A 144,179-nucleotide genomic window follows, 5' to 3' on the forward strand; every position below is an offset into this window, starting at 1 on the left:
ATATGAAACACATGCCCTGTAGCAAGCGAGCTTTAGCCAGGACGAAGCGCAGCGCACCCCACCGCGGACCGGTTCCACTGCAGCATCCCCCTTGAACGGGGCCTACTCTAAGCTTACGCGGTGCCACCGCGGAACAAAACCGAATCTCTCCTGAACGCGGGTTTCCTCGGTCGGCGCTGAAAGCGGGGGACGGCGACGATATGCCTCACGGCGGCTCCGCCTTCTCGAGGGTGGCGGAGGGGCGGCGAGAGGCTCAGCGAACTACTGCGACGGTACCAACGCGATGGTGCCAACAACCCCGCCCGAACACGGCGTACGCGGCCTGGTCTCAGGTCAGCCGCGGCCCGCCCTCTCCGCACCAGAAGCCACCAAGCCCGGCCCGGCTGCGTTGCTAGGGGTACGCCGGCGGACGCTATCCCATAATGCACCGGGACGCCCGGGCGGTCCCAGGATAGCGGAACACAGCGCAGCCGAGAGCCGAGGTCGAGAGTACCCGCGGGATTGGCGCATGCGTAGAGCAACGGCCGAAGCTTTTTTCCTGCGGGTGTCCCCTGCTGGCAAATGGAAGTCTCCTTGTGCTGAGGAATAAAAGTGGTATCACATGATAGATGTGCAAACAAATTTTGTTTCCCCCTATGCTTTCTTCATCTTCTGGAAAAGGAACACAAAACTACTGGTAAGGACGGGAGGCTTATCAGACTGCCTACCTTTAGTCCACAGGACGAAGAAAACATAAATGGAAAAAAGATCTGTTTGCTAGACACTGCTTCGATGTGTGCAAATAAAACTCTGTGAGGTGGATATTTACTGACTGTAAGGGGAAAATTGTTTCTGCAATATCAAATAGGCAACAATTAAAATTCAGAAGGGGGGGGGGGGGAAATTCTAGACTTCTCCATAATAGGAAATTTAGAATCACAGAATCACAGAATAATTCATGCTCAAAAGGAGCTCAGGAAATCTCTCCCATCCTAGTTTAAATGTCTTTGTGTCTCTTCCCAAGAGTAAAACCAACCTGCTGACATTTTATGGTTAAAATTATATTTTAGGCTATAGATTTGCTATCATGAAAGTACAGCAAATCTGCTGTCATAAGGTAAATGGCTTTTTGCACAGTTGTCAGACCATGTGTTCAAGCACACGGCCCATAACTGAGTGTACTTCAGTGCATGTTTCTCAAGCTCCAGATTATTGCTGGCATGTGCCCTTTGGAGTGCGGTAGGGCTGCACCTTAGGCACATCTTTTGGGCAGGAGCCAGCACCTCCAAGCAGAGACCTCATCACAGCCACCACTCACGTTCAGGGTACTCAGCCACACCATTTTCTCCACTGAGCTGAGAAATCCACTCTTGAAAATTAAAAGCTCAATAAAAAAAAAGTCAGTAAAGCTTCCCATATGCCATAGTCTCTGAAAATAAATAAATCATCTTTTAGATGATTAAAAAAAAAGATGATTCCTACAACCATTTCTATCACATTCTTTAAGCTGATATTTTGGAACTCCTGACAAGTGTCAGCTGATTTGCCCACAAAAAAACACTATACTCCAGGAAAGGTTTCCCATGCCTAAATGGGAAACAGATTGGAGCATGGATCTCTGAACATGCCTGCAGCATTTTGGGGAGAGAAAATATTTTACAAGACAATTGTAACCTACCCCTATTGCATTATGGTAATGGTATAAGAAAGCTGCAAAGACAATATACAGTGCAGAGTCAATCAGAACAGCCTTTTTATGGTCAGGGTTTGTGAGCATTATGCAATGTCAGGACCTGCCGTTTTAGCCTCAAAGTGCTTTCTGAAGAGATAAGGCACAGAGGATATGAGTGAAAGGTCCTTCTATTCTGGCTCCCAACCAGAGAAACAAAGATAACGCAAAGAAGTATTAAGACATTATCACTTCTTGCATTAACCTGTTAACGTTCCATGCATGAACCACTTTCACACAGAACTTCAGACTTGAGACTTTTGAACATGAGAATCATTATACCTGAAATTTCTGGATTACAAGTACTTTGCAGAATAACAGACTTACGGTGGGAAAAAATTCAGGTGAGCTACTTGATGAACTCCAGCATAAGAAATATATATATACATTTCTAGCCCCCTTTTTTGCCTGCAACTCCTCACATATGATTGAGCCTATGGTTTTTAGATTTTTCTGATTGTCCCCAGACAATCATATGTCACATTCATATATACCTGAGCAGCAGGTACAATTCTGTAGCAAGAGTCTTAGCTCTGCTACCCAGCTTGTCAGTGGGCATACTGGTGCTTAGCATATTCTGATGTTTCAGCCCAATTATCTAGAGCAGTGGAAAGAAGGCACTATGGTATGGAGATACGATAAGGAGACAGTGCATCTATCTTATAAATGAAATGGTGCTGAGGCACCACTGGAATCTTACCATGTTCATTTCATCAGACTTTCTTACCCTCCAAACATGGGTGTATACATTCAAATCAGCTGTTAGAAGTGGTCCCTGACCATATACTGGGAATTGTTCGAGAGAATGATAATTAGCTAACACTATAATGGGCTATTTTGATGCCAGAGACAGTCAACTCCAGGGCCAGGTCCAGCCCCTGGCAATGCTACATGTTGCCCACGCTGCCGGAGTGTGTACCAGGGGCCAGGAGCTTAGAAAGACTCCCTGGCCTGGCTCCTTAGGCCTCTCAGTCCAGCTACTACTTCTGATGTCCTCGCAACATTGTGAGGGTCTCATCAGACTCTATTTGTTTCCAAAGGCCGTGTCAATCTAAAATTCTAGGTGGTTTTTGTTTGTATGTTTTCCTGGTGCTATGAAGTATAAATAGACCTTAATGCATGAAGATTTAACAAACCCCAATAATCTCAGGATCCTTTGCGGCAATGTGGGACCTTACTCATGGGTTGTGATTGTAAGACATCTTCTAACAAGATCATGCTACGGGGAGAAACCCATATGATGTTAATGTCTTTACTGGTTTTGGCTAAATTCAGAAGGCAACCTGGAATGCAAAGCTGCCAAAAAAAACCAAAACAAAACACCAAACCCCCCAAAATAGTATACAGCCCAAGCAATGTTGTATGCTGTGAATTCCTGATCATTTTAATTTGGATTAAGCCAGCACTGTCATTACATGAAGCAGTCCCATTCTTTTCCCACCTTCTCAGTCCTCTGACTGGCATCAGGCTACATGCTTGTGCAATTGAAGTAAAATGCAGATCTCATCAAGTGTTTCTGCAGTTACCTTTCAATAAATCAGGTATCGTATCCAGTAAATGTAGTGAAAACTTATGGCACATTAAGGAGACCATGAAGCTATACTCTTAAACAGTAGAAATCACTTTGCCTTTCAATGCATGGTGCATCTGTTTTTTTTTTCCATCAATAACACTGCAAATAAGGACTCAGACAAACTGTTCCAGGACCTACTAACTTGGGTTCAGGGGTTACTGGCCACTGACTGCCTGTTACAATCTCTGTTAGTGTGTACCTTACCCTTGCTCTGGCAGTTGAACTGTTCACCTGATCAGCCGTGAATTGGTGTTTTTAGAAAATGTTCTGAATTGGAAAAGTAATTCTCCCATTACAATCTTTAAAAAATATTTTTCTAGCATTGAATTCTGGACTGACCAGCTGTTCATCATATTCTACTGTCACCCTTCTGTTAGCTTGACTGTCACAAACAGTGAAGCTGCATTTAACTAGTCCCTGAGAAACTAACATCTTGTCAGCATACCTCTAAAAATTACTGAAGGGAAAGCAATACAGAACACATTTAAAATTAAAGCCTTCCTAATACTTAATCTTTCAAAATATTTTCTTTTTTTTTTTTTTTAGTTGAAAATGTAAGAATTGAGAGGTAACTGAACTTAATGGTTACAATTCAAATTAAAAAAATTAAAGCCTCAGATCATGCTCCTCCTATACTTGAAAATTCAAACTTCAACTCTATTATTTTGCTGACTGGTTTATGTTAGAGCCTTGATACTCTGAGCTTATTTATCTCATCAACAGAGCCATATTGCATATTACTTTCCTCTGTTACCAAGTGTATGAACAGCATGGGTATTACGATATTTATATATTAGCTTGTTATTTATGTGCTTTTAAAAACACACCTCTTAGCACTTTTTTAACATAAAGTTGTCCAAATTAATAATGTTTTCTAATTTAAAGAAACCTTTTGTCTCTTTTGGGAGATTTAAAAATTGGTTTTATATTTGTGATCTTTGAGTTGGTGTGCCTAAACATATAAATTACATTAAAAGAGTTCAAGTTAGAAAAGAAAGTTTCTAGAGCTACTCTTGATGAAATTTTAAGTACAAGTTTCAGAATGTTTTCAGGGTTAGGTTTTTAATGATGAATTAATTAGGCAAACTATAGAATTATATTGGAAGTTTTTAAAAAACTACTTCAGAACAGTGCTAAAGGCAGAAAATAGTATAGTTCTCTAAACATCATTTTGATCTATAGTCTGTATTCAGTAAAGCAGGTAAATAATTTATGTACAATTTGAAAACAAAATTAATGGAAGAACCTCATGATGAATAATACATATGAATAATGTTTATGTTGTATTTTGGGTTTAGAAGACATTTGCAAAAGCAAAATTATCTTGTTAACAGGTATTTTTACTATTAAAGGATATAACTTCATCTAGCTTTGCTGAATCATGATTTTGTAATATCCATTTTACTACTGTTTACTTTCTGATTTCTGCAGATAGCCTCTTTAAGAATCAGCATTTTAGCAATATTGGTAGCATCTGCATCAGACCATTTGCAGTAGTGAAAGACTACCTAAATAAACTGCATGAATTACTAGCAGTAATTAAAATTATAGTCTTAATTATGGCATAATTTTAATATCACTAGTTATAATTACAGTATGCAAACCATTAGATAGAACTCTACAGAATAGTAACAAAGTTATTAAAGCTATCATTTTAAAGCATTATGCTTTCTGAACCATTAGGATCATAGTAGCAATGTACCATAGTCCATTACAAAAGAAATGTACTTTCTGGTTGCTCTAGTGAGCAAGTAATGTATTAAACCAGTGTAATGCTTAACAAGTGTGAACTATGCCTCTGTTTTCTTCCCATGTCAAAAGCTCAGGCTAGGAGACACTGGTTTTTAGAAGCATGCAATACCTTTATTTTCTGCAAGGGGGAATTCATGTCTCCTTCATATTCCACCTCCCTGTGGCTCACAATTAATACTAGCCATTTCCCTCTGTTTATTACATGACTCTTATATACTATCCTGCTCCTCCCCTGCAGTAAGCCCACCTCCTCTCCCCAGTCAGTAGAAGATTTCAGCTCCTCACGTGGGGTAGTGGAGGAGCATGCTCAATAGAAAGACACTAAAAACATGGAGGAACCAACTTTGCAGCTCTCAACAGTCTGCTCCTACAACAGTCTGCTGTTGGACTTAGAAGAAAGAATATATATGCTGGTGAGTGCATATTTGTTCCGCTAGGGCATCTCTTGCTGCCAGTACAAGCCCTACCTCTCATTCTCTAATGGAGTCCAGGACCTTTCACCATTTGGTTGGTTATAGGTTGTTGATGTTTCTGAACTTGGGGTGCCTTGTGGCCTTCCCGTGAGAGTTGTGGAAGAGGGAGGAGAGTCATTCTACCTTATTCATAGAAGCTGCAAGTACTGGGCCTAACAACTCTTACGCTGTTACACAATAATGAAACTTTGCTTTTTTTTTTTTTTTAATATATATATATATTTTCTTCCCTTAAGTTTTTATGAGAATTTAATTCTTTATATTTTACTTTCTTCTTGCAAACTTCTGATCTCTTCAGTTTGGACTCATCAGTGTGTCCACTCATCACAATGGGGAATATGGCTGCTGTCATTACCTAATGAAGTAACTATGTGCTTTGTCACTAATATATGGTTGATAATATAGTTCAGATTTCATTGCTGCAGACCTCTTGTATTGTTCACCAACAGGACTTAAAGGCCCTTGTAATTGCTATTATCACAACTGTGATTAGATGTCAAAGCCCTGTAGTGACACCTCCTGAACAGTTTAACTGAGCTTTTAATTCTGCTGATTCTGATTGCCTATCTGTTAACAGCTTTTGTCTCTAATAGTCTATTACTTGAGGTATGAGTACACATCTAGGGAGATCAAAGACTATTAAAATAACTGACTTCCAAATGTACTTCCAAATGGGAGTAGTGGTGAACTTGTTCTGAAAACCATGTTTCCAAGCCTAGGAGACTTTAGTTTTATGTTCTAGGAACTTTTTTTAAAGTAAAAGTTTGAGTACACGAAGTAAGGATCCATTGATTGCTTCAGTTACGCTTTGGCTAAACAAAGCTCTTTGTGTTTGTAACATGTGCCAAGTTACGCCATTTTGAATTAGTGTTCAAAGGAACAAAATTCCAAGTTGATAAAATCCTGAAACAACCCTTTCTGCACTAGCCTAGGGAAGCAGCAGTACTGGTATGACACTCTTGTCCCAGTTCCTTAAATTGTCCTGCGGCCCAGTTACATTCACTTTGCTCTGCCTACATTTCCTAGTTACTGGCAGATCTCAAGTTACATGGGTGGTGATAAGGTTGGGAAGTCACAGAGATACTAGTTTGGTTTTCCATGTGCTGTCCATTGAGTCTTTAGGAATTTAGATTTTTTGACATCTCTGTCAAAATTAGCAAAGTGCTAGCGAGGAGGATGGATGTATAAAGTTACTAGCTAGGTCTTTTATTATATGGTTTTCTTGAAAACTAGGAGAGGTGATAGACAAGTGAAGGTTTACCAAATTTCATCAGTAACCATGAAACATTTATTCTGGGAACAAATGTGTTAATTTTCAACTTAATTATTTTCAGAAAGCCAAAACCACAAGAAATCTTGCCATGTATTTCTCAGCTGTAGTAAACGCACAGTAATACAATTTTTGATAACAAGTAAGCATTTAAAATAATAAGTTTTGTCTCTTTTCAGGAATATCCAGCGCGATTACAGAGCAATATGCAGATGAGTAGGAGCCACACAAAATTAGAAAGAGTAACACAGCATGCCAGCAGGAACAGTAGATGTACAGCAGCTGAAAGAATTATATTGTCATTGTAATGTCACACTTTTGCCTAATTTTAGGGAGTGTTTGTACAAAAAAACAAAACAGCAAAAAAAAAAAATTCAGAATTCAAGACGAAGGTATTTTTAAGGATAAGATAGCTTTGCGTAATGTGAAAAGTGGAATTAGTTTGAAATTTGAATTCTGTGTTGGAAACTTTATGTGGAATTCATGTATCAAAAACCAGAGAGCAGTAGCGTTTGATGTATTCTAGTGCTGTCTCTGGCCGAAGTGTGACAGAGTGTTTGCATCTCCAAAGGTGACTGAATTCCAAGGCCCAAGTTTTCCCAGGTGTTTCAGTTTCATTGGGATAGTGGAACACCTTTGATTATGTGGCGATAGGGGTCCATCCATTTTAGCGGCACGTAAACCCTTGGCCTTTACCCAAACTTGGCCTGTCCCACTCCAGAGCGGGTGTAACAGGCAGCCCTCTGTCCCTGCGCAGCTGCCCTCGGCAGCTCGTCTTGCAGGTGAGCACCTTCGCCTGCTAACTCTTGGAAGGTGAGCATGCAGGGCCCATCCTTACACGGAACGAAAGCAGCGCTCCCGGCACGTCGAGCTGTGAGAAGTGCTGCGTTGGAGCAGTGAGGAAGAGAAGCCTAGCCTGCTGAGGGTACGAACTGCACGGAGCTCGACCCGCGTGGAGCCGCCGGTGCGTACCGGGCGGGGCCCGACCGGGGCGGACTCTTTCCCCGTCAGGGAAGGGAAGGGAAGGCCACCAGGCGGCTTGAGGAGCGGCCGCTGAGGGGCGCGGCGAGCAGCCAATCGGAACACTCGTAGCAGGAGCCAATGGGGGCAGCTATGACATGGCGGGAGCCGTGTGTGGGGGCTGGCGCGCGCGCAGTGAGGCAGCGCTAGTTCCTGTGGTGCTGTGTCGGCCGTGCACCTCCCGGACCCGCAGGCATGGAGCCCGGACAAGTTGCGATCATCGGCAGGTAAAGCCCCTCCTTTCCTCTCCCCTTCCACGGGTAGGTGCAGTCCCCAGGGGAGGAGCAGCCAGCTCGGCTTGGCCCCTGGGGGATCTGCGAACGAATGCCCGGGGACGTGCGAAGGAGCTGGGGCGCCGTCCAGGCGAAGTCCGGCCTGCCTGGGGTGGGCTCGCCGCCTCAGCGTGGCAAGTAGGGCGCTGCCGCGGCCGCTGCAGGCGTCGGCTGTGGTGGCGAGGTGCTAACTCGGGGCAGTCGGTGGGGTCCGGCGTGTGCAGCGCTGGTGCGGGGGAGCAGTGCGAGGAGGGCGGGCCAGGTGCGGGTTCCTGCTGGCGTTCGGAAACCATGGGAGGAATGCACCCAAGGGTGTCTTTACTTCAGTCTCTGACAGCTTTGTGCCAATTAAAAACTGCTGCCTTTTTTCATTGCAGTGTTTTGTGTGTGTAAGTGCAAGGGGAGTGCAGAAATCCAATAATAGCTTTAAGATCCTGTTTGTCACCTATGTCAAAACTCCTGCACTATACTTTATTGACAGCAGTGTTTCTGACTTGTGTAGGAATGCATTGTTTTGTCTTCTTGAGCTAAACCCGAAGTTCTTTATTTGATCAGTAATCTGGTGGGAGAGAAAACATGGGCCAGACAGTAACAGTCCCTCAACACACCACTGTAACTTGATGCTAGAAGCATGCTCTCCGTTTATTAGCAAGACCAGTTGAGGTCTCAGGACACGTGTCTTGGTGCCCTCATGTGACGGTGGAGCCGGGGAGCGCAGTCGGTGTGCGAAGGGTCGAGAGGGCTTGGCTCTCACTTGCTGTGCCTGCTGTGGCACAATCACACTGAAGGCAGAGCAACTCTTTCTGGTAGCACCTGCAAAAGTTGTGTGACCAGATCTGATTGTTAGTACTTCATCACAGGACCCAAAATTACAGTGTTTAAAGTGTCAAAAAGCACTGTCTTGGAGTCAGATATACTAATACCAGGTCGTAGTGTTGCTGTACACTGGAGTAACAGTGCAGGCCTGATATGTATCATTGACTTACTCTGTAGCTCAACAGAAATATTATTAAATTAAAAAAATAAATAGAATTTTAGAAATATTTTTAATCAAACCTTATCAATTTAAGGAAACTTAATTTAAAAGTGCAATTTGAGAGATTGTGCTAATTTATAAAGACAGTGGTAGCTCAGATATGCTTGTTAAGGTTTAAGTGATCCAAGTACTTTTATTTGAGAAATACTTGTTAGCTAGGAGGCTACAGTAGCTCACAAACCTTGACAATACTTTACCTTTTTCATAAGCATGTTTGTTAGTAGCTTGCCTGAGAACTGCTGAGGTGTGGGCTTAGTAAAGTGAGATTGTGTTTTTTCTTTTAAATGAGAAGTATCAAGTGAGAACTTACTGCCCGCTCAAAACTAAATGCAAAGTTCCTTTTTTTTTTTTTTGTCCCAGTTATTTCCACTGATTCCTGCTGTTTCCTAAAACTTCCTGGTTTGTTCTTTCTTTTTTTTAATATGTAAACCAAAGGCTGAATATGTTCCTGTTTTCTCTTCCTTCTTCTGTCATCTGCCCTACTGCTTTATCTCTGACTTTTGCTCCCCTTTTAATCCTTTATCAATGCCCTAGTGGCATTGCATTTTCCAGTTGCCAGAGATTGCTTAAGTTTAATACTGCAAATACAATTATTTTGGAAATGACAGGAAATGCATGTAATTATTAAACCCCCACTGTTGGTATGGAGTTCTGCTTTTGTCTCTGTTAGGGAATTATTTATTTTTTTTTTAATCTCAGGTTATTTAAGCTTACGACACTGTGCATCAGTTTGAAAAGACTGCACCTGCTATAAATCCTAAGTTAAAACCTGCATTGCTTTGAGAGACATGATAAAATTGTCAGTCCCTTCAAATTTCTTCTCTGTGTTTCTCAGTAATGGGACTTCGTCAAAAGGTGTGGGGACATAAGCAGGTTGTTCCTGTGTGTTTCCAGCATGATAAGAGTGCTTCATCTAAAAATAAATGTAGTGCTACAGGAGGGTAGGTGGAAAAGTAGTATCAAACCCATGTTTGGTTGTTTGCCTTTTTTCTTCCCTCCATTTTTCACATGCTTATGATAATTCGCATGCTTCCTGAATTGCTGAGCACCCACAACTTCAGTAGCTGGGTCTCAGTTTTTTCTGATCAGCTCTGAAGCAGAAACCTGAACTCTTGGACCACTAGGCTGCTGTCTGTCTTCAGACTATGAACTGAACAAATTAGTTTTGGGTTTTTTAAAAAATCTTTTTTAGTGTAATTTTATGCACTAATTCCAAGTTAAGTTTGTAGCTGCCAAAAGTATTGATACTCGAGTCCAGTGTCCCAAAGTAGTAGTTCCTACTATTTGAATTCTGCTGTCCTTTTTCTATTTTATTTGGATTTTTTTTTCCCCATTATCTTTCTCCTGGCTCTCAGAGAAGCTGCTACACAGCTAGCAAAGGATATTTCTGTTAGTTGTTTCTTATCAGCATGTAACCACTCTTTTAATCGGTTATTGAAGAGTCCAAGCTCTGTACTCTTTGCAACGTTTGTAAGACCTCATTCCTCAAAATAAATGCTTCTTTATTAATTGGCTGATATTTATTGTCTTTTCAGTGGACTCATCGGTCGCAGCTGGGCCATGGTGTTTGCTGCTGGAGGCTTCAAGGTGAAACTTTATGATGTTGCACAACAGCAGCTAACAAGCGCACTGGAAAATATTCGGTAGGTCACCTGGCTTGAAATGACTGGGATTGTAATGAAACTGGGGGATTTCTGTGATTATGGATAAACAGTCATCTCTTAGTATTTAAGGGAGCAGAGATTGTAATCTTTGAAGAAGGCTTTAACTTTGAAATACAGGTCCTGTTAAGATCAGAACTGTATTCCCGTATCTCTCAATGACAGTTCTGAAGAGCACTTTAATTCTTAATGATATAGGAGTTTTAAGTTTAAATCCAAATTCTTGAAACAATATTTACCATGATTAGTTAATCTATAGGCTAAGCTTAAAATACATGAACAGAAAAGTTTGTACGTGGAAAGACAGCAAGGACTCCTTCAAAGTGCACGTAGGTTACTGTGGATTATTGAGAAGCCCTGCTACAGTTATGGGTATTCTATAACTAGAATTTTTTTAGTTCTTAACTAGTATTTTTTGGGTCCTAGAAGAACAAGTTGCTAAAGGTGATCAGTTATAGGAAAGGCTGGGAGTCTTCTTTAGAAGGAACAAATCTGAGGGTGACAACATGAGAATAGTCACATTGGTTCAGATCAACAGTTCTCCAGCCCTTTTCTCTGTTGCCTGAGGCACTGTAGCTAAAGTCACAAGTTTTTGTTGCATGACAGAGCTACAAGTTCAAGTCTTGCTCCTGTTTCCCAACCTTCAGTGCCTTGAAGTTGTTTATGTATTCAGTAACTCTAAATTTCTTCCAAGAATTTCTCTTAACCTTCCCTTGAACCTGTGTGAATCCTTTGGCATCCTCCATGCCAAAGGACTTTGTGTTCTGCAGGTTTACTGTTTACTGGGTGAAGAGCTATTTGCTTTTGTTTTGAGCCTGTCTCCTCGACTGCTTTGTTTGGCCCATACTCCTTATGCTAGAAGGGACAGCGTCTCATTGGTCCTGTTCACCTTCTTGAGGATGGTCCTGGAAATAGAGCTGGTTTATGCCCATGAGACCATTTTTAAAATCATCTATTTCCCCCACACCTCTCTTTCTAAGTAGGTGTTAGTCAAACCAACAATTTCTGTTACTCACCTAGATGACAGACACTTTTGTTTTTTTTCAGATTTACTGTAATAGTGGCAGTGAGGATGAGGTTCTGGATCACTGTGGAGGGGGCAGTTCTGCAGTCTACATTACTAAAGACAGCACTCACTTCCATTTTGTTCTTTAATAGGAAAATTAGGACTTCAGCCTTCCAAGTGTTTCAGTTTGGAAAAGTGAAGCATAAAGTGTTGTGTGTAAGAGGGAAGAGTGCTATTTGAGTGTGTCTGTACTGGCCCATGCCTGCATTTGCTATCCTATAGGAGTTCAAGGCAAGTTTTGCCTTTTACTTAAAGTATTCTTAACTTACGATTAGCTTGTGTATCTTGGCTGTGATACCATACTAGTTTAAAAGCCTAGTTCTGGATAATGTAGGTTTTGTGACGCAAATACTATGCAGTTTTGTCAGCCAGTGTTTTAATCATTGTATCTATCAAAATACAGTCAAATTTGAACTTCTTTGCACTGATTTCATTGCACACAACCTGCAGTAAATCCCTTTGAGTTACTAATATGATACTTGTGTAAAAGCTGGAGCTTGAGTAGGTTATGAGGGCTTGCAGGAGAGAGTGGCAGGGGAATGCCTTTGGAGTAGTCTGACAAAGCCAGCTGGTGGCTGCTTTTGTGGACTTGCTGGGATTTGCTTTCTTTTTTCCCTTCAAATAGCTAGTACGTTAAGGAAGGCTTTTAGGCTTAGGGTTTTTGTGGGTTATTTTGGTTTTTTGGTTTTGTATTGAAAAGTATTTGTACCACCCCAGACTGCAGTCCATGAACTTTCAGTGTATGGAGATCCTCTACATATTAAGAAGAAACTGAAGTGTGGAGATGACTATTTGTATCTTCCCTTTATGAAACAAAAGTGAGATTTGACTAGTAAACAACATTCCCCTCTAAAAGGAGGTGATACTTCTTTGACAGAAATGGTACTTATGTATTAAATATTCTATGTCATTAACTTTTATCACATTGACTTGTAACTCATTGCCCTTTATATAAATTCAGAACTCCTCAGGATTCATTAACCTAAAGAGTTCAACTCTCTCAGAACAGTAGATAGGTAGCCAGTGGTATGTAGCCCTGGAAGAGGACTTGAGTGAGGCTGGGATGGACCTGCAGTCATCAGGAGAGCCTCCATGTATCTGTATGGAAAATCTGAAATATATCTGTAAATTTATTCAAAACGCTTGTCATGGGTAAAAATACTTGAGATTAAAGCATGGGATTTGGAATAACTGGAACAAGAGGAAATATATATTGGGCATCCACAGTATCGGTAAACCAGATACAGAAAGAAAGGGAGAGTGTGTTTACTAAGGCCTAACATGGTGTGATGGATTTACCACCTGTCTACCTGTTGACAGACACATGCCAGTCAGTGCCCTGACACATGAAACAGCCGCACGTTGGACTGAACTGGGTGTACCAGTGGCATTATTAACCAGTGTCTGCTCTAATGGAACAACCTTATGTTCCGAAGAAGCACTTATGAACAGCTTTATGCTACAGTTGACCTACTGAATACGTGCTGTAGTAACCTGCCTTGGAAAACGTAACTCGTGTCCAGTATGCTGTCTTTTGAGTCAGTGTGATTCTGGTTTGAGTGGAAGATTGCTAAACTTTGAAATAACGAGAATTAGAAAAGCAAGTAATACCCTATTCCTGAAAATAATTCTAAAAGGATGTAGAAAAACTTTAGTGCATGCCCCCAAGAAAACTTTTGCGATTCTTGTAATATGTAAACTTTTTTCAAATAGTTAGTGTGCTACTGTTGTAAACATAATTATGCTGCTGATAAAGATTCATAAATTCCAGTGGAAATGCTGTATATCTCCCCCTATGTAACTGGTTCATGTTTTATATAGAACAGTTTTTGCACACATAACGAAAAACTTGCAAGGGGGGAAAGTTTGGTTGAAGAGGACACTAAAACTTGGATATTTGCACATGTATTCTGTGATTTTTGTTCTAGTAGATATTGGTTATATATGGTATTTACTTAGATACAAAACTTTATCTCTTCCAGGATACAGGAGCAAGTGACTGATTTTAATATCTAAAATCACAAACAATTATATGCATAAAGCTATAGATGATTTTATTAAAAAACAACATAGCAGATCTTGGTGCATGGTACTGAATCTAAAGTAAAAGTGAGGCTGTTCAGTGAGAATTACTTGTTTGTCAGCTTTATCTGACTATAAACTGGTCCTCTGCATGGTTCAAAGATGTTGGACCTTTAAACACCTGGAGCCAAGCAGTCTTGAGATCAAAATGTCGTACTTCCTCTCTTCATTGATAATTAATTTAGCCATAAATAATATTGAACTTGATAGATAGTGCAGTATCGCAGTAAGCAATGTCAACTTTTCCGTGTTGCAGAAGCACAGTTGCTATGAAAACTGAACAAGATGTGGGAGCTGGAAGAAGTGCATTCCCCTGTCCTACCCCTGGCCACGTGAAGTACTTTAAGAATTCTGTACTGTTGTAAATGGGGATCTGGAACTTGTAACAGAGTGCCTGATATATGGCAGGTCACAAGGCCAAGGAAATAAACCCTGACTCTCTTTATAGCCAGACTTTTGAATGACTTTCCCCTGTAACACAAGTTCATTGTCTTTCTGTTTTCAGGAGGAGACTAGTCTCCAGAAAAGATGTTAGAATGTATATTACTTCTTGCAGTCTGGTGCCCTCTTATGCCTTGTGTGTATGAAAAGGGGAACAGTTTACTGGATTGGTTTTGTAGCATGAGGAGTGCAGTGATGCAGGCTTTGCCGCCTTTTCATGTGGAATGTTCCATGGCTATGTGGCTAGATACTTTCCCAAGCTGGCTTTCTCTTCCAGTCTCTGTTCTGTATTGTATCAATACTATACTCATATCAAGGGCAAAATGAAGCTTAACTGAAGTCTTCCTTGATAGTTTTATATATCTCATTTGAGGGGAAAACTTCTAACTATATGATTCTTTTAAAAGTGTGTTTTGGTATTGAGTGCCTGACACTGATGCATCAGGCTTGTGCTAAATCATGGGCTTGATTCTGCCTTTTCAGTTTTTCTTTGCTCTCCTTCCCCACTCTTCCCCTTGAAAAGTGTGACTAGCTAGGTGAAATTGATTCATTTGCAGAATTAACTAGAGAATGTATTGATAAGCTTTGGAAGGGGATATATTCTGTCTCTCAAAAGGTTCTGCCTGGCCATTCTGTAGTTGAAAACACCTCCAAAGGGAAGTGTTGTCTTTTCACCTTATTCCTCTATGGGGGCCAGTCCCCTGGGCAGCTAGGATATATGATTTAGATATGACTGATCTTTGTAATTGCAGAGGCTGTGTTTTGAGAACAGCTATGTTGTTGACATTTGCCTGGTATACAGAAGTAACAGATTGTCCAAAAAGCTGTATAAATGTCCATCCGTGAAGGCTTTCAAGGCTTGGCTACGCAAAACCAAGGCTAACTGAATGTGGTGTTAGCAGTATGTCTGCAGGTATAAGAAGTTGGACTTGAGACTTTCCAGGGCCCCTTTCAGCCAGTGTATCTGTGACTCTGGGAGACCCAAGTTTCAGGCTGGGTTGGCATGGTTAGAAGCAAAGATGTGAATGGTGGGTCTCTGTTTTCGGTAGGCCTACTTTGGGTTTGGTGAAAATTTCCATCTTGAAGCTAAACTTAAACAAGCAAAATTAACACCCTGAGAGTGCCATGGCTGGAAAGCAGTTTGTATGATAACTTCAGGAGATACCAGAATTTTGATTTGCTTTTGTGCACCACCATGCTCTTACACTGTAGTCCTTTGCTTTGTGCCTCTTCAAAACTGTGTCAAAGGCAGATGTGTACCATCCGTCTTTAATATACTGCCAAACCTATGGATGAAGTATTCGACAGCTTTGGATCTCTCTTGTCTGGATAGAAACATACATACTTTTGTGGTCCAACTTGTACTGCAGTCTTATGAAGACATAACATGTAATAACTCTTCCCTGGTGGTCTGTTTTGTGCTTACCTTTAGTCTGGGGGAGGCAGGAAGAGGGAAAGTGGCTGATAATGGCTTTCAGGCAGCTAACTGCAACTCGGTATTAGCGGCTTACTATTTGGCCATTTCATGTGTGGACAGTGAGCTTGTCCCAGTGTTAGGGGCTCTCAGTTGGCCACTTGATCTATTGTGTCTCATGCTAGATAGATGGGACCAGTGATGTTCTGTTTGGTCGTTTTGCTTTGTTTTTTTTCCCGTGCCAACTACCCTCTCATCAGACAGCACTAGATGGTAGTGCCATGACTAGTTAATGGTGCTAGTCTTTGGGTAGTGGTGGTTGGTGTTGTCTTTCCTTACCCCTTCCCCCCCTTCGCCTTACTAGTTTTGATAGTATGTTTATGATTAAGTGGTCTTTAATCTTGCAGGTATTTGCTTGTTGCAACAGTGTGTGCTGAATACTGTAACTGCCCAGTAGTAACAATGGATAAATGTGAGGCAGTGGGGTATGAACAAGATGGCTTAAGTGTTAGCATCACTTGCAAGGTCCTTCTGTAAAGACACTTAGGGTAGGAGTAGTAATCAGGAGCATTCTAGGCAGTTTATGTGATCAGGGGTGTTACTAGAGGTTGGGTGCCTTATCTTGAAGCAAATATTGGCTCAGTTCCCAGAGTAATGTTGACATAGGCAGCCAGGTACAACAGTAAAACTGCAGGTAGACCAAGTGTGGGCTCTAAAAGGAAGTAGTATTTTCTTATGGAAATTCTCCAAAGACCTCACAAGTACTGAGTCAAACTCTTCAAGCTGTGCACATGATATAACTGCAGAGCAAAGTCCTGTGGTGTGTGCTGTGCCCATGGCTGCAATGACCTCTGTCTGTGGTCATCCTCGGGGATGATCACCCTGAAATCCAGGCTGCCTTGAATGAAAAGTCACCCAGCAGATGTCAGTGGTGCACTGCTGTATATACCAGCAGGCCTGGCTAGTGCCTAAATGTATGATAAATATCAGGGGACTTCCTTTGCCACACTTTTGTGAGCAATATAAAGGGAATATAAAGAGGGCTTAGCATTTGGAAGACTTAAAATTCATTTGTTGACTAAAGCAACTAAAATGTCAGTAAATATATTGGCAAAGGGAGACAAAGGAGAAAATTCCCTGGGAGGGAAGGCCAAAATTGAAGTAATGCATGTATTCCTTATTCCATGCTTTAAATAAACATACTGAATTAAATAAATGGCTGATGTGAAGAATTTTGTTTGGGAGGGGAAAAAATCAGTCCAGTGGTTTTGCAGGTTAAGAAATGGCGTTCTTAGTACTCAGTGTAGTGTGTAATTGCTAATGACAGAGAAGCACAAGTGACAGAATTATCATCATTGGCAGAGGAGGAAAGGCATGAAACAAGAGATGGGTGCTGCAAACTTCTGTAAGAGCTTGTGGAAGAAAAATAAAAGCTAAATTTCTTGGTCTATGTCTCTCGCATTTTTGAATCCTTCCATTAGCAATCACAGGCTGAAATTTCAGAGGACCAGGGAGGATGAGACAAATGTAGTATTACAGAGGAACATTTTCACCCTCTTTTTCAAAGAAAGAAGTAGTTCTATTGTGGTCTCTTCAAACTTGAATTTTTTTTATTTTTTAAAGGAATATACAACTTATGAGCAAGAATATGCTGAATTTGGGCAGGAACACAACTACATGTATGCTGAAGTAAAATTCTCATTCTTTGGAAGTTAATGGTAGATTTGGTAAGCCAGTTCAAGCTGAAGATCTGATGCTGAGGTGTGACTTAGCTTCTATATAGTTAATTAGGAATTGGATTGGTTTTAAATAAATTCCTGTAAATTTTCATATTTGGCTTAGATTACTGTGATCTCAGTGTCTCATTTACTGCCATTATAAAATGTTATTGCATACTTGGATGCCTAAAAATTGTCAGACAGACACACCTGAAACACTTAGTTCTCCCTTCTCTAAGAGAGCTGAAGATGATTGTCTCAGATGTGTCTCTTGACGGAGTATGCACGATGAAGCCCACTTGTTTTGTTTAAGGAATTCTAGAGGAGGAAGCGTAATATTTTTATTTGATCTGCGGACTCAATACTTGTTGACAAGGAAAAGCTCTAAATAAAAGGATGGTTTGACAAAGTTTGAGTGCGTTCTCACGCTTTGCTCAGCAGGAGTTGCTAGAAAATGAGGCAGTGTGATCTACATTCTTCTCCCTTTTAATTTAAAAAGCTGCTTGAATAATACAGAATCTTAGAATCATAGAATAGTTAGGGTTGGAAATGATCTTAAGATCATCGACTTCCAACCCCCCTGGCATGGGCAGGGACATCTCCCACTAAACTATGTCACCCAAGGCTCTGTCCAGCTTGGGTTTGAACACTGCCAGGGATGGAGCATTCACAACTTCCTTGAGCAACCCAATCCAGTGCCTCACCACCCTCACAGTAAAGAACTTCTTCCTTATATCCAATCTAAACTTCCCCTGTTTAAGTTTTAGCCCATTACCCCTTGTCCTACCACTACAGTTCCTAATGAAGAGTCCCTCCCCAGAATCCCTATAGGCCCACTTCAGATACTGGAAGGCTGCTGTGAGGTCTCCACACAGCCTTCTCTTCTCCAGGCTGAACAGCCCCAACTTTCTCAGCCTATCATGGCCCCCTTCTGGACTTGTTCCAACAGTTCCATGTCCTTCTTACGCTGAGGACAGCAGAACTGTACACAATACTCCAAGTGAGGTCTTATGAGAGTAGAGTAGAGGGGCAGGGTCGCCTCTTTCAACCTGCTGGTCACACTCCATCTGATGCAGCCCAGGATATAGTTAGCTTTCTGGGCTGCGAGTGCACACTGAAGCCGGCTCATGTTCATTTTCTCATCGACCAACACCCCCAAGTCCTTCTCCACAGGACTGCTCTGAATCTCTTCTGTGTGCAACCTGTATCTGTGTCTGGGATTGCCCCAGCACAGGTGCAGAACCTTGCTGCACTTGGCTTGCTTAAACTTCATGAGGCTGGCATCAGCCCACCTCACAAGCGTGTCAAGGTCCCTCTGGATCGTATTCTTTTCCTCCAGCGTGTCAACTGAACCACACAGCTTGGTGTCATCAGCAGACTTGCTGAGGGCGCACTCAATCCCACTGTCCATGTCAGTAACAAAGATGTTCAACAAGACCGGTCCAACACTGATCCCTTAAGGGACACCACTCATTACTGGTCTCCAGCTGGACACTGAGCTGCCATCCAGCCAGTTCTTTATCCACTGACTGGTCCATCTATCAAATTGATGTCTCTCCAATTTAGAGACAAGGATATCGTGTGGGACAGTGTTGAACACTTTGCACAAGTCCAGGTAAATGACATCAACTGCTCTACCCCTGTCCATCAGTTCCACAGAAGGCCAGCAAATGGGTCAGGCAGGATTTCCCCTTAGTGAAGCCATGCTGCCTGTCACCAAGCAACTTGTTCTTTTTCATGTGCCTTAGCATGCCTTCCAGGAGAATTTGCTCCAAGATTTTGCAAGTCACAGAGGTGAGACTGACTGGTCCGTAGTACCCTGGGTCATCCATTTTCCCTTCTTGAAAATAGGGGTTATATCTCCCTATTTCCAGTCATCAGGAACTTCAACTGACTGCCATGATTTTTCAAATATGACAGACAATGGCTTAGCAACTTCATTTGCCAGCTCCTTCAGGACCCGCAGATGGATTTCATCAGGTCCCATGGACTTGTGCACATTCAGGTTCTTAAGATGGTCTTTAACCAGATCCTCTCCTACAGTGGGCCTAAGGTCTTCATTCTCACAGTCCCTGCCTCTGCCTTCCAAGACTTGGGTGGTGCGGTCAGAGCCTTTGCCAGTGAAGACTGAAGCACAGAAGTCATTAAAAACCTCAGCCTTCTCCAAATCCCATGTAGCTAGTTCTCCTGATAGCTTCCGGAAGGGGCCCATGTTGTCCCCAGTCTGTCTTTTATTTGCTACATACCCGTAGAATCCCTTCCTGTTCTTTCACATCCCTTGCCAAATTTAATTGTAACTGGGTCTTAGCTTTCTTAACTGGTCTCTGGCTTCCTGGACAACATCATTGTATCCTTCCCAGGCCGCCTGTCCTTGTCCTTGCTTCCACCTTTTATAAGCCTCTTTTTTTCCCTCTGAGTTTCCTCAGCAGCTCCTTATCCATCCAAGGAGGTCTCCTGGTCCTCCTGCTACACTTCCTTCTAGTTGGGATGCAACACTCCTGAGCTTGCAGCAGGTGATTCTTGAATATCAACCAACAGTCTTGGGCCCCCCTGCCCTCTAGGGCTATATCCCATGGAACCTTCCTAAGCAGGTTCCTGAAGAGGCCAGAGTCTGCTCTCTTGAAGTCCAGGGCAGTGAGCTTGCTGCACACTCTTCTCACTGTCCTGAGGAGGTCCTGAACTCGACCATCTCATGATCACTACAGCTGAGGCTGCCCTGGAGTATCACATTTCCAACCAGACCCTCCCTGTTGGTGAGCACGAGGTCAAGCATGGTACCTCTCCTTGTTGGCTCCTCTATTATTTGCAAGAGCAAGTTGTCTTCCACACAATTGAGGAACCTCCTGGATTGCTTGTCCCAGGCTGTACCATCCCTCCAATAGATATCAGGGTGGTTGAAGTCCCCCATGAGGACAAGGCCTGCAAGAATGAGGCTGCTCCTATCTATCGAGCGCTTCATCCATATAGTCCTCTTGATCAGGCAGTCTGTAACAGATCCCCACAATAATGTCCCCCATTGCTGTTCTCCCTTTGACCCTGACCCACAAATTCTCTGTTAACTGATCACCGGTCCCCAGAGTTCCATACTCTCCAGCCTGTTACTGACAAATAGCAAGTCCCCCTCCCCATCTGCCAGGCTTGTCTTTCCTAAAGAGGAAACCTTCCGTTCCAACACTTCAGTCACAGGAGCCATCCCACCATATTTCTGTGATACCAATTATATCATATCCCTGTAGACATGCACACATCTCTAATTCCTCGTTTATTCCCCATACTATGGGCATTTGTATAGAGGCATCTGAGCTGAGCTCCAGGTGAAGCTGACTCATTGGCTGGAGCAGCTGAAATAGCTCTGCATCACTCCAAGCATTTATTATAGGTGCTGGCAACTGACTGGAATGATGTCCCCCTCCCCCAACACATCTAGTTTAAAGCCTTCTTGACCAGTCTGGCAAGCCTCCTACCAAAACAGCTCCTCCACCTCCACCAGTCTCCAGTAAACCTGGCCTCCCAAATAGAGTCCCATGTTCTAAATACCCAAACCCATGATGGCAGCACCACTGTTATAACCATTTATTAACTTGCCAAATCTGTCTAGGCTTTTTAAGGTACTCCCCTTTATCCTGGAGAATTGATGAAAAGATTGTCTGAGCTCCAGAGCCCCTAATCATCTCTCCCAGGGCTCTGTAGTCCTTAATGTTCTCTGAGCTACTGTTATCTGTATCGCTAGCACCCACATGGATCAATAGAAGTGGGTAATAGTCAGTGGGACTTACTAAGCCACGCAGCCTCTCAGCAACATCCCTGATCCAAGCTCCTGTTAGGCAACACACCTCCCTTGAGACTGGGTCAGGCCAACAGGTGCCTCTGTGCCTTTTAAAGTAGAGTCCCCTACTACTATGTCTACTACGACTACTATGGCTGCTTTTTACTGGTGGCACCACTAGTGATCCTCTTTACTGGTGCATGAGCTGGCTGTTCGTATGGTGAGGTGTGTGTTTCCTCCTTAGCCCCCTGCAGAACTGCAAAGCCCCTTGCTTTTAATTATCCTCTTCCTCCTTTTTTTTTTTTTTTCCTGTTACTACTTCCCAGCTTCCCGGGTTAATGCCCTTCTTTCCTCCATGAGCTACAATGGCCGCTTGTGGCCCCTGCACAGTTTGGGCCTGGAGCAAGCAGTGCTGCTTCCTCTCAGCTTCCCTGACACCTTTCAGCCTATTGACAGCGTCCCGCAGCTCAGCCCCTGCTGCAGGAGGACCTCCACCAGGGAGCACCGAGTGCAGCCCTGCCCATTGTGCACCCTCCCCTCACCAGACCAGTGCAGGCACTCTCTACACCCCGAGCTCTGCGCTGCAGCCTCCCCTCTCATCGGCTCTGTCTGGTGCCGACGCTGCCACCGCCGGTACCTCCCGGACCGGGCCCTGGTCACCTTGGGAGCGCCCGCCTGCCCGCGCAAAGTGCCGTGGCCCCTCCACGCCCTGACTGCCGTGACTCGCCCTGTTCCTTCGCTCCCTGGGGCGGTTTTTTACCCGCTCATGGCAGGTGCCGTCCCTCCTGGCACCGCCCCCTGCGAGTCCCCGCTCGCCTCTGCGGAGCTGCCGGCTCCTGGGCAAGGCCTGGGGAGTCCTTGAGGCTCCCTCGGTGGCTCTCGCCGCTTTGAATTGAGGCTCCTGAACGCTGAGCTTCCCCCCGCTCCGGGGTTGAAGGCGTCATCTCTGCAGCTGCTCACCTCAGGAATTGATAAATATAGATGAAAACTCATACAATTTCATAAAGGGACTGAGAACTGGGCTCCAGTTGCTCCCTGCCTGGTGTGTTCAGGATTGCTGGTGGCTGCAGCCCTGTCATTGACAAGGGGTGAGGAAATGCTGCCCCAGGCTGTAAGTGTTGGAGTTTGACTGGAGAAGCGGTATGGGGCTGATGTTATCCTGACCCTGGGACTGACATTATCCTGACCCTCTGGCTGGCTGCCTGTCCTGCTTCAGAAGGACTAAGGAAGGTGTCTGGCTGCTGTAGATGGTGACAAACATGGGTTCCAGCCTCCTAGGTACAAAAATTGATCCAGTGTTACTGCCTGGGTACGTGGAGGGGCCTGGGTGGATGTGGCTGGTAATGGAGATCATCTGGGCCTCTGTAAATCACACATATTGTTCTGTAAAGCCCCTAATGAAGACTCTTGTGTGTGCCACAGTCACTTAAGAAACGTATATATGATGGTTCACAGGCTGTTTTTGTATTCAGTGATTTCTGTGGTACAAAATACAGTTTCCAGACTGTACAGCTTCTCCGTTTCCTACAGCTTGGCCACCTGCCAATTGTGGCAGGTTCAATTTATTTATCACATAAAAAGGCATCCAGAAATAGCCAACACTTCAGAACTAGGTTGTTAGGGAGAAGAAAGGATTATTTAATTTTTCTCCTGCTGTTAATCATTAGCTCAATTTCCTCCTCCTCTCTTCAGGATGAACAATTTTTGCTGAATAATAACCAAAGGCTCAGAGGAATTCTGGCTTGAGGTAACTGACAGAATTAACTATGATAATGGCTACATTGAATAGTTTTAGGTTGATTGTGATCTAACAGTTTAATCCCACTTCAGTTTCTATGGAAATTACTCCTCTAGGTGACTTTTAACAGTTTTGAAAATAGCTTGCTTGCTCTGGACGTTGGAGGATTTCAAACTGTAGAGACTTTGAGAAGGTGGCATGTCCACCCCAGCAATGGTGTGTACTTGAACATTCGTTTCGAGCTTTGGCCACTCTATTTAGTAACTACCTGAAATTTTTGACACTTGCTCTGTAGTCAATACCCATATAGTGGTATGGATTTCTTAGGAAGGACTTTTGGATGTATGGAATGTATTTCTTTCTGTACAGTCAGACAGTGTTCCTGCAGCAAGGCTTCATAATGAAAGAAACCTGTTTGTAAAACTAGATGAGGTATATTAAAGGGACCTCTCTTGGCATTAAATATGAGTAGAAAAATTCTTGCTGATCTTTCACCAGTGAAAACAAGTTTGAGGTGGTGACAGGCATGGTCTAGGAGTAGATCTTAGAGCTGCCTGTGCTTGAACAGAGCAAAGAAAAATGACTGAAATTAACATTTATATTTTTGAGATTAAATATATGCAGTGTCAAATAGTATAGTATTACTGATTTTTTAAGAAGCTTTTTAAAAAATTAACGGTGGTTTAACAATGATCAAGTACTTAAATGTGTGTTTGTTTTTGCCAGCAAACAAATGAAAGACCTGGAAGAGTCAGGATTCCTGAAAGGATCTTTGAGTGTGGAGCAGCAGTTGGCTCTCATTAGCGTCTGTACAGACCTGAAGGCAGCAGTAGAGGGTGCTACTTTCATTCAGGTAAGCCAAGGTTTGACAACTCCTGGCAGTTTAGAAAGATGATCAAGAGCTGTGCTGTTGTGTAGTAGTGGGCAGTGGAGAGTTTAACATCCTGACCCCACAAGGGTAGTTGTGCTTGTTAAAGTTCTTTCGAACCCAGTATTTTGACATGAGAGTTCATGCCACTTTCCTACTGGAGTCAGTGCAAGTTTCTTCTGGGTTATGTTAGAAGAGGCTGGCAGCTAAACTGAGAGAGAATTGCTGACCTCCATGCGTAACAAAGACTGCACCTGTTAGAAAGATGAAAGTGAGGGGGAGGTAAGCAGGACATTGCTGGGGATTGATTATCTCTTAGGGAGCAGCACACACCCTAGTGCTGGGACTAAAATGTGTTTCTTTATCTCCAGGTTGGGAAGGCAGGGAGCATGGCTGAGCTCAGGGGTGACTTCTGCTCTGAACGTAACGGAGCAGTATAGGCAAAAGCAGTTATCTCGGCGTTTTAGAGTATTAAAAACAGGTTTGATGTATAGGGCTGGAATCTGTGCTGCTAAGTAAAATTAGGACAGGGCATAAGCTGAATTGGTGGACGTGATAGTCTATGGCTGCTTAACCATTAGTATGATCACTGGAATGTGCATAGTTCAGGGAATAGGTGAATCAGGGACCATGTCTGGGATAAGGTATGAATGAATTTGCATTAGGCTTGGCATCTTCTACTTTGTGTGGTCCCCCACATATTGTACCATTGACTGTCTATATGTGTATATGTGCTGCATGCAAGAATTTACAATTTATACTGTTTCGAGCTGTAATTCTCACAGTCTGCTTAGCAGCAATGCATCCCTAATAACAAATAGAACTAGAAGAGGACAGTTTTCCAGAGTTTTACTTCCTCCCCAAGTTGAAGTGGAGCAAGAGGGAGTGAGAGACAGTGGAAAACCTCACAGAGGAGTCAAGGTGTGAATGCACTATAGACTTTTACAGTGGTATACTATTTTGTGTTCGTTTTCTCCAGATCATGACACTATCTACAGTTATCCTATATCTTACTGTTTCATTAGTAATGAGCTCAGAGCTTGTCAGTTCATGTAATTGTTTTCACAGAGGTATCGCCTATCTCTACTGAGATTAATCTGCAAATTCCTTGTCTAGTCACTCAGTCCTGTAAAATCCTTCTGCAAATGTTTGCAGTTGTAGTGATGATGACCAGCTTAATTTTACGAGCTAACTTTCAGGTCAGTTATGAATGGATATAATAAAGAGCATACATGTCTACAAAACTACACTGGTCAGCGTTCTCCACTGCCTAAGAACCGACTGTTCTTCCTACCTTGTGCTTACTATCTCTTTCCCAGTTACTGTCTGTGAAAGGACCTTTTATCTCACATGTGACCAGTTGACTTCCTTGAAAGCTTTTATTATTTTTTTGCTGCAAGATTTCTGGGTATTCACACCAACTGCATCAGCTACGTGACTCCTGTGTCTGTGCTTGCCGCTTCCTTGAGAGAATTCTATTAGGTCTGAGTCAGGACTTCCATCTGAGAAGTTGCTTTGATTCTTCCTCATTTAACTCATTGAGTGCTACCCTTTTCCCTTAACTTGCTTGATAGACATAAGGCTTACAGATTCATTGTTGAGATCTTTCCTGAAGTTGAGTTACGGTTGCCACTCTTCTGCACTTTGGTACCAAAATAGTGTACATTAAATTTTGCTTCAAGTATGTAGTTTCTTGTCATTGTTAATGTGTTTGATATTTCAGCCGTATCAAAGCATGTTTCAGTACCTTGGTCCTTATCCTACTCTCCTCTGTTCTGTAAATTCTTCAGCTTCTTCCAATTTGAGATAGACCCTGGGAGCCCCAAGACCAAGGCTTCAGTTTTCTGCAAGGATTAGAAGGCAAAACAGATCAGTTGAAAAAAAATCACTGCTCAGTGGGTATTTTCGAGTTCCAGATCCTTCTGTACATTGATCTTCTCTTGTTCCTATGCATTCTTGTCCAAGAAGGGGGAAATTTTAATTTTTATTACTCCTCCTGTAAATTGCAGGAAGGGGTGGGGGTGTCTGTGTGTGTGCCACCACCTTTGTTTTGTCTTATTTTGACAGATTAACAATCCTACATCACAGCATTCATTTGGGTATCATATCAACTTTGTGAAGGCTGCCTTCTTGCTTCCAGAAGACTCTCTTACTTCTGCCAATCCTACATCGCAGCATTCATTTGGGTATCATATCAACTTTGTGAAGGCTGCCTTCTTGCTTCCAGAAGACTCTCTTACTTCTGCCAGTTTTCTTTTGCTCTTTCAAGTGTTTCTTACTACCTGGTATGTCTATATGGTGTCTTTACTTTGTATGCTACCTGTAAGGATCTGATCCTTCTAACTACCAACTTTGCATCTCCTTATCATCCTCACTTTTTATTTTTCTATCCTCTTTTGAAGCTGAGCACAGCTGCAATGGAATTATTGGTTCTTGTTGCTCTAACAGACATACTGAATTTTAGTATGCTATTGTTCCCATTAGCCACTTCAGCAGTAAGTTTTTTTTAATAAGACCTTGCATGCTACTTCAGATTAAATCAGGGACTGCATCCTCTCCTGCCTTTCTCCATCAGCTGATCAATGAAACAGACATCGAGCAAATGTTTCAGAATCAAAGTAATTTTGAGTTGGAAGAAATCATTTGGTCCAACCCATTGCAGGACTATTTGTGCAGCTGAGCCTTGAATATTTCTCAAGTATAAATGCTCTGGTCTCTTTGGGTAACTTGTTACAATGTTTGATTACCCTCATTGTGCGACTTCTTACCCAGTATCTAATTGGAATTTCCCTTACTGCATCTTGAGTCTCTTGCCTTTCGTCCTATCAGCATGGACCTCTGAGGAGAATCTTTGTGTTCCCTTCAGGTATTGAAGGCAGCAGTATTGTGTTGATGGCCTCTGAATAGCAACAGTCTACCTGGGGTAACTCAAGCTTTCTGATACTACTTTATGTTCCCTTAGCCCTTTTGATATCTCAACATGTAGTTGTTTAGTATAGAAATAAAAATAAACTCAATAGCTGCAGTAGTTGTGCTCGGGTAACAAATACTTGTGAAACACTGGTGGTGGTCATCATATCAGCTCATCAGATTCAAACCACATCAAATTTTGGTTTGATACAAAGTGTTATCAAATATACAATGTAAATAGGCAAGTTACTTGAACTAGTCTTTTCCACCCTCTTCTCAAGAGAAAATGAAAGAATCTTAATTCTTAGGCTCACAGCATTATTTAAGCAATGAATATACTACTTTGTGGCTAAAGTGTGTTAAACTTCAGAAACATTGCCTAGTGCAGCTTTGAACCTGGAAGGACAAAATCGACTAATTGTCATTTATGAGGGCAAGTGTTCTGATGTTTAGTTGCTTAAAAAATGAAACATCAGTTGCATTCCTCTTAGTTGAATATAGAGGACTTTGTTTTCTTGCTGAAGGATACAGCCTACTGATTAACTTGTTAAAGACTCCTATGAGAACTGCACTTCGTTACCCTGGATTTCAGTTTGTTAAACCGTAACTTCTCTTCAAATTTGGCATATGTAGAGTAAATCTATTTCAAGCTGTAAAAATTTCCTTCATATTTGCTCTCCTTGAATGAATTTTGTGAACAGTTGCCTTCTATGTCATTCTCATGGGACATAATATAGAACAAATGAGATGAAGTAGTAAAAAGTGAAACTTGTTAAATTACATTGGTGAAGATATAAAAGTGAAAAAGATGTGAGAAATAAGTAGAAGCATTGAGTAAGGGGAAAATTTGTAACAGTAATGTCAAGAACCTTTAAAAAAAGGTACACCTTGGTGCATATTCCTTCTCCTGAGCATTTTTATGAAGTAACTTGTCTTGATTAGTGCTTTGCATCAACTTCAGAAGGAAATTGATCTGGGTTTTTTTTTTACTATAAAACTGAGTATTTGCCCAGTTTCACTTCTCAGAGCTTTTTTATGCTACTTAGAAGTGCATAACCTATAGCATTTAGTTGAACATGCACTGCAAACTTCTTGCATCATTATAAGCTTTAATTCTGAAACAACTTTTCTGTTAGCTGAAAACTCCACAAAGACACATGGCATCAAATTAATAGATGCATTTGTATTTTAATGTCCCTGGCATGGGAATATTGTGGATGAGATAAATGTTTCTTAATACTGTGTTCTTAACTTTCCTCCATAAATATATGATGATTTTTGTCTTGTGTCTATATGTAACTACTGAGTACTAAACTCAGTAGTACTCCTTTCACTATTAAAAATATATTTGAGTGGTTGTGTGTCTAGTTCCTGAAGAATATAAACTGAATAGAAATCAGTCCAGTACTTGTATGGCATCTTGGCACAATGCTAGTAAAATGAAAACATATATTTTTAAATGTTTTGCTTTGGAACAAGTTACTAAAAGAATAATAATGTTTACTATCTCTCAGAGGATAAGATGACTAACTGTTGGTAAAATCTTACTCTTGACACTTGAGCTGCCATGTACCTTGGTGAGTGCAAGGCCTGGCTGGGCTGGTTGAAGCTGGCTGCAGAGGGTAGCTGAGGGGTGATCTCTGAACCCGTCAGTCATAATGTAGCGTGGGACAAAGCAGGCTGACAAGGGCATGAAATTAAGTTTGTAACTTACACCTTGTGGTCTTGAGGTGTTTACAGTTTTGCCTCAGAACAGTATCTTCCCATGGTGGTGCCTCAGAAGGGGAGCCCAGGATTGACTTGGAAGCCTTGACAATAGGTGTCTCCTGTTATGAAAATTTGTCTGTGTCTGGTACCAGTTTCTACCCCTAGCTTTCATCTTACTTTCCTGATGGCTTTCAGAAACGTTTTTACTACTGGGAATGAGGGAATATCTGCCGACAGCAGTGGGTGAAGATGTCTTCAGCTGCCCTGAGCTCATAGATTCTGGTTTGGAAGCTTGCATTAATGACATACCTCTGTAAATACGAAGCTGCTGGAAGGCAGAGTGTGCAAGCATTGCAGTAACATGGCTTCTTCTGGACTGGTCACTGGTCAGCTCCAGGCACTGGACAAACATGGGTCTATTTGCTTTCAACTGGGTAAATATAACCTTAGGACTGGTATTTTCCTCCTTGTCTTAAAAACTGACCTGAGGCACCAGAAGTAATGTTTTGGCTTCTGAAGGAGCTCGTTTTAAGCATGTGACCTGACTTGCCGTTTTTGCAGAGGTTTTGAGAAAAATCTTTTCCTGGTTTTAGGGTTTGAAATAGTCTGATCACAAAGATTTACTGTAAAAAAACTTTACCAAGTCAGGGTTTAAGTTGAACTGAAAGATGATGTTTGGGTAAACAGCTTTCCACTGTTGCTGCTGTGGTGCTGCTGCTGAATGGTCTTTTGTTTTTCCAAACTTTCTAACATTCACTTCGCATCTATCCTGTGCATAAAGCAGCTGGTGGTGGTACCATTATAGACTTGAATATGGTGTTGATCCCTGTTACAGGACGTCATCACTGCCATAATTACCATCCTGCCCAGCAGTTAATCTTGCTTCAGGCTCTCTTTCAGTGTTCCTTTCTAGGCTGTATTCTATTCCCATTGCCTTTCCTAGATCACTTACCCTATTTTTCAGGATCAATGGAATTACAGTAGAAGAAAACAAAAGATCTGATCCTTTGAGAAAGGATGTTGGGAGGTGAATGTCAGTCAACCTATCTGAGATCTTGTTGCCCTTCCCTAAGGGAACAGAACAGATCATCATCCCTTCTGTAGCAGCGTGACCAGCTTGTCTGTCTTTTGAAAGTTTTGTAAGGCACATGAAAATCATGGAAAGAGATGGATCTCTTCATGGCATGATACTGATACTAGATGAAGTAAAAGTTACCTTCATTTCCTGTGTGTGTTTTAAAAAAAAGAAACAAAACCCTACACAATCCTCCCAAAGACTTTCAAATCTGCAAGTTTGATTTGTAGAAAATGTACTTCATTAGTACTTCATTAAATCCTGTTTTGTATTTTGTACTAATGGTTGAACACACACTTGTGATTCAGTCATTTAGACTGAGCAGTATAAAATGGCAGTAACTTGATATTTTTATTGCTTCAGTTCCTTAACAGGGTATGTTTCTGAACTATAGGGAAGTAAAAAATATTTCTATGTAAATGCTGTATTTCACCTCACCAAAGTGTTATTTACTTGTACAGTATCATGTGGTAGACAATCTTTCATGTCACTCAAGAGGTAGGATTTAAGAAGCATCAGATTTCACACTGGTATTTGCTCATAAATTCAAGACAACCAAGAAGTTAATGCCTTATATTTGAAGCCCTACTCTTTTTTAATTAGGTTAGTCTGGAAGTACTGTTGGAAGTAACTTACTTATCTACTGTCCTTTAGTTGATGATTTTGAATTCTATTAAAGCTCTTGTGAATATGAACTTAGCACTGTTCTAAAAGCCAGGCATTTACAGATTTGCTGCAAGACACTTTTAAAACTGTATTTTGAATGGAAATACAAACAAGTTAAAATCCCATGAATCAGAGGTGAACTGGTATGGGTGGTGTTGTCTCTGTTCCATCACTCCGCACCCCATGTCTGTCTGTTGTTGCGTTACCCCCCATGCCTCTAGTCCTGTGCTCCTCACTGGATCAGCACGTAAGAAAACCTCACCTTTATCAGAGTGTTCCTCTTTACCTTTGCTGCCCTACATGCTAGAGTTATTCAAAATCAGGCTGGAAGGGACTTCAGAGGTTACTTGGTCCAACCCCTGCCCCAAGGAAAGATCAGTCATACCTAGACAATTGTCTGTCAGAAATAGGTTAACCTGTTCCTAAAATCCTTATGTGATGTAATTCCTGCTTTCCTGTGTTAAGCATTTTACTTCCATGTGTACCTACTCTTTAGAAAGCCTGTACCTTTCTACCTTTTTGTGTCAAACAATGATAATGGTGCCCTGTCATTATTATCCGATTTCCACTCTGCTTTTCAGTTAAGGGAGCTCCTGTCCTTACCCTGCTTTCTTACCCTTGGCCTACAGGATAGTTCTTGTTCAGGTTCAAAATAAAGTCTTCAAAACAAGCTACACAGCCTTGGCAGTGGGCTAACTACAGTTGGTTTACATCCAAGGAATCTTTTTTTTGCCAAACATATTTTTGTTACAGAGCTGGTATTTGGACATATGCATGAAACCATCTTGAAGTTGTGTAGTCGCCTATGTGGAATGATTATCTGTAGGGGGTAGAGGGGCAAACAACCTGATGCGCTTCCTTTCCCTTGTGTATATCCCATATGGTTTGTGTTTCTGCATCACCTCCAAGTGTTTCAGGGTTAAATCTCACTTAACCTCATGTCCCTGCTGTAGTGCCCCTGCTGTGGTGCTCCCCCTGCTTTCCCTGTGACCGTAGCTGCTGGGGGCTCCAGTACTAGTCATGCTGTAACATGACTATTATCAGAGTCTGTGCTGTTTGGTTGTTTCTATGTTTGGGGTTTTTTTTTTTTTCTTTTAATCTTCCTCATTTTAACTGATCAAAATGCTGACACCGCACTGAAAGGTGTGCAATAGCCTGGGGACTTCTTCAGTAACAGCTGTGTGTACATGCCTGTGCTGCATCCCAAAACCCTACAGCAATGTGAAAGAGTGTGTATGTCTCATGCCCACTGCTGTCCCTGCCTTTACACTCAGATGACATTAACATCATTTTCTAAAAGGAATCTGAAGTAAATGTGTTTTCCCACCATTATTCTTGCTGTTTGAAATGATGCATTTTTATTTGGCACTTTGTCTTCATGTATATCCTGGTATACTGGTATATATATATATATCATCCATCTTTAAAGTGTCTCACAATAAGCATCTAAAACTACTTCACCATTTTGAGAGGGGACTGTGATGGAAAAGTCCAAAATACATGCACTCAACTATTTGCATTTGAAATACGTAATAATTTTGAATTTTGGTGAAATTACGAAACTTATACAATGCATAACACATTTTAGATAGTTGAGCTAAATCATAATGGTTAACAAAAAATTGTTCTGATATTAAAAATACCATTTTGTTTCTTTGCTTGTTTCACTAGCTGAACTCACAGACTCTTCAGTCAAAATGTCACATTTTTTAGTTGCAGGGGATATGGTTCCCAGGGTTCATGTGTGTGACCCTTGTTTACTGCGTAGAATGCACATCAGTGTCTGACATGGAATACAAAAGAAATAAACTCTGGTTTCCTTAATAAAAGGTGCATCTTAGGTCCTCAAGAACAGAAATACAGACCTCAGACTTGCAGAAGACCAAACTAGCATGTCCATACAAAAGCCTAAATAGAAATAATAATTAGCAGTGAAATATGAACAATAGTAGTGAACATTGTTAGTAGTATTTTGCTTAAATTGCAATTTGACTTAATGGATGCTATAAAATGGTGGTAATGACAGAAACACAGCCGTCTATGCATCATCCGTAAGTGGAGCAAATAGGTGCAGTCTTGCTTTGGTAACTTCAGTAAGCTCAACTTTGCCAGTAGTATTGGGAGGAACAGAATTGGTTGTAAAATTGCAGGGTTTAATTTGTAGAGAGATCATTTTAGCATCTGTACTTCTTCGAAGTCAGCTAGGTTTTTGCAAGAATCTTACTATTATTTGGATGTGGTAACATTATGCAGAATAGTTGTACTTGACTGTACAGTCTCTAGCTATGGTAATAGTGCTTTGAAATGTAGGCTTCAGGTAGTTAAATTTCCAAGTTTCCTTTTCAGGTATTTTTAGTCTGTCTTTCTATAGATAATCTGAATGTTTTTTAAAATCCACAGGTCCCTGCTTTATAAACATCTGTATTAATAAGGCTTTGTTTTAGAAATAAGACATTCTAATGTGACTTGATAGATTGAAAATAAAACAGTTCTGCCTGAAGTATTTTCTGGGAAGTTTTTCCTAGTGGAGTATAACTACAGAAGATATTGAAAGTATTTGTATACAAGGATTAGGCACCAAAACTTTTAGAAAAGCTGCTTTTCTGAGATTCAGAACTCTTTGTCTCTTAACCCTGTGAAGATCTTTATATTCCAACAAAAAGCAGGACATAATGTGGTTCCAGTTGCAGGAGAGCTGACAGTCTGGGTCCATCTTGTGAGATAGTTTGGTGCTCTGAAAGCTGCTGCTATATCCTCATTCTACAACAGGGGAATTGCTGTCACTTGACTCTGGGAGCTGTTCTACAGAAGCACCCCCAAAATTGCAGCTAAGCCATGCTTTGTTTCACCTTCCAGTACTAATAAATTTGCAGCCTTGGTGCTGATTCCTGTTGCTATTGTAAGGAGAAGGTGTTTTGCAAGATGGTGTTTTGGGTATTGTTTTCCTAGGTGGTACAGGTGAGTTACTGCCTTGGCATACCTGAACATGGATGGGAAAAACCTGGGTAGATGTCAGCATTTAAACATAGGTAAATGAAGTTGTGCATTTAGGTGAGTGTGGACACATGTGGGAGCACAGATGGCAAATAGAATAGTGGGAATGGTCTGTGCAAAAACACAGGAACACTGTATTTAAACAGATGAAACTCCCCAGATTTGCATGTACTGGTATTCATGGGGTTGTGTCATATGAGTGCAGCTTTTTAATTAGGGGCAACTAGACCTCAGTTGCCTTGTCTGGGTATCAGTGTTGTCCTTTAGGGAGAGAGTCTAGTACATGTTTATCTTTGTGTAGTTCTTTGAGAGTTCATAGGTTGGTCAAGTAGCTGACATGCATTCTCCGAATGTTTCTTGAATAGTGTAATGCCTATTACCTTTAAGCCTTTAAGTCAGTACAACTCACCCAGAAAGTGGGTTTTAAAAATTAACAGCTATCATATTCTGATCAGGCTGTTAAAAAAGATGTCTAATAAAGTTTAAATTGGAAATCCCATTAGCAGCAACCTTGTTCAGGTGCTTAGGCCTTGGTACAAAAGTGTACTGTTCACTGCAAATAAGAAGTATGATCTTCTTTACAAAAAGGGCACAGAAATATAGTGTGTCACTTAAAATGCGTAGGGGTGTATGCCAGCCTTTTTGCACTGATTCTTTGAGAGAGACTGTGGTAGCTTTAAAACCGTATCTTATCTGCTTACTGTTTGATCTTCTCTTTCTCAGGGTAAACAGAATAGCTTCAGACTGCTCCAGGCTCCATGACTGACAGCAAGTGAGGTTCCTGTGTAATGGATTGTTTAGAGCTTAATTTCCCCCCTGTTCTTCAGGGAGTTGGTGTCTCTGGGAAAATAATTGCATGCTTGAGGACAGAAACTTTATTGCACTGGTCCAACAACCTGAATACAATTGTGACACTATATGAGAAAGTAAAAGCAAATGGCCTATTCAGAAGCCTTACGTAACCGTTGCAGGTTTGAGTTTCCACGAGGTTTGAGTTTGCCTTTTTGATTATCATCTGATGTGAGAGGAGGCTTAGAGTTTCAAGTTCACAAACCTATTCAGAGCAACTCTTTTATTAGTTTGAATACTATCTGCAGCGTTCTCTTCATCTTTGGCTTTACTGAAAGAAACTTTTTAAACTTAACCAACAAGCAGGGATCCTGGAATTATAAGCACAGTATCATTTTGTTTTGATAAGGCTGTCTCTAACTTTGGGCTCCATCTGGAGTTCTTAAATGACCCTGTATATCTCTGCATCATAGAACTTTTAGTAATGTTCCATGCAACTTGCTTATTTTTTAAGACTTCAAATTACTTTTAACCCATTTACTGGTTAAAAACTCCTGCTCTGGGCATTCCTACCACAAAGTCTGAAGCTGCAGGTATTAAATACAAATTCTTGGATTGTATTAAATATATAAGCTTTCTCCCTGTCCTCATGTGCTGTTCAGCATAACAGGAAGGACAAAATGAAGTACTGACAGGTGGGAGAAGGTTAGAGTTCAAAAGAGCAGGTATTTTCTGTGTGTTTTATGGGCAAAGCTGAGGTTTTACAAATTTGGATGCGTTTGGATTTTCTTAAACCCTTCAAAAAAACCCAAGAAACATGCTGGCTGTATTCCCCGTTTTTTATCTCATAGACTGAAGTCTTTCCTGTTGATTGTGGGATTCACTGTGGTTACTCTCCCATGTCCTTGTTCCCAGACTGGTGGATTTCTGCATGTTCTCCTTCAGGTAGCAATAGGGGATAACCTTGAAATTCTGGTGACTGTAGATCATGGCTCTTGGTTCATACATGTGGAATTTCATACAGTACTGCAGAGCTGGACATGCTCAGTAACTTTGTGAGAAGTTCTGGTAGTGGGCATTATACTTCAGAAATCTTTCCCAGTGTTCAAATGAATGGAGGTATTCAAGCTTTTTAAGCATGAGGGCCACTGAGGGTTGTTTCAGAGCAGGTTCCAGAACTGTGCCTTGGAATCTCTTGCCATAGTTCTGGAGGTTGTAAGTTTGTTTTCTTTTGAGATATACTTATTAACTTCCATCTTGTCCGAGAGAGAGCACTGACTTCTATTGTGAAATTCTCCTAAAAAAGAAAAAATGGAGACCAGGTCTTATTCCTTCATACTGTGTTATCTCTGTGTGTGAGTAAAAGTCTGTATTTTAGACAAAGCAGAATGATTTGTTTTGTGTTAAATCTCCTGTGGTGTGTGATGGTGCATTTTCTGCTATAGTGAACTCTTGGGCTTTCCATTTCTTTGTATGTGGGAAATTATTTTTGTGTGGTGGCTCACAGGTATATCTAGGCCAGTTAAAATAGGTGGTTTATGCTGAATTCCTAGGTGTCATGATGGGACCAGTGAAGTCTGGAATACATGGAAAAATACTACTAAACTAGAAAACCTCTAATACTTATTTTTGTTTTTATTCCAGGAATGTACTCCGGAAAACTTGGAACTGAAAAAGAAGATTTTCAGTCAGTTAGATCTTATTGTCAGTGACAATGCTATTTTGAGCAGTTCAACCTCTTGTCTCTTACCCAGCAAATTATTCACTGGCCTTAAACATGTTAAGCAGTGTATTGTGTCACATCCTGTAAGTATGATGTCATGTTTTAGTTTTGTAGTAGTAGTACAGGTGTTTAGCTAAACTGCATCCCAAACTCTTCCAAGCAGACCGAGAGATGTAAAAGGATATTTGGAGTGCTTGTCTGCCATCATTTGTTTTCAGACACTTGACTTTTCAGAGGAGCTTTAGTTTGGTCATTCATTGAGCAGCAGCATTTTCTAAATTGAGAGGGTGTATGCATGATTCATATTGTTGGCTCAAGATAAGTTCTGTGTAAGCTGTTGTGATCATATTATTGTGTGTTACTCCATTAACTGGCTCCCAAAATTTAGGAATTCTGCGTTTTGAAGCAAACCTATAAATTCTTTATCCTTGTGGCATCATTAGTCTTTTCTGGTATCCTTTTTCAACTGCTGTTAGGGAACAGTGAGGGCCCAGACAGTGAACTGCATGTGCTTGTTAGGTAATGTCAACAGAAGATGGAAGCTTTTGACTCTGGTTTCTTCAGACTTCCAATGCAAAAGCAGTATACCAGAAGAGGAAAAGCAAGTGGATGAAATGGAGCAAATTGTACTTGGAGCTGAATTTGCGTGCTTTGTGACCAGCTTGGCCAGGGCACTGATGCAAAATTGGCATGACTAGAGGTGGCAGCAGAACCTCAAAATGCTGAAGGGCACTTGTGAGCCTTTGTAGAGGTCTACATGGGTCTGCCAGACAGCAGTTTTATCAGGTGTCTTCTCCATATGGAAAAGCGTTTTGTCTTGGTCAGTGGGATTCTTACTGTTTCTGTTTTCCACTACTCAATAGCTAATGAATTTTTTAGCCTAATGTTAGCCTGTTGTTTGACAGATCACTTAAGAGAACTGTTGTTATGAAGGCTGGCAGTATCTGAAGAAAGGTACTGCTCTGCTGTCTGCAATATGGTAACTACATGTTGTATGTCCAGGGCATCCTTCAGGGTGTAAAGTAAATGTCAGTTCCAGTGCCATGCTGAAGAGTGGCAGTGTGAATATAAAACTACAGTGCTACTTTACTGTAATGTCTCTACAGCTACCTGTAGCCTAACACTGCAGTGTCAAAGCATTTGGTCAGTCCCTTTCTGACACCTCTCCACCACCACCTATGGGCCTTGGGGTGACTGGGAAGCAAAAGGAACAAAAGGATGGTTGCTTTCTGTATAATTAGTTGTCAACTCATTTTAATAAAAATAATAATAAAAAATCAAACGTGAAAGTATGCACCTGTGCTTAGGTTTAGCCTTTTTCCAGTCTAAAATTCAGTAGCTCCTTATCTCGTTATTTCCAGGGTTGTAACTTTCTGTAGTGTGAGAGAAGAGATAATGTCTCTTAGAGATTTCTGTATTAAGTAACTATAGCTATGATTTTTTTTTAACCCATTCCTGGGCTTCCGCCTACTGTCTGACTGTCAGTCTTTGAGTTTCTTACTCTTTCTTACTGTTTTCCCAAGTTGGTCTGTACCGGTTTACTTTGAGCTGCAGTCTTTATAGGAGCTGCTTCTGAAACCAGGTTGTGTCAGATCTGGAAAGGTAGCGAGTCCCTGTGTAAACATTTTCTAGATTGCTGTTGTAAGGATATATGTATTTTTCTGAAGCATAGTCAGAGTGCATTAAAATGTGTAATTGTTCTGAAATTACTTTGCAATCCAGCTGAGACTATTTTCTTAGTAATCTTAGCTTCACTCAAAGGGCAGTGTACTCTTTCAGGGGCCTTTCTGCATCTGTTATGTCAGGAAACATGCTTGCTTTTTAGTAATTGTTGGCTTTTGGTGTTTTTTGGTGTTTTTTGGTGTTTTTTTGGTGGTTTTTGGTGGTTTTTGTTTTAACCATGGCCTTACTAACATCTTGAACGTTACAGTAGGAGAGTAGTGGCTGTAGGAAGCAAGCAGCTCTGGAAGACCCTAAAAACAAGAAGCGTGGAATTTTATGTACCAGAAAAATTAAAAGCTAAAGTTGTAAAACCTGTAGCACAGGTAAGCATATTGAGGAGAGATTAAATGAAATGATCAAAAGGCAGAAGGAGCTCATCTCTTTGCTTAACATAGCAGTAAGTTCAGAAATTAGAAAAAATAAATGAAACCCATAGCACAGCTGTCAGATAGAAATGCACAGGCTACTTGTAGGTACAGCTGTTCTCTTCAGGCACTTTCAGGCAGTGTAGAGGCCTTCTGCAGAGAGGTTTGTTTCTCATGTACAGTGTGTGCCTGCTAGGTCACACAACTAGCAATATGGAGCTGGATGAGACTGTGTGTCACTGAGGGAAGTCCCTTGCTGTACAGGAAACCATTTAATCAAATCACCTTAAAAATGTATTAAGCTGTATCTGTTAGATTATTTCTTTTTAGCTGTGCTACTTCTGCTCAAAGTTGTTTGTGTCTCCTAATTTTTGTTCCAGTCCTACTAACAGTCAACTAAATAATTTTATGTTTATTGTCAGCTTTTGTGTGGCTTAATTCTTTCTCTGTATTTACTTTGTCATATCCTTTCTTAGCTTTCATTTTGTTACTCTAAGTAAGGTAAGCTCTTCTGCTCCCTGAAGAAGAGCTTCTCATTTTTAGAGACCTTCCTGCATCCCCAATTTCACCCACATTTTACCACTCCTAGTTTTTACCAACATCTGTTACCTCACTCCTAAAATATTGTCTTCCAGAGTCTCCTCCGTGTGTTCAACAACACACCCGTATATTCCCTGTGCCAAGTTTGTGAAATAGAATATTTCAATAAGACCACTGTCAACGCTAATCTTGGAAGAAATTTATAATAGCCTCAGTGTCTCTCAGCAATTAACTTGTCCCGGTCCTGTTTGGAACCTGTGATATACTTAAGGGTTAGAAAAGGCTTACGAGAATGTCTTGGAGCTTGCAGTGTTTTGGATCTTGCTAAATTGCCTGGCACCACACCTGCAGCGATGTCCATCATGCCATTCTCAGATTTGGTGGTGGCACTGTCCGAGAGTCTGATGTGAGAAAGGTTATGTTGGAACACAAGGCACTTTAAAGAGAATGAAGTATGTTACATCAGTAGTTAGAGCAAATGTAACCTACATCGGGTTATGCACTGGTCAGACCTTACAGTAAAGGGAACCATGTAAGTACTGAAATGAAAGGACACCAGAGAGAAAAGACTGCTTCCTCGTTGCTGTGACTAAATCCTGTACTTGCATTTACATGAGCACAGTTAAGAGCAGTTAACTGTATGGAAGCATGGTGAATGAATCCGTACTTAATTACCATCCTTTAAATGTCAGGGTTATTTATGGTAGCGATTTATGATATGTTAGCTCCTTTTATTGCATGGAAACTAGACCAAGACCTGAGTTTAACACCTTAAAAATATGGCTGAAGTACTGCTGCTTTTGCAAAGAGCATGCAGGCAGTGTTACTGCCCAAAACACTATGAACTGAGAACTCTTAGCTGTTTCTGGTATATTTTTTAGAATTTTTTGTTTATTGCTTCAAAAATACGTTACACAAAGGTCTTGACTTGATGAGAAATTACATTTAGGGAATAAAAGTAGTACAGTGTTTGAAGATAACCTGTAATTTTTTTCAAAGTATGGGGGTTTTATGCAATATCAGTTACTGTTTAGCATATACTTACAGGCTTGGGCTAGTAACAGCTTATCTATTAAGTATTGCGTCTTACACATGGTGTTTAGCAGCAATAACTTTATTCTAAAGTTTCTGAATATCTGAGAGGAAATGCCTTGCTTCATTTGGAAAGATAGGTGATGCCCATATGTCTTAAAACAACAAACAGCCTGAAACAACATGAAAAAACATGAGTTGTCTTAACTCACATATAAAATCTTCTAATAGTGTAGCTCCATGAACTTTGCTGGGGTTAAACAGAGTTAGATTTAATGCAAGATATTTTTTTATTATTATTAATTTGAATTACTACACCAGCTTTTATTGGATTGGTGAAGTCTTTCAGGGTCTGAAGATAAGGCTGTGTTCAATGGAAAATACCCATGCTAGTAGCAAGCTATAAAAGTGCTTTTTATTAGCTTTCTGTTAATTTCTTGATAGTTGACATTCTTCTTTTGTGATTTTTCTTGAGGTAAATCCACCTTATTATGTGCCGTTGGTTGAAATTGTTCCTCATCCAGAAACAGATCCTTCTACTACAGAGAGAACATATGCCCTGATGAAGAAGATTGGTCAATCTCCTGTCAAACTGAACAGAGAAATTGAAGGGTTTGCTCTGAATCGGCTCCAGTATGCAGTGATAAGTGAAGCCTGGAGACTTGTGGGTGTATGTATATTTTTTTTTCCCATTTCTACAGACACACACTGCCAGTGTTATAGTTGTGACAAGTGAGATTGTATGTTTATAATTCCTATAAGTTTGTATCATCTTTGTTAAACTGTCCCTTATGAACACAAAATATATATTAACATGCAAATTAAAACCAGGAAGAAGTGATATCCATTACAAATAGCAGTGACTGACAAAACCAGAGTGCTATAATAACTATCTTTTATCCAGCTTTCTTCTCAGAATACTGTCATTTTCAGAACAATCAAAGAAAAATGTTAAAAGCACATAAATCAAAATACTGATTTTTCTTTTTTCTAGGTTGTCTCATCATATCCTGTTAGTCTCTGAATGTTCATGGCCTACTCTACAGTCATTATGAAAATAATGTTTTAAAATGATTTTTTCTTTAGCCTTTCGGTAGTTGCACTCAGAAGTTCAACAGCTGTTTGATACTTGCAGTGAAGATAGATTTCTCCTCCTGCCCTAGCTGAGAATTATTTGTGTGTGCCACTTCAGCTTTTCCCACAGTTACCTGTTCTGTGCTGCAGAGTCTGATCTTTCATCAGGAAGAGCTGAATTATGAGTCAGTTGCTATTCTGCCGAGAAGAGATTCAACTGGGCTTGAGTGGGGCTTACTTTTTTTTGTCACAGAGAGTGTTTTCATTTTTCAAGCTGTTTGAACAGCCAGGCACACAAGTATTGGTAAAGATCTTAAAACTAAGGTACTACTAACATACGATAAAAAAAGCAACTTTTATTTTCAAAGCAGTATCTGAACATAGTTGCTGAACTGATTTCGCTTGCCTGTCAGCTTCCAGTAGCAACACAATGCAACAATATAAAGGAGGTGGTAAATAATAACTGTAGAATCATAGAGTAGTGTGAGTTGGAAAGAACTTAAAAGCATCATCTAGTTCCAAGCCTCTGCCATAGGCAGAGGCGCCTTCAACTGGATGAGGTTGCTAAAAGCCCCATCCAGCCTGACCTTGAACACTTCCAGGAATGAGGCAGCCACAGCTCCTCTGGGCAGCTGGCTCCAGTGTCTCATCACCCTCACAGTAAATAATTTTTTCCCAATATCTAATCTAAATCTGCTCTTCCATCTTAAAGCCATTTAAAGCTCCCCTGTCCTATCGCTGTATTCCACTGAGGAAAAAGTCCCTCTCCAGCTTTCTTGTAGACCCCCTTTAGGTACCGAAAGCTTCTCTAAGCTCTCTCCAGAGCCTTCTCTTCTCCAGGCTGAACAAGACCAGCTTTCTCAGTCTGTCTTTATGGTCTCCAGCCCTCTGGTCATCTTCATAGCCTTCTCTGGACTCCCCCCAACAGGTCCATGTCCCTCTTGTCTTGGGGCCCAGAGATGAACACAGTACTCTAAGTGGAGCATCACCAGAGTGGAATAGAGGGGAAGAATCAGCTCCCTTGACCTACTGGTCACGCTTCTTCTGTTGCAACTCAGCATAAGGTTGGATTTCTGGGCTGCAGGCACACACTGCCGGCTTATGTTGAGCTTGTCAGCAACCAACACTCTTAAGTGTTTCTCCTCAGGGCTGCTCTCAGTAAGTAAACCAGTGTTGTTAGGCAGGAACTGAACATCTACTGGACATGTTTCTTTAAATAATAATAAAAAAAATTGTTATTAAGAAAGTTAATACGAATTCTTAAGTAAACCATAGAAAAACCCCTTCAGAATGCTGTAGACACAAGATAGAAAGGATAGTAACCTCCAGATTACTTTTGAAACAGTAATAGCACTGATGAAAAAAAAAAAAAGATTTTTTTGATAGTAATAATGTGAACAAGGAAGGTAAGTTCATGAGGAAAAAGCTGTCTGAACTGCAGCGTTCACTATTAAGGAGGTTCCCACACTGTAACCTTTCCTTGAAAGGAAGTGATCTGTCAAAGAAGTAGAATAAGTCATGCTAAGAACAAGGTTTTTGGAGGAGGAAAAAGTAAATTAGTAATGGCAGAAGGATAATGGTGGAGGAGAAATTGAACTTTTCTGAAAATCCCCAAACAAATATGAAGTTGATGAAAGACTGAATTAAGCACTGTTTTTACACACCAACTAGTATAATACTGCAGAAATGGAAATTAGCTTTTATACCTTAGTTCTTTTAAAATTGTTCAAAGAGTAATTGGGAAACTGTGGACCAGTAGGTCTGATAATATGTAGGCATGTTAATACGACATCTTTAGTCAGCACAGGTATCCAGGGAAATAATGGTTCAGAAATCTAGTAGGATTCTTTCATGTCTCTGAACTGAATTGTGGAAGTTGCTGTTACAGAAACAATAGATGCTAAAAATACGAACAGGTTCAGGGAACATTTAGACACATTCATGTCAGAAGACCACCATGTGGAAGTGACCTCTAGCTGTCCAGGTCTCAAAGACTATGTCCTGGGTTCAGCAGTAGCAGTCATGTTTTTTTCCTTTGTGTTAACTGGTGCAGTGCTGTGTTTTGACTTCTAGTTTGAGAACAGCGTTGGTGAAGCCGATGTTGTCGGTTGTTGCTAAGTGATGTTTACCCTGACCAAGGACTCTGTGAGGCTCATGCTCTGCCAGGGAGGAGGGGAAGCTGTGAGGAAGCAGAGACGGGGCGCCTGACCCGGGCTAGCCGGGGAGGTATTCCATACCACAGCACGTCATGCCCGGGGTGGGGGGTAACTGGGAGTTACCCGGAAGGACAGGAGCTTCCGGGTGGAACTCGTTTTCTTGGCCGGTGGTATCGTATTCTCTTCCCTTGTTATTTTCCCTTATCATTGTTTTAGCTGATAGTAGCGGTGGTGATTTGTTGCTGGACTGTTCTTGTCTCAACCCGTAGGAGTTGCACTCTCTCGATCCTCCTCCCCGTTCCTCCGGGAGCGGGGAAGGGGAGAGCCCCGGTGCGGGGGGGGGGGAGACGGACACGGACCTTGATTGTTGTCAGCTCGGCACCACTCACTGGGAGTGAGTGAACAAGTTACCTGACTGGGTTTAAACCACGACAGTTCTTTTTGGCGCCCAACGTGGGGCACGAGGGGTTGAGATAAGAACAGATCTGACTGGATTGATAGTCACTCGTCACAATGCTGATTTACTGGCTCTCAAGTATACTTTGGGAGGTATATGATGGAGGTGCTTAGCAATTACACATCTTTTTTCTCCTTCTCAGGTGCTCAACCTGTGAAGGAGACATCCTTTTACCCTCCTAGTCGTCCCCCCAGACCATTTACATTTGAGAGTTTTGAATTTTTTAAATGGCCTTTTAATGCTGTTGAGACTTGTTTACTGATGGTGATGGGAATCACCATGCTAACACGCATACAGAGTGTGTTTTGCCCACTACTGATTTCAAGAGTTAAGCAGATTCAGGTTTGGGTCTTGTCTGGGGTCAAAAGATGATGTAGGAGGACCGAGAGATTTTCCCAGAGGCTGGACAGCCATGAGTGGCAGGGTGTGTGGGATAGTATGGGCAAGTATCTAGGTCAGTGGGCCCCTCCAGTATTTTGGAATTTCACTACCGAACAACTGCAAAATCCAGAAGAATTAGTAAAACACTTAAATGAGGTGTGTGGTCATTCTGGCCATACCAGAGATGGACAAATCACGGCAACGTGCTGGGGCTTGGCCTATGCTTACAGGGCCTTGTTCAACACTATCCAGCACCTTCAAAAGGAAAAGAATATCGGCGGATTTGAGGGCAAAGCGACAGTCGCTACTCAAACTTTGGCTGCAATGAACTGCGCAGCTACCCCAGTGGCAAGTACAGCAGCTGCTCAAACTTCAACTGCAACAGACAGCGCGGTTACCCCAGCTCCAAGCACGGTAGCTACACCACCCCCAGCAACAAGTACAGTCGCTACTCAAACCACAGTGATAATCACTGCAGCCAAACCAGAGGACCAATTCGTACCAATATCAGTTGCCCCTGTACGCAAGAGAACAAGCAAAAAGGAGGCAAAAAGGGTGAAGCAAGATGAAGAACCAATGAATTCACCACCCGGTCCAGAATCTGATCAGGAGTCATCATCACATGACGAAGAAGAAGAAGAAGAGGTAACTTCTCGACCTCGAACCTCAACCGAGCTGCGGAATATGCGAAAAGATTTTACCCGTCAACCAGGGGAGCACATCATCACCTGGTTACTCCGATGCTGGGACAATGGGGCCGATGGTCACGAACTAGAAGGTACAGAAGCCAAGCAGCTGGGATCACTTGCTAGAGAAGGGGGAATTGACAAAGCAATTGCAAGAGAGAAAAAGTCCCTCAGCCTTTGGAGGAGGCTCTTGGCAGCTGTGAAAGAAAGGTTTCCGTACAAGGACGATGTTACGAGTCGTTCGGCCAAGTGGACTACTATAGACAAAGGCATCCAGTCTCTGAGGGAATCGGCCATCGTAGAGATGATCTACATCGTAGAGATGATCTACATCAAGCCGAATAACGGGGATACACCTATAGATCCAGATGAAGTTGAATGTACACGACCCATGTGGCGAAAACTTACACGGAATGCACCGTCATCATATGCCCATTCATTGGCAACAGTGACCTGGAATGACATAGTACCACTAACAGTGGATGAAATGGTTCATAAACTCCGAGAGTTCGAAGACAATCTCACTCCTTCCATCATCTCAGCTGTGAAAAAACTGTCCCAGGACCTCGACAAATTGAGGGACGATGTATCTGATTTATCCAGCTCCTCACGTGTACCAACACACGTCTCAGCTATTAACAAAAGACGTCCTATTATTCAAGAGAGGAGATACAGAAGATATACGCCACGGGGTACCCTATGGTTTTACCTGCTGGATCACGGAGAAGACATGACAAAGTGGGATGGAAAACCTACTTCAGCTTTGGAGGAACGGGTGAGTGAACTGAAGAGGGGAGCAAGGGCCAAGACTGATCGTCCCATGAGAGCTACGGCTTCAGTCTCTGGTGAGCAGTTTCCCAGATGGAGTGGAAGAGCTGATTTTACTCCAGCTCCTGTGATAACGAAGAATAATCCCTTTCAACACGACTTAAGTGTCCAATGCTGTGACGACCATTAGAGGGGCCCTGCCTCCAGCCAGGTGGAGGTAGGGGACAATCGGATTTACTGGGCTGTGTGGATCAGATGGCCTGGCACATCAGTCCCACAGAAGTATAAGGCTCTAGTAGATACCGGTGCACAGTGTACCCTGATGCCATCAAGCTGTCAAGGGGTGGAACCCATCTATATTTCTGGAGTAACAGGAGGATCCCAAGAGTTGACTGTGCTGGAGGCTGAAATCAGCCTGACTGGGAGGGAGTGGCAAAAGCACCCTATTGTGACTGGTCCAGAGGCTCCATGCATCCTCGGCATAGACTACCTCAAGAGAGGGTACTTCAAAGACCCAAAAGGGTACCGGTGGGCTTTTGGTATTGCTGCTTTGGAGACTGAGGAAATTGAGCAGCTGTCCACCTTGCCTGGTCTCTCAGAAGATCCCTCTGCTGTGGGGTTGCTGAAAGTTGAAGAACAACAAGTGCCAATTGCGACCACAACAGTGCGACCACAACAGGATCTGAGGCCAGCTATACCCCAACTGAGAAAGAGATACTGGCAGCCTATGAAGGGGTTCGAGCTGCTTCGGAAGTGATTGGCACTGAAGCACAGCTCCTCCTGGCACCCCGGCTGCCCGTGCTGGGCTGGATGTTCAAAGGCAGGGTCTCCTCTACACATCATGCAACTGATGCTACATGGAGTAAATGGGCTGCACTAATTACACAACGAACTCGAATAGGAAATCCCAGTCGTCCAGGCATTCTAGAAGTCATCATGGACTGGCCAGAGGGCAAAGATTTCGGAATGTCACCAGAGGAGGAGGCAGTGCGTGCTGAAGAGGCCCCACCATATAATAAACTGTCAGAAAGTGAAAAGCAGTATGCCTTGTTTACTGATGGCTCTTGCCGTATTGTGGGAAAGCATCGAGATGGAAGGCAGCTGTATGGAGTCCTGGACGACAAGTTGCAGAAACTGCTGAAGGAGAGGGTGAATCGAGTCAATTTGCCGAGGTGAAAGCCATCCAGCTGGCCCTGGACATTGCTGAACGAGAAAAGTGGCCAGTACTTTATCTCTATACTGACTCATGGATGGTGGCAAATGCCCTGTGGGGGTGGTTGAAGCAATGGAAGCAGAACAACTGGCAACGCAGAGGTAAACCCATCTGGGCTGCTGCACTGTGGAAAGATATTGCTGCCCGGGTGCAGAACCTGGTGGTGAAGGTACATCATGTAGATGCCCATGTACCCAAGAGTCGGGCCACTGAGGAACACCAGAACAACCAACAAGTGGATAAAGCGGCTAAGATTGAAGTGGCTCAGATGGACTTAGATTGGCAACATAAAGGTGAATTATTTCTGGCCCGGTGGGCCCATGACACTTCAGGCCATCAGGGCAGAGATGCAACATACAGATGGGCCCGTGACCGAGGGGTGGACTTAACAATGGACACTATTGCCCAGGTTATTCATGAGTGTGAAACATGTGCTGCAATTAAACAAGCCAAGCGGTTAAAGCCTCTTTGGTATGGAGGACGATGGTTGAAGTATAAATATGGGGAGGCCTGGCAGATTGACTATATCACACTGCCACCAACCCGCCAAGGCAAGCGCCATGTGCTTACCATGGTGGAAGCAACCACCGGGTGGCTGGAAACATACGCTGTGCCCCATGCCACTGCCCGGAACACTATCCTGGGCCTTGAGAAACAGATTTTGTGGCGACACGGCACCCCAGAGAGAATTGAATCAGACAATGGGACTCATTTCCGGAATAACCTTATAGATATTTGGGCCAAAGAGCATGGCATTGAGTGGGTATATCACATCCCCTACCATGCACCAGCCTCTGAGAAAATCGAACGGTACAATGGGCTGTTAAAAACTACACTGAGAGCAATGGGTGGGGGAACTTTCAAGCATTGGGATACACATTTACCAAAGGCCAGCTGGTTGGTCAACACCAGAGGATCTGCCAACAGGGCTGGCCCAGCCCAGTCAGAACTTTTACATATTGTAGAGGGGGACAAAGTTCCCGTGGTGCATATGAAGAATTTGCTGGGGAAGACAGTCTGGGTTATTCCTGCTTCAGGTAAAGGCAAACCCACTCGTGGGATTGCTTTTGCTCAGGGACCTGGATATACTTGGTGGGTAATGCGGGAAGATGGGGAAGTCCGATGTATACCTCAAGGGGATTTGATTTTAGGGGAAAACAGCCAGTGAACTCAATTGTATACTGTTGCCTGCTGTGTAATGCTTTTATAGCCCATCAACTAGATGTCTCCAGGTCACCAGCGACTGGCCCTGACTTCCCTCCAGCCATCATCCCAACAGAGAATGAACTTGGAACATCATGGACCGAATGGACTCGGCAGCATTATAGGGATTGGTCCATGCACTAAGAAAATGATTTTTTTCCTCTTGGTCTGTATGTATATGGATGTATATATGTGGGAGAGCGATGGTGTATTGAAAATGTGGGATCTGAGCACGACGTGAATGGTATGGAATAAGGGGTGGATAATGTCCTGGGTTCAGCAGTAGCAGTCATGTTTTTTTCCTTTGTGTTAACTGGTGCAGTGCTGTGTTTTGACTTCTAGTTTGAGAACAGCGTTGGTGAAGCCGATGTTGTCGGTTGTTGCTAAGTGATGTTTACCCTGACCAAGGACTCTGTGAGGCTCATGCTCTGCCAGGGAGGAGGGGAAGCTGTGAGGAAGCAGAGACGGGGCGCCTGACCCGGGCTAGCCGGGGAGGTATTCCATACCACAGCACGTCATGCCCGGGGTGGGGGGTAACTGGGAGTTACCCGGAAGGACAGGAGCTTCCGGGTGGAACTCGTTTTCTTGGCCGGTGGTATCGTATTCTCTTCCCTTGTTATTTTCCCTTGTCGTTGTTTTAGCTGAGACTGTTCTTGTCTCAACCCGTAGGAGTTGCACTCTCTCGATCCTCCTCCCCGTTCCTCCGGGAGCGGGGAAGGGGAGAGCCCCGGTGCGGGGGGGGGGGAGACGGACACGGACCTTGATTGTTGTCAGCTCGGCACCACTCACTGGGAGTGAGTGAACAAGTTACCTGACTGGGTTTAAACCACGACAGACTGGACTGCTGGGGCTGAGGCAGTATATACCATTGAAGTATTGCTCTGTGTTTGGCCTTCAGTTATGGAAGGAGTGTAAAAATACTTTGGTTATGGATAGAGTGTAAAAACACTTCATGGGCTACTGTTGGAAAAGAGGTATCGATTTGAGGTGAAGCTTTAGTATGAACCTATGTGGATGTTTTTGTATGGGTGGTGGTATGTGAATATTAATAAAATAGTGCTTGAAGCACTGACAGATAATGAAAGTTGCTTTCATTGTGCTTCATCAAAGTTTCCAGGTTGTTCTGTTTTTTTTATAATTTTACTGCATTTCAGGCAAATACACATTTAAACTGTAACAACTTTGATGGTTTTATTTCAATTCTGAACGTCTGGACAAATAGCAGCTATCAAAGGTGTACAGTTTCAGCTGTGTGACTTCGGGCTGCGCGCTGCCTTTGATGGGAGGAGAATTGCTGTAGACGTGAGGCAGTTTCTGTGTTTCTACTGTTGTGCTGCCAACTTAATAATTTTTATTGCAACTCATTTTCTTTTGGTGTTTTCCACTTTCAAAATTGATAAAAATGCTACTTCTGATTTCTAAGTCAGTTTTCAGGTCTTATTTTCGAAAATATCAGCCTCCCCATCTGTCTTTGAGAGGCTCCTAAAAATCAGGTTTTACTCACATTGCTTCTTCTGGTAACAAACATTTTCCTTAGGCTGAGAAGCCATGGAGAGGGGATATGAACTGCTAATACTAGCAGGAGAGACATATTAATAAAGTATTATTATCCAAGACAGCCACACTGTTAATCCTTTTGTTGTTAGGTATGTAAATTGTGCGTATTATTCAAGTCAGCATGGATGCAGAACATAACACAAGATTACTTATGAACACTGGGGTATTTTTATGGTAATAATTGTGTATTTCTTTTGACTCTTGTAAAAGTACAATGAGGCAGAACAATAAAGTGTAATTTCTAGTTTAGCTGTTTTATTAGTGGTTGTAGAGCTCTGAACAAGTATCTTTGCCTGAAGTTTGATGTCATAAACTGATCAGTGCTCCTGCTTCTGTTACAAGGTTTCTTTAATTTTAACATGGTGAGTGCTTGAGAAAAAAAATCTGTTGTGTTGCAGGAAGGCTGTTGTATTTGCACTGAAGTGCATCAGTTCTTTGCCACATAGCAAAGACGTAAATATTCCAGATATAAATTATGCTAACCAGGAGAGAACCATAGCAGCAGTCTCTAAATATTTGAAGCCACTTGAAGTGATCTTAAATCAGCCCCTTTATGTAAACAACTATCTGTTTTTTTGAGGACTTCTCTAAAATGCGAGCTTGAAAGTTCTCATCTTTGTATCAAAGTGTTTATAGTAATGGCAGGGGAGTGATCTTACATGTGCACGTATACTCATATCAAAATCCAGGTTCAGACATCTTTGCATGGACGGTTAATTCAAGAAAATAGTGGAAGCTTCTCCAGAAGAATGTACTGTTAAAAAAGGTATTGGTGGTGGGACAGACATGCAGGTACAGCTGTACTAACAACATTTACCTGGAAAACTTCATCACAAATGGACTGAGCTTGCAGGATACGTTTCAGTTCCCAAATTTAGCTCTAGGCAACTGACAACCTACCAGTCTCTCTCTTTAGCACTGCTGTTGAGATGTGTGATGGGTGAGGCATGGGACACGGGTCATACGGTGGGAGAAGGGCTCTGATAACAAGCATGAACATGGGGTGGTATAGAAAGCAATGCGGTAGGTACAGCTGCTTGCTGGATGATGCATGGAGCCTCTGCCGTGTGGACCTAAGAAAAAGAGAGGCTGTAACACAACCAGAAATCTGAGGTAAGGCCCTCCCAGCAGGTTGCATTCAGGCTGAGACTCCACATGGTGCTCAAATTGCATGTGGGCATGGATGCTGGAACGGAGAGAGAAGTGTAATAATTCAGGGCAAAGTGATGAAAGTAGCAATAAGAAACCCCAGGTATTGGGATACAATTTTTTTTTCCCGAAGGTGCTGGAGTCCCTGGGAGCAAACACAGGGAGGCTGGGATTTTGACCACATAGTGTATGATTTATGCTTTTAATTCTTAGGTCTGTGGTAGAAGTATTGCAAAGCTAATCATGATGTGAGTAGAAGATGTACTGTGAGATGCTGAGGTTGAAGATCCTTACCTCCTCCCTTCTCAACTCTAAACTTTGATATTATGAGTTTGGAACCATTAGAATGATCTGTAGCCAGTAATAGGAAAAATAAACAGGTTTCTCTGTTACTCTCTGTTACCATTTATTTACTTTCTTATGCCTCTTATTGACAGCGGTACTGGTATATCTGATCTTTTTCATAACACCTTAGAGCAGAGACTTACTGCCTTTATTTGCCTGGGAAGTACCCTGTGCACTGCTGAATGTTATTACTTTTTTACATTTAACAGTATCAATACATTTTATAGTAGGTTGGGATTATGTTGCAAAAGAGTGTTAAGTATCTTGATTTTGTCTTGTTCTGGATGTAAAGCTTTGGTTAACTTCATCCAGAAAATAACAACCAAACAGTTTCACTAATGCTTTAGATCAGAATTCTCAAACCTTACTCTGAATATCTAGCACTGTCCGTTTACTGTGGATTACTGAGTGGAATCTTTGTGAAATGGTTTTCTAAATGTCACCTGGAATTTGCAAGGAGGCCATAAAACACAGCAGCAGAAACAGCGAGGTGAACATGACAGTTTTTCTGCCCTGATCTAATTCAGGAGTTTCAACTGCTTTTTAAGAATCTGTTAAAACTACTTTGTGTGGTGGATCAGATGATGGACACATATAAGTGTCTTAAGATTCTCTATTTTCCTCTCTGTAAGTTTTTGATACTATTTTAGTGGTTTTTTTTTCTTTAAAAGTGGATTTTCTTTTAGGTTTAGTCATTGCAAAAGACAAGAAGAATGGGCAGCCGTGATTTTTTATAATCTTTTGGAAAATAAACAGTCATGGTTTCGCTGTGTGTCCATTTTATTTTGTTTCATGGCAATCAGGTGCACTGGCTTCAGTCCCTAATTTGTGTACCTCTCCCTTCTCAGGTGACTACCTTGGCAGTCCTTAAATGCTGGCAAGACTTTTTGAATTCCAAATTCCTTATTATTAATAATTCTATTACAGTGTTATCCAGAGGATCTTTCCAAGAGATCAAAGATAAGGTAGCAGGTTAAACGTCTAGTTACAGTGCCCTATGAAAGAGGGATATAATAAAATGAAATTTAAAGGGCCAGGGAGAAAAATAATGTTGATACCAAGTGTTTCTTACAGGGTGAAGTAACTGGGGTTGCCATGAAAGAAGTAAGATTAAGGGGCCAGCAAAATAGGGAAGTGTGAAGTCTGTAGGACAACAGGTTTCTCAAACATGATGAAATGGAAAGAGAAGCAGCCTGTAGAAGGATATAGGAGAAAAGTCATACGCTCAAAATGACAGGAGTGGAAAAAGGCGTGGATGGAAGGGATTTGATTTAAGTGATAGTGAAAAGAAGGGTGTAACAAGTGCTGCTGAGAGAGAATGCATATTATTAGTGACAATCAGAAAAATATTACTGGATTTGGGAGATACAAAGGATGCAGTGGCAAATTTGGAGACAAAAGTATGTGGTCCAGGAGGAAGTGGAGTCCAAAATAACTCTATAGACTGGAGTGAGTAGGAGAACATGATGATGAATTGGTAGTATGACAAAAGGTAAGATTGTTTTTGGGCCATGTCACATTTAATATGATTGCAAATCAAGTCTGTGACAGAAGTTGCAAGCTGGGTGTGACTCACAGAAGATGTGAAGACTGTTGATTAAAACCAAGCAGGTTGCGTCGAAGCCTAAAGATGGAGACTTCAGAACCACCGTAGGTCTTTGGAAAAGATAAAAGGGTCCCTTGTGTAGTGAGAAGTACTAGAAAATACTGAAAGAGTATTAGGACAATACTGTGGCATTACAGGAGATTAAAATCTCCAGGAAAATGAGATTGTGGTATATAAATGGTATCATAAAGAGCGTGGAAGATTCTGATCTAGCCTAGATCTTGAAGTTTGACTGACCATTGGGGTCACCGAGGATTTTGGTGGAATTTATTTAAAAAAAATATTTTCATTCCATAGCTGTGAAGCTTCTGGTGAACTCATAACACGCTTCCTCTTCCTTCTAACAAGTACTCGAGAGAAAGGCTTACAAGAAGGGATACCCAGGATAAAGAGAATGAAAAATGCCCTTGGGAAGCTTTTCACCTCAAGGCTTAATGAAACTGGGTTGTAACTCTTGTTTACTTATTAGCATAAACACAGATCCTTGTGGTAGAAGACACCTTGATTGACCTTGCACCACCCTGCTGAATCATTCCACCAACTTACGATCTCTTTAACCTAAGTGGGAATAGGGTTGTTCCCTAGGGGAGGATAGTCTAACTTGTTTTGCATTTATGTTTTTAACTTCTGAAGAGAAAAATTAAAAGGCTTTTGTTTAAGAGGTTTTATGTGACCAGGAGAAACTGAGTTCAGGTGTTCAGAATAATACATCCCTCAAATGGAGGGATCTGTCATGTTTTCCTTCTGGTAGCAGCAATTTATGCCTTGTAGCAGCTGTAACCATAAAATTACAGCTGTAGTCAAATGACCAAGAGTAAAGCATTCATATCATGATTCTGAGGGCACCTGGTCTGCCGATGTCAGTACTGAATCTGAGGAGTATTATACCAAAAGAAGTAAATCAGTTTTTAATTTGAAAACCAATTTGCAATGATTCTGAAGTGTTTCAAGATGCTGTTAACTCTTTAACATTATGTTTACAGTTTTTAACTGCTGCTGTGGTTCAAATGCTTGTCTGGAACTTGTGGTTAGTCTTTTGTCTGCAAATGCATGTCAACCAGGGAGAGAAAAGAAAAATCACTCATCAAGCACAGCTTTACCAGCACAACTCATTGTCTGGATGGAGCACTCCCAACAGAAGAGCACTTTTGTTGACTTTGCTGATGTTCAGAGAAGTTGTGTTGCTATGTCAGGGGAAAAAACTTTCACAGAATGCATGATGCCTATGTTTAGTTACACTGATGCTGGTCTGTAATCTGAATGCTGTCTGAGGTTTTTGTTTAGTCCTGTCTTCATGCAGACCTTTCTGTCTGCCTCTAGATGAGTTACTTTACCATGTCTATGCCTTAAAGTTGAAGAAAATAATGATTCCTTATTGCTGACTTTTTATGTCTAAATTGTAACCAGAGCTGTTTGTTCCATATACGGTGTGTAGATCTTAATTACATTATTATTTCCTTTTTAAGATAGTGTTCAAAAAACACCTGCAAAAAGGTTTCAGCCAGGCTTATTTTTAATGGGAGCAATGCCTACTAACAGATCAGGGCTTGAGGCAGAGACTTATAAAAGGCTCTATTTAAACCTCAAATGATGAAACTTCATGTCTGTGGCCAGCTGTAGAAGTTATGTTGGTCCTTGGCTTAACTTTCTTTTAAAGTGACAGTAGATGATGTAGTTGATGAATACAGAAGACACTGTGAGTGGGATTCAGCTCATTTAAGATGGGCTTTCTACAGTGTAGACATTGACATCCAAGCTCCTTACTCATTTTTCAGTCTGTGAGGAGAATTAGGCCCTCTTAGGACACAACTCATCTTACCTACTCTAGATGCCTGCTTTAGGATGCTGATTTCTTTTTTCTCCCTGGTGATTATAAAGAGAGTCTAGATGTCTAGCTCAGATGCCAATGCCTACAAGAGGTCAGGAGAGCTGTCCTGCATGCCTGTAACTCTAGCTGATCACTGTGAGATGAAGGAGCATTCAGACAGGGCCCTGTGAAAGGAAAACTCAACAGAAAAGGATGTCTCTGAAGCAGATGAGTAGACATACTTGTATTCTGCAGCTCAAAGAGGCTTGTGAAGAAAGAGGCACTGACTGAGGAGAGCACTTCAGAGTAGGGTGAGAAGACAAATTAGAAGCAGTTTAGCATCTCTTCCACCTATTTAACCAGAAGGAAATGTTTGGAGGTTTTTTGTTTCTGGGAATGAGAAGTTCTAGAAACCAAGCTGTATCTACTGAGCATGGTTAGAAAAGGGCTTAGTTAATTCATATCTTTCTAGTAGGTAAAAGAAAAAATTGTATAAGAAATAATGTTCTGCTCAAGTAAATCTGTTAAGGTAATGAACTGTAACTAATGAACTCTAACCCATTTTTTTACAAGCCTTTGTGTGCTTGCCCTAACCTGATGGGGGCGTTGGCTTTCTTCTAAGTGCTACCATGTGGATGGAACAGCAGCGCTCAGCTTCTAACAGGAGAAATGCTTCATTTTGCATGCTCCCCATCCTGCCAGCTCTGAGATGTGAAGCTGGCAATGAACTCAAGAACCTGGGCAGGTTGGGGCTGGGTAGGTTGAATGTTCAGTGAGTTTTGTGGAAGGGAGTGGCAGCTGCATTGCTTGCATGTTTGGTCCACGTGTTGGCCTCTTGCAGGTGGCCTCAGGAGTAAGTATCCACTGCTGCACTCCCGTTCCACCAGTTGTGACTCTGCCCAAAAATCCAGCACTAAGAGAATATGAAGGGTGGAATGAGATTTAGCCAAAACACCCATATTTAAAGGGGTAGGTGTAGTACTTGGATTTTTATGTTAACTTTTCTGGTCATGTGCTATTAAGAGTGTCACATTTGCTCTGTGTTCTTTGATTCTCAGTTTCTGGGAAAAAAAGGTATCTTGGGTAACGTAAACAGCCCAGTATAGTTTTAGTACATGAATTACTGTAAGTAATAAGTATCAGGCAAACTAGGGTGTACAAATAGTACAAATTGTATGAAAATGTGCATTAATTTATAAATTTAAAAATAAGATACTGTCAAAATATATCAAAGTATATTTAGGTTTTGAATGAAAGCAATCTTGGGTATGAAAATAAGTGTACTGAACCATAGGAAGGCTTGCATAATAGAGGTACATTTCTGGCAAACAGTTGTGTTTCTGTTTGCAAGCTAAATGCTATTTCTAGCTTCAATTTTTATGACTTCTTAAGTCATAAAAAGTGGGCAGTTTTGCAGTAAAACCAAACATTCACAAATCTTCCTTCCTGTTCTACTTTTGCTACTTAGGAAGGAGTAATATCTCCTGCTGATCTAGACCTTGTGATGTCAGATGGATTGGGAATGCGATATGCATTTATTGGACCTCTGGAAACCATGCATCTTAATGCAGAAGGTAGGTAGTTTAAAATTATATGAATGTGAAGAGAGGCTCCAGAAGTGTTATAAAACAAACTATGTTAAGATTCCTGCAGCTATGACTAGTTTCTCTCTTTACTGTAATGATAAGAAAAATAAAACTTACTTAAAACTTGAGGTCAAGAGGAATGGATGTTGACTATCCTATTGTAAGTTATCAGATGGAATATGACAAATCACTGAAACACTAGTGGTGTATTTCATGTTTTCCAAGATTTGTCCCGGTGCTTTGCAAACATTTCTGTGTCTATAGTTTGTGACTGTCTGACTGTCAGGAAAATAAAGTATTGGAAAAAATCTGATAATTTATTGTCAACAGAAACTCACTTTCTGTAGATGACCACCTGTTTTCTGTTTTTCTTCATCCCACTCTATAGCAAAGGCTCACTGTAAATCTCACTGGAAGTGGCTTGCTTTAAGCTGGCTTAGGTCCTGAGTAAAGTGAAATTGCTTCTATTCACGAAGTATTGTGCATACAAAGTTGACTTGACAAAGCAGTCAAGTAACAGTTCAATGTCTGTCTTGCATAATTCAGACAGATTTGTAGATGTTTCTGGAATAGTATACATGAATCTCATCTAAATAAAAAGGGAATTGCATAAAATTAAATACAAATTACAGATCAGGATTTCAGAGTTTTGGACAATTAATCTGACAAAGCATGAAGACTTCAAGAAGTGAAGATCAACTAAATGTATTTTTAGCTGTTTATATTATGGGCTGTGTCTTTATTTAGGTTTTGTATGGTCACTGATATGGTAGGCCCCTGCTCTGTTACTGGATATTTTAGGCACTGGTGCAATGCCTGTTAATACTATAGTAAAATAAAAAAAACAGAATCATAAAGTATCTGTTTTCTGTCTACCTGTTTGTAGCTACTAGGCAGAAACTTATGTCTCTTAAGACTAGCAAAGCAGTTTTGACATGAATGTGAAATTGTGGATCCTCCACCATGGTACTTAGTTGCCAGTTGGGTTTAAACCACAACAGTGTTTCAGCTTGTCAGTTTGGTTGTATATCAGTAAATTAGATGTCACAAAGTGCTTGCTTTTGTTCACTGTTAAGTAAACAATATCTACCTTCTAGATAGAGGCACTTTCCTAAAAGTTTCCCTCTTCTTATCTATTAATATCTCGCAGTTTTCAGTCCTCTCTAGTGATTTTATTTTTTGAAACTTACTCACTATAAACCATATGCATTTTTTTACATAGAACATAACAAATACATATAGCAATAGCCCTAAGTACAGGAATCTGCCTGGAATCTTTTGGGCCATGGTTGTCCAGTCCTGCCCCCACCATTCCCCTAAGCTTCCATGTCATCCTCTGTGGGAACTGTCCATGCACAGGGTCTTCTGTCAGAGAAATTTGCTGAACTGCCTCTACTAAAACATAAAACCAAAATAAAATGCTTTTCTAATAACAACAACAACAACAAAAGTTTTGGAGATCAAGTCATACCTGTGAACGCTTTTAATCCATGTTTTAGATTCCTTAATTCTAAAATAGTGTTCACCTGAGATAAATGGAATTGTCTAAGTCATCTGGGTTGGCTTTGATGGTCTTCTTGGAGTGCCCTTTGGCATTCTATGTTCTATCATTATCCATCTTAGCTTCTTTCCTCCCATCAGGAAACAGTCATTGTTATAAAAACATTTGTGAAATTTCCCATCTCAAACCAGGTTTAGGTAACACATGCAACTGACACATTGGTTATTCATGGCAGAGATTATCCAGCTTCTAGATTTAATGCTTCCTTCTGTTAGGAATTTTAGTATTAAGATCAGAGGAATAAAAAAACTATGAAATATAATCCAAGAGACTGAAAATGGAAAAGTAGTCTTGTGGGGGCAAAATACAAAACCAGAATATACCTGTTGAGTTATTTTAACATTATATAATATTCTCAGTTAAAATAACGTAGTACATTTGTGGACTGGGCTATTTACACAAAAGCACCTTGTTGGCTTGTTCAGTAACATGGATCATGAGATGCATTGCTTCACTCCCAGTCTTGCAGATGCGTTGTCTCTGTCTAGAGCTGCTCCTGTTTGTGTGCTGGCAGGCTGACTCAGGCTATTGCTTTCATCAGAAACAGTTTAAATCAAAACTGCTGATGTCAGGACACATGATGGCTTATGTTCACAGTTCCACACCAGCACCAGCTTCTGTTTGGTTGCCCTGTATTGCTTCACATTATGTGAAATACTGTGGACCTCCTCTTGATTGCCCAGGATTTGCTTGACTAACCTAATCTCCTTCTGTGACAAGGTGGTCCCCTTAGTGGATGAAGGAAAGGCTGTGGATGTGTCTACCTAGACTTTAGTAAAGCCTTTGACATCATTTCCTACAGCATTCTCCTGGAGAAAATGGCTGCTTATGGCTTGGGTTGGTGTACTCTTTTCTGGGTAAAAAAGTGGCTGGATGGCTGTTCCCAAAGAATGGGTGAATGGAGTTAAACCCAGTTGGCAGCTGGTCACAAGTGGTGTTCCACAGGGCTCAGTATTAGGGCCAATTCTGTTTAATGTCTTTATCAATGGTGTGGGTGAGGGGATTGAGTGCACCCTCAGTGAGTTTGCAGATGACACCAAGTTGGGCAGGAGTGTTGATCTGCTTAAGGGGTAGGAAGGCTCTACAGAGGGATCTGGATAGGCTGGAATCAATGGGCCAAGGCCAATTGTATGAGGTTCAATAAGGCTCAGTGCTGGGACCTGCACTTTGGTCACTGCAAGACATGGAGGTGCCAGAGCTTGTCCAAAGAAGGGCCACAAAGCTAGCGAAGGGTCTAGAATGCAAGTCTTATGAGGAGCAGCTGAGGGAACTGGAGTTGTTCAGCCTGGAGAAATGGAGGCTCAGGGGAGACCATATCACTCTCTACAACTACCTGAAAGGAGGTTGTAGCAAGGTGGGTGTTGGTCTCTTCTCCCAAGTGACAAGTGATAGGACAAGAGGAAATGGACTCAAGTTGTGCCAGGGGGGCTTGAGATTGGATATTAGGAAAAAATTCTTCACTAAAAGGGCTGTCAAGCATTGCAACAGGCTTCTCAGGGAAGTGGGTGAGTCACCATCCCTGGAGATATTTAAAAGACGTGTAGATACCACTTGGGGACATGGTTTAGTGGTAGACTTGGCAGTGCTGGGTTAGCAGTTGGACTCCATGATCTTAAAGGTCATTTCCAACTTAAACGATTTTATGACAGCCCTCCCTGTTAGCCAGTGTAGCAGCTTCATCAGCTTCACAGCGGCATTACAGCCATAAAATATTAATTATACAATTTAAACTCTGTTAATGAGTGAGAAAGGATGGCAGGGATGTAGGAAGCATGTGAGAGTAAAATAGTGATATTTGTGGGAGATACTGGAAGATGGAAAGTCTTTTTTTTTTTTAAATGAGTGATGTGGTATTTTTGTTTGGTTTTGAATAAAGAATGTTATTCCAGTGATTTTCTGAGATCAGTGTTACTTCCTTCCATATGGAATGCATACAGTCAAGATCCTCCCATGAACTTCCTGTGCTAATGCCAGGTTTCCCCCATGTTAGTTCTTATGTCCTTTCCTTCATATTCATAAATGGTCTTATTGAAATAGGCCACTTCAGATTACCAGTTAATCCATGCATGAATATTAGGAGTTTTGGATATATGGCTGTGAGCCAACAGCCTTGAACATGGAATAAAATGACAACGTCAAGTCACTAAAAGCAGCAGAAGCAGCAGCAGCAGTTTGAGAACTGAATTGCAACAGACAGGAAGGAAACTGCTTTGAGGGGGAAAAAAAGCACGTCCACATGACATAATATTATAATGTTGATGGTTGGTTTCAGTAAGTTCTGCATTTGAGTCATTATTTCACATGTCAGCATCACAACAAATGCTGTTAAGTCTTTTACAAGGAATATCATCAGACTTCACTAGAGTCATTTTACCTGTTTACTTATCATGGGGTTATGTTAGCAGATACAGTGTCCCTCCTGTATATGTACCTGGCTATCTGTGAATATACTGAAAATGATCCAGCCTCAATAAGATTATATCTGCTGAATGTCCTGGTTCTTGAGCTGTCAGCAACATTTAAGCTTTTGCAAAAAATAACCTGCAGAGCCAGAGGCTAGGATATCATTTACTGTGTTTTACATATTTGCAACAAAAGTTCTTCATATGTATTTCACAATTGACTTAGATCAGTTACCTTATTAGTGGGTTATTTAGTGAGCTATAATTGGAATTTGACATTCTTCTAAACTGCTTCTACTACCAGAAGAGCTCAACAGGAGGAGATAGTAAGTTCAAACATCTGATAAACTAGAAATGCATCTTCATGTTCAAAATTACGTTTATTTTACTGAAAGTGGGAATCATAGAATCACAGAATAGTTAAGGTTGGAAAGGACCTTAAGCTGATCTAGTTCCAAGCCCCCTGCCATGGCAGGGACACCGCACACTAAACCGTGTTACCCAAGGCTCTGTCCAACCTGGCCTTGAACACTGCCAGGAATGGAGCTTTTATCACTTCTTTGGGCAACCTGTTTCACTGCCTCACCACCCTCACAGTAAAGAACTTCTTCCTTATATCTAACCTAAACGCTTTCTCACCTTGTCTAGCGAGGCAAAACATAACCAAGAATGTTTTTTAACATTACTGTAAAGAGGCATGCTGGCTGGTTCAAAAGCAGAGATTATTTTCATTGCTATGGCTGCTGCTTTAATGCTCTCATACAGAGAGCAAACCAAGCTTTAACCCAGTTCCGGAGCTTTTGTACCACAAGCTGGTAAGCAGAAGGTGGGAGAAGCTCTAAGTTAAGGTAATAAAATCTAAGAAAAGGAAGACTGCCTCTGTTTCTCTCCAAACAACATCTAATAAGTAATAAATGATAATAAAACCTCACCTTAATTCAGGCTTACTTGTAAGACGGTACCTCTGAGATGAAATATCACAGTTGTACATAATCATGCAAGCCCCTCTTTTCTCATGAACCTACCAGTTATTTCATATGTTTACACACATTCAGTTCACCTCCCAATAGGCTGAAGAAGGTAGTTTGTAGTGTTTCTAGAACTGCAGTTTTCCTCTATGCAGCTGCGGGGCTTTTCTGTATGAAAAACTTCGTGTACAATAAGCAAAGGTGGGAATTTTTCAGCATACTGACTGCTGTGCACCAGTTTCCTTCTCTAGACTTGTAGGTGTAAAGTGGTTCCCTCCATCTTCTGAAAGGAGCATGTGACTTTGCGTAGGAGTTTTTTATGCTTTATTGCTGAAGTCATTATAGATGTGTCCTGAAGAACACATCTTGGTGCATTCTTCTCCCTTGTGCTAACGAAATAATGTGTATGGTCACTAAGTGGCTCAGACTGAGGATTTCATCCCAGATATTAAACTGATGTAACAAAAGAAGTGCTTTATTTTAGCCCAGTTTAATTCCTTGATCTAGCTCACAACAGTCCTGCATCTCGCAACAGTCCTGCACAAATAGTTGTGCATTGCTGTTGAGATGGTAGCAGAAAGACAGTAAGAATAAAACTTTTTTGGTACTACCACTGTGTTAGGGTAGTTGAAAGTATTCATGCAACTACAGTCTAAGTGAATTCAGGCAGGCATCATGTGAATTCACACCCCAACTAAGAGCATGCATCTGTGTGCAGACACACCCTTGATGAAGATAGGATTACATTTAGAAGGTTTTCCTTGGAGCTGTAATGTCTGGAAATGTAATCCCTCAATCAGCAAAGCAAAGGGGTTGGGACATCTTTTGTCTCTGAACATAACCTAACGATGACAGATTCCCCCATTATGTTCCTGAAATATGCATTTTCTTTTCAGTTCTCATCCATACTCATCGTTATTCTTACCAAGTGCAGCCTCACTTTAGATTTTACCTGCTAAAATCAACCCCACCCCAATCTTTTCAAATCGTTGATGCTATTACATCAGTGGCTTGACCATCTTGCATGTTCTTTTTGAGTCATTACAGCGTCTTCTTATGCTGCTCATCCGGTTAAAAGTCATCAATTTAATACTCAGTATTGTGAGTCTGTCTTTGGCATGTTCCCTGTCCTTGCCAGTAATGCTTCTCATGGCTCTTTTTTTTCTCATAAATATCTCAGTGCCTTCCTTGTTTTGCCCTGTGTGTAGTGCCCTTGACAGACAGGTTTACCAAGTTTGCTTGCTTGCATCCTTCAGCCCTCCTGCCTGTTGTCTTTCTTATGAAGAGGAGAAAATGAGCCTTTGCATACAGGAAGCAAAGGTACTTAAAGATGCTTACATGCTATATTGCATGAACATACTACATTTTATACTGTCATATTTTCTCTCCCTTTTTCCAACTATTCCCATCACCTTTATGCTTATGAGCCTCACTTATTGAAGTAACCTTAGGGCAGTGAAGCATTTTATGTATGTTTCTAAGCTAAATATCTGTCCTTAGTTCTTTTTCCTTCATCAATGCCCTCTTCCATCTTGATGATGCAACTAGAGGCATTTCACTGATACCCATGTTTGCACCACACTAGTGCAAATCCTTCAGGTAGGGACTTGAATAAGTTTTTATGGGACAGTTCATTAGCTATTTTGAAAACTTCCTGGACTGTCATTGAAGGTATAAATAAGCAGCAGCTTATTCTTTTGTTGGTGGTATAAAGAGCCTTGCATTTCCTACACATATGGGCAGCTGAAGAGCCTTGAAATAATGCCTTCATCTAGCTTGTGCTAACATGTTCCTGTAACTATATTGAACAAGTCAGAAATGCTAAGTGGGTTTGGTACTTTCAGAGAAGATGGAGTATTCCCATTTTCATCTCTTTAATTCTGTAGTGATTACTCCTTTAGAATATTTTGTTACTCATTCCTCTTCCACTGTCTGCCACACTTCCAAAAATGTGGTAGAAGGAGGATTCAGGGAACTCCTGCTTTGCCTGGAAGTATTTCTGTTCTGTGTTCATGGTTCTCGGGTGCCTGCTGCAATATCTGCCTTCTCCCACAGCCCCTTCCTTCAAACACTGATGAGGTAAGTGTGCAGAGAAGATAGAGGTTTACACAGAAAGCCAATAAACCACATAGACAAGAGGAAGCTATCATCATTCCTGTGCTGTGAGTTGATTCCTTTCTTTCTCTGTCCCAGATGCATCTTGAGTTATTCTTTTTATCCAGCTGGAGATAGTGGGGTACAGTATGGGCACAGCAACTGGATGCAAGGAGAGATCTTGATTAACAGCCCCATTTGACATCTTCCTATTTCTCCACCTCACAGGTGCTGCCCTGTGTCTCATGCTGTTTACAGATGCTAATTCTTCCAGCTTAAGCTGCTCCCTGGGCAATATCAGCAAGGATTAAAGGGATTCTGTCATATTTGTTTTCCGTCTTCTATGTTCCATGCACTCTTCTCATCCACCTTTGCAATGGCCCTGACCTTTGAACCAAAGGACTCCTAAGTCTAAAGGCCTGGAGTCAAATATTTGCCAATTTTGAGTTCGTAGTTGAAAAGCAAAGTGATTTTTCCAGCAATATTGCCCATTGCTCAAGTGCCTTTTTGAAGCTGGCAGCTGAGGGTTAATCTTGATTACTGAAACCAAGTTAAAGATTGCACTGGTCTCCACTGACATTTCACACTGAGAGAGCTGTCTTGAGTTAGCTATTCTGAAATAATAATTTTTTTAATCTTTGAGTATGACCATGTGTATATTCTAACTGTCGGTGTATTTCTTTCACTTGAGACTGGAAAGATTTTGCCATGTCCACCCCCTGCTTGGCATGCAGCATGCATGCCTGCATGTTCCCATTTCCGCCACAATGTGGAGATCGACTATGCTAATGCTGCTGCTCTTCTCTAGACCCATAAGACTGGGGGGGGGGGGGTGGTGTTACCTTTTTCCTATTTTGCTGACTTTGCATAAGGCTTCTTTTTATTCATATGTTGCGTGCAGTGAGTGGACTGTATTACCTAGCCTGCATTTGGCATCTCTTTTGCATTGGTCAGCTACACCCACCCAGAAATTGTTCTGATTCATTCAAGCTGTAGGTGAGCTGGCAGCAGGAGGTGGATCTCCAAGACCAGCTGGCTGAGTGAGCTCTGAAGGTGGTTTCCAGCTAGGAGTTCATACTCACCAGGTAGATGGATCAGGCACATCCAAGCATTCAGCCCAAGATACGGATGTTACCTCTTCAGGCTGAGGCTCATGAAAAAATATTTGGCACACAGTCTTCTATCTTCTCCTGACTGTACCAGAATCAAAACTACTCACTAGACAAGCTTACCAGATGGTTGAGAGGTTCACCAGGACTTTTGAAAAAGTACCAACCCCAAACTATTTGGCTCTGGTCTAGGTGACATAGACCTGTATCAGCCAAGTACCAGAATAACTGGTAACTGGGACTGCTCTGTTTACCATTCCTTCTATCACCAATTGCTCATGTGGATTTGCCTGAATGGCCATATATGACTGAATTGCCATTTTTCGTTTAGTGGTTGTCCAGCTGGCAACAGCTGCTGCCAGCAGCTGTGAGTCAGCAACATGTACCCAAGTTCACATAGTTCTGCACTCTTCAGCCTCAGTCATTTCTGCTTCTACATCTGGGAACTTTTCTATGATGTTTCACAATGTGGGGGCAGACTTTTTGCTCAGACTCCTCACTGTTAGAAGAAAAAGCTTGCATGAGCAAGGTGAAATGTAAACATTATTGTTGTATTGTTGGTGCATGAGTCTCATCCAGAATTGCTTTGGGTTCCCAAGTTTGCTGAGGTGGCTACCATATCCCCTGTAGGTTCATCTGGGTTGGCTTCAAGTGCCAAAGTCTGTGAGCCCAGCTGTTAAGATTTAACAGGCAAGCACTTATGCTAGTGATAGAGCATGGTCAGCAAACCCTGATAACCAGTAGTACCTTCCAGAGTGTTTATGGAGGTGAATGATCTCTGCTTATTCCCTCAGTGAAGAAATAGAATTGTACCATGGCTTCTCCCACATCCCACAGTAATGCTTCTCTTCCTGAATCTCACTTCCTGCCAGTGATGTTTTGGAGCCCACTAGGCAATTGCAGGCTTCTGGTTGTCAAGAAAATTGATGAAAATACTAAATTTCCATACAATTAGAGCAGCAATATACCTGTATGACCAGCTGACCTCCCTTTTTGTGTTGAAGGCCAGAACATACCAGGGTGTGTTCTAGCAACAAATATTGTAGGTGACACAAGGAAACAGGCTGACTAAATGCTGATTGGCACACTCCTGGCACCAGATACAGTTTAAGCTACTCAACAAGGCTGCTGGTTTTCTCAGAGCCTCCTTTCTTCTCATACTAGAGAAAAAATGTTTCTAGGCCATTTTTTAAAGAGAGTTGAATACTTTCTAGTCTCTCCATGTTGCTCTCATGCAATGGGCATGTTCTCCTGTCCTTTCAGCTGTTCATCTGATAGTCATCATGACTTCAAAGTGCTAATTTCTTACAGGAAAATTAATACTTCTGAAGCATTTGTCTTTTGGAAGTTCTTCTGTTTTTGGTCCAGAAACAAGAGGGTTTTCCATACTCCTCAGAAAGAGTGTTTTTCCATACTCTCATTCAGAGGTCTTTCAGAAAACCTGTACTTCAGTGAATTCAGGCATGTTGAGTTGTGTAAGTGTTGTAGTTTATGATTCATGGTTGTCAGTAGCCAGAGATTTCCATCATTCATCCACCTCTCAACCTCACCCATTGAGGGTTAGACAGGTGTGCCCTCTATGGTATTGCATTCCAGGGAACTGTCTACAAGCTGTTCAGGAAAGAGATTGTTTCCATGACTCTTGACTTGAATTGCATTCTTTCGTATGGTAGCCAGGCCACCCCACTTACATTTCCTGCATTTTGTGGTTGGATAAACCCACGAGCAATTCAGGTTCATGCTTCTCAGTGTGTATGATATCCTGAGTCTTCATGAAAGAGTCTGTGACCCTAACTGCTTGCCTTTGTCTTCTGCATCTTTCTTCTCCTTGGTTAGATAATTATCTAATAAAAAGAGAGGTAGGATGCACATTCTTCAGTCTCTATGGTTCTCAGAAAAGGGAGGTTATCACAAGCTTTTAGTGGATATCCAGAACTTTCCTTCTCAGATCTGGAGTGTTCATCAGGATAATCAACATTCTTCCTGGTGTCAGCTTGCTTACTGCCAGACAATCATTGCTCATTTACTGTTGTGGTGCAGCTCATGACTTCTTGATTGATGTACAGTGGGAAATGCTGCCTGATCCTTTCTTGATTATGTGGTAGTTAATAGCACTAAAAAGTCTACTAGATGTATATGTCTGCCTAAATGACCAATTTATCTTTTTGGTGCATTGATCATTCCAGTTTCTCTCTAGTGCCTCAACAGTAATTTTTTTTGAGATTCCTACTGGAGCTGATAAAGCCAGACCTTTCCCTAATTCAGCCAAGGTCTACGTTTTGCCATTTTACCCATTATTGCCAGTTAGCTGGTTCTCAGGTTCTATGACCACATGTTATTTAAGGTCTTCACAGCAGGGTCAGCTCCGAGGCCAGACCAAGCTGCTCAGGGTTTCATCCAGTCTTGGGAGCTCCCAGAGTTGGACACCCTGTGCCAGCACTTGAGTATCCAGTTGCAAGTTCTTGTTTCAAGTTGTGCCTGTTGTCTCCTGTCCTCCTGACATATAACAACTGTAAAAAGCCTGGCTCTGTCTGCTCAGTGACCTCCCTGTAGGCACTGGGGAGCTGCTGTTAAGGTTCCCCTGAAGCCATTTTTGCTCCAGACTGAACAAGCCCAGCTCCTCCAGCCTCTCCTCACAGAGCAAGTGCTCCAGCCTCTACCATTTTGGTGGAGGCTGAAGTTGCTCCAGTTTGTCAATGTCTTTCTTGTACTGGGGAATCCCAAACTGGATGCAGTATTCTGGATGCAGTGTAATGAGTGCTGAATAAAGGGGGTAATCACTTCCTTCGATCTAGTGGCTGTGCTGTTAACACAGCCTATGATGTTGTTGTCCCTCTTTGCTGCTAGACACACTGCTGGTTCACATGCAGCTTCAGGATCAGGAGTTCTCAGGGCTCACAAGCCTGTGTTGTTGCAAGGAGCTTTTCCTTCTGAGATACAGGGTCTTGCATTAGTCCTTGTTAAATTTTTTAAGGTTTTGTATTGGCTCATTCCTCCAGGCTGTCTAAGGGTAGCCCTGTCCTCCAGTGTGTCAGCTGGTCCATCCCCTGCCACCTCCCACTCCTCACAATTTGGTGTCATGCACAGACTTTGTGAGCAAGGGCCATTAAGCAGTGCAAGATAGATTGCTACAATACTCCACTTTACTGGCCTCCAGGTAGAATCCAACCCATTAACCACTACCCTCTGTGCCTCAGTATCCAACCCATTTTTTGTCCATGTAGCTGTCCAAGCATGCAGACCTTAATGTCCTAACTTTGGTACAAGAATATCAGTATCAAATGCCCTTCTAAAGCTGAGGTAAGTGATATCCACTACTTTCCTATTTTCCACAAATCCAATGGTTTTATCACAGAAGACGAGGTTAGTCAGACATGATTTACACCATGGTGTACCCATTGGTGACTACATGCTAACTGTCACAATCATTTTCTTCTTATTCCTGTGCCCAGGAATTTCTTTCCAGAGCACTTGCTCCTTGATTTTCTCTGAGACAGAAGTGAGTTTACTTGGCCTGTAGTACCCTGGATTGTTCTTTTGACCTTTCTGAAGATGTGTGCAATATTTGCATTCAGTCATCTGGGGATCACAGATCATGACATTGATGCATTGGCTGACATGATTTTTAAAATACAGTAAAAAGCAGCCTTGCAATGGGCCATTTCTCTCATGCCTTTAGATATAGCTTGTCTTGTCCCATGGTCTCAGGTGGGGCTGGGTTCTTGCGGATAGTCACTGACTAGGTCGTCATTTACTGCTGATAGCTCTTCTCGTTGAACCCTGCCTCTAAGCACAAAGGCATAGGAGACCTTGTCAATAAAGACTGAAGCAAAGAAAGCAATGAGTAACTCTGCTTCACCTGTTTCTCCTGTCACTAAATCCGCCACCCATTCCGCAACAGGCCCACACTTCCCTTGTTCAGCTTTCTATTGCTAATGTAACAGTAGACCTTGACATCCTTGCAAGTCTGAACTGGAGCTGAGCTTTGGCTTTCCTGACACCATCCCTACATGCCTAGGCAGTATTTTTAAATTTCTCCTCTACAGCCTGTCCCTTCTTCTGCCTCATGTATGCTGCCTTTTTGCACGGGAGCTCATCCAAGCCAAAATTTTGATGTATTTAATTGTCTTCCCAGTATCAGAATGGATTGTTCTTGCCCTTGGAGGGTGCTGTCCTTTACTGGCCCCTCCACTGCTGCTGACCCACAGGCTGTCACCCAGCCAAGTCATCCACCCTATAGAATAGTTCCATACATCTGAGCTGCTCTTTTACAGAGATAGCACATCCTCTCCTTGCCCTTCCTGAAGTGTGTCTCTGTCCACTGCAGCACTCCAGCTGTGTGAACTATCCCATCATGCCTCAGTTGGACCAACAATGTCATAGCTGTGTGACCCCACATGGAACTCTTCTTTCCCCTGCTTGTTTCTCAGGCTACATGCATTTGTGCACATACACTAGAAGTGGACTCCTGCCTTTTTTTATACTTCCTTGAGGCTTTTACAGCTTTTACCATGCACTCCTCTCTTTCTATCCCAGTACAACCCCTTCCTCACTTGACTGCACCTTGTAATCTCACTTTTCCAGTGTTCCTAGTATAAAGCTTTTATTACCAGATTAGGCAGGTTTTTGGAAAAGCAGTGCTCAGCCATCAGAGAGGGCCCTGTGGTCATAAAAGCCAAATCCTATAGCTGACCCTAGTTGTGATATAAAATCTTGATCTGCAAGTTCCATCTGTTCCTCTTTAAGCCTTTCTCCTCACTGGAGGCCACCTGGGTCTCCACGCCTTTGACCCTTATCTGCTGAGCTGTGTTGCTCTTGATACACTGCAGGCCAATTAATAAAAATAAAACAGGAAGTCTGTGATTCTGTGAATGCTTCAACTGATATGACACATACTGAACAGGAGGAGAGGTGAGAGCACTCTCCTCATGGGCACAGGTCAGGGAAGCTCTCTAGACTCAAGTAACAGAGCACAAGTATATCCATGGTTGTGTACTGGACCTCTCACATAGCATTGCCTGCTAATATGTAACATTAATTGGTTTTGCAGTGAAGGCATGTCCTGAATAATTTTTGCATGAACCTAAATGGAAATGTGGTAGATATAATCCAGTTTTCCTTGATGATGTTTAGGTATCTTAGTCATAAGAACACACTTTTTTTTATGGACTCTCCTTTGGATCCTGCTTAAGCACAGGCAGCCTTACTGAACTTAAGCAGGAATTTCTGTTGAATGCAATTTTTCACTCTTATTTGTAGGTATTTCAAATTATTGTGAAAGATACTGTGAAGGTATGAGACTTGTTCTGAACACATTTGGACCAGTTCCAGAATTTTCAGGTGAAGCTGAACAGAAAATCAGTCAGGTAAATATGAAGTTAATAAATACAGTAACATTCAGAACAAAGAACTTTAGGTTTTACCATTTGTAGCATTTCAGTTTACTGTTAGAGGTACCTGTAGTCTGTATTTCTTGTGTGAATGTGTGTTTTAAACAAAAAGATCAGCAAGCAGAATGCAAGTCTCTTGTCAAAGCACTTTGATGTACATCAGTGGAAATGGATCTAGCAGCTGAGTAACATTATTACTAGACAGAGGAGTCAACTCGTAACAACTATGGGTTATTGACATTAAATCCTCCACACTATTTCTTACCAGTTCTGTCCTGTGTTCTCTACCATAATATGCACATCTCCAAGCTTCCTTTCCCACATTACTTCTCTTTCTGTGTCTTCTTCCTACTCCATATTTCTGCATAAACCCTGTAGCTTTTTTCTTCTGGATGTTCTTTTTCTTGGTTTTCTGTACTTTACAAACTAGAGTTCCAGTGTGTAATGCGTGCAAATACACATTTAATTTAAGCATGTGAGCAGTCCAGTAAGGTTACTTGCATGATTAAATATAATCATGTTTAAGTGTTATACTGGATTGAGACCTGGTTTATCCATTAAAATTTCTAAGCCCACCATTTATTTATACTGACTATATAGAGGCTGTTTTGTTAGGCCACAGGAATTGGTTGAAGTATTGTCATATTCTAACTCTGCCTTTTCATAGTTCCCTTTTTTAATGCTTCAGTAAGAACTGAAGTGTGTGTTAAATTGTTCCTGATAAGTAGTCAGAGATTAATTCCATATGTGAAGACAGTCTGTCTGGAAGATAGCATTTTTTGTTCCAATTTATGTTAATGCAATTTTAACATCAGCTATGTTAAAAAGAAATCTTTATGCTTAAGCAACATATAGTGTTTACGGTAACAGTCAATAGTGTGGAGCTATTCATGATTAGAAACTTTTAATTGCTATGAAACAGTCTGGGTTCCACTGGATTCCACTTCAGCATCTGTTTGTGTGTTTGCAGTCTTCAATGCCAAAGATGGGCTTGCAAGAATCCCCTCTTAAGAGTAAAACATTAAGCATTTCTTATCTTACACCTCTGTCCCTCTCCCTGATTTTTTTTCTGGATTGACTGCAGCTTGCCAGTCATTGGTAGCAGTTTCAGGTTTTACCCAGTTTCTCAATACTTGCCTTTTAAACCTAAGACCTTAGGTACTATTTTGGCAAAGATGACTTTGTGATCTCTACCTGCACTCTCAAAACAGCTTTTTTTCATTGAAAGAAAATCTGTGACAGAGTACCCTGGCCAGAGCTTACTACCTCTTGCTCTCCTTCCAGTGATACATTTAACTGGCACTTCTAAGGCAACTTCAGCTGTGCACTCAAAAATACCTTCCCTCCCCCCCATTTTGTTCTAAATGTCATCTTTGCATGCTGTCTTGTTCAGATTTTAACATCTTGTTCAGGCTTTACCTTTGTGTCCTCAGTAGTACTGTGCTTTCTCCCCTATATTCCAATAAACAAAAAAAAATCGTAATTGTGGGTTTGTTATGTGTCTTCCCCTGTCATTCTGTTTATAACTGGCAGTCCTAATGCAAAATGTTTTTAATAAACATGGGATCCCTCATTACATTTATTAGGAGCCAGAAGAGAGATCAGAGCTTTAAATACACACAAAGGAATTTGGTTTAGAGCCCATTTTCAGCCACATAAATGTCCAGGTTGCCTCATTCCTACTTAACAAAATGTTATTATCAAAGAGACTAGACAGTGCTGTGTGGGGCAAACCAAGAGAAGAGGCCTACACTTTGTTCCGTAGGCACCTTCATTGCCACATTCAGGCCAACCTTCTCCACCTGACAGCACTCCTCATACAGATTAGCTCATTTCCAGTCACCCATGTAAAGAATTAGTGGTTTATTGCTTGTGATTAACTTACAGTTTGTGTGGATGACTGCTTGGTCTGATGCAGGGAAAGCAGGAAGACAATGCTGGTGACAAGCTTTTTACTCAGAATGAGAGATTTAATCATTTTAAATTTTCTGTTCCAGGCAATGTCTGAGAAAATTCCAGTTGTTCCCAAAGTCCTGGATGCCAGGAGAAAATGGAGAGATGAATGTCTTGCTGGTCTTTCCAAATTGAAAAAACAAATGAAATCTGACTGAGGTGCACCTTGTCTAACAGGAGAGACCAAACAAAGAGCAGATCTTCATTAAAAAATAGGAAATTCTTGGTCATGCAGAAGAGGAGACTGAACGTGCAACCAATGATATGCACAAATATAGAGACCAATGAAATATTTGGTCCAAATTTGTCATGATATAATTCATGAATAACTGGAAATAGTTACTATGAAGTTCTGTTAAAATTTATCAGATTACTATATATGCATTAAATGTGTAAGCATTAGTAGTTTTAGCAATATTAATATTGTGCAATGCTGGAACACAATCATGTTTTAAATAATGCATTTTTCAGCTTGCTTAGGAATTCAGCACTTGAACAGTATTTGCTTATGCAGGGATCTGAAATAGGCAAACATCAGCTGTTTGTCACTGAAGAAAATAAGCCTTCACCCACTGGTCACTGCAACAGCAAGGTTAATTTGTAAAGCACTGACTGTAGATAGAAAGTTGTACTGAGTAAAGAGTAGATTCACTGGCCAGTGAGCTGAGACCTTAACAGCAGTAAGGGTGGCTTCAGCTGGTATTTGTAGCTGTTCCACAATGTAGAGGAAATAATTACTCCTCCTTTCCCTCCCTTTGGCACTTCTGTACCTATATGATAATCTGTGAGTAAATAAAGCAGAATTCCCCCTTCATCCCTTACCCTGTTCCTGTAAGACTCAGCAGAGATCCACTTGGTCTTTAAGACCATGCACCTGGTACCCCATGACTTTACCTCCAGCTTAAGTCAGATGTTTGATGCTGACCACTGGCATTGCTGCATAAATATGTACCCTCTTTTAAGACTGGTCTGTGAGAAATAAGATATTTTGATGTAATAGCTAGTTTGGGAGACAGTATGGTATAGTGAATTGGTGTGTACTTTATCCCAAAGTACTCCACAACTGTCTTGAGTCATCTTGGGATGACTCAGGTTCACCTCTCTGTTGCCATGTCTGTTTTGTACATTATCTGAAGCAAGAACTGCTTCTTTAGGACTCAGCTGTAGTGAATGTAACAGCTGTAGCGGAAGGGATCCCAGGTATCTGCTATTCTGCTCTCCTACAGAAGGAAAGGTGCAGCAGCTTACATGCTATCCTTCCTACAGGAGACACAACATCTCCTCCACATACAGGGGCACAATATACACATTGAAGTAGTAATATCCTCAGTTGCTGCAGTGGTGTGTTTGGTGCACAGCAGGCAGTGTTATTATGAATGTACGTACCCTGTAATATAGTTGGACTTTGATCTTAGCTGGAACCTTAGGGCATTATGCAGATAGTAAGAATAACTCAAAACAGTGCATTTCACCCACATGCTTAAGTCATTTATAGAGGGTGCAGCACACAAGTTGCTGAAACTTGCTACCATTTTGAGATAACAGCAGAAATATCTGTGCAGACATCAATACTACTTACTTCTGCTTAGGTTACCGTGAAAGAGATGTAAGATAAATTGTACTGCTTGACATAATTAGTGGGCCAGGAACACATCTCTGGATGTGAAGTGTGGGATGGGAAGCATAATGCAGAGGCTGTCCTGTGCTCCTTTATAATCAGTGAAGAGAGAGGAAAATTGGAAAACTCAGTTTATTTTGTCCTGATAGAGGCTTAAAATTGTCAGGTTTCTTCTATTGCTTTTTATTGCCACAGCGACTGGCTCAACTTGTATTTAGACATCTGAAGTTGTGGAGGTCAGTCCTCAATCCTGATGCCTTATTAAGCAATAATAAATTAATTATGGGGCTGATTTCCTCATTTTAGGTATGTTTCTATATTTCAGGTGAGGCTATCGAAAGTTCCAGTTACTTTTGAGATTAGACCTGAGTATATGACATTGTCATAACTAATTAGCTCACATTGCTTCTGTTTATTCTGAGATATTTTAAAACTCAATCATGTCATCAAATATTTGCCTCCATCTTTACTATTTCCTTATGAATAAAATATTTTAATGAGGAAAGTATTAACTTCTGTGTTTCAGTGTGATACTGTAGTAGTAGCACTACATAAGATGTCTTTAGAAACAGTGTCCTCTTGGCTGCGAGGAAAAGCCTGCACCACTCCTATGGGAGTGGAGTGAATTCCGAGGAGAGCTGTTGGTAAGAGCACTGTTTCCAGTGGACTTTTGAAACACATGAAACCACTTTGTTTTCTGGTTTGCTAGAAAACAGCATGATTTATTTTCTCTATGTATATTCAAAGAAATGCTCCATGGGATTATGCATTCCTCAGCATTTTTCCTTCTCTGATGATTTATGTTCCTTCAGTGAAGAATGATTGCCCCTCACCAACCGCTGAAGTGGAGGGACACTTGCAATAAAATGGCACTTAGTGTGCATGAGGTTTTTTCTTGAACCTGAATGTGGAATGGAGATTTTAATCCATGGCTTTGTAGACTTCTTCCAGCTACTTGGATTTCAGACCTATATTCACAAGAAGTGGAGATGTATAAGATGAAGAATCATCCAGAAACTTTTTTTCCTGCATCTATGAGTAAAATGAAGTCTAAGAGCCCGTAGTTGCATGTGGATACAGGAAAGCTTTGCGCAGAACCTTGACTTACTTTTTTAATAGGTTCTCTAAAATACAGCTGTAAATTTGGCCTAAATTGAATGTTTGATCTGTTTAGCTTAAGCCTAGATGGTGTCTATTGTTATAGTAGTAATGGGTTGTCCAAGGCCTCCATAAGGGTCCAGCACCTCCTTGTCAGCACACTGGAGCTGTTTTCCAGCAGAAAGCATTTAAAAGCTTCTGTAACTTAAAGCATTGTGAGATCTTTCCTTTGCATTTGTTATGTGTTTAACATCAGGTCTTGCAGTCACTCTTTCAGTATCGTAACAGTACATACTTTCCGTATGAAGCCATGGTGGTTTGTTCTTGGTCTGCTTAAACAGATGATAATACTCATAACAAATACAATGGAGGCATATTTTTGCAGCCAAGGGAGAAAGTGATGAGGCTGGAAAACCCTTGCTGTCACTCTGATATTACTGAAAAAATGAGGTTGTCATTTAGGAGATTCCAGGAACTGCCTTGATGCAACTGGTTCTTCTGAAAGAGAATATTTTTTTATTGCATATTTTTTCCTTGACTTGCCCAGTAATTCGTTATACATTAAAACTGCACTACCAGTGGAAATGGTTTACCACTCCCTTGTGCTCCACTGCAGCAGAGGCCTCCATGAACACTGTGACCATCTCCATGTAGCACAGACAAGTTCATAATGTGTGCATTGCTCCTGCACTGCTATAGCAGAGCTACCAGTCAGCTTTACCCCCAGCTGTGTTGCTGTGGAATTTGTATCTTCTTTTTAAGATCTAATTAAAAACTTAATGGGGTGTAATCTGTCTATTGAGTTCTTAGTAGTAATAAAGAATTTCATGCACTTAAATTATTGGAATTACAACCATAACACAAGGACAACAGACCAAGAAGTGCACAGCTTTCCACATTCCAGAGCACCACAAAACCAGATTTTCTGATATTACTCAGCAATGCCATTTCAAACCTATGCAGTAATGGAAAGATGTAACTGTGCCATTTCAAACACCCCTGAGTAGTGGGAATAGTGAATTGCATAACCAGGCAGTTTAACCAAATGGGCAGTGCCTGTGCCTGATCTGGATTGTACAGAAGCTTATGGAGTAGCCTGAAGTTGCATTGTGTAATTCTGTAAACCAGAAATGTTCCTTGCATTTGCGTTTGCTTTTCCTAAGAAGAAAAGTTAATTACAAATATCATCTCCCCCCTATCAATATCTGTGTCAGTGCATAGTGAAGGGTGATTACATAAGTCTGATGGATTTTTAAAGTCTGAATATAGCTTCAGTTGCTGAAAGAGACACCACCATACTTCTTTAGTCTTCAATTTGCAAACCAAAATCTATTAAAAGTAAGAATATGACACCAGAGAAAAATATATGAATTTTCTAACAAGATGCAGGTATTATTCATATTACTAGAAATCAAATCATACTTCATTAAGTAATAAGAATTTATGTTTTAATCTGATTTTAGTATCTGTATAGTTTATTATAAGGAAAACTGTTAGATAGGGATTAACGCAATTGTATTTAATCATCAGTAAAAGTGAAGTACGTGTTAGCACGGCCCTACTACACTGTGTGAACAGTGCTCACTGTGTCCGTACATAGCTTGGCTTTCAAGGCTCTTATACAAATTACCATCCTGACTCCTCTGCAGGGTGCTACCTCAGAAGAGCAGTGCCCTACCAGCTCATTGCACCCACTGCCAAAACACTTGCCATGACAGCTCTCCAGACAGCAGTCACTGAATGTAGCCTCAGGTAATCACTGCGCTGTCCACCCTTTTGACAATCCCGTCCCCATGCATATGCAGAGCAAAAGAAAGTGGGATTTCCAGCAGCCACCTCTCCCGTAACCTGCCAGTGAGTTTCTTGAATGTCAACAAAAAGACTTTACGTTGCCCACAATCCTGGGGTTTGTTCCATTTTCTAGGCCCAAATCGGTCTGTGTTGGCTTCCTGCCCTGTTTCGGTAGCAAAGGAGTTTTGGTTGTGACATTTAAATGGACAATCTGCCCAGCTCATAGGAAGCCCAGCCACAGCCTGCTGCATAGCTAAAACCAGATGTTAATAGTTCATCCTCATTCATGTGCCTTCCAGGCTAAAGGCTTGGACTACTCACCTGTAAAATCAATTTTTCCTTCCAAGGTAATGACCCACAAAAGGTAAATGAGGTCCCTCTGTCCTAGGTCCAGGATCTCTGCTCCATAATCCCTGCTGAAGCTTGTCTGATTTTCCCTAATGCCGGTTACTGCTGGCTGCCACCCATCTGAGATGGCATTAGTTCAGTGTGAGCAAAGTTTGAGAACTTCCCATGAGACCAATATATGTCTTATCAGCAGCATATGGCTCTTTTGCCATGTCTGTAGTTGTAGGACCTTCTCCAGATGGTCATATCAAAGGCTCAGAAACCTGTATTAAAATGTTGAGCTGATCACCACTGGATGTTAGAGACTATAAGAAGGGCTTGAATATAACCATGGTCATGATTTATGAGTAATACAGTGTAACAACAGAGATCATTTGGAAGCTGCCTACTTAAGGCAGTGTTGAGAGATTTCTGGAACAACACATGATCACCTGGTTTATAGTAGGAAAGCACAAAGACCAGAACTGTATGAAGCTTGGCTACCAAGGGAGGACTGGTTTGTTTAGCAGTAAGTCCATACCTGTCTTTTGGTAACACTCAGTGAGTTTATTTTCAGTGGTGGCCCTGGAACTGCATTACTCTGCTTGCTTCTTGTAAGTCCTCCTTTCTGTGTACATTTCCTCATGAAGTTTCTCTGAGGGAATCAGGACCTTGTATTTTCCATCTGTTTTGTGATATATGACCCTTTGCATAATTTCCAAGCTCATGCAGACATATGGTCACATAATAGAATCATAGAATGGTTTGGGCTGGAAAGGACCTTAAAGTTCATCAAGTTCCAACTGCCCTGCCATGGGCAGGGACACCTTCCACTAGATGACGTTGCTCAAAGCCCCATCCAGCCTGGCCCTGAACAGCTTCCTTGCAAAACCTGTTCCAGTGTCTCACCACACTCACAATAAAGAATTTCTTATATCTAACCTAAAACTCCTGTTTAAGTTTGAATTCATTCCCCCTTGTCCTATCACTACACTCCCTATATTGTACTTTGTTGTATTTCTTTTTCCTTTTTTTTTTTAAACCTTTCTTTGTGTTGTGCATTCACCATCTAGCATCCACCTTTTGTTTCCACATTAGTCTCTTCTGATGACCCTTTATTACTTATGTCTCTCAGCTGCACCAAGGATCATCTTTAATTCAAAGATGCACATGAGGATTAATTGATACCCAGATGTTGTACCAGCCTCCCACTCCAGTCTCTACAGGCAAAGTGAATTTGTGGTGAATACTGATATTTCTCTCTCAACACATGAGATCTGAACACCAGCCTCTGGCCATCTAGACCCTGCTTGATCATGGCTGATGTCTCAAGGGCCTGTTTTGGTCATTCCCCAGCAGCACATCACAGGTCCTCAGGCACAGCACACCTGCCCATTGGCAGCATCTCCTCTGACTCAGATGCCTCCCAGGAGAGTGCTGTGTGCTGCTGGTGGTGGAGAGCCAAGCACAGCCTTTTTCCTAATCCTCTCTGTTGGCAGTGATGTTTGGCTTCTCTGATTTAATCTCATGATATGTTCCAAGATGAAACTGCTCCCTGTTTTATGGCTGACTCAGTGCCTGTTGAGATCATTGCTGATTGACAGCTCCATGAGCCTTAAAACAAAGTTACTGGCAGAAGGTGTTTTTATACTGTGGGGATTTTATATCTGGACCCAGAAGGCACGATGTGGTACAACCTGATGGTGAGTGTGGTCCCTGTAATGGAGGACATTATGTACCCTTTTTAGGTTCCCAGGGCAGTTCTTTCACCCCCTGGCTCCTGTTAGCTGCCTTTTCAACTGCTTACATCTTTCCTAAGCACTGGGGACCCCACTGCAGGCGATACATGGGGTGGATGTACCAGGCTGCTGCACAATGCCCTCACCATTATCACTCATACTGGTGCCCTTGTTCCCTCCAGCTCTCCCTTCATATTCTTTCTTTATATTCTCCAGCGATGAGTTATATTTTTGATGATTTCCAGGCCTGTTTGGTAAATACCATCCTTCCAAACATAGTTCTCTCAGGGAGTCCTTATTTTTTGTTACGTGTACTATTATTTTTCACGGTTTTTTTTGTGGTATATCCTACAATTTCCCCTGGAGAAAACAAATTTTAGCAAATCTGTGATACCTGTTCCTCTTTTTTTATTCCCTTTGGGGGAAATTGTGAAATGCTTAATACGTGCTTCTGCTTTTGTAAGTCTTTTTCTCAGTCTGAACATGGAACTAGCTACAGTTGCACAAACTCCATCCTTGGTTAAAATCTCCAGTTCACATACCTGGGAAAACCACAGAAGCTGGGTGGAGATAGCACAGTCTCCACAACTAAATTGAAAGCTGACTTGATTGAAGTGGATTTATTAGGGAGAATTTTATGACAGTACGTTTTCACCTTTGGCAATACCTAATAGGCAGCACAGCAGATAGCTCGGGCTGAAAAACACACCGAGTGCAGCCTGGGATGGAGGAAGGATTCAGTGGGTCATCCTCAGGTCCATGTCAGCATCTCCCTTCACTAACCTGGAAGACGGGCAATGGTCCTGGCCCACTCCTACTGCTTCTTTCTGCTGTTTGTTCTTACGCGGTGTGCTTTCTCCTAGCAGCCCTGTTTTTGCATCTGTGGCCTTACACAGTTCCTGCCTTTCTACCCCATCTTTTTACATTTTAATCTGTGCCTATCTGGAGGCCCTGACAGTCACCCTAATTTTTCAGCTGCCCACTCACTGCTGAACTGTATCTCAGCATTCCCATTTTTCCCTCTGGTGCCGCTCTTGGTGCAGGCCAGTGGCTATCAGGTGATCCACCCTCCCAACGAAACAGGTTGGAAATGGCAGGTAATGGCTGCAAAGGCTTCACAGGAGCCTGATCTGAGGGTGACATGTTGGCAGAGGTTGTTTACTCAAGCCACGGTCTAAGCCCTGAGTGTGGCCAGTCAGAAAAGCCTGACAGGAGACCAAGCCCCTGACACCGTAAGACAGTGAGAAGCCAAGCAGATTTATCACCTGCTGCTCATGTTTCCACATCTCCTCCTTTTGATGCCCATGACTTTAGCTGACAGTTATTTTAACTGTCCACTTGGTTATGAGCTTTATTCCTTTTTGTGAGCATTGAGACCATCCTCACATATGTACCTACGCTCTTGGGCTCACTGCTTATGAAATAGATTAAAAAGTATTTTTCAAGCTTTTACAAGATTGTACAAAGTTCATCCTAGGTGAAAAGACAAACATCAAGAGAGCTTGATCTGCTGCTCAGCTTTTTAAAAGAAGTCTTCCTAAGCATAAGTTAAGCAACTGAACAAGCTATTTGTGAGCAGTTGCAAAGGTCTTTGAGCTCTTTTAGAGATGGTTAGATACACATCTCTTGGAGATGATGCAGATATAGTTAGTACAAATCAGAAATCCTTCATCCCTATAAATATGCAAATTAAAAACAATTAAAATACACAACACTGCCTAATGCTTTATATAAGCATACACCCAATGTTCATGCAGCCAACATTAGTTCATCTAACAGTAGAGACCAAGAGGAAGACCAAGAAAAAGGGGGGGTGACACTTGGTCCCAGCAAGTAAAGGCTAGCTCTGAGAAGGTGGTTTCCAAAGTGGTATTTTGGGAGCATTTCAGGTCATTGTAAGAAAAGCAGCAAGACAAATATTCAAGGAAGTGATCCAAGATAGAGTTGTGGTGACATCGCACAGCCTGTTGTGATAGCACAAGGGTTTAAACGAAATGGTTTAAATGAAATGGTTTTAAACTAAAAGAGGGGAGATTCAGGCTGGATGTGAGGAAAAAAGTCTTTACAATGAAAGTGGTGAAACACTGGCACAGGTTGCCCAGAGAGGTGGTGGATGCACCATTCCTTGAGACATTCAAGGCCAGGCTGGATGTGGTTCTGGGCAACCATATCTAGATGAAGATGTCCCTGCTCATCGCAGGGAGGTTGGACTAGATGGGCTTCGAAGGTCCCTTCCAACCCAGACTGTTCTATAATTCTATGACCGCAGAAAGGTGTAAGCTTGCTATGCAAGCAATAAAATAATACCATTCATGGAAAGGTGGGAATAAGCCAGAGCTGCTGAGACATCCAGAGCTGCTGAGACATCACTATTGCACAAAGTAATGAAGAAATCACAGTGGATACTCATAGCTTTTAGAAAGGGGAAGTCACGAAGAAAATGGGAAATAAAGTCAAGACACTGGAATGTAGGCCAATAACACTAGTCCTAAGGGAACAAATACTGTGAAGGTGCAGGGAGTGTGGAATAAGTACTCAGATGAGGGACAAAACTGTACAGTCCATCCCAACATAAGGACTACCATGTTGAAATAACCAGGGAGCTTATCAGGAGGCATTGGTGTCAACACTGAGGCTGTGACACATGAAGAAACAATGGGAAAACAGCTCCAGAGCAGGACAGGGCTGTAGAGCTGATGGGAAAAGGCTACTGGAGCACCAGAAAAGTTCCCCAAAATCAGAGTGCAGAGTCACTTGGCAGGCAGGTTTTACTGCACTTCCCTGACTTGTGGAGGGTCACCTCAATGCTTCCTTAGGGATATGATGAGGTCAGTACGGAAATAATTCAAAAGTAGTTGTCAGTGGTGTCCCATCAGTTTAAAGGCAGCAGTGAGCAAGGAAGAGCTGGTCACCCCCAACAGCCAGGCAGGGAGATGGGGATGCCAGGGGCTGGTCATGCTCATTCCTTGCAGGAACCTTACACGGAAAGCAATGAATCATGCAGACATCCAAATGACCACAGTGTCATAAAAAAAAAGAGTGATTGCAATTTTCCGAGAGTTGGCAAACCTTTAGGCCACTGTTTGAGGTCAAGCACTGATGGCAGTCAACGAGTTGTGGAGCTCCTGTGCTTGCCATTTTTGTGAACAAAGATGTTGCATTATGTGGCAAAGATGTGGCCAGGTTGGACAAGGCCTTGAACAAACTGGCCTAGTAGAAGGTGTCCCTGCCCATGTGAGGAGGATTGGAACTATATGATTACAAGGTCTTTTCCAATCCTAAACATTCTATGATCCTATGATTCTATGATTTTGGGGCTGGGAGAGGTATTCCTGTGGGAGATCTGAATGCTGTCCCTTGGTCACTAAATAACAGCCATATTTAAACTAGTGACAACACTCCTCATCACCCTGCAAACATTGTTTTTGACAGACTGGAGGGGATTTACAGCCTCTCATCTCCAGAGAAAGGTCAAAATGTTGCCATGCAGCAGAAGGAGTTCATAAAGAACAGGTAGATGCCATGTTCACAGGAGCTGGGCTCTGCACCACCAGCTCGTCCATGGATGATCGCAAATGAGGATGTGGCTCAGCCACCCATGTTGAACAGACACTGGTACATGGAACCATTCTTTGGTGTTGCAGTGCAAATGTGTCAGATCCGGTGTGGGACAGGGTACCATGGGTGTTATTCCGCAGAGAGAGGGTGGCGGCAGTAGGCAGAAATCTGGGTAAATTAGAGAAGTAAGTTTGAAAAAGCCCTGCAGAATAAAAGGATTGGTTGTACCACAAATACAGAGCATGCTGGGAGACAAGGGTGCATAATGGGCTACAGCTGAAAAGATAATATAGGCCATATGTAAAGAATGTCCTGAATTAATAACTTCCTTTGTGTAAGTATGTTTTGCGAATCATTATCACTTAGCAGCCTACAGCCTACGCTGTCCTTTTTGGATTTTACAGACTTAAATTGTTTCCTGGGGGTATTATCTCTGTCTGGCTCAGCAAAATTAAAACAGTATCTCATTTAACATTGCCTATAAGTAGATGGGAACAGTTGACTCCAGATGTATTATGAATTGCACTTAGACAATTTAGATCATAGAAAGTGGGGCATACTTGGTGTTCAACACTTTCTTATAGAGCAGTAATCTGTGCTCAGCTTTATGGATCTTATCAAATGCTTCTTCAAGCCAAGTTATGACTTCTGCCAGTAATACTTAATGCCATATTTCAGACAATGAAGGGTAAACCAGGAAGGCACCCAGCAGAACTGCTGTGTGTCCTCTCTGCATTGAGGCACCCCGTGCCTGCCAGGGACCTCCAGCTACAGGCACCCTCAGCACAGGAAACATCATGGGGAGTTTTGTCTAAGGACTCCTGAAAAGTCTCTCTGGAAAAGAATTCTCCAGCCTCTCCCCATGCTCCACGCCTTGTACATCTTGGAAATATTCCCTAGTAGCCAGTCAAAACACTCTTTGTTGCAGAAGGAAAACTGATTTCTTCATGTCTTTGTCTCCACAGCTAACATAAAACCATCATCTCCTCAAGAAGGTTTTATGTGTTAGAGGATTATTGTCACCTTTGTTCCTAATACTCTTTTCTTGGACTAAATGAGCTAAGTTTCCTAGTTTTGCCTCTTGAATCCCTTGGTCTATATTTCTGTTAACTTCTGTGTACCTTGAATGCTCCTCACTTTGTCCAATTCTGCAAGCACTGTGTCCAGACCAGGACCCAGCACCCTAGTTAATTAATTCAAATATCTCAGCCTGTGTTAAATCACACCAAATCGATGCTCACTTCTGTTACAGGAGTGAAGAGAACGTTTGTCTTCTCCCAGTCTTTCTCAGATCAATTTGCTGCTGTGCCAGGGTGACCCACATCAGGCTTGCTGGTGATCCCAAACAAACTCTGGTGTGTGTGGACCTCCCACCCAGGCTGCCTGCACCTATTGCCCTTGCTCTTGCATGCTCTTATTTTCAGCCCTGTCTAGATGAGCAAAGAGTGAATGGGTGGAGGGCAGGGAGTGGATAAATGGCTTTGTCCTCCTGCTCCTCCCTGAAATCTGCTGCCTGGCACTTGTGGCCAGCATGGAAGGAAGCCTGGGCTGGGCAGTGAGTCACATCCCGCTCCCACTCCCTCCCGGGCTGGGAGCTGTGCATTCCCTGCCAGCAGCAACCTACAGCCAAGGCCTCAGCCCCACGCTTGTGGGGAAAGTGTCTTTCCTCGCTGTGCATAGCCACTGTTGTTACACAAACATGGAGCCATTTGGAGCCCTGCACTCTGTGCCACTGCTGGCAGCCACTCTGCTGCACAGCCCGAGCAATGGCCTCGCCACAAGGAAATTCAGCATTAAAATCGGGTCCCAAAGCCTGAAAAAAACACAGATACCATCTCATGATCTTATAATACCTGATGGAGAGCTGAGTCAGTATGAGTTTGCAGTGAGGGCTAGTAAAAACCCTTAAAAAGGGCTGCAGAAAGCCACTGCTCCTGTCCTGATTAACAGCAAGGAAAACTTAAACACGCTATGTCATTTTACTGACACCTGCATTAATGTCAGAGGTACGCAGCCAAAGGTAGAGGCATTAAGCATTAGGTAGCTTCTGAGTGTTAAAACCACCATGTCTATGGCCACAGCATTCCAGCAGTTCCCTTTAATGCCTGCACCTCTCAAACCCTCAAGTTATCCACTGAAAGATGCTCTCCACCAGTGCCAGTCCACATTCCAGCTGAGCATGGAGCAGGATGGACCCTGCCTGAGCTGCACTGGAGGAGCTGTGCGATCAGAAAGTGGATGCACAGACCCAGGCACCACTCCAGTACTGCCAGCTGAGGGGCATCAATCAATCAGGAGCCTGGCACAGAAATCATGCCAGTTTTTATTGTCAAAACACTTTTCATTACTTGTTATTAGTTTGAGTTTTTTAATCAGTTATTTTTATTGGAGCACTTGGCTACTTAAAGGTGACCTTTTGTTTGTTCTATCCACAATGTGCAGGATTATAAACGTACTGTAGGAGCTGGTTTTGATTTGACTTTCTCTGATTGTTTGTGTTGTTTGCAGAGATTTTCACATACTGCAGGTGACCCAAACAGCCCTGTTTTTTCAAAGGGGACATCTATCAACAGCCAGCACTTGTAAAATCCTGCAAACGCATGAACAAAATTGCATGGCCATGCCTTGGGCTTTGCTTGGCATTTGTAAATAACTTTGATATGGTTCTGTATGAAGGTGCTGTGCAGGAAGAAGTGCCAGTTCTCATACTGCAGCTGTATGTTCTGGTTATTTCTTTCCTACACAAAACCTAAGCCCTCCCCACATGTGAAGGGAAAGGGAGACCCCTGCTCAGCATCTCTGAGGAAAGGGAGGCTTTTCTCACCCTGCCCTCCGCTCCTTCTCTCCTGCTCAATGGTGCTGCAGGGACCTGCCTTGGCAGCATGTAGCAAAGCCACCCTGGCACAAACTAGTCCAGTCTGGAGCCATTAGTCATCCACTCATCACAGGCCTCATCGCGGGCGCCCTGGACAGACATGTTCTACTGCCTCGGTGTAAACCCAGCCTGAAGGGCCAGCTGGTGCCAGAGGGGGTCACTGCACCCACTGACCACTGCAGCCCATCACCCTGTACCCATCAGGGACCTTGTGCTTTGAGTGGCTTTGATGTCTGCCAAGGCAGAGATGCCAAGGAGTTGGTTGCAGGAGGACCTGCTGCAATGATGCTGGCCCTAAGCTGAAAAGCCCACCTGGAGCAAAAGCCCCCATCCTGGGTGACAGGGCTGACCTTCTTCTCCCACTTTAATGGCTGGGGCTGCACCATCAGGCTAGAGGGTCACCATCACTTTTTAGAGGAGGTGAGAAGGGCTCAGCCTCCCCCCAGCCCTTCAACATGCAGGCTCAGGCCCATCTCAAGCCAAGAGTTCTGTTAGTTTTTCAGGAACCATGAGATTCTTAAAATGGTCTAATCCTCTGTGCAGCCAGCAAGCAAGTTCTTATCTTGACTTAACCTACAGGTAGAACAACTCTGGTCATACTGCCCGCATATTTCAGGGGTTTATGTCCACACCCCTGTGGTGTACGCACTCCAGTATCCCTCAGGTAGTCTTTCATCCCAGGTTATGCTTCAAGCCTCTGCAATCAGATACAGTTATCCTAAGCAACAGGGAGAAATATTTACCAAGAAGAAATTTAGAGACAAAAATGGGGAAGAAAGAAAGAAGGGAAGAGAAAAGAACTGAAAATGGAAACTCAACATTATTTGAAATACGCACTGATGTTTGATAGAGAATTAATTTCACTTTTGCATATTGGCAGCTCTATACCTGAAGATTTATCTCATGCAGTATATTCCTCGTCTTCTGTTTTGCATGGTAATTTGATTTTTAAGATATTTCTTTCCTCTCCCACATGTTTAGCTCCTGCTAATTCTGAGAAAGCTTGTTGGTGAGGACCTCAAGAAAACTTGTATTGTGACAAGCTCAGGGTGTTGGAAGTTCTGGGTAATGTTCCTACATTTTTACTGTTCTTCAGTAAACATCCATTAATTCTTTCCCAGAGTTTCCTCTTACAGGTTGTTGTCTTGGCTATAATCTGCAAGGGATGGCTGATATCTGGGTACAGATTACTGCGTGGAGGTGTTACCACAGATTGGTACCCCTGTGTGCAAATAACCAGTCACCTGCCAAATCACCTGCCAAAGAAGCTCATTATGCCAAAAAACACCAGTCACCTGCCAAATCACCTGCCAAAGAAGCTCATTATGCCAAGGAACACCCCTTACTCTGGACCTTTCATTCATTGTATGAGAAAACAAGACCTTGGCCACTCCTGTGGCCATGATTTTGGGCAGAGCAGCTCATTGACCTTGTGTTCTTCTACCACACTCTCTGGGGATGGCTGATAACATCATTCATCCACCTGGTGTCCTGGTGGAGAAGCTGCTGAAAACAGCTCAGTAGGCCATCACCATCTCTCACCATCTCTGCGTGAGCATTGCTGTACCTGTCAGGTGGGATAAACCCCACTGCAATCTCCTGCAGCCACACAGCTCAGGGCAGGACAGACAGTGACAGATTTATAATCACATTTTTCTTGTAACCAGGGGACAAAGAAAGAGTGACAAAACCTGAGTGGTCCTGTGGACGTGACCTTAAGAGACAGATTGGCGTTTCATAGGCCTGTATCCTTGCCTTGTGCTGATGGCTGCTTGACATCAGGGCACTCAGGTTGCCTCCTCCATGCTCTGAAATGAAAAGTTTTGCTTCTCTGATGGCAGATTTAGCTGGTTAATCACTATGGGCTTCTCCAAGCTCCAGAAATGGAAAGCTGCATCAAATTCAGTGTTGTTACTGCTAATGCTGTCCACAACCCTGTGGGATTCAAATGGGATTTCTGTTGCCTGCAGAAGTTGTTCACCTGGCTGTTCTGGACGCACCCTGACTTGTGACTGCCACCTCAGCACCTAATTAAGGGGTTAATGGACATCTTCTCCTCCTCCTTCTTGCTCAGTGTGGTTGCAAAGGTAACCTGGACACTTCAAGGAAGGAGAGCAGGAATGCATCTCATTAGGGATCGATCACCTTTACAACACTAACATATATTCCCAGAATCTTGCTGTTACCTTGGGACTATCTGAGACCGTCGTGAGACAGGTTAGTTTTACCCTACTGGTGATGTGCTGTTGCAATAGTAATCCTGCTCAGTACGAGAGGAACCGCAGGTTCAGACCTCTGGTGCATGCACTTGGCTGAGAAGCCACTGGCGCGAGGCTACCATCTGCGGGCTTATGACTGAACGCCTCTAAGAATCCCTCCTAGACGCTTGATGTTGTGCTACTGTGTCATCGGTCGCTTGTGACTGACCCAGGAGATGACAGTCTTGTTCAGAATGCGTGGGTGAAGGTCTTCCCGAATCTTCGTTAGTGAAGACAGGCCTTCTTCATAGGAGAAGGAAAACTCCTATCTTCAAACCTTGGCAGATGGAGCTCGTCTAGCCTTGTAAGGTCTTCCATCTAGGAGAAGGACACTCTTACAAAACCTACTACCTGTGGACTTTGCTGTCACCGTCCTAGCTAGCTAGGCCGTGGCAGTTAAACCTCAGGTGTAAAGGGTGGGGCCAGTTCTGCACAAGCTACGCCTCACCTAAAAAATCCACTGCGCAGGCTGGAAGGGCTCACTCTCACTTGTCTGTATGGACAGGTGAGGGTCGAAACGGTAGGTGAAAAGGTGCATGGGAAGCTGCAGATCCAACCTTGCATGCGGGCGGACCGGCGCATGGGTAGCTCGAGATTGCTCAGGAGTTGACAGTCCTGGTCGGACACTTCCCGATTGCCTAAGAACCCTTTTTTTTTTCCAACCAGATTTGCATATCCCACATGCTCTTGGTCATCATCCTTGTAGTAAGCATGGTTAAAGCCCTTCCCAAATCTGTGCTCGTGAAGCCAAGCCGTCAATCAATCTGATGGGCCATGGATTACAGGGACATCATTGTGGACACAGAAAGTGTTAAAAAGTACCAACTTACTGTGTTGCAAAGGCCATGTATTGAAAACTTGGGAAAGAACGTCAGGCAGCACAAATTTTGCCCTTAAGCAATATGTGAATTACTTCTTAAAATTAGTATCCCATGCTTATTAGGATTTCCTTTTTCATTAAGTTCCTTTGCTACCTCTTCAGTGTGCATACATCAGACATGTATTTCTATTCTTCCAACTACTGGACACTTTCTACCAGGCCCACAGGAATCAGGGTTCTCTGTATGAGGTTTCCTACCCTGGGACATTGTGATCTGCAGGACAAGAGCTGTCAATGAGAGCTGTGAGCTCCAGAGCAGTCTGAAAGCATGTAGGTACATGCTCAGTGGCACCACCAGCTCCCAGCCAGCCAGTGCCAAGGTGAAAACATTACCCTGATTTTGCGTAGGGGGAAGAGGTCAAATCAAGGTGAGACTTAAGCAGACCATGTAAAGTTTTTCTTCTTCAGACTCCTCATGCTAGAGGGTCCCCCAAGGAAAAGCCCTGGGTAATGCTAGTACTCTGGGGTTAGACTGGGAAACTGAGCAAGAAAGCCAACTGTATATGTGATTTCCCAAAAGGGTTTGGAAGATCTAGACACTGACAATGGGGTTGATGGGTGGGAGGTGATACGTGTCACGACAAAGCCATGGAAGCATGCAAAACATGAGCTGATCTGATTCCTCCTCCATGAGCTTTACTATATGTTGATGAGATGGATTTGGAGGCACAGTGGTTAGCACAGAATGGTTTTGAGAGCCCTTAGACATGGAGGAAATTCTAACAGTTCAGAGTTTGAGCTTTATTTGGATCATATACACTTCAGAAAGGCTTTTTTCAGAACAAGTAGTTATATAAAAAATAGAATAAATGGAAAATAGAATAGGCTGCTTGAGGAAACAGCAGAAGTAGAAGGGTAGGTCTTGGACACTGTTTGACAGAGCAAGACTCCAGGCAGCAAACCAGCAAGAAAATACTTTCTGCTCAGCTTGTGACATGCTCCAGAGCAGTTGGGTAAGGCTGGTCCTGGGAGAGTATGGACCATGCTGGGAAACATCACAGAAGCACCTGGACAAACTGAAACCCTCTGGACATCTGTGCAGCTCTCAGTCCTGCTTGCATTTGGGATGTGGGTTTTATGCACATGACTCATGTCTTGTAAAGGCAGGGAAAGAGCAGTTATTTGCCTCTGCCTTGTCCTCTGCTTTTGTTAGTTTACTATACAATTTTGTTTTACAGGTAGGCAGAGGCTTTTATTTCCTTACTGGTGCAGTTATTTCAAGGCTGAAGAAAGGACAGAATTGTATATGAAGCATACAGGTAAAGAAGGAGTCCTGATGTGCAAGGCCCTGCAAATAGAAAACATATTAGAAGAGAGAACTCTGCTCACATAAACACAGAAGGCTGTTACAAAACAAGTTTCAGGCTTCCCTTTTGATAATTTAGAATTTGCTTGCGTCTCTTAAACCAAGAAAAATGCAACCATGGGAAGGGAGTGCCAGTAATAACAGGCCTGCACTCACATCCAGTGGTAAAAGAGAAACAAGCAGCAGTTCCCCGAGGGAAGGGGGATTCTGGAAGTTAAACAGAACTGTTTATGGTTGTGAGGAGTTAAAAGGCTTCCTAGACACCATGGCTTCCCTCTCATATCCTGAGCACCTTGGGGTAATGCATTAGCCCTGCAGCACATGGAAACAGCCCATCAAAGAGCTTGCCTTCTGCAACTCCATCTTCTTCAGGAAGATCAAGGACAGGAAACACCAGAACAGGGAGGTGGGTAAGTGTGGACAGATCCTGCCCTCTAATATTCCTCATGGGGATTATTTACATCTTCTTTCTGTGCAGGAGACTGCTGGTTTCTCAAGACCTGATGCCTTTGCCTGCCCTAGTTGAAAACAACTACCGTTATGGGATTTGTTTTATTAAATTTAAGGCAACTCACACAAAAATGAGGCAAAGTTCAATGTGACTCATCCTTTACACACTGATCAACCCTCCTCTTCTCATTTCTGCATTTGAATTGGTTTGTTAAACTTGCATTTAAGACCTTTCTGTAATACGACTTTTGGCTTGACACCAGGTATAATTTTCCTGCTCTAATAACATCTATATTCTAGGAGTACTCCTCTTGCAAATGTGCCGTGTAATCTCCACACTCATTGATCCTGAATAAAGACAGCATCAAAATCTGAGTCACAGTCCTGTTCTTCTATACATTAAGTGTCCATTTTGGTTAAACTGACGATGGCTCCCGATTCCATTCCATACCTGCCCTTCCCTTTTTTCTGGTCTTTCTACCCTCCTAACAGGACCACACAGATGACCAGAGCATAGTCCAACATGTCTTTGTGTCTGCCTTTCACTTGGCTTTCATATGGATTTTGTCTCATGCCTTACGTCAGGGATGCTCTAGTGGCCCCATTCAGTTCATTGTGTCCCTTTCTGCCCATCTCTCCAAATCCTGGCTGAGATCAGTGGCTGAGAATCTTGCATGGAGAAGCTGAGCTCAGAAGTCCAAAATAGTGAGGCTATGATTTTAACTAGGACCATTCTGACAAGACTGGCTCAGCTACACTTGCCCATCCATCTGGGGATCCTGGCACTGGAGGAGCGATTATCTCAGTGGCTTTGATTGATGGGGACTGAGAATCATGGCAGAGGGATGAGAGCTGGGAAGATCCCTTCTTCCTTTCACTTCCTGCAGGGCCTAGCAGCTCAACTTAGTCATTGTCTCCTGACAGGAAGAGGGGAGGTCTCTCAAGACCTTCATTAGTCACTCCATCTGCATATCTTGAGTCTTTCTAAAGTTAGGCAAGCAATGGGGTTGGGGACAGAAGTGCTTGAACTGGAAAATGCTGCTAGCTTTCTGCTCAACCCATACCTGTGTTGCAGAGTACAGTTTACTCATCTTGCGTAAGGAGTGTTTTCTTAAAGCATTTTGCTTTTGAGATGCTCCTGTGAGCACATGCTGGGAAAGGCTCCTGTTCAAATCCAGTAGCTGACATAGCAAAATCTTGCACTCAGTTGTTGCAAATCATTAATTCAAAGTCACAATCCGTTTGGAGTAACTCATGGAAACCCATTATTATTTTGCCACTGCTTGTTTTGCTGCTTAGACAACCAAAATGCTTGTGAGAACAGGAAAAACTCTTGCTCTTCGCCTAAAAGGTATAAAGAGCAGTAACACCCCAAGTGAGAAGCAGCAAGATGTACAGGAGGAAAGAAAGAAGACTTGGGAGGTTAAGAGCCTCAAGACTCCCTGGTGCCTCAGTTACATGGCTCTTGTCAGGGTTAAACCTAACACTTTCCTGAAAGGCTTTTACCTGGTCTCTCATTTCATTGTAAGTCGCAAGGGAGGTAAGGGAGGAATGTAATGTGGTGGTCTTTCACAGCTGAAACACACAGAAAATTATAAAACATATATTAAAGGAGTGTCACCGTGTGATTATGCAGTTTCTATACAAAGCCATGGAAGAAGAGAGGAAAGCATTTGAAGGAGCTAAGTCATTTGGGAACTTTGTGGCTAATTCATTGCATCTCTTTCTCTAACTTCACACACATGTTGTGTTTGCAAGGCAAAATTCTGCAGGTGCTTATCTGCTCACATTCAAGGGTTAATTTATAGAGCCTCTGTCCCACAGAATACATATCCTGCTCTTTGCACAGCTGCATAAAATACTGTAAACATTTAATAGCAAATAACGGTGCAGTAGAAAAAAAAAGGCAAATCTTCATAGGAAGACTTTTTTTTGTGGAATGCCTGGATGAAGTAACAATGAAATAGCTGAATTAGAGGGTTATACATACTTACTTTTTCCTGAATGAGCTAGTAAGGAAAACTGACAATTTGTGTTATCATGTCTATTACTGGCTGTCAAATAGGAGCAGATGTGTTTAAACTCCTGCGTCCAAACTCTGCTGTTATCCTTGTCCAGCTGCATTCAGTCAGCTCCTCCATATGTAGACTACACGTGGCTTCTTGGCTTTTGCTATCACAGCATGTGTGTGAGCATAACAAATGTATGATCGAGCTAATTTAATTCTCTATGACCTACACAGAACCCCCTTGATCTAACCCCTGAAATGCTGCCTCTACAAGATGTCCCCAGCAAGGCCCCTCTTTCTTGTTGGAAGTTGGCCTTCTTTCAGAAGAGTCTAACAATACCTTCCAAATCAGGGGTATTCAACCACACCTGCCCAATATCAGAGATAATTATCAGCATGATTTAACTGGAAAATTTTCAACTCTTGAACATACTGCGGTGACATTTGCAGATGGTACTGTTAGTATGCATGGGAGGAAACAGGCTTTTCATTAATAATAATTTGTTAAAAATAATTTGTTAAGGTAATGTGTACAGGATTTGGTATTTTCAGAGAGTTGTACTAATGCTAGCGATAATTACATCGGTGCAATGATACCAGTGAACTCCCCCAATACCCCTGCAGTGAAGAGACTTGCACAGATTTAGCTTAATTTGCAACTTCTGAAGGAAGTGTGAAGTACTTGATACCAGTGTTTTCCCAAATGGCTGGGAAGTGCAGGGTGGGGCTGAAAAAAGGGAACAACTTTAGGCTGCCATTAGCATTTTAGAAGAGGACAAAATACTTCACACCAAATAAAGGTAAAATACCATAAATATTTTCTTTATGTTAACTATCAATGCAGCTACTGTTCTTGCCACAGGGGTGCTTTGCAGATTGGACATTGAAGGGCAGTTCCCATTTCTCTCTTTTGTAACATGTGCTCCATACTGTGAAAAGCCCCAAGCATCGGTGTTTTGCATGTATTAGGTCAATGAATGGAACCACTACCAGAATACACCAAATGCAGATGGAAGATGTCAAGAAGAGTCTGACACCCACTAATTCTAGAGGTAATTTTAATGTTATTTAATTACCATAATGAAGAATGGAATGAAGAATCTGTGGCTCAGTCCTGTTCTCACAGCATTTTATGAGAGGTTTGGCACCAGCTTTCATGAGAACAGGGCTGGGTGTCATACCTTCATATACTAGTAATGAGATAAAGATTGCAAGTATCTGTATCATCTGTAAAGTCAAATGGTCTTTGCAAAGCAAGCAAATGTGCTGAAACCAACAAGAGGAGGACCTGCAAGGGAGTCACTTATATAGGGGAGAGAACAGATGTCAGAACAGTGGGAATATGACAGTGTTGCATTAACTAGGGTATACAGAAACTGTATCCGGCCCTGCCTACCATGCTGGGTCTCCCTCAGAGAACTGTGCTCAGGTCCAGGAGCCTGTAAGAAAAAGAAACAAACTGAAATCAACCTATAGCTGATGAAAACACAGGGTTTTGGTGTTAACTATCAACCAGACAAGTGGGTGATAATTAAAACAAACAAAGAAAAACCCCAAACAAAAAAAAAAACAACACATACACACACCACCACCATCACCAACAATAATCAACTTCCCCCAAAGATCCAGCACTGACAAAGCATATTCCAAGGTTTTTGGGTATTTGAAAACAATGGATTCTGGCATATGAAAAACAGAAGGGTCTGAAACAAAAACTCCCTAGGAATACAATGGCTTTTACATGCACGAAAAGCAATGCAGAGATAGATTAGCTCACTGCAAGTGAAACTGAAAATCATCAGCCATGCAGTGCAGGAGTAAAGGTCCCTTGGAGACTGAAGAAAAAGAGAAAGGTGTCTTTGTAGACAATGAGATCCTCTCTTCCGGAAAACACTGACGTTAGTGAAAAAAGAGAGACCGAGGAAGGAAGGACAACACACCCTGAATCTGTTCCCAGGAATACAGAATCCAGCTATCAGCTGGCCACTGACTGATGAGGATTACACTGGACAGACAAGCAATCCTTCCTGGACTTTCTTCCAAGGCACTTGACAACACAACAAAAGAGAAAATGGGTAAATACAGAGGTGGGCCAGAAAGCATGGCATGGCCAATAAGGCCTGGTCAGAGCAAAGGCAGGTATACATGCTTACACAAGATGTTGTGCGTACTGGGCTGACAGCACACGTAGAGCTCACTTCACCTTTATGCACTGAACTGAAGTGGCAAAGGGAAGCCTGGGTTCATACTGATCATTAATATAAGTGCAGATTTACAATGTGACACATCTACCTTGAAAATCAGTAATTCTCTGCTTGCAGAAGTGCTTGTCTACTCCTAGCATTGACATCAGATGGACAGTAGAGCAGAACAGAAGAAAAAGAGGACAAGATATACCTTTTTCTCATGTTTCTGCTGCATGCAGACAGGGAAATGCAGAGGGATAAGTGGAAGAGATCTGGGGAGATTGGGGAATGAAGTAACAGCCAGAGAACGCAGGGTCAGTGAGAAGCCTAAGCCATTTTAGGTGAAAACAAGAGGCTAGCATATGAGATAAGCAATCAGAGAAGATATCCTTACAGTGGACACAGAAATCTCACAAGAAGTGAATGGATCTGGCAGGGAAAGAAGAAAGAAGAGCCAAGAGCCTAGATGATGGTAACATGCAACAGAGGTAGAGGCCTCTGGATGATACCTTAAAGGAAGAGAAAACTGGTTACAGGCAAGTAGTGGAAATGAAGGAAAAAGGAGAGCACCAGAGAAGTGCTGCTCCCTATGTAGGATTGCCAGGGGCAATCTGGGACATAAAAGCAAGTGAAATGCAAAGCCTTAGGGGAGTTCAGGAGCAGCTTTAGAGAAACCACAATAAGGAGAGTTACTGTAGGACAGCGTGGTAAGAACTCTGGGAGGAAAGCTGGAGACCAGGGCCAGGGCTAAAGCCAGGGAAAAACAGAGAAGGGAAATGTGAGTGACAGAAGCTACCTGGGTTCAGGAATTGCTACAGGAAAAGAATGAGAAGCAGGAAGAGAGCAGAAGATGTGGCTAGATGAGATCAGGCACCAGAAGTGCAGATTGGTAGGGAGAAAGGGCAGAAGTAAACAGCATGGTTGAGGAGCCATGGTGGCAGCTAGCAGCAGGAGCTTGCTTATTTAGCAAGCCAGGCGGTAATTAATTAAATCAAGTTAGGCAGCAATCAGTCAGTTAAATCGGGTAACAATGACTCAATTAAACTGAACCGGTGAACAATGAACTTATTACATCAAACCAGGGAACACCAAATTGATTAAATCAGCTGGGAGCTGCCATGGGTCCATCCAGGGTCTGGGCTTGGTGCCGCTGGGGCAGGGAACTCTCACTGGAGCTTCCTGCTCCAGGAGAAATATCACAACAGCAACTGCATCGCTGCTGACAGCCCTTCTTGTCCCCCCTTTGCCCAGAGCGACGAAATACACAGCAGACTACAGCTGGTCTGATTAAATACTTCAAATAAAACAGAGGGGTGGGAAGATGGAAACTGTCAGCTTCCAAATTAGCTACAATCTTCCAGAAATTACTGGGCTGCCTAAGGATGGAGAAAGCTCTGCCTTTAAAATCAAGCTGATGCTGGACATCCAGAGCTGTTGTCTTAAGAAATCAACTGAGAGGCTTTGATGGGTGCCTGACAATAATTTAGTCTACCCTACCTAGTCTGCAGGAGAAGTATGGTTTCCAGTGTTGCTCTGGGAGAGTATGGAAATGTACTAAAATAGTTGCCTATGTCCATTTTGAGGTAAAAAGTGCAAATTATATGGATTAGTGTGAGTCAGGCTGGTCCTGTAGTGGCAGTCCTAGGAACCACTTCCATGCCCTTTCATTGGTCCCCCACATAATTTTGGTGTTTTGGTGATTTTTCTGGTTCTCTTCCTGTTCCTTTTTCTCTCTCCAGAAGCAGGGAACATCACTAATATATGTTTCTTATGGGCTATTTGAGGAATATCAGTTAACTGAAAATTAAAAAGGGAAAGTCTCATCGATAAGGACAACTTGAGGTCAAAAAGATAAAGGAGATAGTCATATCTGTCCTGTTATTCAAAAGAAGTGCAATCCTGATTGTTCTGCAAGGATCTGTAAAGCTCTTGAAGGTGGGAAAAAGTATTGCTTGTCATAGCAGTACAGATGTTTGAGGAGCTGTAACAGTTAATAAACAGTGATATTGCACAGCCAACCTTTATGATACTGCACATTGTCATTAAAGCAATTATACTGAAAAGGAAGTGACTCTTTGGGTGTCATTTCTGGCTAGATGAGGTCCTGGGATTTGCCGAGAGTGTGTAAATCAGGACTAACATAACCCCTGTATGAATGCTGAACAACAAATTAAAGTCAAGTCTGAAGAAAAGCAGTCTCCTGAGCAGCATACAACAAAGATGGTGCTTCATCTGAGAATTAGTATACAGTAGCAGTACTACATATATGCCTGTTTTCCCTGAACAAATGTGCCACAAGGGAGCATGCCCTTTGAGACACACCTGCACAACAATTTCGCACTGAGAGACTGGACTTAACTTTCTTTTTCCTCCTCTGAATGGTCAGAGGGCAAAAAGAGTCTAATTAAAGTTGTGAAAGTTTGGAAAGAAACTAGGCATTTTCAGGTTTTTCAACCTCCCAGTCTTTAGCACAATATTTGAGCAGTGGTCTGCCAAGAGAAAATGGAAAAGAAACTTCCTGGTGGCTTGGTTGGGTTTTTTCTCCTTTTTTATCCCTTCTGAATAATAAGAGGACTGAGAAGTTGGATTTTTTTTTTTTTTTTGGCACAAATCTTCAGTCTAATGAAATACATGAAAATGAGGTTAAAATTTCAGCCAAAAGTCTAGTCTTTTCATACTTGATTAGAATGGGCAGGAGGAAAACTTGACTTATGCCAGTATTTTTAAAAGTGCTTGTGATTTAAATGCTTTTACAGGATAGTCAGCCTTGCCTGTGTTATGACCTTGTAGATGATGTTATGCACTACCAAGGAGATTTGCCTTATCCTAAAGTTGGGCTTTATAACTAAAGCTACTCTTGGTCCTCAGTATAATGTTGTGACATCTCTATTTATTTTCAAAAAAAAAAAAAAGAAAAAAGTACTTACAGAGATGTTTCTTTTGTATCTGCATCATCATGTGAGGCATCTATTGACACAGAATTTCTGAACACTGTAACTTTAATTTTCTACTTTGTTTATATGTCAATAATAGATGGTTTCTATGTTAATCCATCCCTCTCTTCTCCCTTTTTACTTAAGAATTGTGTCAACAAAATTACTTATCTACTCTGTAGTGCACAGCTGCAGCTCTTACAGGAGGAGAGCTCATCACCATTCAAGAGTAATCAATTTACACGTATTTATTTCACAGGTTTATCAAACAGTACTTCTCATACGCTGGCTAAATACTGAATATACAACATTTCTCATCCGTAAAGAAGCAATTACAATTTAGCTCTGACTACTAAGTAGTCAAATTACTAAATATATTTCATTTTCCCCCCATAATTAGAAAATCACATGATTAAAACTAGGAAACCCTTTTTCTATTCCTTTAAATTTCTGCACTCACATGTGTCATTCTTTCTATCTTATGTCCTTTGCATCATCACTTATAATCAAACAGCGAGCTGATGTTACCAGGTTGGAGAAGTAGCATTTGAGATGAGAGATTAAAAAGTTACCCAGCAGAAGACAACCTGGCACTCTACCACCCATTCACCCAGTGCTCCCCTTGTGGTTCCAGTTAAAGAATGGTTAGTGTGATATTGTCTCATATTTGAACACAGAACATCACTAAAGACTTTTTCTTTGCTTCCAGAACTGGGTGGGTTTGCCTTGGGATAAACACCAGGTGTTGGCCTCCAACCATAACATACTCCTGATGGCAGCACAGTGAAGACCTGATCTAAGACATCTCAAGAGAGGTCCACGTTGTACCCCTGCTCACTCATCTCCAGCTCATCTCCTTTAGGCAATTTCACAGTGACATCCATAGAGTCTTGCTTCCACAAGCTTTTCCTACAGAAGAAAAAAAATCTTCAACGGCAAACACAGCCTTGAAAACCAGCACAAAACTCAAAATCCTCTGCTGCAGCTAAACATACCCAATGTTTATCATACCCAAATCAACCTTGGAATGACAGAGATGGGACACGTTTTACTTTTTCAAGGTCACTGAGTTAAGCTAGAAGGTGAATAGAAAGGGAACACACAAGTTCCAGATGTCTCTTCTATGCTTTTCTTACATTAGGATATGGGCTTCCCCTTTTGCAAAGTGCAGATGCATGGCCAGGTCTAGAGCCACTTCCCTTCACACACACCATACACATGAACCTTGAACGTCATTTGAACACACAACTCCCCCAGAAGTGAGTGAACACAATCAGACTCAGGCCTCAGGTATTTATTGTTTGTCTACCTCAGCCTGGTCCTAGAGTGGCTGTAGTGAACTGACTGCAGTGCTGGGTCCCCCACGGCCAGGGTACAACTGCTGAATGGTCCAAGTTAAGAGCTGACCCTGCTTTGTCCAGGAGGTTGGACTAGAGGTCTCCTGAGGTCCCTTCCATTATCAATCTTCCCGTGGTCCTAACATGCAGGTTCCATGGATCTAAGTGCAAGGATAAGAAGGAGTGTTGGAGGAAAGATGAGATGACAGAGGCATAGGCTAATGTTTAAACCACAGGTGATGGCAATTTATCTTTCAGTTATAAGGTTGAGTTGCTTGTGCTAGAAATTTCTACCTCTTCTTCCTGAGCATGAGAACAGTTAAGCCATTGACTTTCACAAAAGATTTTACCTGGTGTTTTTATTCTAGGAAGTGGATATAAATGGCAGAACTTAGCTCAAAATCATTTATCATTCAAGCCCTTACACTTAAGAAGTACAAACAGACATTTTTCACCAAAGCCAGAGCAAATACACTGTTGTTGCAGTTGTGCTGTACATTTTCTTTGAGAATTTAGTTAAGAGGATTAGAAACCATTTATTTAGTTTGACATGTGTGCGTGCAAGATGGAGAACGCAGTTCTGGGCAAGGATTTTTGAACCCAAAGTAAATTGTTTCCTCAGCAACTGTATTCCTTAGAAACAGAAAACTTTCTAAAATAGGTCTTTTCTACTGACAAATATCCACAGCTTCGTGAAAGGCTGCAAGTTTACAGGGCACTGCTGCAGCATTTCAATCGCACTTGAAAACAAACCTCAGAAAGCCAGAAACTACTGGCTCTTCCTTCTGTGTGTGGCCAGTAATTCCTTAATAAATTCCAAGAAAAAAGGCCAGGGCTTTTGCTGTGCCAAGGCCTTTTTGAATACCTAGATTTAAAGAAATGGGAACATGACCATGTTATCCTAAAGAGATATGCATTTCCTCTGGAAAAAAAACACAAAACAAAACAAAACCCCACACATGTGCAGCTATCTTGATTTCCTTCCCCTTATGCTCTCCCCCTGCAACTTCAAGCCAGCCCTTGGGCGGCGGGAAGCGGCCACTGGACAGACGCGCCCCGCCGCCCCAGGCAGGACAGAAGTCTCCCTGCCTGCTCTTCCAGACTCGACTCGGCTCCGCTGTCCCATCCCATCCCTTATCGTGGCTGTCTTCCTCTCATGTTCAAAGCACAGATCCCCATTCTAACCCCTCCCCAGGGTACAGCAGCTGGGATGGGCTCCAGCCCCGCCCCGGGCTCTTACCGCCTCCACGGAGAGCCTGAGGAACCGGGAGCGGGTGGAGGCGGGCGAGGGGCGGGTTAAAAGCGGCGGCAGGTGAACGGGGAGGGACCTTAAAGCTCAGGGGCAGCGAGGCCGGGGCTGGCTGTTCCTGAGGCACTGACGGACACGCATTGAGCCTTATCGCCTCCCCGCCCGCCCGCGGTGGCTGGCTCGGGAGCTCCCGGCGGGGCTGATCACCTTCTACTGCTGTGGGCACGGCTGAGGCAGGTGATGGGGCGCGGCGGGAGGGGGCGAACCGGCAGCTCCACCGGGGGCGGGGGAGGCCGATCCCGCGCGTCTTCCGTGAGGAGCGGGCCCGGTGGCGGTGGGTGCGGCGGGGCAGGCCCAGCACTCGCTGCCCTGTATTGCTGCTGTAGCCGCCGCTTCCACACTTGTTGCGCTCCAGTGTGGGGCCGGGGCCCACGGCAGTGGAGCTGGGAGCTCTGGTGGCGCCGCTTGCCTCGGAGCGGGCCGGGCATGGGGCTGGTGGCGGGGCCCCGTGCGCGCTGCCCGTAGTGCCGGGCAGGATTCACCCCCGCTCGGCCCGGGAAGCCTCGGCTTCGTTTCCCGTGCTTAAGCATGAGAGGAAGTGCTTGAATCCTGTGACCGGGTTTAATTGGGAGTCCTTTTGGCTCTGTTAATTATGCATTTAACTAACAACCTCTTTTTAATCCGTCTTCTCTCAGCAGCGCTTTGTAAGCACGTTATGTGAAGTACCCGACCAGCTAAAGTGCCTAAGCAAAATCAAGCCTTCCGCAATTACAGGTAATTTGCGACACGCCTACAGATGTTAAAGAGAGCTGCATGAAGGTAAACAGCTTGCATCAGTAAAACTGACAGGTCCTGTGAGTGTCTGGTCACACAATGGAAACATTCCCCAGCATTACAGGGGGAGTAGGAAATTAAAAGTGTGAGTCAGAAATAAATGTATTTCTGAGTATCGGGGCTGGATAAGATTGTATACAGGAGTACTCTAGCCCTTAAATTAAGTGTGAGGGACATGTTGCAGTAAGGGTAGGTGTGCTTGCTTGGTTCATGGTGGTAGCTGGTAGCTGACTGTGTACCTGTGGCATGATGGGCATAGCTGTTTCTCTCATCACTGGGCTTTCCTAGTTTTGGTGTTTCTTTTCTAATCTTGTATGTTGAAGAGACTATTTTTTATTTTTTTTCCAATATAATTAATATCTTCTGCTGTATTAGTTCTCACTTGTAGGAGCACAGATACTGGGTTAAAAGAAGGAAGTGGCCTTTTATCTTAAGAATGCTCTTTTAAATTTAGTTTTTGTGACTTTGACCACCAATGAGATTCTGTTAGCTGTGGTCTGCATGAAACTGTATGGGGGTTTGAACCCAGATTCATGATCTTATGGTACATGTGTGTGCCGAGTTGTGAGTGTATAAAATGTTTTCATCCTTTATTTTCTTAATGAAGTTACGTGGTTTCTTACCGTTGCACTGTTCAGCTTGGAAACCTGGCTTGCCAGCTGCTTATCTTGAAGAGCCCCAGAAGAAAGGTAGCAGGTAGAAGCATCTGCATGTGATTGTGTCAGGTTTAGCTCAGAGGATAAGGCAGTGGTGGGCCAACCCTCATCCTGTGTTGGCACCTCCATGTTCCAACTGGGCATTGCAGTGTGATTTTTCTAGGTGGAATTTCCAACACTTCTGCAGATCTGTGAGGTTACTGTGTGTATCAGGGTTTTCTGAGAAACTTAAATCCTCAGAACTGGCAGTCTTATCGTTGGTAGGGCTACATATCACAGGCCTTGCTCTCTCAACTTTGAGGTTTGGGCCTCTGTTGCTGTTTTGTATCCCTTGAAGCATAACATAGGTGGATTACTTGGGTAATCTCATCTATTTAGTGTAAAGAGTAATTGTACAATGAAAAAGGTAAAGTGGATATCTTAGTAGTTGGAAAATAGCACACTTTGAGGTATACTTACAAGTTTCTTAATAGCAGGCATTGCATAAGCTCAGTTGGTACCCATGAGTAAAGAAGATGCTTTATAATTTGATTCTTTGTGTTGTTCATGTGAACAGTTTCAGTGAGATCAGTGGTCCCCAAAACTGCATGAAACAAGAGCATGGGTCAAATCCTTTTGACATTTTTCCTTGTTCTTTTCCTCTCTGCTTTTAATTGTTACTTAATGATGGCTGATAAGTTACCTGAAATGAGGAGAACTGTGACTCTTGCCTGGCTACACACCAGTTTGTGTAAGGAAAACCTTGAAGTGATGATACATGAAGAGAGATTAAGTGCTATCAAAACAGAAGGAATGTGAGAAAAGAAAAAAACATCTATGCATTGATGGTAAAAGTTAAATTCATTCTGCTCCTTACCTCATACCAGTGTCTCTTCCTGTAATAGATATTTTTAAAGGAAAAAGTTGCTTTTATCTTTACATCTGATGAAAGACATTATATAAAAAGCAAGGAAAAGCTGCACTGCAGTATAAATCTTAGTGTTTATAAATTTAATTAGCATTTCCAAAAGGGTGCAAGTTCTGTCTGTGTGTGAAAGAGACAGTGACTTGCCAGTTTTGTAGGAGATGTTATGTTGAAGTGGGAGTAGGCACATTTGTGGAGGGGATGCAAACATTTGCCCAGATTTAAGAGGAAAGAAATGGGAATTAAATAATGGGTTAAAAAAAAAACCCATAACTAAAATTTGCTATTTTCCTGACTGGGAGCAGGGCACAGTGTGTATAAAACTTTCTTTAAAAGTATGGGAAATAGGAGATTTGCATCAGAGAAAACAGTCCTTGGGAATTTGGCTTTCTTTCAAGGCGGGAAGTTTAAAGCTCATTTTGGAGGAAAGGTTTACAGTGGAAAATAGCAGAGAAATGCCAGATTCTAATAGGACTTGTACTGTCTTGTTATGCCTTCAAGTGTGACTGGCACTTCTGATATCTCTTTCCACAAGCTGAGTATATTTTATGCAGAGATGTTCTGGAGGATGGTAATCTTCCATTTACAGTTGTAGGCTAGTGCAATAACTATAGGATTTAACTACACAGATATTGGGTCCTAGTCTGTTGTGTTAAAGGCTAACTCTGGGTTTCACACTGGCTTTAATTAAGCCAAAGAATGCCTCCTGTTTTCATAAACTTGAGTAGAAGAAAAGTACAATGCTCACAGTGTTCAGACCTGCAACTGTCAGAGGTTTCCTGTTCCTGATTAGTCTTTGCCTGTTCTTGTGTCAAATCAGATATACTGTAATTTCTCTGTCATGGCTCTTCTGTTCTCCAGTTTCCACTCTGATCTGGAGATAAGTGTTCAGAAGAAGTTTAAGACCTACTAGATGAAGCCGTGATTGTTAGACTGCTCTTTTGAACTTTATTCAGCTTTTTAGGAAAGAAGTAGAGTTGTTGATATTTCAGTGCTACAGCTGCATGCTCCTTATAATTTTTTGTGTACACCTGTAAAATTAAAATAGCTGGAAGCTGCCTGTAATAGTGAGATCAAAGGGTTTTGGTTGTCAAAGCCTGAGTTTAAAGCTGCATCTTCTTGTAGTTTGAATTCTGCATTAAAGCCTTAGCAGTGTAGAGAGCTGTGTTCTTTTTCCGGTAGTACAAATACCCTGGATAATTGAACTGAAGCACTGTACTTCTAAGTTTGAACTGGTACTTATCTATCTTGGTCTACTGATTAAAAAAGTAGGAGTCTGGAGCCTATAATTGTAGTGGAGCATTTCAGAGCAGCACTGCGAGATGGTGAGATTTTGTTATCTTCAGTTTAATGTCTGGGAAATTGTGGCATGGGGCAGGCTAACAAATTAGGTGGGAAGTTTGAGAGAATTAGCAAGTAATTGCTGCAACCTGTATGCAAGCCTTTCTTGGTGAAATAAAAGGATGCTGTCTTTGGAAGATGTTAATCTGTATTTATTAGAAGCTTCCTTGGTTCAGTAATGGCAGTGCTGCTGTTCTTGTGGTACAACACTGAAACTAATTCAGCAATAGGAATAACAAAATTACACACCAGCAATTAAGTGCTTGCTAGTCTGCTTAGCAATAAGCTAGACCCCAGTTTGGCAGTGTGAAAGTATGTCAATAAAAAAACCTACTGAAATACAGATTTGTGTTCTTCAAATCTGGATATGAAGCAGCATATATATCTCTAAGACATCTTGATGCTGGCTTTCAGCCCCTATATGAGCTAGTGCTCCCAGCGTAACTGTTTAGATCGAGATCTGAAGGGAAAGTTCTATCAGCAGTGCCTTTGTATGCTGGACCTCTATATATAGAAATACTTACTGTGTGAAGCTGGGTCATAATTTTGATAACGATTTTGGGTGTTACGCAGATTTGATGTCCTAAAGGTGGTTGTTAGCAAACAATCTGCATTAAGACTGCTGCTCTCAGGCATCTGAGTTACCTTTGTCACCCGCTTTGGGGGCGGGAAGGGACACTTGGCACCAGTGCTTTTTTGCTCAAACATTACCTTGGTTAATGTAGTCACACTTCAGATAAAGTGACTTCTGCCTTGGCAGACTGTTGGTCTTGTATCAGTATTCAGGAGGCACTGCTGAAAGCAGAGTGTCGCACCAAGCTGGTAACTCTGAGTACACCCTGCACTGAAATTCTGATAGGAGTGGAGGCATTGTGAATACCCTCTATGTTTCTGTGTAATTCCAGTAGAATAATTAAAATTGGTATCCAGTTTGTAGTTGTGGGGTGATAGGTATAATCTCACTCTGAATTTATGCCAAAGTTATCATACTGTGACCCCTTCTTGAGTCGAACTTCCAGATGTTCCTATAACAAACAAATATTGTAGTACTTGCTAATGACTGTGGTTTTTTTTTTTCTTGATAATCTCCTATAGCAGCAAGCACCATACTGTGGATGTGAAAGGAATGTATCTTCTGTTGGTTTTACCTTCACTGTATTGTAGTTGTGGTTTGAAGCTGTGTGTTTAACCATTGACAGATTATTTATCAATGTAACAGTCTTTAAGAGTGAAAAAGGTGACAGTTAACCAGCTGTGCTTATGAACACTGGAGCTCGATGATAATTGTCTTTAGTGTTGTGAATTGCAGGGATTTTCACTGGGTGTAGGCACTGCACTGTTATTGCTGTCTAATGTAGGTTTGCAGCAGCTTTAAAGTAGAAGGCAGTCTAGCCATGGTAGCACAGAGCTCAAAACACTTTCCAGAAGCGGGAGAGCTGTGGAAATAATTAAGCTGTTCTCTTGCTGCAGTCTGTTCCATTAGTGAAAAAAAAACCAAAGAACACCACCACCACCACACACACAGACACATTAAAAAAAAAAAACAAACAAAAAAAACAACCACAAAACCCAGAAAACAAACCCACAACAAAACACTTGCTCATGTGCCTTTGTGTCATGTGATCATATAGAACCATTTCTCTCATAACTAACTTTTCAGTGATAGTGATCCTTTATGATTGTTTTTAAGTCCTACTGTGACAGCCCAGGATCACTATTGTGATACTCTGATTGCTGAAATGGAGCAGAAGGTTCAGCTGGTAGCAGAAACAAAGATCTATGCTGAGGCTTGGAAAGGCTTTTGGTCATGCCAGTTACATTTTTCCTTTTTTAAAGGAAAATTTAATACTTAATACACCCCCGTGTTAGAATGGGTTTCTAAATGCTGATATTCAGACTCACTGACCAGCTGTGTTCTGTTCTTCCCTGCTTATTGCTTTATAACCAGTTCTTAACCTCACCCCTACTTTACTTTTTTTTTTCCTCCCAAATTCACCTAATCTTTCATGTATTTAACTTATTCCTGTACTTTGCTGTACTACTGAGACCAGCAAAGCGGGTAAATTGACTGTCTACATACTATTGTTTCTATAGGCATTTAGCTGGATTTCCTCATGTAAAAATATCTGGGCTAGCTCTATGAAACTAAGAGTTGCCACCCATTAATGAGAAATAGCTTTCTTGCTCTCTTCTCCTTTGGGCAACAAGACAGTTAATCTTTTACTTATTACTAAAAAGGTCCTAAAAGCAAGCGTCTAGAAGACAGTTAACCTAGAGTCAACATTCTAGCTTTTGAGTAGGTTAGGAGTAAATGAGCTATCACATCAGTACAGATAGCCCAAACTTGATGTTAGCTGGAGTGATCTGCAATGATAATAGTGTGATGGGCCATACTTGGTTAACTTAAATTCTGCTTGGGTCACTGTGTCTGCTCATGGGAGAGAGGTGGGCACTTCAGGAGACTTGGAATCATCTTCATCAGATGCTCTAAATTGTGTTGGTGAGTGCTGTTTAAACCCAGCTAGTAGGAAACACTGGGGACAAAGTATTTGGATGGAATTCAGGCTGCCTGAATATGGCCCTACAATCTTAACTGTGCCACCCTTCACAGAGAAGATAGTGAGACTTTACTAGTATTTGATCAGTCCCTGTATCGCTCTGGAGTATCCCAGAAGTCGTATGACCTTTCACCAGCATATAAACAAGCCTGAGAGGCCATGAGGGTACAGTGGGAAAGGGCAAATCTCGGTGATGAGCTTGGAAGAATAGGGTATGGTGGCAGGAGGAGCTGAAGATACAACTGAAGGATTCGGAAAGGTAGGTGAGAATCGTGGAGGTGGGAGGGGTTGGGCAGTATGGAAGACGGGCTTTCTGGAAAGGAGAGGAAATCTCACTAGGAGACTTGGGGCAAAAGTTTGCCTCTTTAAAGTGTGGTGGCTTTTTCTGCATTGATCCAGGTACAAATTTGCTTTTGCTAGAATTGAAGCACCATGTTTTGCCAACCCCTCTTACCCACTAACTGCTAATTATTTACCCATGCTTTGCATTTTGCAGTCTGTTTTTTAAATGAAGTTGTACTTTCTGGATTGGGTTTAAAAAAAAAATAAATAAAACCCAACAACAACCACCAACCAACCAAAAAAAACCCCAAACATACTAGTACTGGGAATAACTTTTAAATAGGCCACCTGGTTAATAATGCACATGCACACCCCCCACCCCCCCCCCCAAAGAAAAAAGTTGCAGGAAATGGAGAACTGCAGTGTGATCTCAGGAGCAAATGCTGATGGGGGAGGCATCTTGAGTTAATTTTGCTACTGAAGACAAGGTACCCTTTAACTACACCCTGAGGCACCCATTTGAATCAGTTTCTGCATGGGTAGACAGGAAGGAGTGATAGCATGTGGTAACAAATCCTTGTGAACCTGTGGTAGCAGAAAGGCAGCCATATCAGTGAACAGTAAGAGGTGACGCTAAGAAATGGGGCTGATGAGGAGGGGGTACACAGGTTCCACTTCTCAGCCTTTCACACTGTAAGGAGATGTAGGGAGAAGAAGGAACAATGAGAGAAGAAATTCAAGGCATCTGTGAAATTAAAGGATTGGTGAATGCTGTGTATGTAGTACCGCAGTTTACATGGTGCCAAACTTCTACAGATTTTCAGATGTGCAGGAGTATTTCTAGTCATAATACTTACTTGTAGTGTCATTTTAAAAGTATTTTAATTGCAGTGTGTGTGTAATAATAACACAGATCACTAGTAAAAACACTGATAAAGTTGTAACTGTTCCTTGGTTTAACATACAAAGATCTTCAAAGCAAATCTTGAAAGCAAGACTGATCTGATGGATGGAAAATCAAATCAAAAAAAGGGGTACAAACATTTGAAAATCTAGCTAGTATGTTTTGTAAGTAGCTCTGATATTAAGGGTCTTTCCTGTGGCCTCATAGGGTTCTTAATCCACAAAGATTGTATGCTAATGAAAAATAAACTTTCTTCTTAAAAAACAACATAGTGGGATTGGAAGGTAACTGCTTCCAGGACTGTTCTGAGATAGATATACAGAGGTAATAGTCCACATAGACTCTGCATCCTGAAGGAGGCTCAGGAAAGATTTCTCCAATCTGAAGGAAGTCCTGGGTCTGTCCTTTGTTGGTATTCACCTTCTGAAGTATATCCCCACATACTTCATATACAGTCAACCAGCATAACCTGAGGGAAGTGTAGCTTATGGAACCAGTGAAGGGAGATCACACTTACATTTCAGTAACTCAATAAAAAAACCCAACCCTTTGCATTCATATAACAATTAAATGTCCTCATTTTCCCTGTGCTGTTGTGTACTTTGACTGATGCTCTGTATGATTGTATGTGACTTACTGATTACATGTAACTGCTGTAAACCAGAAAATATTTTACATTATTCAGAATGAGTGTGTGATGTGGATGACAACTGCAAAAAAAAGTCTTAATTCTTCATGCAGTGTGGCCCAGCCCAGAGTTAGGAAATCTTGATCATTCTCTCATGTGATGAATAAAATGGCCTTTTCCAGTGGCATTTTTTTGTGGAAACTTTGAAAATGTGATTTTGCTTATTGGTGTCCTGTACTGTAAATGCCAAAGAAAGATGGTCTGGGCTTGGTTGGGCTTGGATCAACTAGGTTGAAAAGTCTTTAACAAAGCTGAGAAATAAAAACCTTCATGAGGAATTTTGGAGCAAAAAGATCTGCAAGCATTGGCTGATAGGCATGAGAAATGCTGGCTTCCTGAATCCACAGTAGCTTGTATACTAGCTTTCTGTAAACTCAGCTGAAGTGGGGAGGTGGGCTGAAACACCTCTGACTGCTCTCTGAAAGGTTGCTGTTTGTGGAAGCTGAGCAAATCCAGACAGTTCCTTCCCAGGAGGTATGTTGGAGACAAAGGTGAAATCCTGGAGTTGATTTAATTGATAATGGTCATAGTACTTTGAAACTTGCCTACTGGAAACCATATGCTTATGTTGGAAAAGGCTCTGAGCTACTGCTGGCCTGTCTGAACTCTTTAAATGTTGACTTTAGCACTCTTCCCAGCTTCTGAAATGTCTCCCCTGTTCTAGGAGTAATGCAGTCTTGTTAAAAGGAGGGGAGAAGAGGGGTGGGAGAAATTGCCTGACAGGCAGTGACAATGAAGGAGCCTTTGTCAAGTTACCCTAGGCTCTTGTTAGAGACATGCAATTTGGGGGTGAGTCTTTAAGCACTGATTTTAAACATCCAACTCGAGATAGATAATGACCAAGACTTAACCTTCACTGCTTCAAGCTATTGTGGAATATGCCTCAACAACAGAGAGCCCTGCAGTCACGTTTTTAAAATTTGTGAATGAGGTTATCCAGACCTGCTAATGGAGGATGCAGAGCATCAGCAGCAGCTCTTGAAGGTCTGTCTTTATTGCTGGAATGTACTCATGAAAATGCTATTTACACTTCAAAGCTAAGGATGGATCAGCTTGGCTTAATTCATATTGGAATTCTAGCTGTTTAACACCTTTATTTATTTTTTTAACATAACACCTACATTACTTCTGGATTATGTCATCTATTCTTTTGTTACTCTTATCAAACTACTAGAAGTTGTATGTTTTAATTTATGGCTGGTTTTGTCAATTTCCTGTCTGCTTTTTTTACTTGATGTGGCTAATAGGTGTTTTCAGTTGGTGAATACACCTAGAAGTCAAATAAATGTGATACCATGTGTGTAATCAAGTAATGAATTATTACCTGCTGATATGTGATTAGATTATTTATAACTGCTTATAGTTAAGCCCACTGTGTCAACAAAATGTTACCACAGCTACCACAGCCAGTGGATGTGCTGCAGTTAGGATACTGCTTTTCTTATTGGTTTGTTTTGTTTTGTTTTTTTTGCACCTCATGCTTGATGGCATTTGTTTCCTGTCCTGATTAACCTTAGTTTTGTTTATTTGTCTTAGGTCAGACGATTAAAACAAGACAATGGATTGGGGAGCCCTGCATACCATTTTAGGAGGTGTAAATAAACACTCCACCAGCATTGGGAAGATCTGGCTCACAGTCCTGTTCATCTTCCGTATCATGATCCTGGTTGTGGCTGCAGAGAGAGTCTGGGGAGATGAGCAAGATGACTTTGTCTGCAACACTCTGCAACCTGGTTGCAAAAATGTTTGCTATGATCACTTTTTCCCCATCTCTCACATCAGACTCTGGGCCCTGCAGCTGATCTTTGTTTCCACACCTGCACTGCTGGTGGCCATGCATGTAGCTTACAGGAGGCATGAGAAGAAGAGGCAGTTCAGAAAGGGAGACCAGAAATGCGAATACAAGGACATTGAAGAGATCAGAAGACAGAGGTTTCGTATTGAGGGCTCCTTGTGGTGGACATATACCAGCAGCATCTTCTTCAGGCTGGTCTTTGAAGCAGTATTCATGTATGCGTTTTATTTCATGTACGATGGGTTCCGCATGCCTCGCTTAATGAAGTGTAATGCATGGCCCTGCCCTAACACAGTGGACTGCTTTGTTTCTCGACCTACTGAAAAGACGGTGTTTACTATTTTCATGATTGCTGTGTCCAGCATTTGCATTCTTTTAAATGTGGCTGAATTATGTTACTTACTGACAAAGTTTTTCCTCAGAAAGTCTAAAAAAGCTGGAAATAACAAGCATCACTCAAACCATGAGAATAAGGAAGAAACCAAACAAAATGAAATGAATGAGTTAATATCTGATAGCTGTCAGAACACAGTTATAGGATTTACAAGTAGCTAAGGTGGTGTCAGTACTGGTGTTCACTCTTTTTGGAGTGAATCTTTAAAGGTTGCAAATGAAATTTAATAAAACAATTTAAGTTGGTTGAGACCAAGTGATGTATAGTGTCAGTTGTCAAGTATGCACATCTGAAAAGAGTCAGTGCAGCCTACATATGTGAAAATTACATGAGGATTAAATAGGAAAGTGTATCTTCCTGTGAGTATCCTTACAAGCTGACTATGATGAGTAGGAAACCCACCAATACCTTCATGCTGACAGTTCCTAAAACTAAATACAACAGCAATAAAAACAAAGTTCTTTCTAAGCTAGATATTCTAGTATTTCAAGTTATTTTTATGACAGTGATAGTTTTTACTTGTGAACTGATAATTAAAATATTTTTCTAAAATCTAAGATTCTATGTTGCTTAAGGTTTTTTAGTACACAACTGAGTGTTTTGTTTCTTAACCAGGCATATGCTGATGAATCCTCTAATGCCATATTTGTAGGGAGGAGGCAGCAGCAGGATACATCTTTATAGCTTTGCAAGCACTGCTTGAGCCTGGGAATGGAGCTTTAGATGCTTGCATACACACTGCTTGCTGGCTGTAGGGGAAGCTGTGTTGAAAGCTCACCACATGTAAAGTGAATAACTGAGGTAGCTGGATGTGAACTCATGCCTAAAACCAGCATGACAATGTAGATACAGCCTAAGTATACTTGCTTTAAGCATCTAGCACACTGGTAATCTTGCTGATCTTTTAATTGCATACTACTGGTTTTATAGCAACATATCTAATTTTATGTAAATGTTTATTTCTCTACTGTATCAGCTGTATTTGTTTCTTTATGCTGTATCACCTCATGTAACTGGCTTTGCTGTTTTTTTTTTTTTTGTTGCTGTGATAGACTGATGGTGCTGTTAAGAAATTAGGGGCTTTTTGTTTTGAAGGACATGGAAAAGTATCACTGGAAATGGAACAAGGCTTCTGAATAAAAGACAAACACTTTAATCTTTCTCAATGAAGTGAGAGTCCGTATGTGAATGCTAGCGAGATCATAGGCAGAACAAGTGCTTATGAACAACTGTTTTCAAGCACGCACTCTACAGCCAAAGTGCATGTGATGCGCGGATTGACTCCACGACTCGTTAAAGTTGTAAAGTAGGTATGTTTTTTATTCAGCGCTGAGACGCACGGGGATAATTCCTCAAAGTCATGCGTACCTCAGTGTTGTTTCCCTGTACATTTATTCTCTAAAGTTATATATATTCATAAGGTTGCACAATACGCCTATACATATTCATGTCCTATCCCCACTTTGTATTATAATGAGCCAGAAGGTCCTCTGCGCCTGTGCAGTGCCCCCTCTGGTCATGGGCAGGGGTCTCAAGAGGAAGTAAATGAGTCTTCCCCCTCTGGGTAGGGGTCTTCAAGATGAAGTAAATGAGTCTTCCTCTTCTTGCACTTTTCACCTTTTTAGTCTTTATGTGTGGCCTTAGAGTTTGGTCAGTGTCCCAGCCGTAAATCCTCTACTTCTCCCCTTTATCAGTAGAGTTTGATCAGTGTCCCAGCTGTAAATCCTCTGCTTCTCCCCTTTATCAGTAGATTCAGGCGTCTGCTTATTAACAGGACCGGAGGTCTCTGTTCTGCTTAGCAGGCATTTACAACAGATAGTCCTTTTGTTTAAACAAATTCCTCTAACCCCCTTGTACAACCCCCCCTGTACAATGGTCAACCCTCTGTATCACATGTACCCCAGGCACAGCCCTCATTCCCAGCCAGAGTGCTGATGCCCTGATTCTGTTGTCCATTCTCTAGTGGAGGTACCTGTAACCCCTGAATGCATGGGAGAAGATGCTTGTGCTGTTAATGTTCAGGACCCCCTGCTTCCAAAGCGGTGGTAATACAAATCTCATGGACATGGAGTTGATCTCCTCTCCCCCCCCCTTTCACCAGTTCAGTGGCTTTTCCTCACTGGTTTTGTATTGTGGAGCTATTCTTTCAAGAGCAGGTATCCCTAGGAGCAGGGATTGCACTCTGGTTTTCCTCCTGCTGTTGCATTGCATTTCATCTTATGGGAGCCAGCACAGCTTTGTGTGTGTGTGCTGTGTGTTTGAGTTAGTTGGCAGATTGGAGGGTGCACAAGCAGCAGGTGAGAGAAAATACCTAGAGTCAGCTCTGCCCCTGCCTGAGCTGAGCCCTGCCATTTTTTACTGTTCTCTTCTGCTGGCAAGCTCCTGATCTTTCCTGCCTTTGCAGCACATTTTCAATTGCTATTGTGAAAAGAAATTGCTGCTGATCTTCTGAATGTGTCTACCTGCAAGCTGAAGGAAAAAAAAATACACAGAACTATATTAGTGTGCTTTTGTTTTCTCTGCAGCCTGAAAACACAAGGAGAAGTGCTACAAAATTGCCTTTGTAGGTGTTGATCCTGGTGGCCTCATAATGGCTTCCTCTCCAGGCTCCATGTCCTGCTATGGTGATGGTTTAAACCTGTATGTAATGGAGCTGCTCCCTTAGGGTCAGAAAGGCAGTTGGTGCTCAGGCTGTACCTCACTGGATCACCCCCCAGGGGCAGCCAGGGAGGGCTCAGGCCTCATGCTGGTGTTGGGGTATGAAAACACAGCTATGGCTGTTTTCCAGAAGTGTGCTTCATGGAGCAGGTTCAGCTATGGACTTTCATCCAGGACATGCTGCAAATCACGTACTGTCTAGGGAATATGAATAGAGATCAGTTAATGATTATGTCTGATCATGCCTCACCACTATTAGTGATCAAATTGAAGTAGTCTTATGCTGAATGTCAAACTTGGAAAACACCCTAAGGCAGATAGATTTTCCTCAAATGGAAGAAGGCTTTCATTGGTCTATTGTAAAAGCACAGGCCTACTAAACCCCCAATGGGGATTTGACAGTAGCTCTTTATGTGGCATTCTCATTTCCTGCTTACAAGTTTTCAAACAGTAGGTTTGAAAGCAGTTGGATTTCTCTGTATCAGTTCTGTGGCAGTTACTATTTTAAGCCTGGATAAGTGGGCAAAGTTTAAGTGAAGAAATTGGGTGCATGCGGTCCTTTGTGCACTGGCACAGTTGTGTGTGTGGCTGTGCTGCAAATGGGTTTGGGTTGCTTGAGCATTTCCTGTGTGGTAGTGTTGGAAAAGGGCAAAGAATTTATGATAAAACAATTATATAAAATAGTAGAAATGATTATGTTTGAGAAATTTATAAATCAATAGTGGGGTTTTGTATATTAGAAAATGTTTTAACTTTGCAATTTTGTATCACGGCTGTTCTATAACCGGTGTTGCAATGATAGTCTTAGTAGCAAAAACCTATGCGTATGGGTGGGTTAGAAAGGTATGTACTGGAGACTATACCCAAGTAGAACCTATGCGTATGGGTGGATTAGAAAAGTATGTACTGGAGACTATACCCAAGAAGAACCTATGCATAAAGTAGCCAGAAGAGCATACCAGAAGCTGATAAGAAAATGCTAGTGTCCACACAAGGGTTGGGATATATCCAAGTAAGGAAAAGGTGAAGAGGACAACCTGAGGAAGACTTCTTACTTCATCTGAGGAAGACTCCTTACTTCATCGGAACGACAACCAGACGACCACCAGAGGGGCTGCGCAAGCATAGAAGAGGCTGATGTCGTAACATTCCTGATGTGGCAATCCTTAATGCATATGCATTAGCTAATGTTGTAATCCGTGCTAAACGCGTATAAATTGCGAATGTGATGTGACGAGGTTGGAACCAGATTTGGGTGCATACCCCTGGTTTCCCAGCGCTGCAATAAAGCACCTCATATAACCATTCCGGTGGTTATGTGTTTGTTCCCATGCTAACAGTAGCAGGACCTGGTAAAGTGCAGTCAAGGAATACTGCCCTGTTGCTGGGGTATCCTGGCAGCCAGACAGTTCAGGAAACAAATGTGCCAGTCCTTGTCCAACCTATGCCAAGGTTGGTTATGAATCAAAGAGCCGGAGCTTATCCAAGGCTTCACTAGTACTAAGTCATTGACTTCACAGAGAAGACCAGTTGTGAATGGGATGTTTCTCATCGCACTATGTGCAACCCTGATTGTGGACATTCACCTTTACCTGAAATATCCCCTGACTTTTGTTACTGCCAAGAAATGTTCCTGATGGTTTCAGTGCACTCTTAAATTCATCTTCTCCTGTTGGGTTAGGCTGAAGTAGATGGTATCATGAGGAAGTGGCAGCTTCCAGGGTCTGGTTTCTCCAAGTTACCTGCCCACTGCCACATCCTTTATCATGTGGCCTGATCAGGAAGACCAATGTGTTTGGAGGGGTGGTAGTTAAACTTCTCTGCGGGGACCTCCTCCTGCATCTTCACAAGCTAGCCGGGGCTGCTCTGAACTGCAGAACACACCAGCTCCCAGCCCAATAGCTGTCCCCTGGGAGGAGGATATCCCCTCCAAATCTGATCACTGGTGACTGACATTCTGTGCTATAATGGCACTGCCATCAGCTGTGATAGTTCAGCCGGTTTCTCTGATGGCTGATGGCTTAATTGTCCCTGCCCATCCCTACTTTGCCTCCCCACCCTGTGATTTCCCCTTTGTTATGCCTGGGGCAGTGATTGCTTAAATTGGCTGTGGTGCCAAATGATTAATCAGAGCCTCTGGAAAAGCTCTCTTGCAAGTTCCCATCACCCCCTGCCAGCTGTCCAGGTCTCCTATCAAATAGATAGGAGCCCTGACCACATACAGGTACAGGCAGCAGTGTCTGCCAGACTCTGCCCCTAATATACACACCAGCCCTTGACTCCAGCCCTGCTGCATGCCTTCCTCCATCCCTCTCCCTCTCAGTTCCCCTGCAGCCTTGGAGTTGTTCTTCCATTGACCTAAGCCCTTTCTAGCAGCCCTACGTGCCAAAATAATTCTATTTTATAGAATCATAGAACAGTTCAGGTTTAAAGATCATCTAGTCCAACCCTCTGGCAATGAGCAGGGATATCTGCAACTAAATCAGGTTGCTCAAAGCCCATTCAACTGGACCTTCAATGTTTCACGTATGGGGCACCTACCACCTCTCTGGGCAACCTGTTCCAGTGTTTCACCACCCTCATCATAAAGAACTTTTTCCTTATATGTAGCCTAAATCTAGTCTGTTTCAGTTTAAACCATTACTTCTTGTCCTATCATAACATGCGCTGCTAAACAGTTTGTACCCATCTTCCTCATAAGCCTTCTTTAAGTACTGAAAGTCTGCAATAAGATCTTATTGGAACCTTCTCTTCTCCAGGCTGAACAACCCCAATTCTCTCAGCCTGTCCTCTTAAGAGGGGTGTTCCATCTCTAATAATTTTTGTTTCCTTCCTATGGGACTGTTCCAACAGATCCATGTCTTTCCTGTACTGAGGACTTTAGAGCAAGACGCAGTACTCCAGGTGTGGTCTGAAGCCATATTTGTTTAGATCAGCCCAGGATACTGTTGGTTTCAGGGCTGTGAGGACACAGCCCTGAACAACTAGGCTAAACAACCCCAATTCTCTTCTCCAGGCTGAACAACCCCAATTCTCTCAGCCTGTCCTCTTAAGAGAGGTGTTCCATCTCTGATAATTTTTGTTTCCTTCCTATGGGACCGTTCCAACAGATCCATGTCTTTCCTGTACTGAGGACTTTAGAGCAAGACGCAGTACTCCAGGTGTGGTCTGAAGCCATATTCCTTTAGATCAGCCCAGGATACAGTTGGTTTCAGGGCTGTGAGGACACACTGCCAGCTCATGTCCAGCCTTCCATAACTGATAAGCCCAATTCCTTCTCCTCAGGGCTGCTCGCAGTCCCTTCATCCCCCACCTAGGGGTTGCCCCAGCCTAGGTCCAGGACCTTGTACTTGGCCTTGTTGAACCTCATGAGTTCACGTGGGCCCACTTCTGGAGCTTGCCCATGTCCCTCTGGATGGCATCCTCTCCTTCAGGTTTGTCAGCTGCACCACTCAGCTTGGTGTAGCCTGTAAACTTGCTGGCAGTGCACACAATCCCACGATGTCGTTAATTAAAATATTAAACAGTTCTGGTCTCAGTAGGGACCCCTGAGGAACACCACTTTTCACCAATCTCCATCTAGACATTTAGCCTCTGACCAGTACCCTCTGCATGCAACTGCCCAGAGCAACTTGGTCTAGTGGAAGATGTCCCTGCCCATGGCAGGGGATTGGAACTAGATGATCTTTAAGGTCCCTTCCAACCCAAACCATTCTAAGATTCTATGATGATTCTATGATCCGACCAATACCTGATCTACCAAACAGTCCATCCATCTTAATTTGATATCTCTTCAATTCAGAGAGAAGGATGTTGTGGGGAGCCATATCAAAGACCTTATAGAAGTCCAGATAGACCACATCCATAGCTCTTTCCTTGGTCACCAATGTAGTCACTCCATTGTAGGCTACTAGGCTGGTCAGGCAGGACTTGCCCTTGTTGAAGCTATGTTTGCTATCTTGAATCACTTCCCTGTCTTCCATGTGCCTTAGCAGACGTTTTAGGAGGACCTACCTGTCCCATGACCTTCCCAGGCACAGAGGTGAGGCTGACAGGCTGGTAGCTCCCAGAGTCCTCCTTTCTACCCTTTTTAGAAATGGGTATGATTTGTGTTCTTCGTAAAGTAGCACATGCTGCCTTGCTGTGCTTCCCATTGCTGCTGCAGTAACTGAGCAATGGCAAGGTAAGGAGGTGCCCAGCAGCCAGCCTGGGAGAATTATAGAACCATAGAATGGTTTGGATTGGAAGGGACTTTAAAGACCATCTATTTCCAACCCCCTGCCATGGGGGTTCTACTACACCAGGTTGCTCAAAGCCCTGACCAGCTTGGCCTTGAACACTTCCAGGGATGGGGAGTTGAGCAAGGTCCCTGTTGTGTGTATCTGAGTAATGATTACTCACAGGTCATCATCTAGCTCATAGAATGTGTTTATTGATTTGCAGCAAACAGAGTAGCTGGGGATCTGGGTTAAAAGCAATCATGCTGCTTCTTGTCTTTATTAGCTGATGCTCACTGAGCTGCTTGTGATCTTGTGATGGGAAGGCAGAGAGGCAGGTATTTAAGAGTTCTCCATGCACATTTTTAGTTGTTGGTGTATGATCATCATGGACAGATTTGTGCTGGGCTCTCAGAGAGCATGGCCTCTGAAGCCAGTCCTACACCATACTGGCCACTGCTCCCCCTCCAAGCACCCAGGGGCAGGCACCATCACCTCAGCAAACTTCTTTGTAGGGACTTTGCAACACTGACTGCGGCAAGAGCACTACCCTTGTAGCAGCCTTTCCCTTGCCACAGGCAGTGTGTACCCATCCTGCACAGCCCTGTATTGTCAGGCTTGTATTTCTCAGGTTCGGTATGTAAGGGGGAACGGTCTTCTTTTCGTCTTTCACAGAAGCCAAATATTATCTGTCTTTACCAAATAAAGATGGGGATGGGATGCAAATAACACTTCTGCAATTTCCCACCTATATCCTTGATGCTAGTGGTGGAGCATGACTGCTTCTTCAGTGTGCACGCACAGCTGGGTGGCTCCATGGGTTTCTCTGCACAGAAGCACCCACTGCTTCATCTGACACACAGAGCAATGGGCAGGTGGGTCCATGGGAGGGGGAGACTGGGAGAGGTTCTTGCAGAGCCCTGAGTCAGCCATCAAGTCCTAGCAAGGGCCGTGTCAGCACCCTGCTTCATCCCTTCCAGGAGGCATATGGACAGGAGCGCCTCTCCCTGCACCTTGCCACCACCTGGCTACTTTCTGCCTGTGCCACTGGGTCATCTATGCCACAGTTTCTACTGCAGCCTCCCCTCACCTGTCCAGGCTGTGAAAATCATGTTGGCAACCTTGCAGATGTTTCAGGGCCAGATCCAACGCTCCTCACTGTCACTCAGCAAATCCCTGTTGATTCCAGCAGGCTGGGGCCAGTTAAGGGTGTAACTCCTTAAAAAACCACTGCAACACTACTCAGCAACTTCCTGCACAGCCCTTTTGCAACATCAGGTCCCGTTTCACACAGCAGCTATTACCTCCTTGCAGCACATCCAGGTAAATAATTCCCCATTTGGCTCATGCAGGCAGCAATGCAGCCCCAGTGCCATGTGGACCAAAGCGCCCACGCTGACATGAGGTCATGCTCTCGCAACCATTTCAGTTGTTTCTAGTGATTTGCTGGTGACTGCAGAAGAGTTCATTACTTGGAGAAGGAAGGGGAGAGCTCCCTAAAATGTTTTGGCTCTTTTTGAGCCTGGAGATCTTTCTGTTGATCCAGAGAGATCTTAGAACAGCCTTCAGTACCTAAAGGGGTACAAGAAATCTACAAGAAATCTGGAGAGGGACTTTATACAAGGGCAGGTAGTGACAGGAGAAGGAGGAATGGCTTTAAACTGAAAGAGGGTAGATTTAAATTAGATATTAGGAAGAAGTTCTTCCCTATGAGGGTGGTAAGGCACTGGCACAGGTTTCCCAGAGAAGCTGTGGCTGCCCAATCCCTGGAAGTGTTCAAGGCCAGGTTGGACGGGGCTTGGAGCAACCTGGTCTTGTGGAAGGTGTCCCTGCCCATGGCAGGGGGGTTGGAACTGGATGATCTAAAGATTGGTCTCCAATCTTCCAACACAAACCATTCTAAGTTTCTATTATTAACTAATGTGAGGGCCTTTTTTCTGTGCTTGCTTGGATGCTAGGTAGCTGTTACTTGTGTACAAGCCCATGAATTGGAGCTTGGGCTGACAAGATCAGTAGGGCAGAAAGGTTTTACACCCTGCTGGCTCCCAACCCACCAGGACTCTCAATCCATGCGAATTATTTTATTTCCTTCAGAGCCAAGGGCAGAGCTGGTTATGCTCTTATCCCTCCAGAATGGCTTGGTGCAGCCTTTCTGTCAAAACCATAGTGGAATCCTGGCTAATGTAATTTCTCCTGATATCTTAGCCACTACCTCCTTGTTGTTTTTTACATGATACACTTCTCAGGTCAGGGACATGCCTCAGTGATGTCTTGGAGACATCCAGGAAATTTAGGCAATTATTAAATTACAAGGACAACAATGACGACAATGTGGTAGAGAGCTTGACAATGACCTCAAGAAAGAATTGGACTGTGGCCCTTTGATGCCACTTAGGATATATCGAAAACCTGGAAAGAAAAGCAAGTGGTGATTACTGTGGCCCAGGTAAGCTTTCCTGAATGTCCCTGGGGCTGAAATTCACAACAGTGAAGCACAGATGCAGCTTTTAGCAGGACCTGAGTGACACAAGAGGGAGAACTGAATCCTGTTATTAGGGCTGATGGTTTGGGTTTAATCAGAACATCTCCCAGATAGACACAAAGTGTGTGTTCAATTGGGAATAACAAAAAACAGTTTAAAAGCATCCAACAGGGCTTTAATAGGCTGTCTGGAAAAAATGCACCCTCACAGTTACCCAGTTTCTGGTTATTTATCTAGTCAAAATTTAAACAATTTACCAGTGCCTGCAAAGTTTCCCAGTGTAGATGAGGCTTGAGCAGCGAGCAGGAGCTCTCATGTCTTGCACATCTCAGCCACCCAGAAGGAGCTGAACCTGGCTCCGACTCCACTCCATGGTTCTTTGGCCAAAGGGAGGAATAATAATAATAATAATAATAATAATATAATAATAATTTATATTAACATGGAAGAAATGCAGCAATAATTAGAATTCCCAGCAAATGCCTTAAACTCTGTGTTGAAGATTCAATTTTATTTTGGTATCCCTGATAATTATTTATGTTTAAAGGGATATTTTCACTAGAAGAGGCTAATAGAAGACAAAATCATCAGATGATGAGAGAGAATTAGTTGAGATCAGAGGGAAATTAAGGCACTTTGGGAAAAGATAATTTTTGCAGTCACACTGTGGTAGGTGGAAAATAAAATGCACTTCAAGGAAAAATACGAGCTCCTCATCTAACTCCCTGGTTCTCAAGGGCCTGAACTCTTCAGTTTTTCCAATACAGGAAAACCCCTCCTAATTATTTAGATGTATAAAGAATGAAATTAGTAATGAAATTGATAATTACGTCACCCAATTGTGCTGGCAGGTGGGAGCCAGCTTCAGCTATGCACAAAGGGTCAGAGACACAAGGGGTTTGCTCTCAAAGACATGCAAGCCTTCTGGCAGGAAGCTGGAATGTGTCTCCACACCCAGCAGAGGTGAGGGGTAATGGCCAGACACCTTCCCAATTCTTGGTCACTGGAAGGAAAAAAGGGGCATTGATAAGAGTAACTTTTCCACTTGTCACAGACATATGATATAAAACAAATAATGTGGAACTGTGCTGACTGTGTGGTATTTTACAGGAATCAGGGATGAATGGGGAATACTGAATAACTCGGGTTTCCCTCCTCTGGATTATTTTTGTGTTTATCCACTGCTTGTTGCAAAACATGAAGTCATGGTGGAGCTTCCTCCAGAGCGAGAGCCTGACCTGCCCAACTGCCACCACGCTTCCTCCCTCCAGCATTTCCCCATTTCTTCCCCACACAAAGGTGGTGTTGAGGTGGGAGGAGCCCCCTTCTCCACCCATGGCCTCTCCAGCCACACCAAAAAGAGGAGCTGTGGGTGAACTTGCAGGTCGTACTGGAAAGCACCCTGTGAATTTTAGTGCCTGGCGGGCTGGGTGGTGCTGGGTGGGGGTTTTCTTTATTGCAGTTCTGCATGTAGGTGTCTGCCATTTAAATCCTACCAAGTACCTAAATAGTCTCTTGGAACTCATCCCAAAATCTATCTAACCCCTTTATCACTGTTTGGGAAACCCTCTATTGGCAATCAAAGGTTTTGGCAGCCAAAGAGATCACACCAGCTACTCAGGAGCTCTTCAGACATACCCCTGGAGAATGACCCAAAGGACAATACAGCTGCACATCCCCTGCCCTAACGGTCTTGTAAGGTCACCTTTTTCGCTCATCATTCACAAGCTTGTTTTTTTAACAGTTCTGGTATTATACAGTGTCCTTCACCAGAGAGCTGTGAGGTGTTATACAGTTGACCACTGAAAAAATAATCACAGAAGAGCCACCTATTAAACATGATTCAAAACCAGCAGCAAATGCATTTTATCCTGGTGGATCTATTAGAAAGAAATGTTACTTTCCTGAACACACACAAACCAAGCAAAAAAAAAAAAAAAGTAAATATTGGATATGAAAGGTCACACAGCCCAAGCTGCAAATCCAAAGCAAAATAAAATTAACCTGGGTCATACCTGAGGTGTATTTGTCTGACATGGCAAAAGATGCCAAGGCTATCTGGTTTTCCTTGGTTTTTTTCTATAGCAGAAAGGCTGGTTTGATTAACTACATTAATTCTGTATTTATTAAATTCTTGGAAAATACCTGTGGTAGGTATGCTGCAATTAGTCTAAAGCTTGTCTACATTATTTTAACTTTATTTGGTAAGCCATGAGTGCTGCCAAACCAATTTGAACATTGGATGAACTCTCAGCACTATCCAAGCCCAGCAACACTCAGCAAAGCATGAATATGTGTTATTTTGAGGATTAACTATAACTTTTGGAGGGGAATTCTTGAATTCTCAACTCCTGTAAACAAACCATACTCATGAGGTCACTTTTCCACTTGTGCGGACACATGTAACATGGTTCCTTGGGACATACTTCAGTAAGGCATTTCTGAGAGGTTTCCTCCTCCTAGCTGTGTGGTTCGGTTGATAGGCTGGAGGGAAGGAATGCCATCCAGAGGGACCTCAACACGCTTGTGAGGTGGGCTGATGCCAACCTTATGAAGTTTAACCATGCCAAGTGCAAGGTCCTACCCCTGGGTCGGAGCAATCCCAGGCACAGCTACAGGTTGGGCAGGGAAGAGATTCAAAGCAGCCCTGCGGAGAAGGACTTGGGGGTGTTGGTCGATGAGAAAATGAACATGAGCTGGCTTCAGTGTGTGCTCGCAGCCCAGAAAGCCAACCGTATCCTGGGCTGCATCAAAAGGAGTGTGACCAGCAGGTCGAAGGAGGTGATTCTGTCCCCTCTACTATGCTCTTGTGAGACCTCACTTGGAGTATTGTGTGCAGTTCTGGTGTCCTCAGCATAAAAAGGACATGGAACTGTTGGAACAAGTCCAGAGAAGGGCCACGAGGATGATCAGGGGACTGGAGCACCTCCTGTATGAAGACAGGCTGAGGAAGTTGGGGCTGTTCAGCCTGGAGAAGGCTGCGTGGAGACCTTATAGCAGCCTTCCAGTATCTGAAGGGGGCCTATGGGGATGCTGGGGAGGGACTCTTCATTAGGGACTGTAGTGGACTGTAGGGACAAGGGGTAACGGGTTAAAACTTAAACAGGGGAAGTTTAGATTGGATATAAAAAGGAAGTTCTTTATTGTGAGGGTGGTCAGGCACTGGAATGGATTGCCCAGGAAGGTTGTGAATGCTCTATCCCTGGCAGTGTTCAAGGCCAGGTTGGACGAAGCCTTGGGTGGCACGGTTTAGCGTGGGGGGTCTCTGCCCATGGCAGGAGGGTTAGAACTAGATGATCTTAAGGTACTTTCCAGCCCTAACTATTCTATGATTCTATGAAGGAGAAGCTACTGATGCCCCTGATGGATTTTGTCAACATACTGCAGACATGTCTGTGTGTGCTCAGGAACAATCTGGCACCTCACAAAATGCCTGATTTCCTTATGGATCTGGCTGGGTAGCTGTCTATCCCTCTGGGTACATCTATTTCCCAAGAAGGATGTAACCCAGACCTGTATTTCCTTTAGACTACAGGGTTCAATCCCACATCTTCATCAATCCACACAGTCCTTCCCAAGGCTGGTAGCCAGGTTTGGAGGCAGAGAAAGAAGAAGGGACACCTCCACTCCTGAGGGACACTGCACAGAAGGACAGAGAGCATGCAAGACAGGTTCTTACTCATCTGGTTAAGATTGGTAGCTAGAGAAGCATAACACTGTTTCTGAGTCATATTTGCAGCCTTTTATTTGGTGTTTAATGTAAAATGCATAAACAGTCCTGGAAGAAGAGACTCAAGAGCCTCCTCCCCATTCCCAGCTGAGTCCTCTAGTCCTTAGGTAAAATTCTCCCACAAATTATCTCATTCCCTCCCCATGTCCTTTTGTCCTGCTGATTTTTGTTACCCTCTGTCCAGCAGAAGATGTACAGACCACCATCAGCCTGGCTAACCTACAGCCTGGTGTTTATGGCATTGTGTGGGGAGTATAAGATGGAGGTTTGAGTCCTCTTAGGTCAAGCAAAGCAAAAATGTCCAAACCTTGAGTGAGTCTGGGATACCTTAGGATGTTTCTATGTTACCATTTTAACTGGAGACAGGAAGATATTGCTGAAGTGAATCCCCTAATTACCTCCACTCTGGTGTTCTAGTTCACACTGAGGAATCAGCCTGGGTCTCTTTTGGCTTGAGCAAAACTGGAAAACACTCTCTTTGAGCACAGACCATGTATTCCCACTGCCCTAGCAGTTGATCCATGGGGACTGGACTGAAGAAAACCCTCTAGACATGTATGTGGTGTGATCACTGGATCCTCAGCACCATCTGTTTCTACAGATTGCTTTTGCTGGGCTGCCACAGCCATAACCCATGTAAATGTCATACTGCAGTGTTGTGTGTTGTAATACAGTATAATGTACTATAATGTAGTACACTGTAAGCATGGCCAAAAGTTATTCTATCAGGCAGGTGAGAAAAAAGAGAGGATCCTTGATGTGGAATTCTTCATTTTACATTAAACCATTAACACCCACAGCTACTCTTAGAAGAAAGCAAGCTGACCAGTTTTTGGTAGGAAAAGGTGTGGGAATGTCTTCCAAGCCAAAGGAGTGTCTTCTGGGCTCCACATCCAAGGGGATGGTCTAACCTCAGGAGAGAGATGTGAGAGTAAACACACTAACACCACCCCCATAGGCACAGCTCACAAGCCCTCCCTGGCTGTCCTGGGGCGTTGTATAGAAATGTAATGCTTACCGTAAGTGATGGATTTCAGGAAATTAGCCAATAGCTTCTAGGGCTTATTGGAGAGTAGGCAACTTTCTCCAATATCTTCCTTCACTCCCTAAAGAAAAGAAGGGAGTACAAGTTAGTTTGTTACTGAAGCCAGACTATGGCCACAACTCTGTCATAGTACATATCAAATGAGCAAATGGAAAAAGAAAAAATGATTTAGCCAGTTTTAGTGACCTTGCTGTGATTTTCACATCAGCAGGCAGTGCCATTACACTAGTGGGTAGTACTGGGAGTGCACTGAGTGCCGCAGAAAAGAAAAAGAGAGATGAAAATTCAATTAAGCAGGCCAGCTGAAGCTGTGAATAGCTAAAAGGGCATGAACAATCTTGGGGTTTATGCCAACATTTCTTGTCCCTGAAGTTATAGACATGCATGTGTATTTCACTGATTTACAAGCAAAATACCTGTTCCCAGGATGTATAATAGGCTACATGACAACGCAACATGTCTTGGCACAAGGAAGAATGACCTCACCTGAGATTGCGGGTTGCAGTTTGGAAATAAGGTGTTTCAAGAACATTTGCAATCCCTGATGGGAACTGGAAACTCTGCACATTCTGATCTTGCCTGGAATATCCTTGTAGCTTTACATAAATGCTGTTGATCAGAATAATTTCCAGTAGATTCTATTGCTTTTGAAATAATAGAAGCTACAGCAACTAATTTATGAGCACCCTTGCCTGACGCTCTACCCCAACAATAAAATACCTAGCAGTAAAACATCTTGTGTGGTTTATGCCTGATTTATTTTACATTTTTATTCCACAAGCTAGGCAAGTACAGAGTTGCTGTTAGGTTGTTTTAACCCCATTCTTTTCTTGTCCAAACAACGCTCCATGTAAAACTCTGTCCATCAGCCAGCCTGTGTGGAGCAAATGCTGCAGGGCCACTGTGTTCTCCATTGCCAGTCCTAAGGGGTGAGTTCCACTGTGAACGCCTTCTGGCAGTGCCTGGTCTCATTTTGATTTTGAACCCCGCAGCCTGTGGGTCACCATGACCTGAAATTTGCCTCTCTTTGCCTTCTCTCCCTTTTTCTCTCAAAGCCCAGGATATTTGGGGAACATGTTTTTCATGCTTTTTATTTTTGCAAAAGAGCAGGCAGAGCTATGTGCCAAGACAGCCCAACACCCAGTTCCCTTGTCGTGCCTTGACCAGTAAAGGCATCCCAGTTCTTCACGGTGCCATACTGGGAAGGGGCTGCACACACAGGTCTGGAGAAGAGAGAAATTGAGGTGTGTGCAGCAAAGGGACTGTGAGCCAATGGCTGCCACTGGGATCAGTCACAGCAGCATGGGACAAGACTTTAGTCTGCCAGAAGTGCTGGAAGTTACTCTGGGGATCCCCTGGAGGGCATCTTGCACAGCCATGACCTCCCTCTGTTGGCAGCTGTGGACAATCTGTGTGACACACCAGTGTATGTGACCATGCTGGAGAGCAGGGACACAGGAGGGTGCTGGACAGAGCTTCAGGCAGGTGTGGCTGTGGGGTCTGGGAAGGAAGTCCCAGCTGACACAAGACTGCATGCACTCAATCATAGAATCATAGAGCCGTTTAGGATGGAAAAGACCTTTAAGACCATCAGGTCCAACATTAACCGAGCACTGGCAAGTTTATCACTAAACCATACCCCTAAGCACCAACCACATCTACACACATTTCCCCTTGAGTGTGCCTCAGATCCCTCCAATCTCTCTTTCAAAATATTACCCTTTTACATGGTCAGATAACAAAGAGATATTTTTTCCCATATTCTGCCACCCACCATTTACTCATTATAAAGTCAATTCAGACAGCAGCCACTTAGCTGCAGGCACAGTTTGGTGGTGAGAAAGAAGCTCAAACAAGAGAGATTAGCAACCCGTCAGAAATTTATTTCTTAAGAAATGATCTATTGACCCATTAAAATACACCAGCAAATCACCACGTACTTGTTTAGCTGGAGCACTTAACTTTTGGCTGTAGGTATTGATGGTACACAGGTAATGCAAACATTGCAAAAGACAGTGGTTTTCTTGGATGTCCACCTTTCCCTGTTTGAAGCAAATCTCTTTGTGGTGTGCTTGAATAAAGTGGAGAGCAGAAGCAGAAATATTCTAGACCTAAGAAGGTTCATTTATCTTCTCTTGGGGTGCTGGTTGAAAGGGATATTTTTTGTTTCTGCCTGAAGGTTTTGTAATCCGGAATGCATACATTGTTTAGGAACAATCTCAGTGGCATTTCTGAGAAGATGTGTTGTGGTTCTTTGTCATTTCTTGGCATGATGGCTCTGTTTCTTCCATGTTTACAAGATCCTTTCCCACAGATCTTTGCATGGGCTCTGCTGGGACTTCTGTAATTAGCAGCATGATGACAAGCAAAGTGGAGAGACATTGGTACTTGGAACATCACCATCCCTGGTGCTCCAACACCCTTCAGAGCCAGGAATCAAGTCCAGCTGATTCAGTCTAAGTGTAGACTTGATAACCTCTTGACCTCCTTCCCCTAATTTTGCACAGCTTATACACATCTGCAGCTACACAGAAATCCTGGGGAGATCTTTCAAGGAACACCCTGATAGTTTGCAGCTTAGCTTTTCCTTTCAAATTAGACAATACAAATGTCTCCCAAAAAAGTTTGGAAGTTATCTTCCACTGTCTGCGTCAGGCCCAGGAAAAAGCCTTTCTTCTCTCTGGGAGTATTCTGCACATCAGCAACTTCTCGGTCCTCAAAAAAGAGAAATGAGGAAATGAGGCAAGTTACCAGTTTTTCTAGCCTGTCAAGAGACTGGGGAGAGTGACAGGGCTGAAAGGACACTGACTCTCAGGCAAGGAAAAGGGGATAGTAGGAAAGTCAGGACTGGAAAACACAGTTGTAAAGCCCATAAGGATGCCAGGGATAGCCTAAAATAGCAGACAGACAATTCAGACTACTGTGGGAAGAGTTCCAGTGATTTCTTCACCAGCAGCCTTTGTACCCCAAGGTTACTTCCATGTTCAAAGTGTTCTCCACCTTTTATTGCACAAAGCCAGGAAGAGCCAACATCCTTATCCCTTTCCAACCTGTTACAGACAAGGGCTATGAAACTTTAATGAATACAAAACAACTGCTTCATCTTTCCTGTGGCTGGTGATAATTATAATCATAAATTAGTGACTCTTTTCACAGTTCAGTCCCTAGCTGTTATCTTCAATTGTAGACCAAATGCATCGGTGAGAGTCATAAATCATAAGTATTGATCGTTATTTAGACCTTAAATATTAGAAATACATCCATTTATATTGAACCTTTATTTATCACCTGTAGAAATACAGCAAAGGAATGTAGCAAAACCAGAAAAATTTGGGCATGAGAGGAGTCACACTTACTGGCTTATAAAAATTTTAGTCATCTGCAGAAAAATTATTTTAGTAAAAAGCTCTTTTGGGTTTGTTTTACTTATGTTAGCATGGTATCTAGTATTTCCCCTGGTTTTATTCATGTGTTTATTTACTCATGTGCTTATTTATACATCACTATCTGGCACTTGTGCTGCTAGCCTGGGGTTTGCATGTGCCACAGGACTCAAAAGAGTACTTCCAAGCAGCAATATTGTGCTATAGTCCAGCTCCATCTAACACCAGTGAAGCAGGATCTGCCTTCCCTTGACAAAGGAAGCTCCCCTCAGCTCAACAGCATTTTTGTGTACTTTGCTATTTGGTTTTGTGTCTGCTTGTTTCAGGTCAGCAAAATCATTCCAGCAAGCTGACTTCACTATCCACTCTGCTGTTAGCATTTCTCTCTTAGGTATGAGGTAGTGAATAGATCATCACTGATATCTTTTCAAGTTTGTGGAACATCAATGAGTAGACAGTATCTGAATCCTTCCTTAATGCTGTTTGGTGTTCAGCATAGATACTGATGAATCATAGCTCAAAAAAGTGCTGCTCACAAAGAGGAGGAGTGGATCTGGGTAGATGCTACTACCTCACCTAGTTTGTGTTCTTTGTAGTGCATGTAGCTTGTATTTTCCCAGTGCAATCCCTGTTACTTTATGTGCAGGCTTCTGTTGACCTTCCCAGTACATGCATAATCTGGGCATATATCCTTTCACATTATATCCTCAGTAGCCCTTTACCAAACAGGACTTCCTAAAGCCTCCTTCAGCTTCTTTTATTATTTCGTGTACAATGCAGAGCCTCACAGTCTTGCATAATTTCTGTTGACTTCCCAGCTCCAAATTGTTGCCCATTGACTAACAGCAGTCAAGCTGGAGCATGCAGCTGCCCTCTTGGTTTTCTGTCATGACAGGAACTCTCTCATGTTGTTTCTGCACAGGGGCACTAGTGCCAGCTTTGCACGTAGCTTTGTGTGCTTCAGTGCCTGACGCGGTAGATTTTCCCCAATCAGCATCAGTATTTCACTCTGTCACGCTATGCTCTTTTTTCTGCTCCACTGAGTAGATGGCTGCCAGAAGTCAGCAGATTTTGAGCATTCTCCAAAGTATGTGCATAACCCCCTTGCAGAGTGCTAATTTATCTTCACGCCTTAGTGGTGACAGAGCCATTTTTGTTGAATGCCCATAACTAAAGAAAGAACCGTTTGGCTGTTTGGCTTTGACATGTGAAAGGAGCCATCTGATGGGATGAGTGATAGGTGCTATTTGACAAGTAGTTGAATTGCCAGGGGGAAAAAAGTCTAAAAATGGGGAATGCAGAAAAATTAGGGAATGAAAAACAGTGCTCATTTGAGGACTTGACTTGTCCTCATTTTCTGGGACACTACCTGGACGCATCCCATACAGCTTCACAAGCATGTTCCCAGGTGCATTGCTCCAGGAAGTGTCACTGGACATGGGCATGCCACCCAAAGGGCCCTGGGATTGCAGCTGACAGCACCACACAGACACAAGATCTCCAGGTCACAGCTGTGATCCGGTACAGATCTGCTGGTGGAACACGTTGATGTAGGCTTGACTGTAGCTTCTGCCTGGAAAGCTTTCTGTAACAGCCACTGATTTATTTTCTTTCTTTCTTTCTTTCTTTCTTTCTCTCTCTCTCTCTCTCTCTCTCTTTCTTTCTTTCTTTCTTTCTTTCTTTCTTTCTTTCTTTCTTTCTTTCTTTCTTTCTTTCTTTCTTTCTCTTTCTTTCTTTTTCTCTCTCTCTCTCTTTCTTTCTCTCTTTCTCTCTCTTTCTCTCTTTCTTTCTTTTTAACAGCATGAGATTTTAACTGCATCCCCTTAGTTCCTCATGACTCTTCCTTACCAAACCCAGTTCAACTCCTTTGTCTCTGATTAGCTTAGCAAGAGGAAATGTTTCCCATCATATATTTGCATTCAAGAAATTACTTAATATGATGCCTACCTAGGTGCAACCAGGTCATTACTGAATCATCCTATTCTTGTTTTCAATCTGATTCAGGACTTGCACTTGAGACCTCAGCAAACTGCTGGATAAGTCATACAGTCAGCAATTCAAAAGTTGACAAAAGGAACAGGAAAATGTATTTTATTTGGGTTGTATTAAACCAATGCAAAAATGTGAATGCAGCCGACTTTCCATGGAGGAATCATACATCATTCTCTGATACTGCCTGCTGCCCTTGAGCTCCTGTCACTGAGTTCAATGCCTCACAGCAGAAATTTTAATTCCAACGCTCCCCTTCCATGTCTTCCCCTTCCCTCTATGGGGTGTACAGGATCAGACCTTCTCCCAGTTGGCATGTAGCCTCTCCTCAAGCTTCACTGGCACTACCCTTTGTTACTTTGCAGCCTTTGTAGCTGCTCCATCAATACTGCCTTTAGCAATTTCCCTCCGGTCTCCAGCATTTGCCACAGATTTATCTCGCTTCTTCCCATTCTTATCTGTGAGTAAGTAAACTGGTGTGGGATTCTTCTAAGCTCTGTGAGCTCCAAGAGATACAGAAGAACAAAACCTTCTCAGATAAGCATCAAAGATTAAATTGTTCTTGGAAAATGTGAGAAAACTTTGCCTGAACTCTTAACAGTGCATTTACAGACATATGATTTGCGTGACAAAGGGTGTGAATTAGTCAAAACTGCAAGGGTACTCTCCTCTGGGGAGAGATTATTTCTGAGGAACAGTGCAAAACACCTTCCCAGAAGCAAAGAAAATCATGCTCCTTTATAAAGGATTTCTCCTCTGCCTGTTGGTGCCTGGCCCCATGGCACATCGTCAAACAACTGTTTATGAAAATAATGGCTGGATAGGTATTTCAGACACTAATATGCATGTAAAGATATCAAAGGAAACAAAATGGTTTGCTCAAAGGCTAAGCAAGTATGGTATATTTGGTCTCAGTATCACTAAAACCGCTGTTTGGAAAGTAAATACAGAGACAAACTGGTTACATGTGCTGAGTTGAACTGGGAAGGTGTTTTTATTGCCGAGGCTAGTGCAAAAATGTCAGGTTGTAACACATGTTTAGCTCAGCCTCAAAGAAATGAAAACTATTTTTGAAGAGTGATCTGAGTCTATAGATGTATTTCCAGTTGATTAACAACAATTGTGCATGACAAGTAGCAAGTAAAATGCTAGGTGTTGAAAGAGCTTCATTTTAAGCAGAAATTATGAATAAGGAAGCTGCTACACATATGAATTAGCAAAAATCAAAATGTGTGAAACACAATATAAAAATGATGCTTCATGATAGTCAAAACTAAACCTGACCATGAGGAATAGCAGAAGAACTTACCCAGTGTGAGTAACTGGATAATAAAATGGCAAATGAACCTTGGTGTCTGCTGGTCTGAACTAATACACTGTGAGAAAATTAGTCCAAAGTACACCTCTTTGAGTATATGAGCATGTATTCACCCCAGGAGGTACTGTTCCAGTTTCTAGAAACACTTAGGAAAGGATCTTGGAATGAATATGCAAAAGTCAACTCATCTCTTTGAGTTGTCTGGAAAATGAAAACAAGTACACAGAAATTACTGGGAAAAGATGGGGAATGCAACAGAAAGCATTGCTCTGTGCATTGATAAACTGTGCAGGTACATCGTCTGCTCTTGTAAAAGAGGCACAAAAAGTTGTGATGATGATAATAAAAGTATGTAAGAGCTCCTGTATAGCACAGGTTTGACAAATTAGGCCTTTCAGCACAGAATAAAAAGGATGGAGTGACAATATGTCAGAAGTTTATGCAACTGTGGAGGAGATGAAAAGGGAAAGGCAATTAGCTATTACACCTAATAGTGAGGACTCAGGAATGTCCCATGAAATTATGGGATTTTCAGTAATTTTTTTTTCACCACAAATAATTAAGCTATTAAATTAATTATTGTAGGATCTTATGGATTTAGATATATATATGTGGATAAACATTAAATACATATATAATCCTGATGCAATTGACATCAAAGCATGGTTAGGCAAAGCAGAGAATGAAGCAAGGGCTATTAAAAATATAGATCCAGACAGAGCATTTGGAGCTGCCTGAACGAACTGATGCAGACAGAGCCTTTGGAAAGCTGTAAGAGATTACTGGAAGATGATGCCAAGATTTCTGCTTTTTTGAAATAAACTAAAACCTGATTCTGTTCTGATAAAGTTACAACAGTATTTACTCTCTTATTTTTATGAAGCTTTTATTTTCACATTACTTTACAATCCATAAGAATCAATGTTTTGTAGGTATGCACACACACTTTGTAACATTTATCGTGTTCAATGCTGCCAGAATTCTTAAGCAGAATTCTTCTGCTTCCTTACAGCTGAACATTTACAGATGCCAGAGCTGGTACTCCTTGCCTCTTGCACCTCCTGCCAACTAGCCAGGTGTTAAGCAAAATGAAGGCAAAAAACCTGCATGCCTGGGTTTGTACTCTGTCAGAATTCCTTGCCAGGACTCCCCTCTCCCTCTCAAATAAAGCATTATGTACTTCCTTACACATACAAGCAAACAAAAAATAACACAGGAAAGTAAAGATAGCACTCAGCTTTACTGTAGATTTTGGTTGGTTGTAAATGAAAATCACTGTGACCATACTGAGCAACAGGAGTTGTGGGTTTCTTTCAAGCATATATATTTGCAACTATCAAATTTGGGTATTGCTTTATAAAACATGGTTGATTCTTCCAGACATATCTTCTTAGATTATTTAAAGATCTCATATATCTGACTTCATTTTCAAAACCTCTGAGAACAAAACCAAATTCACTTTGCCATTTTGCAGATACACACAAGTTCTAGCTTCTCATAGCTGTTATCTATACAAATTACTAGATCAAGCTTTCATTTTATTCAAATCCCTGTTGAAAGCATTTCTACTTCCAGACACACCTTATAAAATCAATCTCGGTACTAAGGGCAATTTACAGGAGAGATGTTTACTTCAATATACAGAAAGAAACATGTCATTTTCAGCAGTACTTTACATACTTAGAGAAGTTCTTATTATTTCAGGAGTCATAGCACACATAGCATTTCACCACCTTCCAGCTGTAAATCCTCTTTAGCACAGCATTCTTTTCTGGTAAGATTTTTGAAAAGTAAAGGCTCTATTGTGTCGTAATCAAGCGTCATTTAGTAGCAGTCATTCTTGGTTGGATGCTTTGGGTGAACCGCAGTGTGAGGTGGACCTGAGCCTGGCAGCAGTACTGGGTATATTTCACAATCAAAGCCTGAGGTTTGGGCTGCAGAGCTGATCTAATTCATGCCTGGCTGGCCATGTCCTCCATCCTCAGCAGCTTTCCTTAAATAGGGATCTTAAGGTATATTGTAACTAGAAGAGGCCTTTTTTATTCTTTTCATAGAAAAAGAATGGTTTGGATTGGAAGGGACCTTAAAGATTATCTGGTTTCAATCCCCTGCCATGGGCAGGCATACCTTTCATTAGACCAGATCTCTCAAAGCCCCATCCAGCCTGGCCTTGAACACTGCCAGGGATGGAGCAGACAAAACTTCTCTGTGCAGCCTGTTCCACAGTCTCACCACCCTCACAGTGAAGAGTTTTGTCCCAGTACCTGATCTAAATCTTCCCTCTTTCACTTTAAAACCATTCTGTCTTGTCCTATCCCTACATACCCTTGTCAAATGCCCCCCTCCAGAAAAATAACACCTAGTGACTTTTCACAAGGTAACTTTTAGTTGATTCCTTGTACTTTCTGCTAGATCCTATCACAAAAACAACTCCCCCCAGCCTTTGCGCAGTAGCAGTGAAACCAAGGTTGTGCACACTAGCGAGGAGGATACCAGCAAGATTTCTTACAGCTCTAAGAAAGCCCACAGTATTTCAAAGGAAAAGCAACCTTAAGTTTTCTATCCTGACCTCATATCCTTACAGCCCTTGTTACCCCTACATTTGGCTACCAAGATCATTCCACTTATTAGTGTAAAATTAGCTAATTAGTTAATATTCCTCATCTTCCCAACTCAAGCAGTCTAAGGTCTCTGAGGTTTCTTTCTCCAGCCCTCCCTAACCCTACAGAAAGCTTCTGGGAGATTCATTTTATCTGAGTGTTTTCGGAACTAGGCCACAGTGGCGATTTCCTCGGGCTGCCACGGCACTTGGGCAGCGTCGGAGAGTTCCACGGGACTTGATTTCCCCCCATAACACGTTTTCTGCTAACTCCTGGGACTCGATTCCGCACTCGCAAGGTATCGAGCGCACTCTACCCGACGTTCAACCCTTAGTGGGTCTCCGGGCAAGGACGTCCTGCGAGGACCCGAGCGCGCTCCCCGGAGGGGTCCGGGAGCTGCTGGAGCAGCGGGAGCCCCGCTCCGTTCCCAGCAGCTCCCGCCCCGCTGGCGCGGCACAGCCCGGTTCCGGCGACTGCGGCTTGACCCCCTCGGTCCTGCCCCTCGGCACGGCCGGGGGGCGATGGGCAGTGATGAGAACCTCACACCCAGCCCCGCCCCAGGCTCCCATCCCCGCCGCCTCCACGGGCTGCCGGAGGAGCCGGACGCGGTGGAGGGGTGGGGGAAGGGGGACGGGCGGTTTAAAAAAGGCTGCAGGTAAACAGGGAGGGGACTTTAAAGCTCAGGGGCGGCGAGGCTGGGATCGGCCGCTACTCGGGCGCTGACGGACCCGGGACGGGAGCAGAACAGAATAGCGCAGGCCGCCGGTCGCGTTTCGGGTGCCGAGCCGAGCAGGTGAGGGTTTGGACCAGCTCTTGTGTGCTGGGGTGGTGGGATGGGGATTAGACTGTGCGATCCCGGAGCGGACCGGGACCTATGAAGTGCTTTGGGACTGGGGAGGCTTCAGGCAGCGCTGTGAGGCTGGGCTGGGGTTGCGGGTCGGGCTGGGGTTGCGGGTCTGGCTGGTTTGGAAACGGGCGTCTGCTGGCGCGAGCCGAATGCCGTCAGCCGTGGCGTTTCCCGCCGGCAGAGCCTCACTGGGAGCTCATGTGCTCCCCGTCGCTCGGCGTCCAGCGGGAGCAGAGCTGGGAGCGGAGGGGAGGGATCGGCCGGGAGCTGCCTCGGGGCGTCCAGCCGGTAGCCACCAAGTCGGGATTTCGAGTGCTTTCCGATAAATGTCTTCGTTGGCAGGGTGCGTATCACTCAGTGCCCACAGCCAATTTCAGTGTTTTTGGAGTGGTAAAAGAGCAGAGAGAAGTGTTGTCTTTTCAGCATAAACTTGCAACACTGGTTCAGAACTACAGTGTAAGACCGCACTTGTTCATCCCACTGGGATACACACTTCAAATGCTTTCACTCAGTCCTGGTTAGCCCCTTGTGAAAGTTTCATTGACTTTAAAATGTCCATGCAGTAGACAATGAGGAAGGTTTTAACGGAAAGATGCAGCTATCTGATCATAGCCTGGAGTTTGGATCAATGTAAAAAGCTGCATAAAATGCTGCCAGTTTCAGCAGAGTCAAAGCATGAGGAGTCCAAGGAATTCCAGCCACCTTCTCAAAAGATTTTTTTTTTTTTTTTTTGTCTTGCCCAATTTTATCTTTCCTCATCACAGTAAATCTGACCTCTCCCTCCTGCCTCAAGGCTTGTCTGTACAAGCTAGGCCCTTGTACCAAGGGTGTGTTGGGGCAGGTTACCCCTTTGCTTGTGTTGTAACTACACCAGGGTTTTAGAAAAGTTACTTTCTTTTTTTTTTCTTTTTTTTTTTTTTGATGGCTTGTTTTTCTCCTCACTTACATGAGAATGAGAGGCTTTGACAACTTGGCCCAGTGTGGTGGTGCAAGGTACCATGCTCTGCCTGCAGCACACAGCCTGCAGTAAGAGGAGACAAAGCTTTTATCCATGGCCAGTGTAGCTTCCCCCACATTGAGCCCTATCCTTGAAAGATGACTGACCAGCTATGCAAGTTCCCAGCTCTGATTTCAAAGTGTTTTGTCCAATTCAGTGGTGGTTTCCAATGGCTGCAATCAGTGAAAGCTGAGCCCTGAGACTGAATTGTGACTTCAGCAAAGCTTACGTTTAACTTCTGAAGGGCAGAGAGTGTGGATTTTCCTTTTCAAGAGAAGGAGGGAAGTTGAAAGCTTGACCTCCTGTTTATTCTGCTGGGGTGTGATAGCATCTAGAAAATCAACATAAACTCTTTAGCTGAGGGATTTTTTTTCTCACAACTCTATGGTTCTGCTTGTCTTCCTTTTGGATGAGATAGCAATGAATGTGGAAGGGCAGGCTCTGCAGTATCTTCCTCCTTTGCCTGTTGGTTTGTGCTATATATGCATGCAGCCTTGACAGAGCTGGCTTGCGGCTTCTTAGCAGTGTTGACAAAATCACATGCTGTACTTATGAGATGAAGGTCCGTGTCTGAGCTGCAGCAGAAAGCCTTGAAGGCCTGCTTGAGGTGTCTGCGTGGCTTCTGCTGAAGAAGGCCAAATAGTACTTGCCTCAGAAGCAACAAAAGCACAAGCCTAGCCCTTCTAGGGCTGTGGTGTTGGTGAAAAAATCCTGTGAAAACTAGTAGAGAAGTGTCTATTTTGTCTAGATTGGCCTTAACTCATGCCATGATGGTGATATCGATTGCTTTGGGAAATAAGAGGCAAAACACTGATGAAAGTAAACCACAGGAAGGGAAATACCTTAAGAAAGGTAAGGAGAGCATAAAGGATGTATGGAGGAAATGCATTTGAAAATGTAACTTATTTCCTGCTTAAAGCCTTATTGAGAAATATATCAAGGTATGCTTGTTCCATTGTAAATACATGGAAGGAGAGGGTTTAATAAGCTGTTTAAATCCATAAACTTATGGATGGCATTAATGAAAATAACTTGTATTTGCCTATGACTCCTGAGTGAGTGTTAGGAAGTCCTCTCGTTCACAGGAAGTCTAGAGCTGATTTTTTCACCCTTTGATAAATGATCATTTGGTGTATTATGTCATCCTGCAGGTAAAAGGACACAGAAGAGAAGATGGACTGGGGAACTCTGCAGGCTGTTTTAGGAGGTGTAAATAAACACTCTACTAGCATTGGAAAGATCTGGCTCACAGTCCTGTTCATCTTCCGTATCATGATCCTGGTTGTGGCTGCAGAGAGAGTCTGGGGAGATGAACAACAAGATTTTGTCTGCAACACGCTTCAGCCTGGGTGCAGAAATGTTTGCTATGATCACTTTTTCCCCATCTCTCACATCAGACTCTGGGCCCTGCAGCTGATCTTTGTTTCCACACCTGCACTGCTGGTGGCCATGCATGTAGCTTACACCAGACATGAGAAGAAAAGACGATTCAGGAATGGTGAGAAAATAAATATTGAAGAGCTCAAAAATGAAAAGATTCACATTCGGGGGCCCCTGTGGTGGACATACACCAGCAGCATCTTCTTCAGGATTGTCTTCGAAGCAGTCTTCATGTATGTGTTCTATTACATGTATGACGGGTACCAGATGCCTCGCCTAGTGAAGTGCAATGCCTGGCCCTGCCCCAACACAGTGGATTGTTTTGTTTCTCGGCCCACTGAGAAAACCACATTTACCATTTTCATGCTTGCTGTGTCTGGGATCTGCATGATGTTGAATCTGGCTGAATTGTGTTACCTAGTGATAAAAATCTGCATGAAAGAACCCAGGAAAACAACAGTTTTAAAATAATTCCACGGTTCCAGGATTTCCTAGCTCCCCATTTCCCTCAAGCTTTCTTAGGTGTCAGAAAGCAATAAGCAATCTTTTTACACTCAAGGAAAAAGATAAAAATAAACAATAATTCTTGTTTTAAAAATAGTCTCCCTGGGAAGCTGCCACTGAGGAAGGTTTTAAAAATCGTTCAATATTCTTGCATCCACAAATTAGAGCAGCCTTCTGGCAGCAGCTCTTCCAAGCATGCCTGCTGCTGGGATCCTGTTGTTAGGACAGAGTCACTTTTCAAAAAGGTTTTAGTGCCCAAAGAGAGAGCCAGGAATCACAAACACAGTGTCAACTTCAGAGGCAAGCTAATAACAAAGGGTTTTGGTCAAAAGTGGGGTGAAGGATTTGGGGGGGGGGAAGGGGTAATCTAAAGCTTGTGAAAGAGAAGAAGACAGGGAAGTGACTGTGTTTATGGCGCATGTCCTGTCCTCTCTGGAGGGCAAGGGAAGGGCTTAGGTACTCCGTGGCCATACATGCTACCAGCTCTGCTGAGCATCAGTGATGGTTTTTTTTTTTTTTCCTTTTTATCTCCTTACCTACACTGAGGAGCATCTCCTAAAGAGGGGGGGGGGGGGGGGGGGGGGGGGGAGTCTCAACTATTTGTGAATGTCATTTAAGCCAGTGCTGCCTCCCTCCAGTTGCAGGGCTGCAGCAGTAGGAGGAATGAAGTTTGTTCTTTCACTCTCTTGGTCAGATGCAAAAAAGGATTGTCACTTTTGAGCAGGTGGGGGCAGTGTAACTGTCTTCCTCCTTTTGGCCCCCTCAACACATTGTGAAGAATCTCAGTACAGTAGATTTTATTCAATGAAGAAATTTTTTACCCCCTGATTGTGCCCCCTCAGCTGTTACTTTTCTTTTTTCAGTAAAAGCTAAGAAAAATGGTATTGTTTCATTCTGTTATCCAAAACAAGTGCTTCAACTTGCAGCATGAGACACAGTAGATTGCACCTACCAGTGCTCCTTCCATAAGTCCCTTTTTCCTATGCAACCTGCACAGCTTTTCTTCATAAATTCTTTTCACTACCTTCTCTCTATTTTAAGCGAGTGCATCAAACCACTTTCAATCTCTCTGACATTTCACATTGTGAGACTGAATCTTCTTTCCTTTTCTTACACTAGGTCTAATGGGAATTACAGACAGCTTGCTGAGCTAAAAAAAAACAACAAAAAAAAAAACAAACTAATCAGCAATAAGGACGGACTTGGTATTTTTCTTGTAGTTCACATTGCTGAGATGTGAATTTTATGTTACTAACATGAAGGGCTATGTGAGTCAGTCTGGTCTTCTCTCTTCGAAGTAGTCTCAAAGGCATGTTTTATCTGTCACTGTTATAGGCAGCTACACCAGCATATACAGCAGCACAGTTTTATCTCCCGAGTGCCTGCCCATTGAACCCACTTCTAAAAAGCTGGTTATTTGTCCTCTTTGGCTTTAAGAACTGGCTTGTCCCGAGAATGAATGCATGCTGTTTCATCTTCTCTGTTTGCATCCATCCATATACTTAATTTTATCATGTTGGAGTAAACCAAGCTGCATGAGTTAAGACCTGTGACCCCTCACTGTGCACTGAAAGCGAGCATAAGCAGGCTTCTGCTGCTTGAGAGCCACATCCAGTGTTACAGCTTGACTGCAGATGGAAATCTGTCATCTCAAAGGGGAGCAAGAAAACCATAAAAATACCAGTCTCAGAAACACAAACAAGAAGATGGAAAACCATTAATAATGAGCTGAACTGGAAGCTTAGACTCTGAAAACATCCTTAATTCAACTCTAAAGAACAGAGCTTGGCACATACCAGGTTTGTGCTTGGTAAAGTTCCTACGTTGTTTCACATACAAGCATGAAGAGAACTATCTACACTCCCAGTACTCTAGCATTACATTTCTTTTGTAACAAGACGATTTTTTTTTCCCCCTGAAATTATAATTAAAGCACTCTTGCAGTGTCTGTTTTCTGTATTACTTGTATGTGCTGTGCATTACCTAACGTCTAATGAAAATCTTGTTCACCATAATGGAAAATATAGGCACCAATACTATATTTAATAGCCAAGGGGTACTCTAAGGATTTTAGCCTTCTGTTTCAGGTTGTTTACATTTGGTTACATCGCCTGTTATCCTGCAGAGTTTATGAGCTGGTGGAAAGTCACATATGTGACCCCCTACTAGAAGTCAAAGGTGCTAAGTCAGCCTTGTACTAGCAGAACTGCAGCTAGAAAGGGTTGGTGATGAATAACTTAACCAGCTTCACAGGTGACAAGAGTTTGTTTTCCCAGACTGTTTTGGAGTTTAACTGGGACTTTGAATGAGACACACCAAAACTGGTAACAGTTACACTGAGATTGTCTTCAACTAGAAGTTTGTCAACCAGATTATCACACAGGGAAAAAAAGAAACAGGGAAAGTGTCTGAAAGCAACCAACAGAACTTCGATCCAGAACTGCAGCATTGGGCAATAATAGCTCTACCAGAACATATTTACTGTCTCTCAGATTTATTTTCTGTGTATATTTAATTTGACTAAATAACTGCTGTGTGGGGGAAAGTACTTCAGATACTTCATAGGAACATAGGAATTGCACCTTTTTCTACATGTACTACATTGCATGGTTGACCTCTTAAAAATGGCTTTTATACAGATTAAAATACAATGCTATATGGAATTGTGTGTGTTCTTTTCTGAAATACATCAGAAGTGTCTATGTTTTTATGGTTTTGGCACTTGGTTCCTAGGCTCTTCTCAGAATGAACATTGCAAGAGTGCTGAAAACTGAAGCAGAAAATTTGAAGTCATGTCTGTAAAAGAGGCTGATTCCTTACTGTCCAGTGTAGCCAGGATATAAAGTGTCAAATAATGTGGTATCACAACTGGGGAGTGTAGGAGTGGGACTGGCTAAACTATGCCTTGACTCACTAGCAGAAATCGTCACTGACTTCATCAAGCTAGAATTTTACCCAAAACCTTGAAATGGTAGCTACAAACATATTTGTTAGAAAGGGGGGCAGAGGGTGGGAAAGCAAACTTCACTATGAACTCACAGACCCAACTAGCGAAAAAACCCTAACTCCCATGGAAGACAGACTGATTTAAAAGGAAATCAGAAGTATAAATCTGTACTTACAACTTCTGGATATAGAAGTACCTTTATTAAAAGATTTATTTTTTTTAGACAAAATTAAAAAATAAAATCCTTCAGATGTTTTGCAGTTATCATGAGCCAATGTATTTTGTAATTTCCTATCATCAAGAATTTAAAAGACAAATTATATTATCCATGCAAAGAAAAATGCTCCTGTACCATGGAGGTTCAATTTGAAGTAGTAACACTTAAAAGTTGCTTTATTTTGTAAAAAGTGTACAGGAGCAAATAATCAACAGCTAAAAGCACTTTACTACAAACTGGAAAGTTAATATCTTTTTTTTGGGTGTTAATTACAGGTTTCATTGGATTTTCTGTCTTATCTATACAGTCATTTGAACTTGTTTGTAGACAGTGGCAAGAGTAATGGTAACTACTTGAGGCTTAATGAGCTAAGACTAATGGTAATGATCTTCAAGATAGTTCAGGAGATATACTTTTTTCTCATCTGACCAACCTAGCTTGTCATTGTCATTTTCTTCTACAGAATATATATCTCTTCCATAAAGCTGGCCCAGATCTGACCTGTGTGATTTCTCTGTAAGCCATCCTATCCTCCAAAGAAAAAGAGTCTTCATAACCTAGGTTTGGAAATTTATTAAGCTTCAATTGGCAGGCCCAACTGAGGAAACAAGACACATCTCTGAGTTTTCACCTTTGAGAACATAGCTTGCGCTTGCTATGGTTGGTCCCCCAGTACTACCATAGAATTTAGGATCAGAATTTCACACACCTTCTCTCTTTTTCTGCCCCTGAAATCACTGCCACTAACTCATCTTCCGTATCATGATCATGGTTATTTTACATCTGCCAGCTCTATGCTCAATACATTGTATTTGATTAAGCCATCTACTAAAAACTATCCTCTCCAAGAATACCACCAGATAGCCAGATGGTTGCATAATCCTTTCTGGTAAAGGAGCAATATGGTATTAATAGGACATAAAGTGTAGGGAAGTATGTTTTGAGTGAACTGATAGAGAACTTTCACAGTTGATCTATGGATCACTGCAGTTTGTAGATGAATATTTTGAACAGTAGTGTATATTCTGTGTGCTGCTAAGAACCAACATCTCACTCACAGCCTGGTACAGTACCTAGGACAATAAATACTGTAGTGTGTGAATGCAGTCATACTGGTCTGAAGCAGGGGGCATTTTTTGGTGGACAAGCTGTGCTAGGCAGGCTGATTTGCTTAGGCAAGCTGTGTATTTTCTGTTGTCTAGGCAATTATGGTAATATAGGCTTATCAGCTGGGAAAGACAATAGCAGTCTTCAACTGTTAAGTTGGAATCCTGAAATTTAATTTAACGGTGTTTTGCAGATCATTTTTTACTGAGGTTCAATCTTTAAGGCAACACATTGAAATTCTTCCCACACCTGTGTGTGTCCCACACATTTGCAGGAATGCTGCTCTTTCTTTTAATAGAGTGACTGGAAAACTTGTTGTCTTTTTGGTATCCATTGTATATAACTATATAATATTTATTTTGTCACAAGACTTCTTTCACTTGATTTAAAAGTATTATAGCAGTCCTAGTGCAGAGTCAACTCTGAGTCTCATTGTTTCCAAGTTTCTGCAACTGAAAGATAAAGGTGACAACAGTGTCGTGTTCACAGGAAGCAGAACAGTTTAATCAAGTGTTGTTTGTTAAGATCCTTGCAACAGGTGCCAGAAAAAAAAATTGTAATCTTGTGATAAAGATTTCAAACCTATTGCATGTTGCATCACTAATGTAATGTCTGCTTACAGTTAGTTATGTTCCTGCCTTAGGTGTTGCATCTTTTCCAAGTACTGAGTGTTTAATACACAGTTTAAACAACTTCCACAATCTCCAGCACAAACAAAACTAGTCTATACACTTATGCACACACATGTGCACACAAACACAGGCACAAACTGACTAAACCATTCTCTTAGTGCTATCTGATGGAAGACTGAGAGATTGCAACGTGGAATTGTCAGGAATAATTTCTGCCTATGTCATGATAAAAGTTTTTGTGTATAGCAGTAAAGTAATTATTAATGACTCATTGTCAAGATGTAAGGATCCACCAAATGGGATAAACAGTGTGCAGCTGGGAGGGGTTGCAGGTACATGGGAAGATAGGCTTAGAATTCAATAGGATCTTTATCACCAGGGGAAATGGCTTAACAAAAGCAGAATGTGAAGTTAGGAAGGGCTAAGTGTTGTGTTGTGAAACACTAAGTACTTGCAGAATTGTAGGATGGAGACCTGTTCTGAAGCAAAGAACAGTTTTGTAGAGGAAAGCAGGAAATTTTAATAGATCGTCAGTAAAATAATAGATTGTTTGTAGTAGATCATCCAAGTCAATAACACTGTTGACTTGGAAAAGTATCATAGGGGTATGTGTTAAAGATTTGTTAAAAATAGGATGTTTCCACATGAGAGTTCTCATCTAGACCCTATTTTTGGTCACCATCTACCCAAAAAGCCCATTTATCAGCTGGAAAAATCCAAGGAGTTGGGAATAATATACAACCAAATATCTAAAACACAGAACCTGTGAGGAAACCTGAAAGAAATGAGTTGGCCAGGGAAAGTCTAAAGGAAAACCCAGCAGCACTCTTCAAATGTGTAAAAGACTGTGGCAAAGAAGATGAAGCTGTTGCTGTTTACATCCACTGGCAACAGGACAAGAAATAATAGGCTTATGTTGAAATGAGATGTAGGGTAGTCATTGTAAAACCTCTCTGTGAAGAGGGCTAAGCATTGAGTTGGATGACAGACTTTCCATTACTGAAGACTGTTAAATGGCAACTCAGTCCAACATCTGTGATGGATGGTCTAGGTATAGGAATCTGATCTAGGGCAGAAGAAACTTCTAAAATCTGTGAGGACTCAATTGTGCAGCTTCTTTTTTTCTGAATAAAAGTCATTTTCATATAAATTCAAGTCTCCTTTTCAGTGCAAGGTCCATCCAGCATGACCTTTGTCATGGTTCTTCTGTGCTCTTAGCCATTTTAATACCTTCCTGTGCTATAACAAATCCCACCGGACAAAGCATGTGAAGTGGCACTGTGGGTAAACAAAATGGTAATTAACATAAATTATGTTGGTGATGGAATTGTTTTGTTTTCCCTCCTCAGCACAGTGGGTAAAAGCCTCCTTCTGCTTCAGTTTTGTGTCTCACAAAACAGGCATTGTTCCCAACAGCAAGATCAAAACCCAGATCACTTTTCAGTTTTGCTGCCCAGTTGACTTTCACATGCAAACATTAATGGAAGTCACTGAAGCCTGATCTGTGTCCAGGAGAAGTTTCACAGCAATAGCATGCCATTCTATGTTCATGTTTTTTTTCATTTCAAAGGCAGACCATCACATTGTGCTTCAATTTGAATTTTGTAGAGAAATCTTCCTCTACATGAGCTTGTTTTTCTATTTCAAAGCAAGATATCTATTGCTTCTCCTTTCTGTTGAAGGTAGCCAGTATTTGAGGCCTTTACAAATTCATTGTGCATGTCAGCAAAGTAAATTCCTGGTAAAACATACCGTATTTGCTCTAAACCGGAATACAATGAAGAATATCCTTGTTTAGGAGCTTTGGCACTGTGGTTTGGCACTGTGAATTGTTCACTGGTAGTATTAATTTAGAGCATTAACAGTGATGTCATCCCTTCCTGCTCATTCTTAACCCGTCTGTGTCTCTCTCCCACCCCATTCAACAGAGTGCCTCCACTCCAGGACCTTTTACTATGCCAGCACATTTGTTTGCACAGCTGCACTCAAGACTGGATTGGGTGACTGTTTTAGCTTTGCTGGACTGTTTTTTACCTGGATCAATTCCTTGATCTGGTTTACAGGGAGGCCACATGAATTTCTATGCTGACATGGCTGTGGCACTGTAGACCATGGTGTTGGGCAAGAGGAGCTGCAGACAGTGAGTGGAAGGGGCAGAGGGAATGACATGAAGATTATTTGCAGCTACACACACTGCAAATTCAAACCACCGCTTCTGGCTGTATTTTCATAAGTGATTGATACTAGAGTGGCAAAAGTCTTACTGTCCTTTCCCTTTTTTGCTCCTATACCCTTCCCTGCTCTCCTCTCTACTGGCCCTGCTTCTCACCTACTGACCATCTTCTCCCTTGCTCTGCCACAATCTCCTCTCAACTTTTGTGTGAGTTGATTTAAGTCACTAACTCAGCAGGAGAATATTTGAACTCTGCATTTTGATTTGTTTTCAGCTTGGTTAGCTTTTTGCCAGGCTTGTGGCAGGAATGAATGTATTTCAAATATCAGTGTATTTATTTCTTTGTATTTCTGCCAGTAGTGTGGATAAAAAGCATCATACAATGACGGATTTATAAAAGGTGTCATGCTTCTTCAGATTCTGCATGTTCTGTGTCTCTCTTTTTTGATTCTTCCTCCTAACAGATGCCTGGCTTGCAGAGTTACAGTTCTTCCTCTGCTACATCTCACATGGAGCTTTTGCTTCCATGAAGATGACCAGAAGGCATCTCACTGAAAATATATCCCAGAACAGTCTTATTTCTTTTTTTCTGCACTAGGAGACTTCTCACAATTTCAAACGGACTTTTGAGAGAAAGCCTGTTATGGTGGGTAAAACGCCAGCCTAGGGTCTCAGTGCCATTCTTGTGTAACCTAGGGCAAGTCAGTAAATCTTCCTGTGCCTCCATTCCTACAAATTACAAATCACAATAACTTTTCCTACAAAACAGAAATAAGAATAATTCTTCCTGTCACCAGTCCTATTTGTTAATATGCCATGTTAGCTGATGTGCTTGTCAGTAGCGTCTAACAAAACACTAATCACTAATAGGTACAATAATAATTCCTATATGAGATGAAACTACTACTTCAGTATTTTTATTACCATTTTATTTATTCGTTAATTAGTTCTAACGTCTTTCGATTAATCCATATAGAGAGCAGCTAGAGAAGATTTTAATCCTTGCTTCAAGCCGGGCCTCCTGAGGTCCCAGCGCCCTTTCTCAGCAGTTAAGTATCTTTAGTGCCATCTTCTGTAGCGTAGCGGTATGTCAAGTGCGATTTGACATCCCAAGCGGTGCGGCAATAAACTGAAGTGA

The 144,179-nt window shown here is 42.4% G+C and overlaps 3 protein-coding genes across 8 annotated transcripts; all 3 read left to right on the top strand.

Annotated features, from left to right (window-relative positions):
• Positions 1-5,418: 5,418 nt before the first annotated feature.
• Positions 5,419-72,098, top strand: CRYL1 (crystallin lambda 1). 4 transcript variants are annotated; one of them, XM_057399658.1, is made up of 9 exons: positions 5,419-5,446; positions 6,956-7,018; positions 10,640-10,747; positions 23,717-23,843; positions 35,644-35,805; positions 39,857-40,051; positions 55,252-55,357; positions 68,763-68,869; positions 70,891-72,098. In XM_057399658.1, the coding sequence occupies exons 3-9, from the start codon at positions 10,665-10,667 to the stop codon at positions 71,002-71,004; spliced, it is 894 nt and encodes a 297-aa protein (XP_057255641.1). In that variant the 5' UTR covers positions 5,419-5,446; positions 6,956-7,018; positions 10,640-10,664; the 3' UTR covers positions 71,005-72,098. The 4 variants fall into 4 exon arrangements, with proteins under 4 accessions (XP_057255641.1, XP_057255640.1, XP_057255642.1 ...); XM_057399657.1 differs by lacking the exons at positions 5,419-5,446; positions 6,956-7,018 and adding an exon at positions 7,873-8,023; XM_057399656.1 differs by lacking the exons at positions 5,419-5,446; positions 6,956-7,018 and adding an exon at positions 9,907-10,045.
• A 26,582-nt stretch (positions 72,099-98,680) lies between these two features.
• LOC130594041 (gap junction beta-6 protein) lies at positions 98,681-109,372 on the top strand. Of its 3 annotated transcripts, XM_057399660.1 has the most exons (3): positions 98,681-98,696; positions 99,155-99,233; positions 108,163-109,372. In XM_057399660.1, the coding sequence occupies exon 3, from the start codon at positions 108,185-108,187 to the stop codon at positions 108,974-108,976; it is 792 nt and encodes a 263-aa protein (XP_057255643.1). In that variant the 5' UTR covers positions 98,681-98,696; positions 99,155-99,233; positions 108,163-108,184; the 3' UTR covers positions 108,977-109,372. The 3 variants fall into 3 exon arrangements, with proteins under 3 accessions (XP_057255643.1, XP_057255646.1, XP_057255644.1); XM_057399663.1 differs by lacking the exons at positions 98,681-98,696; positions 99,155-99,233 and adding an exon at positions 104,568-104,694; XM_057399661.1 differs by lacking the exons at positions 98,681-98,696; positions 99,155-99,233 and adding an exon at positions 104,954-105,011.
• A 25,856-nt stretch (positions 109,373-135,228) lies between these two features.
• Positions 135,229-136,293, top strand: LOC130593995 (gap junction beta-2 protein-like). The gene has a single exon (XM_057399551.1). It carries the CDS (start codon positions 135,255-135,257, stop codon positions 135,930-135,932), a length of 678 nt encoding a protein of 225 aa, XP_057255534.1. The 5' UTR covers positions 135,229-135,254; the 3' UTR covers positions 135,933-136,293.
• Positions 136,294-144,179: the final 7,886 nt, after the last annotated feature.

Source organism: Pezoporus wallicus, unplaced genomic scaffold (assembly GCF_028554395.1).
Source record: "Pezoporus wallicus isolate ANWC-B61680 ecotype Strahan unplaced genomic scaffold, APGP_CSIRO_Pwel_v1 scaffold_6446, whole genome shotgun sequence".
Taxonomy (NCBI): domain Eukaryota; kingdom Metazoa; phylum Chordata; class Aves; order Psittaciformes; family Psittacidae; genus Pezoporus; species Pezoporus wallicus.

Coding starts and splice junctions, on each gene's coding strand:
- LOC130593995 (XM_057399551.1), top strand. CDS start 135,255: ATGGACTGGGGAACTCTGCAGGCTGTTTTAGGAGGTGTAAATAAACAC.
- CRYL1 (XM_057399656.1), top strand. CDS start 9,942: ATGGGACTTCGTCAAAAGGTGTGGGGACATAAGCAGGTTGTTCCTGTG. Junction 23,844..35,643: donor AGGGTGCTACTTTCATTCAG/GTAAGCCAAGGT, acceptor TTTTTATTCCAG/GAATGTACTCCGGAAAACTT. Junction 40,052..55,251: donor AAGCCTGGAGACTTGTGGGT/GTATGTATATTT, acceptor TTTGCTACTTAG/GAAGGAGTAATATCTCCTGC.
- LOC130594041 (XM_057399660.1), top strand. CDS start 108,185: ATGGATTGGGGAGCCCTGCATACCATTTTAGGAGGTGTAAATAAACAC.